Below are 144,179 nucleotides of genomic sequence, written 5' to 3'. Positions count from 1 at the left end.
GTCACGGTTGAGTTCGACGTTTTGTGGCATTCGTGATCGGCGCAAACTCGTCACATTCACTTCTGCGGGAGCCATTGCCTCGACGCCGTAGGCCATTGAGAAGGGCGTGGCCTTCGTCGCTCCGCGAGGAGTTGTTCTGTGGGACCACAGGACACCATCTAGTTCATCCGCCCAGCAACCCTTCTTTAAGTCGAGTCGTTTCTTCAGACCGTCGATGATGGTCTTGTTCGTCGACTCAGCTTGGCCGTTACTCTGCGGGTTTCTCGGGGTTGACATGTTGAGTCGAATGCGCCATCTGTCGCAGAATCCCTTGAAATGATGCGAGATGAATTGCGAACCATTGTCTGTTATGATCTCGTATGGGAGCCCGTGTCGGCAGATTATGTTCTTCCAGACGAAGTTTTGCACCTCCTTGTCGGTGATGTTGGCATAGGCTTCGGCTTCGACCCACTTGGTGAAGTAGTCTGTGAGGACCAGAATGAACTTCTTTTGGCGAGATGCCGGCATTGGACCGATGATGTCCATTCCCCATCGCATGAATGGGTATGGAGCAGTTAGGGTATGAAGGAACTGCGTTGGGCTGTGTAAGGTGGGAGCATGACGCTGGCATTTGTCGCACTTGCGCACGTATTTCTCGCAGTCGGCGTTCATGGTTGGCCAGTAGAATCCCAGATTCTTCACTTTTAATGCAAGAGCTCGTCCCCCCGAGTGATTGCCTGCTGCTCCTTCATGTGTTTCGGCCATGACTAGTCTCGTTTCTTCGCCGGAGATACATTTGAGTAGCACCTTCGTCGCGGTCCATCGGTGTAGTTCCCCGTCCATGACAACGTAGTGTGCACTACGTCGCTTCAGTCGCCGCGCGTCCCATTTCTCGGTGGGCAATAAACCTTCAGCGAGGTAATCGATGAGTTCCTTGCGCCAATCTGTTGGCTGATCTTCCTGCGAAGGAGGTTCTGCTTCGTCGATGTCCATTGCTTCGCTAATCGCTGCTGCGATTGCAGTCTGTTCCGCCTTCGTGTCGATGCTCGGTTTCTCGATTTTATGGATTGGGATTGTCCTCTTGACTTGATCGTGTAGCTTGCTTCCTAGAGCAGCGAGGGCGTCGGCACAGACATTTTCTCCGCGAGGAACCTTCGTGAGTTCGAAGAACTCGAAGTCTCGCGTGAGGTCTTGGACGAGTTTGAGGTAGGCGTCCATCCTTTCGTTGCGGACGTCGTAATCGCCGAGGTACTGGCTTACAACAAGTTGAGAGTCGCAGTAAGCGCTGATCCTTTTGGCCTTTACTGCCTTGGCGAGACGGAGCCCTGCGATGAGGGACTCGTACTCAGCTTCGTTGTTTGACGCCGCAAAACCAAAACCGAATGACTGCCGGATGAGTTCTCCTGTTGGTGATTGCAGTTGCACTCCTGCCCCCGACCCTTTACTCGTGGATGAACCGTCAACGTGGAGGATCCAGTTCAAACTTGGTAGGATGAGGTCTTGCTCCAGCTCTGGTGTTAACTCGATCAAGAAGTCTGCAAGAACCTGTGACTTTGCTGCTGTGCGATTCTTGTACACGATGTCGTGTTCGCTCAGCTCCATCGCCCATTTAGTCAATCGTCCTGACTGGTTGGTATTCTGCATAACCGTTCGGAGTGGTTGGTTGGAGAGCACTTCAATCGTGTGCGACTGAAAGTAGGGTCGCAGTTTCCTGGCCGAGGTAACGACAGCTAAGGCCATTTTTCGAGTGTTGGGTATCTCGTCTCCGGCTCGGTCATTCTTTTACTTGTGTAAAAGATTGGTTTCTGTTCTCCCCGATCTTCTCGAATGAGCACGCTGCTGACAGCGGAGGATGTGACGGCTATGTAGAGAGACAATGTGTCGTCGGCTTCTGGCTTTGATAGTACTGGGGGGGTTGTGAGGTAATGCTTTAGTTGATTGAACGCCTCTTCGCATTTCTCGTCCCAAACGAACCTCTTGTTGCCCCTTAGTAGCTCGTAGAAGGGAAGACACTTATCGGTTGATCGCGAGATGAACCTGTTGAGAGCTGCTATCCGTCCGGTTAGTCGCTGTACTTCGCGGCTGTTCTTTGGGCTTGGAAGATCGAGGATCGCCGAGATCTGCTTGGGGTTAGCCTCGATTCCTCGTTGAGTGACGATGTAGCCGAGGAATTCTCCCGAAGTGACACCGAAGGTACACTTGGCCGGGTTGAGCTTCATCCCGTAGTCATTCAAGATCTTGAAGCAGTCGCGTAAGTTGTTTAGGTGATCGTCGGCCTTGAGCGATTTGACTAACATGTCGTCGATGTACACTTCCATGGTGTTGCCTAGCTGATCGGCGAACATTCGGTTGACGAGTCGCTGATAAGTCGCGCCGGCATTCTTTAGCCCGAAGGCATCACCTTGTAGCAGTAGGTCCCTCTGTCGGTGATGAATGCCGTCTTCTCGCGATCGTCGGGATGCATCAAGATCTGGTTGTATCCCGAGAAAGCGTCCATGAAGGTTAGGAGTTCGTTACCAGCAGTTGATTCGACGAGACGATCGATATGAGGGAGTGGGTAACTGTCCTTTGGGCACGCTTTGTTGAGGTCCGTGAAGTCGACGCATATGCGCCATTTGCCGTTTTTCTTTTTGACGACAACCGGGTTAGCCAACCATTCGGGGTATCGGACTTCGGTTATGAAACCCGCGTCGAGGAGCCTGTCGACTTCTTCGTTTACGGCTTTAGATCGTTCTGGACCGAGTTTTCGTCGCTTCTGTCGGATGGGTTTGAACGTCGGATCGACGTGCAGTTCATGAGAGGTAACTGCGGGGTCGATCCCCTTCATGTCGGAAGTCTTCCAGGCGAACGTCGAGGCGTTGTCTTTGATGAAAGAGATGATCTGTGAACATACGTCGTCGGACAGGTAGACGCCAACTCGGATGATTTTCGTCGGGTCGGATTCATCAATTGCGACTTCGCGAACTTCCTCCTTCTGAGGGTATATCTTGTTGAGTGGTTTACTGACGGAGTTGACAAGGGAAGCTTGCTGCTGCATCTTTACAGTTGCGATCAGTAGTTCTCTTGCGGCTTGTTGATCGCCCCGAATCGTCTGAGTTTTGCCATCTTTTCCGGGAAACTTGATGCATTGATGATAAGTCGAAGGGACGGCTTTCATGGAATGCAGCCATGGTGTTCCGAGTATGGCATTATAGGGTGCTTTGGCGCGGATGACGGAGAACTTGACGGTGCGGGTTATACCGCCTGCGTAAACTGGAAGGCGAATTGTCCCTATCATTTGCTCCGAGGCTCCGTTGAAGCCGGTGAGCGTGCGAGAGGAAGGCTTCATATCTTTTAAATCAACTCCCATTTTGTCGAGTGTGTCGCGAAAGATGAGATCGACTGAGCTGCCGGTATCAATAAGGACTTTTGCGACCAGACATTCGCCGATGTCAAGGTCGACGAGGAGAGGATCGTTATGTGGCATGTGGACACCCTTGGTGTCTAGTGCCGAAAAAGTGATCTGGTGATCATTTTCGACTGGAGAAGGCCACTTCTGAGAGGTGGTTGCTTGACGTTTGTAATCTTTGACGGCTCGAACCGAGTCACCGCAAGGTGGTGATCCGCCCATTATGACACTGATGTGCGGGGCTCGGGTAGCTCGCATTGATTCGAGTTGCTTCCTCAAATCGTCGGTTGTGTTCTCGAATGTAGGAATTTCTGCGGGCTGTTTCTTTTTTGACTCAAGGCGTCGTCGCAGATCGGATCCTTTCGAACGGTTGAGTTGGATTCGCAGGTCGTCGGCCTTCGAATTGAGCTGGTCACGAAGGTCACCAGTTTGACTGACTCTCCGAGCGTTGCATTTTGAGATGGTCGCGCAGAGGTCGGTTGTTCCTGTGTTTTCGTTCGCGGCGTTTTTTCGCTTCAATTGAATGCGTAGGTCTTTAGCTGCTTTCGAGGGAGCGAGAGACTGCTTGTCCTTGCTGTCCAATTTATCGCGCAGATCTGGTTGCACTGTCGGGACATCGTCATCAGAAGAGTCGCAAGGGCGAGAGAGTATGACTTCCACTCGTCGCCGGCGACGCGGGTGTTTGTCTTCTGATGAATCGTTGGCGGGGCCGACGTTGTTGATGGGAGTGCGCTCAGGGCTTGCTCTTTCCTCACTCGGGGCCGTGTTCTTTTGGGACTTTTGTGCCTTCTTCTCCTTGTTCTTACTCCAGCTTTTAGTGTTTTTCAGCGTCGTAGGAGAAGTGGGCATTTGGATTGTCCCATTAGTGATCCCGTCGAAAAACTGCCCGATGAGGACCTTGCATTCCTTTGTGTCATGGGAATCCCTTTTGTGGTAGAGGCACCATTTTTTCGGCTCCTCGGAATTTGAACTCGCTGGTTCGGTTGGGGTTGATTGCTTCGGAGCAGAGTCTCGATCCCAGTGGTTCCAGCCTTTCTCTCGTGTGATGGCTGCTGATTTTGGAGATTCCTCATCATCGACCGAGCTAACGTAGCCTCGCTTCTGAGTGGTATTTCCACCGGAGGAGTGCTGGCGAGGCTCGGGGCGGGGGTCGTTTGTTCGGGAGGATCGCTGTCTCGCCGCTGCTTCTTTTGCGAACTTTGCTCTGGTGTCTTCTTCCATGCGGATAAAGTTGTGCGAGCGAGCGATGGCGTCGGAGACAGATTTGGTCGGGTATCGGTAAAGATCCTGGCGGAATGTGGAGTCGACGTGCAAGGTGTTCATCAAAGATTCGACGGCGATATGGTCGGGAATATCGATCTTCGAGACAATAGCTTTGAATTTCTCCATGAAGTCGCGGAGACTTTGGTCGCTGGCGTGAGTGAGGTTCCATAAATCTGACACGGTCGCTTCCTGGTTGGTGAACATGATATAGTTCTTAAGGAAAGCCGTTGAGAGGTCGTGGAAACAGTCGACGGAGTTCTCTCTGAGGCCGGTGAACCAAGTAAGTGCCGGGCCTTCTAGAGTTTCGACGAAGAGTTGGCAAAAGCCGGCGTCTTTGTCTTCGTCGGTCAGGTTTGCGCGTCGCATCGCTATGTTGAAAGACGTGACGTGAGTAGAAGGGTCGGAGAGACCTTTGAAGGTTGGAAGACGGAGTTTTTCCATCTTCTGTAGCCGCACGCCGGTAACCTTTTGCGTGAAGGGTGTACGAAGAGATTCCGCGAGTACATGCTCGATTTGGGGCGTGGACGTCGTCACTTGGTGGATCTTAGAATTGATATCGAGGACCGACTGTTTTAACGCGGCTAGTTCGCTTGCGGTGTGCGCATTGGTGTCGTTACCGGCGCTTTGGTTATCGTTATCCTGCGTAGGTACCAAGTCGGTGGTTCGTTCTGTGGCGACCAGGTGTCAACGATATTGCGCCGTTGAAGCTTCGGCGTTTGCAGCGAGAGGAGCAAGGATCTTTGCTATCGCCGTGATTTGGTCAACTGCCGCCTTCTGCGCCGCTTCTTGTAGGGCGAGGCGTGCCAGGATAGTTTCCATAGATGCAGGGTGGGGAAATGGAGTTACTGGTGTAGGCGTAGGTGTCACCTCTGGAGCCGGTGTCACCTCGAGAGCTTCGCGCTCCTCGCCTGACGAAGAACTGTCATTGCTAACGACCATAGTTCCGACGTTACTTTGCTAGTAGCCCCACGGTGGGCGCCAACTGTTTGATCGAGAAACGGTAATAAATAAGATGTGGGTTTAAACAAAGACGTCTTATTAATGGTCGGAGAGAAAACGTTCAGTCGGTTACAAGGGAAAAGAAGAGAACGCGACAGAAAGAAAGCCGGTGGCTCGATAAGCTACCGGAAAAGTACAACTAACGGCGAGATGAAGCAAAGGTGAAAACCCTAATCTAGCCGCTAAGTGTTAGTCAGTGATTTCGGATCCCCTTCTCGTCGTCTCTCCTTTCCCTGATATAGACGTCCTGATGCCTTTTTCTTGACCTAATTTACGCCATTTTGGTGGGCCTCCTCTGCTGGGCCGAGAAGCCCGTAGGCGTCCGAGCAGTCGCTGAGCCGAACGTACTTCAGTCGATGATGATCAACTAAAAGTACTCAAGAGTCAAGCCGAGAGACCTGACTCTCGAGCCGACCGATCGAGCCGTCGCTCCTCCTAATTCGGGCCAGGCCTTCCTATTCCTCGGGCCTTGTGGGATGGTCAAATCCATCCTCTACAGTATACTTCCCGAGATATTGTTCGACAAATCAACTCTTTTAAGACCCACCAACCCTCTTATATCTGGAATTTCTCCATAAAAAAAATTCCCCCTCAAATAAAGATTCTCCATTAAGAGACATTTTCCCAAGTCTTGTGGGAGTTGCCTGGATAATTTGTTATGCGCAACAGACATTGTACCATGAATTGCTTATCCACGCTCCTAGACAAAGCGGCAGCAGAAGGGAAGTTTGGATACCACTACAAATGTGCAGAGTCGAAGCTAACACACTTGTGCTTTGCTGACGACCTCTTAATATGGGTCGCTTGGTTCATCAAGGAGATTCTCTCTGGTTCTGTCTCCAACTTCTGGACTCTAAATCAGAAGCACTCTTGGATGGTAAACAGACTGCTAAGATTGAGAAGTGTTGCTTTTCCATGGATAAAAACAGTGATAGGGAATGGAAAAACCTGTCGGTTCTGGATGGACAACTGAATGCCCTTTGGGAATTTGTAGACGTTTCTGAACCTTAACCCTTCTTCTCGCCTTGGCATCCCCAAAGGTGCTGCTGTTGCTGACTTATTTATTGAGGGTTCTTGGTCCCTCCCTCCAGCTCTATCAGATGAACATGTATCTCTGTATGCTTTCCTATCAATTATTATCCTGTCAGATAGCAAATATCATTATGAATGGTAGCTCGGAAGTAGTAGAATCTCCAAATTTAACACTGGAGCTATCTACAGCGAAATAAAACAGCATAACATCAAATTACCTTGGTTCAAGACAGTTTGAACTTCTTGGGGGATTCCTAAACATAGCTTTCTCATGTGGCTATTTGTCCTAAACCGGTGCCCGATGCGAGATAGATTAATAAACTGGGGGTTGCCTTCTGCCCCTGACTGTCTCCGCTGCAACGCGTTGGCGGAATCTCGAAACCACCTCTTCTTTGAGTGCCCTTATTCTTGGAATGTTTGGACAGAAATAGCAGCAAAGTGTAATCTCTCCCCCAATCAGTCCTGGGCTCAGATTCTCTTAGACCTCCAAGCTCTTCGATGCCCTAGACCGCAAAAACTTCTCTCTATCCTAGCTTGCCAATGTGTGATATATCTGCTCTGGACAGAAAGGAACAACCGCTTGCACCGCCAAATCTTCCGCCCTCCTGATTCAGTCACCTCCTCCGTCTCTGGTACCATCCGCTCCAAGATCGCTACCCTTCGTGATCAGCCACCAAGGCTATCCTCTTCTATGTTTGCTATATGGTTGGCTAGAAGATCTCTCCCTCAGATTATCAGTTGATCAAAGCTCTGCATGTCCCTTCCTCTCTCCAAAAGTTTGCAGGAGACGACAGAAAACTACCATTTGGGTCTTAGGGCTTTCACTTATTTGAGTTTCAATTATGCAGTATGGTTTCATACCTAAAAGGGTTATTAATGGGCTTTGCTAGCTCATAAACAAAACTGCCTGGCTGGACTTGTAATTTCTGTTCTTTTTTAATTTAATAGTAAACCCTTTCTCAAAAAAAGAAAAAAACAGACAGTGTACCAATGTGTTCTTCTTGTCCAATATGTTTTGGTAGAGAGCTGTTGAGATTTTGGCTCTTCGCTTGGCCTTCACTCTCTTGTACTCACTTGTGTTTTATATTTAACACAAGCACAAACTCACAATCTCTTTACCCTCTCTCATTTACGTTTGTCTTTGTTTTTGTAGAGAGAAGAGAGTTTATCTTTAATTGTCAACATTGTTCTTTCTCTCTAACTCTTTTCTTATTAGACTTGGATATTTTTTCTTACATCAGCATAAACACATACTTGTAGTATTTTTCTCACTAACTACTACTGCACACACCTTACCCTCTACTAACAATTCTATATAGCTAGACTTAAACCAACACTTCACTCTTCCTTGTTGGCTTAACTAAACTAGCTAAACTTTTATTCGTGTTGTTGTGTAAAAGTTACACAACCAAGTCTTCATATTAGGAGTTTTCAAGGCTCCTAAGACAAATGTTGTAGTATAGTGATTGTCGAACCAGTTCTGAGGGATATCAAAGCACCGAGAATGCAAGTACTCACTTAATCTAAGTGCAACCAATGATTTAGATGAGTTTTAAGCTATGACTAAAACAAATAAGCAATAACAGAATGATACTTTCTTGACTAAGGGAAAAGAGAACTCATGGGCATAGGGATTAGACATTGGGTGATCAAGTTTTGAACTAAGGATGACAAATGATTGATCAAACTATCTACCTTAAGCCTAGACACAATTCTAAGCAAGCTCTATGTCTAGATGAATGCTCATTTGCTAACATATCTCAAACATCAAATGTCTTTGGTTGAATAATATGAAAGCAATCATTACAAATAAGTCTATTAGCTATTTTAGCACCTTTAACAACAAATGTCTTTGGCAAAGTATACTAAAAGCCTAGGAGAATTGTCTCAGGCATTTCATCAAACACCTTTCGGGTGGGAAATGCCTATTGATCAACTTTTGAGTGGCCAACTCAGAAGATGCATTAGGAATACTCTACTAGCAAGGAACAAGAATGATCTACACTAAAACATCCTAGAACTAACCTAATCACCCTTAATCTCCCTAACCCATGAATTCAAAAGGTGATTACTCACTAATCTCCATGATTCCTCTTAAACCCATATTGGATTTCAGATTAATCATGTAGAGAAAAAGATAAGAAATCAACAAGAACACAAGAACATAACAATCAAAATCCAAGAGATAAACTTCTCAAGAGAGTTTTTGTGTATTTCTCAATAGATCCAAAGATAATCTCCTCCTGGTGGCTTACAGAGTATTAAAACATAGGTTTAGAAAATAAAAACGTGCATCATGAAATGACCAAAAGGCCCTTAAGTAAAATAGAAAATCGACCAGATAATAGACGCGGAGCGACCTCGGCATGTCGCTCCGAGAGGTCGCTCTGGCCTTCGGGAGCGACCTAAGTGGGTCGCTCGGTCGCTCTCAGAGGTCGCTCCGGGCTTCGCTTCGTGTCGTCTCGCCATAGAGACGCGAGCGACCTCGGGGTGTCGCTTTGGGAGGTCGCTCCAAGAGGGGTGTGAGATGCGAGTGACCTCGGCGCGTTGCTCTGGACTGGTCGCTGTGGTGAGGTCGCTCTAGGAGCTGGAGCGACTTCGCCTTATCGCTCTGAACTGGTCGCTCTAGGAGCTGGAGCGACTTCGCCTTGTCGCTCTAGGACGTCGCTCCGAAGCGTATAGGGCGAGCGATACGCTCCGGTAGGTCGCTCTAGCTGGAGTGACTTGAGATAGTCGCTCTGGGCTGGTCGCTCCAGGCAGTGCTCGTCCAAAGATCACTCTAATCACCTCCTTTGGGCTCCAAATGCACCCAAGTGTCTCCAGGAACTCCATGTGGTACTCCAATACCTGATAGAGACATATGTATGCAAAATGCAACCTAGATATGGCTTAATCCTAATCTATATGATGAAAATGCACATGAATAAATGGATAAAACAATGTGAATATGCAAGATATCAACTCCCCCAAACTTATTCTTTTACTTGTCCTCAAGTGAACTTTCTAGAACTCATAGGGAGAGAGGTTTGAAGGTGGGAGCTCATAGCCAAAAGAAACACACAAAGCACTCAAATCAACATTTAAATTCAGCAATAGTACACCCTCTCTTATTATACTCTAGCTTCTCTAGGCCTATCTGAACTCTTTTCATCCCTACACTCATCATCATGCATTCACACATGCAAATCAGCCAACTCTCAAGTTCATTAATCATAGCATCAAGTGAATTCTTGCAAATGGTCAATTGGTCCAAATCATTTGGTTGAGTAAGGGAAGGCTTTTATTCAAATGATTCAAGAGGTTCAAAACATATGATCTTTAAGGTGGTTTACTCTCGAAACAAGTAGCCTTGACATTGCACATAATATATCTAAGAAAGGGACCAACTCATGCATACAATGCTCAATCTCCATTGTTCTACCATTTTCCCAAACATACAAATCACACAATCATTTCCCAATGTCAAAACCAACTCACACCTCTCACCAAAAGATCCTAAGAACATCAACTCTTTCTCTTTGAAATCTACAAGGGATTTTTCACAACCTCAAAACATTTCTTAGCTCCTAACAACTTTGCTAGCCCTTTTTTTTTTTTTTATTTTTTTTTTTAGATGGGGGCCAAGACTTTTCATAACTTGAGCTAGAGGTTTTTCTACCTATCCCAATAAGACAATTCACTTAAACACAAAGAGTCATTTCTTTTCCTTTTTCATTGCTTCCAAATCATAATCACAACACTCACCCCCACCTATAGCTAGACAATAGAATGCCCAATCTAGCAAGAATGAAGATCAAGCATTGTCGTTCCCGATACTCTCAACATTATGCACATGTAAGACTTTCTGGAGAAGGCCTCACTCATCAAACAATGAAAGCTTAAAAGGAGGGAAGGGTTTTGGGAGTGGTCTACCACTAGAGTTTGTCAAAATAAGATTGGCATAAAGGATGTGACAACTCAAGTGTGTATAGCCATGACTCAGTACACAAGGGACCATGAGCAAGAAGCATTAAGTTCATTCAGTTCAAATAGGGTTTGTAGTTGGCTTCAAAGACCGAGTTTCAGCAATCAACAAGTTTCAGGAAGATTTTTCAAGGCTCAAAACATACAAGTCTTTTTGAGAGGTGCAAAAGCTACTCAGGTGCAACGTAGTGTTCTTTACAAGGCGTTTAAAATCATTGCTCCCAATACAAGTGAATGCAACCTATATGCTCTAGACTCTCCTAGAAATGCAAATGATGCAAACTAAATGAATTTTTTTTTTTATATATGCAAATAGGTATGCAATGCATGACTCAATGAAACAACATCAAAACAAACATGATCAAATACTTGGTACCTCCCCCAAACTTAAATGACACAGTCTCTGTGTTGTCAAGTAGAGAGAGATACCCAAAAGAGAAAGCTAATATGCAAAAATGAAATGGTATATACAAGGGAAAGTAGTGGGTTACCTTCTATGGAGAATGAGTAGAGGGAGATGCCCCCTCCTCGTCGTCCTCAGGTGGTAACTCTTCAAGGTGCTCATCAGTAAGAGTGCCCATCTCTTCAATGTAGAAGGCTTGTCCGAACACAGTTGGTTTCTTCATTTTCTCCTTGATGTCAAAGTGTAGAACATGCCCTTTACCCAAATGGAGATCAATCGTGCCCTCTTTCACCTTAACAATTGCTCCTGCTGTAGCTAAGAATGGCCTTCCAAGAATCAATGGGTCTTGAGCCTCCTCACCCATCTCAAGCACCACAAAATCTGTAGGTATCTCATATTTTCCAATCTTCACAGGTAGGTCCTCTAAGATGCCCACAGGGTACTTCACTGAACGATCAGCTAACACCAGAGAGAGTTTACACTTCTTGTACTGAGTGAATCCAAGCTTCTTTGCAACAGACAAAGGCATAACGCTGACACTAGCTCCCAAATCGCAGAGACATTTCTCAAATTTCATAGGTCCAAGAGCACAAGGTAGTGTGAAGCATCCTGGATCCTCTAACTTCTCTGGAACATCAAGCCTTTGGATGATGGCACTGCACTCATGGGTAAGAATCATCATGCTTTCCATTTCCTTTTTCTTTGCAGCTACAACATCTTTCAGGAACTTGTTGTATTGAGGAATCAACATGAAAGCATCGATGATGGGCATTGCAACCTGAGCTTCACTCATTTGCTTGTCAAACAAAGCCTTGTACTTCTCTAGCAGCTGCCTCTTGAATCTACCAGGGAATGGTAGTTTGGGTTCATAGGGAGGAGGAACAAAAGAATTCTCACTTGCTGGAGCAAGAACTTCACCATCTTTTACTGTTTTCTTCTCTTCTCCAACCTTTCCTTTACCCTTGGCTTCCACAATCTTCTCCAAGATTTCATCATTGATTTTCTCATCAACAATCACCACTTCATCATCTAAGTTGATGGCCACCTCCTCATCTACTTTCTCAGCATCCTTGGTGAGGATTGTAGGAGGTAACTGCTTACCACTCCTGAGGGTGATAGCTTTGGCCTCCTTGGGGTTTTGGTCAGATTTTCCAGGTAGGGATCCCTGCTGGCGAGTCTGGTGAGTGTTCATGGAAGCAAACTGATTCTCTAAATTCTTGACTGTAGAAGCAAGATGTGAGAACTTGTTATTGAGCTCATTGTAGCTCCCATCAATCTTGGAATGAAGGTTCTTCAACTCATAACCAACATGCTTCTCACTTCTAGTCTGAGACTCCAAGATTTGTTTCAGCAGGGTGTCAGTGCTGCTCTCTTGAGGAGCAGAGGAACCAGATGAGGGGTTTTGATGAGGTTGATAGCTGCCTTGCTGGTTGTTTCGAGGCGGATAACCACTCTGTTGGTTGTTGGGGTAGGATTTCTGTTGGTAGTTGTTGTACTGAAAGTTGGGCTCTTTTTTGTACCAGCTACCATTGTTGTTGATGAAACACAGCTCTTCCTGACCTTCCAAACCCTCAACCTCATGGACAACAGGTGGTGTCTCTTGACTTGGGTTACCAACAAAGTGCAGCTGCTCTTGTGTGGCTTTATCAGCAAGGAGGATGTCTATCTTATCATGTAGGGCTTTCAACTCCTTCCTCGTCTGCTTATCATCTGTTCGGTTGTTTATGTCGTGGTCTCCACTGTAGACTGCATCACTCTTTACCATGTTGTCAACCAGCTCCTCTGCATCTTCCTCAGTTCTCCCCAAGAAGAACCCATTGCTAGCTGTATCCAGTCTGGCCCTGTACTTAGGAAGAGCACCACGGTAGAATGTGCTCAGCAAGCTCTCCTTAGAGAAACCATGGTGTGGGCATTGAGCTTGGTAGCCCTTGAATCTCTTCCAGGCTTCACTAAAGCCTTCCAAGTTCTTCTGTTGGAAACTGGAGATCTCATTTCTCAGCTTAGCAGTTCTTGAGGATGAGAAGAATTTCTCCAAGAATGCTCTCTTGCACTCATCCCAAGTAGTGATAGAGTCGCTGGGTAGAGACTTCTCCCACTGGCGTGCCTTATCCCCCAAAGAGAAAGGGAATAACTTCAGCTTTAAGGCATCCTCTGACACACCATTGGTTTTTGACAACCCACAGTAGCTGTCGAGCCTGTCCAAGTGATCGAATGGGTCCTCTAAAGCCAAGCCATGATATTTGTTGTTCTCGATCACGTTGAGGAGTCCTGACTTGACCTCAAAGTTGTTGGCTGCCACAGCCGGTGCTCGGATTCCTAGTCTATGACCAAGAATGTTGGGCCGGTCATAAGTACCAATGGGTCTAGCTGCCCGCGGTTGGTGTTCTGCCCCTTGCGGTGGATCTGCCATATCAATATCCAATCGCTGCAAGTGGGCTTGTTGTTCTTCTTCTCTTCTAGCTCGAACACACTCCCTCTCTAAAGCTCTGATGTCTGCTACTATTGAACTAGGTTTGTTGGACCCCTGCTCCTCAAGTTTATACACCTGAAAGTTAAAGGTAGGTGAAGAAGAAGAATCAGTAACAAAAGAAAATAAAAATGACTTAGTCTCAAGTAAGTGACTAAATCTCAATGTTCAAATCTACTCAGAATTTGGCAACGGCGCCAATTTGATATTAGGAGTTTTCAAGGCTCCTAAGACAAATGTTGTAGTATAGTGATTGTCGAACCAGTTCTGAGGGATATCAAAGCACCGAGAATGCAAGTATTCACTTAATCTAAGTGCAACCAATGATTTAGATGAGTTTTAAGCTATGACTAAAACTAATAAGCAATAACATAATGATACTTTCTTGACTAAGGGAAAAGAGAACTCATGGGCATAGGGATTAGACCTTGGGTGATCAAGTTTTGAACTAAGGATGACAAATGATTAATCAAACTATCTACCTTAAGCCTAGACACAATTCTAAGCAAGCTCTATGTCTAGATGAATGCTCATTTGCTAACATATCTCAAACATCAAATGTCTTTGGTTGAATAATATGAAAGCAATCATTACAAATAAGTCTATTAGCTATTTTAGCACCTTTAACAACAAATGTCTTTGGTAAAGTATACTAAAAGCCTAGGAGAATTGTCTCAGGCATTTCATCAAACACTTTTCGGGTGGGAAATGCCTATTGATCAACTTTTGAGTGGCCAACTCAGAAGATGCATTAGGAATACTCTACTAGCAAGGAACAAGAATGATCTACACTAAAACATCCTAGAACTAACCTAATCACCCTTAATCTCCCTAACCCATGAATTCAAAAGGTGATTACTCACTAATCTCCATGATTCCTCTTAAACCCATATTGGATTTCAGATTAATCATGTAGAGAAATATATAAGAAATCAACAAGAACACAAGAACATAACAATCAAAATCCAAGAGATAAACTTCTCAAGAGAGTTTTTGTGTATTTCTCAATAGATCCAAAGATAATCTCCTCCTGGTGGCTTACAGAGTATTAAAACATAGGTTTAGAAAATAAAAACGTGCATCATGAAATGACCAAAAGGCCCTTAAGTAAAATAGAAAATCGACCCAATAATAGACGCGGAGCGACCTCGGCATGTCGCTCCGAGAGGTCGCTCTGGCTTTCGGGAGTGACCTAAGTGGGTCGCTCTCAGAGGTCGCTCCGGGCTTCGCTTCGTGTCGTCTCGCCATAGAGACGCGAGCGACCTCGGGGTGTCGCTTTGGAAGGTCGCTCCGAGAGGGGTGTGAGATGCGAGTGACCTCGGCGCGTCGCTCTGGACTGGTCGCTGTGGTGAGGTCGCTCTAGGAGCTGGAGCGACTTCGCCTTATCGCTCTGAACTGGTCGCTCTAGGAGCTGGAGCGACTTCGCCTTGTCGCTCTAGGAGGTCGCTCCGAAGCGTATAGGGCGAGGGAGTTCATGGCGTCGCTCCGGTAGGTCGCTCTGGCTGGAGTGACTTGAGATAGTCGCTCTGGGCTGGTCGCTCCAGGCAGTGCTCGTCCAAAGATCACTCTAATCACCTCCTTTGGGCTCCAAATGCACCCAAGTGTCTCCAGGAACTCCATGTGGTACTCCAATACCTGATAGAGACATATGTATGCAAAATGCAACCTAGATATGGCTTAATCCTAATCTATATGATGAAAATGCACATGAATAAATGGATAAAACAATGTGAATATGCAAGATATCACTTCCTTGACTTCTTGTTCTTCACGTTTCTTCTTCTTCTTCTTTCTTTGTTTCTTGCGCTCTTTCTTTGTTTCTTGCGCTTCAAGCTTCTTCTTCTTCTTTTGTAGCTTCTTCTAAGCTACTCTTCTTTGTTCTTCTTCTCTTGGATATTTAATCAAGGTTCAATCTCAACAAGAGCCAATCAAGGAATTACATGATATATCTAGGTGAACAAGGGGATGAATTTGCATGATCTCCCGAGGTATAGTCCCATTCAACTAATTAGATCCAACAAGAAAATATAGCAAATTACTGCATTTACCTAGACTTGGAGGAATGACTCCTTCAAAACTACTGTTGGACAGATATAGTTTCACTAACTGAGTGATGTTCCCTATAGAAGATGGTATTTTTCCGGACATTCTATTTGAAAAAAAACACTTAATAACCCCAATCCTGAAAGCTTCCCTACAGAAGTTGGGATGGGACCTGACAGCAAAATTTCCGTATAACTGAAGTGTTTGTAAGTGTATGAGATTCCCGATGTCACGAGGAACAATTCCAGAGATGTGATTTCCTCCAGGACTTAATTCGGTGAGGTTCGTGGACATATTGGCTATGGAGCTAGGCAAGTCACCTCCAAGCCTATTAGAACCCACACTTAAGCTAAGTAAATGCGTACAATTTGACAAGGCATTGAAAAACTGAAAATCCCCATCAAAGTAACTCCCAAAATAGTTAGCATGAAGTGCTAGGGTTTGCATGTTCTGTTGTTTTCCAAAGCTTGGAGGAATACTTCCCGTGAGACTGTTGAACTCCATTCTCAACTCTTGGAGAGTCGAAATATTGGCAAGTGTTGTTGGAATAGATCCTGTGAAATCATTTTTTCCGATATACAACACTCGAAGCTTTGGAAGCAAGTTACCAAGATCAGGCCTCAGTTTCCCAAAGAAATCATTTAGAAAAATGTTTAGGTACTCAAGTGAGGACATATAGATTGCGGAAGGAAAAGCACCTGAGAAGTTGTTCGCCGTTAATATAAGGCCTGTCATTTGACTCAATCTGCCTATATTATCCAGAGCTCCTTCTAAATTATTACCTCGCAAGCTAAGTTGGATGAGTGATGTAAGGTTTCCTAAAGATGCAGGAGTTTCCCTAGGTTGTTTCGACCAATATCTAAAACAACAAGCTTCTTCAGTGAACCTAGCTCTGAAGGCACACCTCCACCAAGAGGATTTGTATATAAATGAAGGTCCAACAATCTAGAGCAGTTAGACAGACTGGTTGGCATGCCTCGTCTGAGAACATTAGAACTCATATACAAGTATTCAAGCCCAAACAGTTTTCCCACCTCTTGAGGAATGGTTCCACCAAAAGAGTTATTAAAAGATCAAGTGATATGAGAAATGAAAGATTGCCAATAGATGGTGATATCACTCCCCCTAGTTGCAATCCTCCAAGTTCAAGACCAATAACTCTCTTGTGTTGCTGCCACATATAACCCATTTCCAGTTGCAAAGAGGGAACGAGTTATTCCATGAGGACAAGACATCTCTTTTGCCTTCGGAAACTTGAGACTTGCCTATCAGTTTTATCGGTAAACCCATATGCTGCAAGTAACATGAAAGCACTGAAAGAAAGTAAAAGAAGGAGTCGCATGGTTTCTAATTTCTCGTTTTTTTTTTTAAGCTTCTTTTGCAGGAAAGTGAATATAAGGTTCGAAGCAATTTCAAAATGCTTTTAAGTTGTGGTGATTATGCAATTTGAAGGATTATTACATTAATGGCCCTCAACATCATAGAGAAAAAAATACAAGATTTTTTCCAGAATTTGACCGCGTGCATAGTGCACAAATGTTTACAACAATTCCAAAAAAAAGTCAAGAAGTCACTGTCTAATCAGACAAATCATTTCACTTAGCCATGGACGTAGACATAGTGGGGTTTATGAGAAAGTCAACCAATTGACCAAGTCTAGGACAGAAGTAACAACATCTAAGATAATTTCATCAACACTATTGAATCTTTCAATAGTCTGCAATTTTTCTTAATAATAATAATGAAAGTAATTCTCTTTGATAAAACGTATATACTCCTTCTATTTCAAAATAATACATTTTTTAGATTTTTACACATATTAATAAAACATATTAAATCTCATTTATACATGCATGAATTTTTGTAATTATCTTTTTCCCATAATTCTAAACCAACAAGAATTCAGTAACTATAATTAATTTTTTTGAAATTTGCAATTAATCATTATTAATTGATAAAACATGCATTAAAAATACCAAAAAAATCATTTTGGAACAAATTGTTTTACTAGAACATGCAACTTTATGAAACAGAGGGAGTATAACAATTAGTCACCTACTAAGAGGGCTGATATACCATGAATTTTACCATTTTTAGACCAATGTATATGACCAATTTAGAGTATATTATATGTGCTTGGAGCCTGTTTTAGAGATTTTTCAGTTACGTTTTGAGAACTTTGGTGATTTTAGAGTTATTTGAGGTGCAGAACTGTATAGACACGTCAGAAGTTTAGTTATGGATGAAGACCTTCCCACTGTGCGATTAAGCCCATATTTTAACACAAGATAGATCTTTGAGTTATCTTTCCAATGCCACCGATTAGATATAAAGTTATGCCCAATTTACTGAAGAGTGGTACGTATGCCTCGCGAGAAGAAGCTATCGAGGATTACAAGGAGTGTCGATCGACATTGATGCCAGAAGACGGGTCGAGCCTATTTCATGACCGACTTAAGCCCTAAATGATTTATCCTTGCTTGTTGTTTATGAAATTGACTGGTTAAAATGCAGCGGTTGTGGGATTTTGCAGGTATTGGTGGTTTCGGTTTCTAGCGTTAATAAACGATTTGTACGATTGGTACATTGGTTAGAAATTGATGCGTTTGCGAGATATTTGTGACTGGTTAGTTATGAGATTTTTTTTTTTGGCAACGGTTAGTTATGAGATATTGTAGCTGTATAATAATAAACTAACAATATTCACACATTATAACATTATAAAATAACAGTATTTCGTTGTTATTTTTTTTAGTTTAAATGAAATTTATAATGTCAATAAGATTTATATAGAACTTTTAAAAGAATATTTTGTTTCGTTTATGTATGTATATATATTAATGTTTAAAAATATAGTAAATAATTTTGGTTTAAAGTTTTTATAAATTAAATTAGGGTTGGGTGCCTATTCCCCCCCCCCCCCCCACGGATATACCGACCCTACTTATTAGTATCAAGCTCATCGTAATTCCACCCAAACTTATATTTTCTCTTTATATTTCCCCCTAAAATTTTTTAATCCCCCTCTCTAATTGAATTCATAAATCGTGATTATAGATTTATAAAGTGCGTTTTGTAAACAGTGATTACCCATTAAAAACAGAACCCACCCGACATTAAAAAAAAACCTGTCCCAAATTTTTAAATCGAATTGGGGCTTTTTTTTAGGGTTTCTTCTGCGTTCTTGACTTATGACCTACGTTGCATGGAATCAGAAGCGGATCCGTGGAAGCGGAAGCGTTTGGAAACGTACAAGCGAATTTTTAAAAATATTTAGGAAGGAGATACGTTTTGGAAGCGTTTATATATATATATAATTTATGTATAGTTTTTAAAATCATGTAAAATATTAATATTGAATAACTTAATAAAAAGATGAATTTATTATGTTCAAGATCAAATATTATCATGTTCAAGAGCAAATATATAAATTTTTATCTTCATGTTTATATTCACAAACTCCATCAATGATATTCATAATTAATTAACTATGTTTTTTATTAAACTAAGTTTTCAGTACCTAATATTCTAAAAATTTAAATGTGTCACCTCTTATGTTCTTTAAACTATATTTGCAAGCTTTCTAAGAAACTCTATTTGCAAGCTTAATTCTTTATTATTAAGATCTTCCAAATTAAAGTCTTTTTTAAAAAAAAAAAATCTTCCAAACTAAAAATATACTATTAGTGACTCAGAGTTATTTAATAAATAATATTGTGCAGAACATTAAATATATTTTATCTAATGTTTTGTTTATATAATTTTGCAATATTAGTTCTAGTTCTAATACTGTGTGAGAAATAAAACCAAATTGAACCTAGATGACTAAAAGAAATTGGTTAAGCCTCAAAAATTAAAACCAAAAGAACAAAAACGTGGATACGTAAGCTTCTTCATTGTGGATGTTGTTGTTTTATAAACCATCGGCCATTGAAAATACAGATCACGTTTCCGATTAACATGTTGCCGCTTCCAAATCAAAAACGTATGTTTCCTCTACGTTTCCAATCATCGTTTTTAGGGAACCCCGTTTCTGTTGCGATTCCAAGCGCTTCCCACCGCTTCCGTATCCACTTCCGGTTCGGAGTCGGGAATCAGAGCCTGAGTGGCGATTCCATGCAACACAGCTTATGACGACACAGACAGGGAAAGAACAGATATATATATATATATATATATATAGAGAGAGAGAGAGAGAGACGAGGACAAGGACAAGGACGAGGATGAACATAGAAGAAAGAGAGAAGAAGAGAAGAGTGACGAAGAACAGAGGAGAGAGATAGAGAGAGAGAGACGAAGAACAGAGGAGAGGTGCAGGTGCTTGAAACCTATGATATGATATGATATTATGGAAAGGGGTCTGGTAATTAAAATGATCAGCTTATGTTTTTAGACTCATGTAAGATTATGATTGAAGTGATGAGCTTATGTAGTTTGGTATCTTATGTGTTTAAACTTATGTAAGTGATGAGCTTTATGTTGACATGAAGCAGAAGTAAGCTGCCAGACTTGAGAATTAAGCTGCCAGACTTGAGAATTAAGCTGCCAGACTTATAAGGTTTTATAAAGTTTTTATAAGGCTTTATAAGGTTTTATAAGGCTTTATAAGGGTTTTATAAGCTCGATTTTATTGAAGAGAAGAAGAAGAGAGAAGAAGATATTTTATTATATTGTGTACTGAGGTCACTTGTCTTTAAATACTTGTATCCAGATTCACAATTAAATTAAAGAAACTATTCTCTTCTTCTTTCTCTTACATCTTGAGATCTACTTTCTCTCTCTCTCTATGTTCTTCATTCTCCTTAAATAAACTCTCAATAATTTTCTCATTCTAACATGGTATCAGAGCATTAAGCTCCTGAAACTCACAAAAGCTTCAGCAAATTTCTTTCTTTCTTTCTCAGATTATCTTCAAAATCTGTTGGATACATCCTTTTATCCACTGGTCCAAAGGTCTTTCAAAAGGGAAGAACCTCACCAAAACTCAAGATAGAGGAGTACCTTATTCTATGGAACTCAAGAAAGCTTCAACCATATCAGGAAAAGCTTCTTCAAAGTCCAGTTTATCTCAAAATCAGTAGGAACAATCTATTGTCCACTGGTCCATATCTCTCCATGAGGGAGAACTCCAACATGGTGTTGTTTCCAGAGTACAAGAAGGCTAAGGAACAACATAAGAACCACAATATGCCAAGAAGAAGTGACTTGAATCAAGCCAGGAATGTAATCAAAGAGTTTGAGCATCCATCGATTCAAGGTCGAACCATGTATTCATCTGTCATTGGTGGTTCAAATGAAGAAGGAACATGGAGAAGTATTGATAGTGCAGCCAACACTGATGGTCCAGCAACCATGAGTGACCTACATTCCCTTATCCAAGCCTTTATCTCATTCAAGAAGGCTGGTACACACTCTCTTGACCCTAAACCTATCATTATAGATTCAGGAGCAAGCCATCACATGATTAGTGAGATAAACTTGATGAGTGATGTCCAGCCTGCCTCAGGGAATGTTCAAATAGCAAATGGTGATAAGATTAAGATAGAAGGGATAGGGAACCTGAGGTTGTTTGATAGGGAATCTACTGCCTTGTATATGCCTCAGTTTACATCAAACTTGCTATCTGTGAGAAAGGCTACTGTTGATCTGAGTTGTCAGGTTGTCTTCAGACCAGATGAGGTTGAATTTCAAGACTTAAAGACAGGCCAAGTGATTGGAAAGGGGCACGTTCACAATGAACTATATCATCTTCAGAAGACAGAGATGTCTAGACCATCCACTTCTCAGTGTTTGGCTAGTACATCCAGCGGGGTTGATAGCACACTATGGCATGCTAGGTTGGGACATCCTCATACAAGAACCCTAAACTTGATGCTTCCAGGTGTGGTCTTCAAGAATGATGATTGTGAAGCTTGCATATTGGGGAAGCATTGTAGAACAGTCTTCTCACAGTCTAGCACCATCTATGAAAGATGTTTTGACCTAGTTCACTCTGATGTATGGACTGCTCCATGTGTGTCCAGAGAGAACCACAAATACTTTGTCACCTTCATTGATGAGAAATCCAAATACACTTGGGTGACACTGATTCCGTCTAAGGACAGGGTGTTGGATGCTTTCAAGAATTTCCAGACCCATATCTGCAACCATTTCAATGCCAAGATGAAAATTCTAAGGTCAGATAATGGTGGAGAGTATACAAGTCATGCATTTAAGCAATATCTTTCTCAACATGGGATTACTCACCAAACAAGCTGTCCTTACACTCCTCAACAAAATGGAGTTGCTGAGAGAAAGAACAGACATTTGATGGAGGTAGCAAGATCAATGATGTTCCACACCAATGTTCCAAAAAGATTCTGGAGTGATGTTGTGATGTCTGCTACTTATCTGATCAATAGAACTCCAACTAAAGTCCTCAACGACATGTCTCCTTTTGAGGTTCTAAATAAGACCAAACCATCTTTGGACCATTTGCGTGTGTTTGGATGCCTCTGTTTTGTGATGATACCTGGGGAGCTGAGGAACAAGCTTGATGCTAAAAGCTCAAAAGCTATGTTCATTGGTTACTCTCCAACTCAGAAGGGGTATAAGTGCTATGATCCAGAGTCAAGAAGGGTTCTTGTCTCGAGGGATGTGAAGTTTGCAGAATCTAGAGGCTATTATGATGGAAAGAGTTGGGATGAGCTCAAAGATCTTTCTCAATCAGCCTCAGATAGAGCAAATAACCTTAGGGGAGTAATGGAGAGCCTGGGAATCAGTATGCCCTCTTTACCAAGTGTGGAACCTGTCCCTGAAAATTTATCATCTACTGCAGCTGATAGTGTTGAGAGCACTCATCCTAATCATGAGGGGGGCAGTAGAAATGTTGAACAGTCTACACAAGCTCAACCTGAAGAGAGCTCTGTAGCTCATGATCAAGATGAGATGCCATCAGAATCAGATGTTGAGACTCAAGTAGAGGCGTCAAGTGAAGGAAATGAAGAAGAACCTGAGCAGATACAACTGATGAGAAGGAGTACAAGGATCAGGAAACCCTCACAGTGGATCAACACAGAAGTTTATTTCAATGCTGAAGCTGTAGCTCACCCAATAAGTGCAGTATGCTCCCTTGCTCAATATCCAGAAGATCATCAAGTCTTCATCAGTGAATTGGATCAGGAATACATTCCAAGAACATATGAAGAAGCTATGCAACACAAGGAGTGGAGAGAATCTATTGGAGATGAGATGGGAGCCATGATCAAGAATGATACATGGTTTGAGACTGAACTTCCAAAAGGAAAGAAGGCATTGACAAGCCAGCTTCTCTACACTATCAAGTATGGAGCCAATGGAAAACCAGAAAGAAAGAAGACAAGACTTGTTGCAAGAGGCTACACTCAAGTCTATGGTGAAGATTACTTTGACACCTTTGCACCAGTAGCTAAGCTTCACACGATACGGATTGTACTCTCATTGGCTGTGAACTTAGAATGGGATATGTGGCAAATAGATGTCAAGAATGCTTTTCTACAAGGAGAGTTAGAAGATGAGGTCTACATGAGACCACCACCTGGTATGGAACACCTTACCAAACCAGGAAATGTATTGAGGCTGAAGAAAGCCATCTATGGTTTGAAACAATCACCAAGAGCGTGGTACCACAAACTAAGCACCACACTCAATGGAAGAGGTTTTGTCAAGTCTGAAGCTGATCATACCCTATTCACCCTCACTAGCCAGCAAGGAATCATTGTCATTCTCATCTATGTTGATGACATTATCATCACAGGCAGTGACAAAGAAGGGATCATCTCAACCAAAGCGTTCCTTAAGGCTTCATTTGATATCAAGGACTTGGGAGAGCTCAAATACTTCCTAGGGATCGAGATGTGTAGGTCTAAGGAAGGGTTGTTTCTATCTCAAAGGAAATACACCCTTGACTTACTAAATGAGGCTGGAGATCTTGGTGGAAGAGCTGCCAAAACACCTCTAGAGGAAGGATACAAAGTGATGCGTGAGGGGGAGATTGAAGACAAGTCATATGAAGATGTAAAGCACTATAGGAGAATGGTGGGAAAACTCATTTATCTTACCATTACCCGACCAGATGTATGCTTTGCAGTAAACCAAGTAAGCCAACACATGCAAGCTCCCAAGGTTCACCACTGGAACATGGTTGAGAGGATTCTCAGGTACCTAAGAGAGGCACCAGGCCAAGGAGTATGGATGGGATGCAATAGAAGCACTGAGATTGTTGGGTACTGTGATGCGGATTGGGCAGGAGATCGAGTTGATAGGAGATCAACTACTGGATATTGTACCTTCATTGGAGGCAATTTGGTAACATGGAAGAGCAAGAAGCAGAAGGTGGTGTCTTGTTCAAGTGCTGAGGCAGAATATAGAGCTATGAGGAAGCTCACAAGCGAGTTGATTTGGATCAAGGGACTTCTTAAGGACTTGAGAATTGAAGTTACAACGCCAATCACGATGCATTGTGATAACCAGGCTGCTATACACATTGCTAGCAACTCAGTCTTCCATGAAAGGACCAAACATATAGAGGTAGATTGCCACAAAGTGAGACAAGCTGTGGAGCAGAAGATCATTTTACCCTGCTATACTAAAAGTGAAGATCAGTTAGCTGATATCTTCACCAAGGCAGCAAGCACTAAAGTTTGTGAGTTTATCCATCCAAAATTGGGACTCATAGACCTCTCATGTCACTGATATCTCCTTCATGAAGTGTTCTACTCTTTTTCCTTGACTTGGGTTTTCTCCCAAAGGGTTTTACCTAGTTGAGGTTTTAATGAGGGAATACTTCATGGCTTCCAAGCTTGACTTGTTCCATATGGTCAAGCTTGAGGGGGAGTGTTGACATGAAGCAGAAGTAAGCTGCCAGACTTGAGAATTAAGCTGCCAGACTTATAAGGTTTTATAAAGTTTTTATAAGGCTTTATAAGGTTTTATAAGGCTTTATAAGAGTTTTATAAGCTCGATTTTATTGAAGAGAAGAAGAAGAGAGAAGAAGATATTTTATTATATTGTGTACTGAGGTCACTTGTCTTTAAATACTTGTACCCAGATCCACAATTAAATTAAGGAAACTATTCTCTCCTTCTTTCTCTTACATCTTGAGATCTACTTTCTCTCTCTCTCTCTATGTTCTTCATGTTCTTCAATCTCCATAAATAAACTCTTAATAATTCTCTCATTCTAACACTTTATGTATTTGTTTGTGATATTTTGAGTGTTGGACTCTTGAACATGAGTAGTATTATGTAAGAAAATAATCAAGCTATGACCGCTGAGCAGATGGTTGGGTATTTGGAGAATGATGGCAAGGGTCAGATGTTATGTAACTTGTTGTAACCTGTGTCTGGATTTGAGATTAAAAACCCGCAGGAACTTTTAGAAAATTGTTTTCAAATGCTCTCTGTATAGTGAAAAACTTTAATGCTAGCAATTCAATTCAAGTTTGTTGGCAACATACAAAATTAAGAAATAAAATTGCTAATGACATGAAATGTTAAGAGAAAATGGCGCTGGTATCAACTAGAAGAAACTTGGTGAACTTTTGCAAGTAAGTACATAATCATGATAAAAGATTCTTCCAAATCACACATAAAATAAATAATTCAAGTCAAGATAAAGCATCGCAAGTTCTCTGAGTCATGACTTATAGAAATGGGATCAGGCTTTGTGGTTGATCATCATCACGAGCTTCTTCTTCTGAACTTGATCGGAGCTGCTTAGCTTTGACTTTGTGTAGGCTGAGTAAGTCTCACTTCGTCCTGCTTCCCATGAGAAGAATTTCCCTGACATTATAACCATGCATTAGCATTATCAATATTGAAGTAAAAAATGCTTAGAGAAAGATATCATACCTCTTCCACACTTTGGTGTGTCTTCTTCATCTTTTTCTTCGGGTGAATTTTACAACCATTTGCATTATGGCCTACCTCACCGCAAGAACCACAATGAACTGTCCGACCAGCTTTTCCAAGCTTCTCCACTTCGTTCTTCTTCTTCTTCTTTGGTGATTCGAATTTGCCTTTTATTGTAGGGAATTTCTTTTGCTTCTTCTTCTTCTTTCTCCCGGGTTGATCAGGTTCTGGAGGAGCAACTATCAATCCTTAACCCGACTTCATCCATACTCGTGGTACTCTAACAGGTTCTAGATTAGTGTTGTAAATATATTGCCACATCATGGTAGAGAAGAAGCCTGAGACATATTCATCAACATTCAAACCTTTATCGATCATTGCTCCATAAGCGTGCTCACACGGAACTCCACTTATTTGCCATTTTCCGTATGAACATGTATGCCTTATTGTGTTGACATTATATCTATCATTGTCTACAGAGACCTCAAAGACTCCACGGGTTGCAGGTGTCGTCACACATTCATCTGCGATCTTCTTCTCCTCTGCAAGCAGTTTAGCTACATACTTTGAACAAACCCCCTCATGCCTCATCGATGCGATGTGTCTTTTGGCAATGTGTTCCATTGCTTGCTTCCTTATCATCTCAAGCATTGGGACCATTGATTCCGCTCTAGATTTTGTGATAGTGGAGTTAAAGGACTCTGTTGCATTGTTGTCAACGTCTTCACAGCAGCTTCCAAGCTTGTAAAAAGGTCGAGACCAAGTTTCCGGCAGCTCTTTCATAACATCATTTTACAAGGCCAAATCGTATGCTTGTAACTTCCTGACATTGTAGTCAAATTCCGACTTCGTATAGCTCCGAGCAATATCCCATATCCTTGGTTTCAGCAAGTCTTTCTTGGCATGATTCTTCTTCACATTCTCCACAATGCGTTTCACACACTTTCTATGCTCAGCATTCGGTAACTCTAACTCCATGGCACTTTTCAGTCCCATTGATCTATCTGAAATGATGACAAATCCAGTCCCATCTTGTAGAACTAAGTCATGTTTTATTTTCTTGGTAAACCATAACCAACTATCAGTTGTCTCAGATTGAACAACGGCCCAAGCAATCGGGTAGATTTGATTGTTGGCATCATGTTAAACAGTAGTTAGCAACACCCCTTTCACAGCTCTCTTCAAGAAAGTACCATCAACTCCGATAATTGGCCTACAATATCCTCTCCAAGTGTCTCGAAGAATCCCAAAGCAGACATAAAAACCATTGAAAACATCTTCCCCTGCTTTGTTTTTGTATGTGTCTACAATGGCTGTGGAACCCTGATTCGACACCACGATCTCCTGTGCATATCCTCGAAGATGAGCAAATTGCTCCTCATACTCTTTCTCAAGCCATTTCAGAGCTAAAAGTCTGCCTCTTTGGCACTGATTTCGTGTACTGACTATTTTCCACTTCTCCTTTATAATCTGTTGAATCTCCTCCGGCATCAAATCCGCTTTCTGTCTCAGCTTATCCAAAAACAGTCTTGCAATCACCGGACTTTTCAACAGCTTGCATTTCCCATCCGGAGTGCAACTATGATACCTATACTTCGTCTTCAACAACCATTTCTGACTTTCAATATCATAGGAGCAATAAACCCGCCATTTACACTTCCCACCAATGCCACACACATATGAGACTTTTTTCTTATCCCACCTATCTTGCTTAATGTTTCTTCTCTTGCTCAAAGGATACTCCAAGACTACCTCTTTAAACTCATACAATGTGTAGTAGCTACTGCCCAAAGCTAATTTATCATGAATTTTTCTTCTTTTCATCCTCTTCTCACGCACATCAATCTCATCCTTAGAAGAGTCATCCGAACTCTCTGGAATCTCGTTTCTCTCAGTTGGAATCTCATCCTCAAAATCAGCTACTGATTCCTCGATCTCACACTCAAATCGACCAAGAGTATCCTCAGCTTCATCCATCTTATCTTCTTTTCCAGATTTCACGTCTTCCTCGTCATCTGTCTCATAATCTCCTTCTAAGTCTTTCTTCTCTGTTTCATCTCTGTAAAAAAAAATTCAAACTCAAACCCAGACATAAACAAATACCAAATCTAAGTTAAACAAGCTTAGAAACTCTCCATACCTAAAAACCACAGCCCCTTCATCGTTCCTCAATGTCTCTCTCTCCTCTGCATCTTCGTCGTTCCTCACTGTCTCTCTCTCCTCTGCATTCTTTTCTCTCGATTCTGTCTCTCTCTCTTTCTCTGTCATCTTCTTCGTTTCTGTCACTCTCTTCTCTGTTCCCCGTCGTTTCTCTCTCTCTCTTTTTTCCAGTCGTTTATGTGTCGTTGTTTCTAAGTCGGGAAGAAGATAGAAAAAACCCTAAGCCCCAATTTGATTCTGATTTCAATTAGATCTCCAATTAAGTCGGGTCGGGTTTCTTTTCAATTCTGGGTCGGGTCTGTTTTTTTTTTAATTGGGCAATCAGTATTTTTTAAACGCGTGTTAAATTCCTCTAATCACGATTTGAGAATTGATTAGAGAGGGGGATTAAAAAAGTCTAGGGGGAAATCTAAAGAGATTGAATATGATTGGGTGGGATTATGATGAGCTTCATACTCTGGGGGGAATAACTAGGGTCAATGTGTCTGTGGGGGGGGGGGGGGGGGGGGGGGGGGGGGGGGGGGGGGATAGACAGGTAACCCATTAAATTATGATATTGTTAGTTAATTAAAATTAAAATATAAAATGTTGATATATTTTAATTTATAATATTTTAATTTTAAAATATAAATTACAAATTTATTTCTATTTATTTATCTATGCGCAAACGGCAACCGCAAAGAAAACCACGTTTTGATTTTAAAAGGTTTGGAACGGTTTGAAGTGATTTGTAACATTTGTGACTGTTTCAAAATGCTAACAACCGGTCGAACCTAAATCTTAACAATATAAAAACCCATGAAATCTAGTTAAGACTGATCGTTTACGATTTCAAAGAGTAGTATATGGAATTTGGTTTACCTTTTTGTCTCAGAAAATTGATCTCCAGTGTTTCACCAAATTGCGCATTGAATTACTTCCATGAGTGAATAACTTTAACTTGAATCCAGCAAGTTGTTTTGAAGAGCTTAACTTCAGAAAGGTACTGACTGAAGGGAATTCTACTTACTCAATGTTTCTCATTAAAGCCGGGTCCAAACCAATCTGATGCAGCAGAAAGCATTAAAACAGCGCAAGAGTTTCTTTTTCCCACAAGACATCCAACGTAGAGTGGAGCCTACTCTGTTAGGTCTTTCCCGTGTAAGTTGAAGAATAAGGTCCAGCTTCACACATGACTGAGCTTTTAACAGGGTGAAAATCTGCAGATATCTTGCTATCATCGTAGCAGGAGTTAGCTGAGCCTTCAAAATTGAAAAATTCAGGTACATGAGCTTATGTTCTTGCTTGACCAGCTCGGATTACAGAGGCAAGCAGCTTGATATGGTACTATGGTAGCCTTGGTTACCTTGAGCAGAGTTGTTGAAATCTTTTAAACCAAAATCATACACACATGACCTTTGCCTTTATCAACTTGATTTGTGATTATCCGGAGAGATTCTAAACTGAGATAAGATTTATGGGCCACAAAAAAAAAGATTTCTGCGCCATAGGGTCCATTCCCAATATGAGCTTGAGACAACTTAATTCTCTGCTCTTTAATATTTTTTTCTGGACCAGAAGCAGAGATGAGATATTGCTTCCTACTTTCAAGGACGTCAAGAGCTATTTTCTGTCTACCCGTGACAGGATTTATTCCAACTTGATCTACCTACAGCACAACATAGAGAGGATCATCTCCTTTTTAAGAAAGGCTCATGAATAGACGTACTTTTTTGGTTAGGATAATTGAGATCCACTCCTGATTGTGAAGCACTGGGCTTTATAGGACACTGAGTTTGCTCATGAGTAAAATGTTGACAGAAGAAACAGTCTCTCGTACTCATAGAGAATTATAGTTTGTTCACCGCTTGGGAGATTAACCACTTTGGTTTTTGATATCCCCACATTATTCTTCGAGTTACTCTCTCAAATAAGAAGTTCGTAATAGTACTTAGTGATCGAATCCACATGAACTCAATGTTTCACGCAATATATTACCGGCAATCAGATTAAGCTAGACAATAAATAAAAAAGGAGTAAACAAAACAGTAAATCTAACACTACAAGAAAACACATGCTTAACTACGAAAATTAACGAGGAAAAACAATCCTCGTAAATTTGCGTCGAGTTTACGACGAATTTACGTGAAAAACTAAAGTCATCGTTATTTCCTCGTAACGTAACGACAAAACTGTTTCGTCGTAAAGTGGATGTAATTTTACGAGTATTTTACGAGGAAAAACTATTTCCTCGTAAATACGACGTAAACTTTGCGTGGTATTTACGAGGTAATAGTTTACGTGTATTTAGCGAGGAAATTTTTGAATCCACCAACTTTATAGGTGTTACACGTTTTTTTTGCCCACCTAATTAATTTTCGTCGTAAATTCATAGCAAAATTACAACTACCAGATTCGAATTTTCCTATAAATATGGATGTTTGAACATCATTTTAAACACACCAACAACAAAAAACGTGAAAGAAAAAAAATGGCTGGCTCCGGGACTATTTACGAGTTGCGGAAGTGGATGTATATGCATAGAGATGCTAACGGGAGAGTGACGAAAGAATACCTTGCGGGTCTGGAGACATTTATGCATCAAGCAGATTCAACACCGCTCGCCCAAGAAAGTGGTAAGATGTTCTGTCCTTGTCGGAAATGCAACAATTCGAAACTGGCAAATCGTGAAAATGTTTGGAAGCATTTAATAAATAGAGGTTTCACGGCAAATTACTATATCTGGTTTCAACATGGAGAAGGTTTTAATTATGATCAGAATGAAGCTAGTAGTAGTAATAGCAATTTTCAGGAAAAAGAACCGGTTGATCATCATTTGCATAATGAACATAGTTACCATCAGGAGGAGATGGTAGATTATGATAGGGTTCATGATATGGTAGCTGATGCATTCGTAGCTCATGATGAAGATGAAGAACCTAATATAGATGCAAAAAAGTTTTACGAAATGTTAAACGCGGCGAATCAACCACTTTACAGTGGTTGTAGAGAAGGTCTCTCTAAATTGTCGTTAGCTGCTAGAATGATGAATATTAAAACTGATCACAATCTACCTGAAAGTTGCATGAACGAATGGGCGGACTTGTTTAAAGAGTATTTGCCGGAAGACAATGTGTCTGCTGATTCTTATTATGAGATTCAGAAACTGGTTTATAGTCTTGGGTTGCCTTCGGAGATGATAGATGTTTGCATCGACAACTGCATGATCTATTGGGGAGATGATGAGAAGCTAGAAGAATGTCGATTCTGCAAGAAGCCACGATTCAAGCCGCAAGGACGGGGACGTAATAGGGTACCGTACCAAAGGATGTGGTACCTACCAATTACAGACAGATTGAAAAGATTGTATCAATCAGAGCAGACTGCTGGAAAGATGAGATGGCATGCCGAGCATACTCAGACGGATGGTGAGATGACTCATCCATCAGATGCAAGAGCCTGGAAACATTTCAACAAAGTACATCCAGATTTCGCTAGCAATATCCGGAATGTGTATCTCGGATTATGCACAGATGGATTTAGTCCGTTCGGAATGTCAGGGAGACAATATTCATTGTGGCCAGTCTTTCTTACTCCATACAACCTGCCACCGGAGATGTGCATGCAACGGGAGTTACTATTCTTGACCATATTAATACCTGGTCCGAACCATCCAAAAAGGTCCCTGGATGTTTTCCTACAACCACTGATAAAAGAGTTGAAGGATTTGTGGTCAACAGGGGTGAGGACGTATGACTGTTCAACGAAGACGAATTTTACGATGCGAGCGATGCTTTTGTGGACCATAAGTGATTTTCCTGCCTATGGGATGTTGTCTGGATGGACTACACATGGGAGATTAGCTTGTCCATATTGTAATGGAACGACAGATGCGTTTCAACTGAAGAATGGTAGGAAGACAAGTTGGTTTGATTGTCACCGTCGATTTCTTCCCATTGGCCATCCTTACCGAAGAAACAAGAATTTGTTTAGGCACAAAAGGGTTGTGAGAGACACTCCTCCTCCATATCTAACTGGAGAACAAATTGAAGCGCAAATCGACTACTACGGAGCTAACGAAACAGTTCGTTGGGGTGGTAATTGGCATGTCCCTCGTAATATGCCAGATTCTTACGGTGTTCATCACAACTGGCACAAGAAGAGTATATTTTGGGAGTTGCCATATTGGAAGGATCTTCTTCTGCGCCACAACCTCGATGTGATGCATATAGAGAAGAATTTCTTTGAGAACATCATGAATACAATATTGAATGTCCCAGGGAAGACAAAAGACAACATAAAATCGAGGTTGGACTTGCCGGATATTTGCTCAAGAAGCGAGTTACATATTAAAAGCAATGGACAAGTTCCCGTTCCGATATTCAGATTATCTTCAGAAAAAAAGTCGGTGTTGTTCAACTGGGTGGCATCAGAAGTGAAGTTCCCCGATGGGTATGTTTCGAATCTCTCTAGATGTGTTGAAAAGGGTCAAAAGTTCTCCGGGATGAAGAGTCATGATTGTCATGTATTTATGCAACGACTACTGCCCTTTGCATTTGCGGAGCTACTTCCAACAAACGTACATGAAGCACTTGCAGGTACGTAGTGTATTATATCACAATAATTTACAAAATAATATATGACTAACAATGTGTTTAATTTTTTTTGAATATAAAAGGCATTGGAGCATTTTTCAGGGATCTGAGCACACGCACTCTTAAAGAAGAAGTTGTGGAACAGCTTCAGGAGAACATTTCCATCTTATTGTGCAACTTGGAGAAGATATTTCCTCCCGGATTTTTTGACGTCATGGAGCATCTAGCTGTCCACCTCCCATATGAGGCATTGCTTCGTGGACCTGTACATTACGGATGGATGTATCAGTATGAGCGAGCCATGAAATATTTGAAGGGAAAAGCAAAGAACCTCGCCAAAGTTGAAGGTTCTATAATTGCTGGAAGTTTGACGGAAGAAGTTTCTCACTTCACATCGTACTACTTTGCGTCAAAAGTACGTACACGGAGAAGAGCTCCAAGAAGATATGATGATGGTGGTGTTGCGCCAACATATGCAGTTGCTGGTGTTCCAGACATCTTTAGCCAGATTGGGCGACTCGGTGGGAAGTCTAAAGAGGTTTGGTGGTCGAGTGAACAAGACGCTCATAGTGCACACACCTATATTCTACTCAATTGCGAAGATCCATTGATTCGTTATTTTGAAAGGTAACATATATTGACACTTCGAAACACATATAAGTATAATTAATTGTATAATTGCGAGAGATTCATTCCTATAAAATGTGATTTTACAGCCTATTTGTTTCTCAAGTCGAAGAAACATTTCCTGGTATATCCACAAGTGACGTAGACAAAAGGAAAGATCAACACTTCATTAAGTGGTTGCGGAATCAGGTATTAACTAAAAAATTTTCATACATTATCTGTATTTCATTAACATTCTCTTTATTTTTGCAGGTTGATTATGACGACGACGATGCAAATTATCCTAAGTGGTTACACGAAGTAATTCAATCTCCACTTGTAAAGGTCACCACATCACAGATGTATTTCACACGAGGCTATACTTTTCATACATATGACTATGGTAGACAACGGGCGACCAGTAACTATGGAATATGTGTGAAAAGGGAAACAGATTTCTACGGGATCTTGACGGAGATTATTGAAGTCGAATTTCCAGGGATACTGAAGCTGAAATGCGTCCTCTTCAAATGTGAATGGTTCGACCCCGTCGTCAACAGAGGTGTTCGGTCTAACAAATTCGGTGTAGTTGATGTCAACGGTGGACGAAGGTACAACAAATTCGAGCCTTTCATCTTAGCTTCACAAGCAGACCAAGTTAGCTTCCTTCCATACCCTCGGATGAGAGATTCAGGTATAAATTGGTTAGCAGTAATCAAAGTTACACCTCGAGGACGAATCATCAGTGGAGAAGAACCACCATTGCAAGAAGAACAGATAAATGAAGTTGAGGAACCTGAACAAGAAATTGATGATATCCTTCTCATTGATCCGCATAATCACGAGTACGAAGATCTTACCGATGATGCCACAGACGAAGCTGTTGAAGACGAGTTTAATGAAAATGATGATGTTTCTAGTGATGACGAGAATGTCGATGTATCCGATTGATGTATTTGTTTTATGAATAAGATGAGGGAGTTTGTTTTATGAATAAGATAATGTGGGGTTTGTTTTATGAATAAGGTAATGTGGGAGTTTGTTTTATGAATAAGCAAATGTGGGAATTGTGGTTTGAAATGGAAATAAAGATGGGGTTTGAAATATATGAAGTAGAAAATAAGGAATATGGGGTTTGGGGTTTCGGGTTTCGGGTTTTGGATTCTAGGGATTTAAACATAACACTCGTTAATTCCACGTAAGCTTAAATCGTCGTAAAGTCCTCGTATTCCAACGAGTAAATAACGACGAAGGACTCGTTAATTCCACGTAGGACTAAATCGTCGTAAATACCACGTAGGATGAATTCGTCGTAAAAACCACGTAGGATGAAATCGTCGTAAATATAACGTAATACAACGAGGAAATAACGACGAAACCTAAAAATAAATATGGGGTTTGGAATATATGAAGTAGAAAATAAGGAATATGGGGTTTGGGGTTTGGGGTTTCGGGTTTCGGGTTTCGGGTTTGGGGTTTGGGGTTTCGGGTTTTGGGGTTCCGGGTTTTAGATTTCGGGTTTCGGGTTTTTGGGTTTTTGGTTTCGGGTTTGGGGTTTCGGGTTTAGGTGTTCGGGGTTTGGGGTTTCGGGTTTTTGGATTTCGGGTTTCGGGTTTCGGGTTTCGGGTTTCGGGTTAAAGTATATATAATTAATTAATAGAAACTTACAGCGTAAATTTTGAACCACGTCTTTCTGACGTAGTGAGGCGTCTTACTCCAGTTTGGATGTGGCATGGAGAAGTAACCCTTGATCGTGTCGGTTACGTCCGATGCAAGACATCCGTCAACCCCCCACCTGGAAAATACAAATTTAAAATATAAATTATTTTTTAATGTTATAAAAGAAATTTAAACGAATTAAAAAAAAAATTAATGCAACATACCACAAAGTTCCGTCCGGTCGGTCTGGGTCGATGACTGGTAAACCTTCTCTGCCTGGCAGACTGAGAATGTCCTCTACAGTGTACTGCGAGTAAGGAGCACTCGGAGGCACCATCAAATCAGGATGAATATCGGCGGCCATCGGAGGTGCCATCGGAGGAGGCACAGGAGGAGGCATCGGAGGAGGCACATGAGGAGCCGATGGTGCAGTAGAAGAAGTAGACCCAGAGACTCTCTGAGTGTACTGAGTCTCGGGGACAGTCTCCTGGCCCGAAGAACTGGGAGCGGAAGAAGAGGCCGGGTCTAAACGACTACCCGGCTCACCGAAGATCTCTCTGTAATGGGCAGTAAGTCTTCCTTTTCGAACCTTGAAAAAAAAATGAAAATTTTAAAATTAACATCAACAATATATTTCCCAACATTATCCACATAATCAACACTAAACAACATAAAATCCGCAAACCTATCTAAATTCCCTATACTAACCACCTAATCTATCATAAACTAACCAAATTAGAGAGGAATCAGAGAGGCTAACCATTGCTACGAAATGGAGAGGAAGTAGAGAGAAAGTAGAGAGGAAAGAAAGAGTGAGCGCTCGGGTGTATATATAAGATTACATATCGTCGCAAATTCCTCGTAAGTTTACGACGAAATAGCGAGCAGTTACAAAGGCCCGTCTTTTTTTTTACGAGGAAATTGCGAGGAATCACAAAGGCCCGTGTTTTTTTATACGAGGTATTAACGACGATTTACCTTACGAGGAATTAACGAGGCTTGCTTTCCTATAAATATACCCACAACTCTCACTCTCAAACCACACACAAACTCCCAAATAACACCTTATCTCAAATCACAATCCTCAAAAAAATCCTATTCAAATTATAAATATTTGAAAAAAATAGGAAAAGGAGAAGATATTAGAATTCATGTGGGCGAGACTTACGTATTATAATTGCTGGAAGTCTTGCCACATGTTAATCTGGTATTTCTCTCCTTTTCCTTTTTTTTTTCAAGTTTGTACACTACGAGATATTTACGACGATTTGTACTTACGTGGAATTAACGGGTTTATGTATAAATCTGTTTACGTGGTCTTTACGATGATTTCTGCTTACGTGGAATTAACGAGTGTTTTGTTTAAATCATTTTACGTGGTAGTTACGACGATTTCATACTACGAGGACTTTACGACGATTTGTGCTTACGTGGAATTAACGAGTGTTATGTTTAAATCCCTAGAATCCAAAACCCGAAACCCGAAACCCGAAACCCAAACCCGAAACCCGAAACCCCATACCCGAAACCCCAAACCCCAACCCCCAAACCCGAAACCCGAAACCCAAACCCCCATCTTTAATTTTCTACTTCATATATTCCAAACCCCATATTTAATTTTAAGTTTCGTCGTTATTTTTAACGAGTGTTATGGTTAAATCCCTAGAACCCGAAACCCGAAACCCGAAACCCAAAACCCGAAACCCGAAACCCGAAACCCGAAACCCGAAATCCAAAACCCGAAACCCCAAACCCCGAACACCTAAACCCGGAACCCCAAACCCGAAACCAAAAACCCGAAACCCGAAACCCGAAATCCAAAACCCGGAACCCCAAAACCCGAAACCCCAAACCCCAAACCCGAAACCCGAAACCCCAAACCCCAAACCCCATATTCCTTATTTTCTACTTCATATATTCCAAACCCCATATTTATTTTTAGGTTCGTCGTTATTTCCTCGTTGTATTACGTTATATTTACGACGATTTCATCCTACGTGATTTTTACGACGAATTCATCCTACGTGGTATTTACGACGATTTAGTCCTACGTGGAATTAACGAGTCCTTCGTCGTTATTTACTCGTTGGAATACGAGGACTTTACGACGATTTAAGCTTACGTGGAATTAACGAGTGTTATGTTTAAATCCCTAGAATCCAAAACCCGAAACCCGAAACCCCAAACCCCATATTCCTTATTTTCTACTTCATATATTTCAAACCCCATCTTTATTTCCATTCCAAACCACAATTCCCACATTTGCTTATTCATAAAACAAACTCCCACATTACCTTATTCATAAAACAAACCCCACATTATCTTATTCATAAAACAAACTCCCTCATCTTATTCATAAAACAAATACATCAATCGGATACATCGACATTCTCGTCATCACTAGAAACATCATCATTTTCATTAAACTCGTCTTCAACAGCTTCGTCTGTGGCATCATCGGTAAGATCTTCGTACTCGTGATTATGCGGATCAATGAGAAGGATATCATCAATTTCTTGTTCAGGTTCCTCAACTTCATTTATCTGTTCTTCTTGCAATGGTGGTTCTTCTCCACTGATGATTCGTCCTCGAGGTGTAACTTTGATTACTGCTAACCAATTTATACCTGAATCTCTCATCCGAGGGTATGGAAGGAAGCTAACTTGGTCTGCTTGTGAAGCTAAGATGAAAGGCTCGAATTTGTTGTACCTTCGTCCACCGTTGACATCAACTACACCGAATTTGTTAGACCGAACACCTCTGTTGACGACGGGGTCGAACCATTCACATTTGAAGAGGACGCATTTCAGCTTCAGTATCCCTGGAAATTCGACTTCAATAATCTCCGTCAAGATCCCGTAGAAATCTGTTTCCCCTTTCACACATATTCCATAGTTACTGGTCGCCCGTTGTCTACCATAGTCATATGTATGAAAAGTATAGCCTCGTGTGAAATACATCTGTGATGTGGTGACCTTTACAAGTGGAGATTGAATTACTTCGTGTAACCACTTAGGATAATCTGCATCGTCGTCGTCATAATCAACCTGCAAAAATAAAGAGAATGTTAATGAAATACAGATAATGTATGAAAATTTTTTAGTTAATACCTGATTCCGCAACCACTTAATGAAGTGTTGATCTTTCCTTTTGTCTACGTCACTTGTGGATATACCAGGAAATGTTTCTTCGACTTGAGAAACAAATAGGCTGTAAAATCACATTTTATAGGAATGAATCTCTCGCAATTATACAATTAATTATACTTATATGTGTTTCGAAGTGTCAATATATGTTACCTTTCAAAATAACGAATCAATGGATCTTCGCAATTGAGTAGAATATAGGTGTGTGCACTATGAGCGTCTTGTTCACTCGACCACCAAACCTCTTTAGACTTCCCACCGAGTCGCCCAATCTGGCTAAAGATGTCTGGAACACCAGCAACTGCATATGTTGGCGCAACACCACCATCATCATATCTTCTTGGAGCTCTTCTCCGTGTACGTACTTTTGACGCAAAGTAGTACGATGTGAAGTGAGAAACTTCTTCCGTCAAACTTCCAGCAATTATAGAACCTTCAACTTTGGCGAGGTTCTTTGCTTTTCCCTTCAAATATTTCATGGCTCGCTCATACTGATACATCCATCCGTAATGTACAGGTCCACGAAGCAATGCCTCATATGGGAGGTGGACAGCTAGATGCTCCATGACGTCAAAAAATCCGGGAGGAAATATCTTCTCCAAGTTGCACAATAAGATGGGAATGTTCTCCTGAAGCTGTTCCACAACTTCTTCTTTAAGAGTGCGTGTGCTCAGATCCCTGAAAAATGCTCCAATGCCTTTTATATTCAAAAAAAAATTAAACACATTGTTAGTCATATATTATTTTGTAAATTATTGTGATATAATACACTACGTACCTGCAAGTGCTTCATGTACGTTTGTTGGAAGTAGCTCCGCAAATGCAAAGGGCAGTAGTCGTTGCATAAATACATGACAATCATGACTCTTCATCCCGGAGAACTTTTGACCCTTTCAACACATCTAGAGAGATTCGAAACATACCCATCGGGGAACTTCACTTCTGATGCCACCCAGTTGAACAACACCGACTTTTTTTCTGAAGATAATCTGAATATCGGAACGGGAACTTGTCCATTGCTTTTAATATGTAACTCGCTTCTTGAGCAAATATCCGGCAAGTCCAACCTCGATTTTATGTTGTCTTTTGTCTTCCCTGGGACATTCAATATTGTATTCATGATGTTCTCAAAGAAATTCTTCTCTATATGCATCACATCGAGGTTGTGGCGCAGAAGAAGATCCTTCCAATATGGCAACTCCCAAAATATACTCTTCTTGTGCCAGTTGTGATGAACACCGTAAGAATCTGGCATATTACGAGGGACATGCCAATTACCACCCCAACGAACTGTTTCGTTAGCTCCGTAGTAGTCGATTTGCGCTTCAATTTGTTCTCCAGTTAGATATGGAGGAGGAGTGTCTCTCACAACCCTTTTGTGCCTAAACAAATTCTTGTTTCTTCGGTAAGGATGGCCAATGGGAAGAAATCGACGGTGACAATCAAACCAACTTGTCTTCCTACCATTCTTCAGTTGAAACGCATCTGTCGTTCCATTACAATATGGACAAGCTAATCTCCCATGTGTAGTCCATCCAGACAACATCCCATAGGCAGGAAAATCACTTATGGTCCACAAAAGCATCGCTCGCATCGTAAAATTCGTCTTCGTTGAACAGTCATACGTCCTCACCCCTGTTGACCACAAATCCTTCAACTCTTTTATCAGTGGTTGTAGGAAAACATCCAGGGACCTTTTTGGATGGTTCGGACCAGGTATTAATATGGTCAAGAATAGTAACTCCCGTTGCATGCACATCTCCGGTGGCAGGTTGTATGGAGTAAGAAAGACTGGCCACAATGAATATTGTCTCCCTGACATTCCGAACGGACTAAATCCATCTGTGCATAATCCGAGATACACATTCCGGATATTGCTAGCGAAATCTGGATGTACTTTGTTGAAATGTTTCCAGGCTCTTGCATCTGATGGATGAGTCATCTCACCATCCGTCTGAGTATGCTCGGCATGCCATCTCATCTTTCCAGCAGTCTGCTCTGATTGATACAATCTTTTCAATCTGTCTGTAATTGGTAGGTACCACATCCTTTGGTACGGTACCCTATTACGTCCCCGTCCTTGCGGCTTGAATCGTGGCTTCTTGCAGAATCGACATTCTTCTAGCTTCTCATCATCTCCCCAATAGATCATGCAGTTGTCGATGCAAACATCTATCATCTCCGAAGGCAACCCAAGACTATAAACCAGTTTCTGAATCTCATAATAAGAATCAGCAGACACATTGTCTTCCGGCAAGTACTCTTTAAACAAGTCCGCCCATTCGTTCATGCAACTTTCAGGTAGATTGTGATCAGTTTTAATATTCATCATTCTAGCAGCTAACGACAATTTAGAGAGACCTTCTCTACAACCACTGTAAAGTGGTTGATTCGCCGCGTTTAACATTTCGTAAAACTTTTTTGCATCTATATTAGGTTCTTCATCTTCATCATGAGCTACGAATGCATCAGCTACCATATCATGAACCCTATCATAATCTACCATCTCCTCCTGATGGTAACTATGTTCATTATGCAAATGATGATCAACCGGTTCTTTTTCCTGAAAATTGCTATTACTACTACTTGCTTCATTCTGATCATAATTAAAACCTTCTCCATGTTGAAACCAGATATAGTAATTTGCCGTGAAACCTCTATTTATTAAATGCTTCCAAACATTTTCATGATTTGCCAGTTTCGAATTGTTGCATTTCCGACAAGGACAGAACATCTTACCACTTTCTTGGGCGAGCGGTGTTGAATCTGCTTGATGCATAAATGTCTCCAGACCCGCAAGGTATTCTTTCGTCACTCTCCCGTTAGCATCTCTATGCATATACATCCACTTCCGCAACTCGTAAATAGTCCCGGAGCCAGCCATTTTTTTTCTTTCACGTTTTTTGTTGTTGGTGTGTTTAAAATGATGTTCAAACATCCATATTTATAGGAAAAGTTGTAATTTTGCTATGAATTTACGACGAAAATTAATTAGGTGGGCAAAAAAAACGTGTAACACCTATAAAGTTGGTGGATTCAAAAATTTCCTCGCTAAATACACGTAAAGTATTACCTCGTAAATACCACGCAAAGTTTACGTCGTATTTACGAGGAAATAGTTTTTCCTCGTAAAATACTCGTAAAATTACATCCACTTTACGACGAAACAGTTTTGTCGTTACGTTACGAGGAAATAACGATGACTTTAGTTTTTCACGTAAATTCGTCGTAAACTCGACGCAAATTTACGAGGATTGTTTTTCCTCGTTAATTTTCGTAGTTAAGCATGTGTTTTCTTATAGTGTTTACATAATTTCAGATTGTAGGAATTTTGGGTCCAGACAGCTGCTGTGAGTCTCTGGCTTGGGGTTTGGTGTTCGACTTTTCAGTTTCAGGTTTCTCTTCCATAGTGGGTGCAGAGATTTCTCGTCGATGTGCTTTGCTAATGAATACTTCTATTATTGGAATCGATCGATGAGGCTTATTTGTGTGGAGGTGTATGGTGGACTTCTATCTAGGTGTAAAGTGGACGTTAGAGAGTGCGTCCCAACCGTATCCGAAAGTTGTGTGGATCTTGAAGCGGTCTTGCTTGTCGGGTTGTGAAGTCTTGGTTCTTGGTTTCTAGTAGGGGATGGTATCGTTCGGCAGGCCATAGGCGGCAGTGATAGATCCGGGTTGAGAAGACTGTGTGTCTTGGGTTATTGAAGTGGATGATATTGTCGGTTTGCCGAGGTCAACTTCGATATATCCAGATCACTGCATTTGCTATCTTGGAAGGTCCTTTACACTGATTTGTCCTTTATTTGGGTTTAGATGTTTATTGTTTGATGGGTTTGAGTTGCGGTTTTTAGGTTCTAATCCGTCATTGTCTTGTGTTCGTAAGTTGCCCTGGTGTGGGTTTTAGTTGTCCTTCCTTTGGGCTTAAGTTGCCTTTTCTTTGGGATTTTGTTTTTAGGGATCTCATGATATCCGCCAGCTTATGTGTTGAACGTGGTATTTCACTATGATGAATATTTTTAGATGGGGAAAAAAAGAAAAGAAACACTTTGTGGAATCATGCATGGTTTTGTCTAAAACGTAATGTGAACGTCCACTCTCGAAACCCTAGCGGAACCATGTATTATTGGTAGGGTTTGAACTGGTAACGGGATTGATACTGCTTGAAATAACGGTTGTCGGAGTGGTGGAGAAAACGTCGGGAATCTGTCGCTGCTGCTGCTGTTGGTGGTGGTTATCATTCATGAACGGAAAGCCCATTTGCTCAGCAGCATGACTCAGGGGTGGTTCATCATGTGCATAAACCATTGTTGTTGTTGCTGTTCATGACTATGATTCAGATTCAGAGGCTGCTCATAGAGTCCAACATGTTGGTGAAACTGTTGTTGCTGCTGAATCGTAGCGGCTGGAGCGGTTGTAGCCTCCACAACAGCCAACGTTCCACTCGCTTCTGCCGCAACATTGTTGGAGGATTCACCGAGCTCCATACGAGAATTACCTAGTATCTCGATCCTGCGGTTAACATCTTTAAGACATTGATCAATCAAATAACCTAAATCATTAAGATCCATAATATTCAGATTAAACATCCCCATGTTTCCGATCAAACATTGGAACATGACTTCGGTCATCTCCATCTCTAGGTTGTCCTTCCTTTGTTTCTTCAAATTGTCGGAGGCTTTGGCTATCCTTTGTCTGAGAAAGGTTTCTTGATCCACCATTTTCTTGTTCTGGTCCATCTCCGGCAATGTACGAAACTCCGAAATTATTCTTTGCACTCCGGAGTTTGATGGCCACACCTCTGGATTAGAGTCGTAGGGACTGTAGATGATGGCGCATGCATTGATACCACAAAGAGTCGAGAGCTCATTCACTTTCTTCATCAAACCTTTCTTTCTTTTCTTATAAGTTGCTTTACTCGAAGAATCGTTAGCAATGAAAGCAAGTTTCACCTTCTTTCTTGTCATGATACTTTTTCCCTTTCCTTTATTTGTTATGGTGTGTTTGAGGTCGTGCTGGGTTTTATATTGTGACGAAGAGGTACAAAAGATTTTCTCTCTTCAAATTAAAGATATTATTTTTGAACTAATTAGCTAAGTCAACAAATACAAAGTATTAACAATAGTTAATAAGTATTGTACTCCCTCAGTTCTTTTATAAAAAAAATTTGTTTCAGGAAGATGTATTTTTTGTGTTTTCTATGAAAAAATTGTAAACTTCGAAAAAATTAATTTATTGAATTACTATTGGTTAAAAGTTATTGAAAACTGAAAATTAAAGAAAACAATACATTTAGTATGGCAGTTTAATGTTTTTTCTTAATATGTGTGAAAATACTAAAAAGTCTATCTTTATAGAACGGAAGGAGTATTTAACTAATAAATGTTTCTTATCTTGTAATAAAGCTCTAAAATAAAATAAAAACAGCAATACAAAATGCATAATTTGCAATCAACATTTGAAAAGGCTTTCTGTGGGAATGTCTTACAACTCGGTGTTACGTCGCAAAATAGATAGATGTTTAAAATCGTGAATTAGAATAAAGTAGTGCATTGTTTAATTTGGGTTCGTAAAACTTGATATATTAAAATGATGGTAATAGGTTGTTATTATTATGAAAAGTTTCTTTCATCTTATTCACTTTAGTAAAAATTTTATAAACCACTTCACATTAGTAAAAATGCTACGACTGTTTTAAAAACAAATAGTTGCGTATATTTGTGATAGTTCTTAAGATTTGGTTATATAAGCAGCTGGTATAATACATTTCTGATTTCTGTGATTATTTTCCTTTTATTGGAGTTTTGAATATAGCTTTTCCTTTTCTTTTTCGATCAAAAGAAAAAGAAAAAGAAAGGAAAATAATCACAGAAAGGAAAACGGATGTAGATTATCTTAACACTTAAAGTAACGTATAACGGAAGCATTGTCGAAATAATTCTCTAAAAATCAGAATCGTACACCTCGTCTTTTTATTATCACCTATATATTAATAGAGAAGAATTACAACATTTGAGGTAAACATGTGTCATCATCATAATGAGTCTTAGAATCTTTAGAAAAATATGTTGGTCCATCTAAATATATAACAAGCTTTTTATTAAACTAACCATAAATTCGTTATTAGTGTTTTTCATTCTTTCCGTAAATAAAAATTACGAAATTACCTAATGTGGCTAAAGTATATATGAAAGTTAATGGTTTGAATAATAAAGATTTGATAAAAATTAGTATATTCTCTATCATATTTGTTTACTTTAAATTAATAAAATAAATTAAAAAACTACATTAACCATATAATAAAAATTTAAAATTTTCGGTATATGTTATATTTTGATTTTTTCAAACGACTATAAATTACTAAAACTGTTAAAAGTCTCACATTCAAATTTTTGCGATCCATGTTTTAAAGGTTTTTTTTATGATAAAATATAAATGATTACAAAATCATATAAGTAAGAAGTCTCATTTAATAAATATCTCCTATATATTAAAAGATAAGCATTACAACATTTGAGGTACCATGTGTCATCACCACAATGAGTCTTAGAATCTTTAGAAAAATATGTTGGTCCATCTAAATATATAATAAGCTTTTTATTAAACTAACGATAAATTTGTTATTAATGTTTTCATTCTTTCCTTAAGTAAAAATTACGTAATTGCCTAATATGGCTAAATTATATATGAAAATTAATGATTTTGAATAATAAAAATTTAATAAAAATTAGTGTATTCTCTATCATATTTGTTTACTTTAAATTAATAAAATAAACTAAACAACTACATTAACCATATAATAAAAATTTAAATTTTTTCTGTATATGTTATATTTTGATTCTTTTTAAACGACTATAAATTAGTAAAACTGTTAAAAGTCCCACATTCAAATTTTTACGATCCATGGTTTAAGGGTTTTGTTATGATAAAATATAAATTATTACAAAATCATATAAGTAAGAAGTCTCATTTAATAAATATTAAGTGTAAAAGATATATATTAAAATTAAACTATATACAATCTAAAATATATATATATTTTAATTTCAAAATTTTCTTTGAACAAATTTTTTTGGTAATATATTGACAACTTAATATTTAAATTTTAAACTTAGCTTTGAATTTTTTAAAAATTACTAAAACTATTAATCACACAATAAAATTTTTGTTATCAGTTATTTAAAGTTTTTGTTATAAACAAAATACAAATGATAAAATAAACATATGAGAAGAAAACATCTTTTAATATATATCAATACTAAAAATACATATTATATATATGTTAACGTCATTTAAATTTAAATATATACAATATAAAATAGAAAAAGTAATTGTTTGGATTAATGAAATTTATTTATGTGTTCACATCAATTTAATTTTATATGTAATAGTTACTGACTTTTTAATTATTCAATATATATTTCTTATTTTATAAATATGTAAAAGAACATATAATACATAAAAATAGTATATATAATATTTGTCCCGCACAAGGCGCGGATCCTAACCTAGTATCTATAATTATACCTACATTTATAAACTTAAAAGTATATATATTGTCTATCATCATTGAATGTCTATCAACATTGAATAAGCTAAAGACCTCTCTTATATTTTTCCGGGGCAACAACCTAAAGACATTTTAATCGAGAAATTTGCCAACATAGAACAAAAATTCAGCTTTCTTGTTCTTTAGTATAAATTTTTCTTTTTGGAATAGTTTGATGTATATACACAAAAACAACCAAAATTAGGAAATTGTCATAAATGCATGGAAACCCTTAATCTCTGTAGCAATATATACATAGAGCGATCGTTTTACCCATGTTTTAAACTCATCTTGTTTCTCTTTCTTTCCCACTCTATCTCTGCTGTTTTCTCTTTTTTCCAGACTCTCCATCTCTTCCATTGATCTCTTTCTCTCCCTTTTTTAATCTTTAGTGAAATCAAAGCTTTTTTTTCAAATAATTCATTCTTCTTTTTAAATCCCACTAATGATCTTTGCTCCATTTTTACCACAAAATGCTAACCTCTCTCCTCAATTTGTCATCGTCACCATCACATCAATGTATTTAAAGCTCCAAGAATGCCAATGAATCATGAATTCAAAGAAAGCCAAACCTCCAAGTTTTCTGGGATATCAATTTGAAACACGACTATAGATTTTCCTCCCAATTTATGTATTTTCCAGTTAAATTTTTGGAATTGAAAATAAATGGGAGGACTAGGGATTGCAATAGAAATTACATATATACTGATTAAGTTAGAACGATAACCTATTTTGTAGTATCTAACAAATTATGTATCAGCTAAGTGCAGTTATTTCTGGACATCTCACCACCCATTTTAAAATGCGTCTAACATGTTTGATATCATCTAACTAAACATGTATATGCTAAAGATTAAGTAATCATGTTAACCTATTATGAAACATCTAACAAATTATGTATCATATGAACACAACTATTTTGTACAAAGCAAGTTTAACACTAAGCTTTAACTCAAGATGTCATATAAATTGTTAGTGGATAACTTGTTTATTATAAAATTATACTTATCATATAACAAAAGCAATGATTTAAATGTAATATATTATTTAGCACGTATAACATATGGTAGAGGTAACTTATTAGTTTACATAAGATACGATAATTTCAACAGTAAAAAATATAGAAGTTAAACAGATAATGATTAAGTTAGCCTTACAACTTATTTTATAGCATTTAACAAATCATATATAGCTAACACAAGCTACTTAAACATCTTACCCACAAATTTTTAAAAGAAAACATGTTTTGTAACAGCTAAAAAAACATGTATGAGTTAATAACAATACATTATGTAAAATTTACAAATCATGCATCAAACCACATCTTTTTGGTAACATCAAGAGACAATTTTAAAATTACGACACCAAAATGGTTGGTAACATCCATGCGATCATATGATTTTATCAACACGTGGATTGAAAAGATATCTCTTGTAGTGTCATTTACTTGCTTGAAACCTTCAAAATTGTGGTCGACATCAAACAGACTGGCAAAAAACTATTGTAGATGAACTCGTCAAGAAGGTAGTATTCGTTGGATTCACAATGGTAGAAATAAAAAGAGAAGACGAATTCATTTGTTTTGTGTAAGGGATTACGAGAGAGAGAAGGAAGAAGAGAGTTTGGACAGGGGCAAGGGCAGAGAAAGGCAGGGCATGGCAGGGGTAGGGACAATACTGGGGTTTAGAAATATCAATAGTGTTTAGGGTATTTACTTAAATATGGATTTTTCTAGGTATATGAGACCTAATTTTTTTTTTTTGGTCTTTTTTCTTTTTTTTACCCTTTCCATTTTAAAACTTAATGAAATAAATAGTTTTATGAATAAAAAAATGAAAAATAGATGAAATACCTATATAGACAAACTGGTATTTTTCGGTTGAAAAACTAGTTAAATTAAAAATTTAAATTATGTTTTATAGAAAGTAGACTTCATCTTCTACGAAAAATGGCTTGATAAAAATTCCAGGTTAAACAAGTTAATCTACTTTCTCTAGAACCAATATTCTATTTTTAAATGAAATTCTAAATATGAAAAATGCGAAGTCTAAGCATTGTAAAGGTTGCTACATTTTCTCTGAATCTAGTTTCTACTTTTTAAGCAATTCTAAAATTTTAGGAATACGAAATCTACTTTTCCTTCAAAAGGTTACATATAGTAGAATCTGCTTATGGAATTGTTGTATGGTTTCTATGTAGTGTAGAAGGTACATTCTACAGATAAGAAAACCTAATTTCCAAAATTTTTGGCAGTTCTGTTATGAAAATATTCCAAAAATATTTGTAATCTTCTAACTTTCCTAAACCGTATAGATGCCGATTTCCTTGTCAAAAAAAAATAAAATAAAAATCGAGTTAACCTTTTCTTCTTCAATATATATGATTTCTCCATGTCGTTTAGGGTCTCGTTTAGGGTTTGTTTAGAGTTTATAGTTAGCTTAGTTTGATGGTAGTTGTTTGGTGTATCATTCATAACTGTAAAAACCATAAACAGAAGAAAATACCAAAGTTATACATTAGATTAAGCATTCTAGTTCTCATACACCAACATCCAAAACAATAAGAAAGGATTCTAGCATTCTTCTTCCTAAAAAATCTGATCTAACTCTAGAATAAATGTTACTATCCGGTTTCAAGTTGGTTTAGTTTTATTTATTTTCATTGAGATAAACCGGTTTGATTGTTTAATTATTATTAAACCAAAGCTTTCCCGATCATTTTAATTGTGTACGTGTGCATTTATACCTAAATATATAAAAGCCTACACATTCTCTTCTTCCTTTGGAGCCGTCAACGTCGTGGAGAGAGTGAGAGCTCAGCCCCGTTTTATTTTCCTAACCATTTGACTTCTTTTCACGATGCATTCACCACCTTTCCCTTCTCTCCATGTTCTTCTTGTGTTCACACCATCTCTGGAGAGCAAGCCATGTCCCGCCGCTGGAGTCATCATTCTTCACCTATCAGCACCGGAGCTGTCGTCATGCCACTGACATAGCCTCATTGTCATAGATCCATCGATGTACAAATGATAAAATAAACATATGAGAAGAAAGCATCATTTAATATATATCAATACTAAAAATACATATTATATATATGTTAACGTCATTTTAATTTAAATATATACAATATAAAATAGAAAAAGTAATTGTTTGGATTAATGAAATTTATTTATGTGTTCACATCAATTTAATTTTATATGTAATAGTTACTGACTTTTTAATTTTTCAATATATATTTCTTATTTTATAAATATATAAAAGAACATATAATACATAAAAATAGTATATATAATGTTTTTCCCGCACAAGGCGCGGGTCCTATCCTAGTATCTATAATTATACCTACATTTATAAACTTAAAAGTATATATATTGTCTATCATCATTGAATGTCTATCAACATTGAATAAGCTAAAGACCTCTCTTATATTTTTCCGGGGCAACAACCTAAAGACATTTTAATCGGGAAATTTTTCAAAATAGAACAAAAATTCAGCTTTCTTGTTCTTTAGTATAATTTTTTTTTGGGATAATTTGATGTATATACACAAAAACAACCAAAATTTGGAAATTGTCATAAATACATGGAAACCCTTAATCTCTGTAGCAATATATACATAGAGCGACCGTTTTACCCATGTTCTAAACTCATCTTGTTTCTCTTTCTTTCCCACTCTATCTCTGCCGTTTTCTCTTTTTTCCAGACTCTCCATCTCTTCCATTGATCTCTTTCTCTCCCTTTTTTAATCTTTAGTGAAATCAAAGTTTTTTTTTCAAATAATTCATTCTTCTTTTTAAATCCCACTAATGATCTTTGTTCCATTTTTACCACAAAATGCTAACCTCTCTCCTCAATATGTCATCGTCACCATCACATCAATGTATTTAAAGCTCCAAGAATGCCAATGAATCATGAACTAGATCTGGACCCGCCCGACCGGGCGGGTGTTTTTTTCTGTTTACGTAACGTAATCAGAAATTTTTACACCATTATATAATGTATCAAAATTATAATACAAATGATGACAATAAAACATCACATAATATAAAAATTGTTGTAACATAATTTGATTACAAAATTGATCACAGTGTGAAAAGGTAATTTTAGGTTGACCACATTTCTATTGACGACCATTAAAATAAGATGAAATTAAAAATTATGAGTTAGTATGATATATGAAATAGATAAATAATGTATACTTTTTTATGGAAATTAATTTATTCAACTGCTATGAAAAATAACTTATTTTAAATTTTATTAATATTTGTAAAAGTTTTTTTTTAAGATTATGAATAATATTGAAAAAGTTACAATTTAATTAAAAGCTTGAGTTTGTGTTAAATAGAAAACCTTTTGGGTCATTTAGCATTGAAAAGGGCCCATAATTTTAAAAGTCCATGTGTAACAGTTTTTTTTCCGGGAAGCAGATATTTTTTTTTTGGAAACTCGGTTTTGGCAAACGGTTAATGTTCTCTTATCTCTTTCTTTTTTTGTGCGGTCTCTCTTTCTTCTTCAATGAGAAGAAAACAAAAACAAATCCGATTCTGCACCTCGAATTCCTTCTAACAAAGATAGATGATCGAGAATTCTAATTCCATCTGAAGAGCTATGCAAGGTAATCAACTGTAACCCTAATCAAGTACTTTAATTAAGTTTTTTGTTTAGATATATATTGAACTTGCAGATCTTACAGTGATTTGGAGATATTAGACATGCAAGCAATCAGATCTTCAAACTTGATGGATCCACCGATGACTTCATCTCGTACGATCATGGAACAATCAGATCTTCAAACTTGGTAGATCAAACTTGGAACAATCAGATCTTCATCTCGTACACAACTTCATCTCATACGATCTGTCGAGGTGATGTTATATTATATTTTAAAGATTTTGTAGACAATGGTTCCATATTTAAAAGAAAAAGGTCAATCTAATCTGTATAATTGTTTTTGATCTATAACTACCACTTAATCTTAATTTTTTAACAACAAAATATTGGAATGATTTAAAAGTGTACGAAGAACACCTTGTCTAAATTATAATATGATCGTGCTTGGTTAAATTTCATTGAAATATTTTATATTTGTAAAATAGCAACTGTTAACTAATCTTTATCTTCATTTTACAGAACAAACTAAATAATTGTATAATGGTGGTCACTAAGCAAGTTCCTACCGAAGCATTGCGTTAGACAGATAAGTATATGACTAATTTTTTTTTAATCATCTTATAGTATTTTAGTCAGTTCACTTATCTATGTATATATTTATGAGCAGGTGAATGATGGCATCTTTAGGGCCAGAGCTTTGTCAGGAGGTGAAAGACATGGGAGAGAAACAAAACGTGATGCAATCCATATTAAGGTTAGTGCATTTTTAATAGCTTAACACTATAGTAATTAGGCTTGGAACTGAAAAATGGTAGTTAGGAGGGTAACTGGAGATTGCTTGAAGAATTTTGATTGAAGTTATTGGTAACAGAACATGTCATTGGTATCACTTTACATGAAAAATTTGGTCATATAGGATTAGAAAAGACACTGTTTCGATATATTTTAGTTTACGGTATAGTCACGGTTGAATAATAATGAATTTAAGGATTCTTGCGAATAATTGTTTATGTAACAATACGAAATACAAAAAAAAAATCTTGAAACAAATAAAAAAAGGCATAATCCTGAGAATTAACTTCTGTAAAACAAAACAACGTCAAAACACTGATGAGTCTAGAACGACAATCTTCTCAACCAGTCTTCTTGAATTCCATGTGTGTCTGAATCATGATAAGAATAGATAAACTATTTAAAAAAACTTTCTCACTCAATCACGCAAGTAGATGGAAATCACATACCTGATCACTGAATATGTCAGAGATTGTTGAATATCTCTTTGAACACAACATTCATAGTTTTGGCCTGAGGTTTCCCATCTTTGTCCACAATCAATATCTTCAAACCGTTTTTAGATGTAACCCTTGAAATACCAACATAGAGCTGTCCATGTGAAAACACGGGTCTTGGGAGAAAGATACCAACTTCAGATAATGATTGACCTTGACTTTTATTTATAGTAATTGCAAACGCCACAGCCAAGGGTAATTTCCTTCTACGCATCTTAAATGGTAATCTTGTGTCTGATGGTGTTATTGACAACCTAGGGATATCAACTGTCCGCCCCACCTTTTCTCCAGTTATAATCTTTGCTCGAACCATAAAATCCATTAGTTCAGTGATCTGAAGTCTTGTTCCATTCATTAAACCAGCAGACGGATCAATGTTTCTTAAAACCATCACAGGACAACCAACCTTGAGTCTAAGGCTATGGTTTGGCACACCAGAAACTTTGATAGTGTTAAGGAAGTCTGGACCCAATGCTTCATTGTTAACAGATATTTTATCTGATGGATCTATACTATCAGCACTAATATAGATCTTCTCATCACCTGTAATAGAAAAAAGTTAAGCGTTAGAAAAGTATTAGAAAAACAGAAACTAAAAATTAGGCGTGAAGCATTAAAATATACCAGCAAGTCTATCCAGCATGTACTCGTTAATCATATTAACATCCTCATTTGTTGGACACAAAATAGCTCTTTCTTGGAAAAACTTAGGGTCCTTGTTTTCTTGAAGGGAAATAGAATCACCGTACACAGCTTTGCTGATTGCTTCTATAGGTTCGTCCGCGTCAGTAATCAAAAACTGAGAAGGAATTTCAATCTCTGCTTCGCCATCATTAGGCTCGTTAACTTTTCCATCCCCAATTTTCAGTATCCACTCTGAAAACTCCTTAAGATCCTTTGCTTCTTCAACTGACAAACAATCTGATAACAATCGCATATTCTTTGTGAGTTTAAGCACTTTGCAGTGTTCCCAAAGATATGATGAATTCAGCGCCGCCAACACAATTTCGGCCCTTCCAGCTCCATTAATTACAGGGAGAACCTGCCTAAAATCACCCCCAAAAACAATTACTTTTCCACCAAAAGGATTGACACTATTGTTACCCATGATATCAGACAAGCTTCTATCAAGTGCTTCAAAACAAAACTTGCTCATCATTGGTGCTTCGTCCCATATAATGAGTGAAGACTCCTTCACTAAATTAGCCTGATCAGATCCATGCGATATAGTACACGAGGAAAATTCATCGGGATTTAGTGGAATCCCAAATCTTGAATGAGCTGTCCTACCACCTTGCAACAACAACGAAGCAATGCCACTGGATGCAACATTTAACACAATATCACCTCGACTTCTAATAGTTGCAGAAAGTAATTTCCAGAGAAATGTTTTTCCAGTACCACCAAATCCATCAAGAAAGAACATTCCACCAATTCCATCATCCACAGCCGAAAGTATCTCATCATATACTTTTTTTTGCTCGTCTGTCATTTTACGGCAGTCTTGGTCAAGAGTTTGTAGCAGCAACTCAGGTGAATAGTTTCTCTCATCCAGTATCAAGACATTTGAATCCTGGGTCCTTGTCTTTGGCAGTTTTGGCATAGTCTCAAATTTTCCCAGATAAGTACCATTACGCCTCAAAAGATTGTCAATCTCTTGCAAGGCATATTTTTTTTTATCTTCGTCACTGATCAATAACCCTAGAAAAACATAGAGAAAGTCAGAATACTACAAAAAAAATTACTTTGGTGAATCGGTTTTTGGTTAAACAAAAAAAAATATTACCTGGTCGTTTGAAGTATTTTCTTCGGTTATACTCAATATCTTCTGAAAGGCACTCCCATGTACGTTCCCAAACAACCTCTAGCATAGATAAACTGTCATTCATCAGCATCATAACAAAAAATTGTCGCAGTTCACTTGCTGTGCTTTCATAACTTCTCCTTAAAATATCATCTATATACTCTTGATCATCATCTAGTAACCCACGAGCAAAACATGCTGCCTTGTAGCTAGGGTAAAGAACACCATCATATGTTTTAAAGTCTTCATAACTGGTTGGATCTTTAACGATGTTCAACAACACACGCGAAAAGTAAGCATCTTCCTGTTTCCGCGGAGCATAGTTAATCCTCCCAATGCTAAAACCTCTTTTTCGCCTGATCCACTTCTTCTGCTTCTTGTTATATGTAAAGAAGTTAGGTATCTGCGCATAGGTCAGAGTTTTCGCAAGATCATCAATCTTATTCAGCTCAAACCATGCCAAGAACATTGTATTCTCGATGAGTTTTCGAGTGACAACAGCTTTCAGTTTATCCTTCCCCTTGAAGAAAACTATTTGTTTACCGGGTAGATGAAAACTCAGCTTCTCAACTGATACAGACCTAAAGTGAATTGGAAACTTGAAAATTCTCCAAGTCCCTTCACAAGCAGAAACATATCTGCAAAAAAATAATCGGTATCAACAAAAAGTGAATACTATTTAGTATTAAAAAAAAACTTTTTGAATATAGAATGTACCTGCAATCAAAAAAGTCCTTGATTTCATTCTTCTTCTTCTCAAGACTTCCTTCAGTGCCATCAACAATATTTCCGGTGGCATTTGAAGTCATATTTGAATCCGTACTGGCAGGAGGCTGGACAGGTGCATTTGCCAATATGCTGTCTACGATATGAGCAGGAGGTTCAACAGCAACTGTTACACGATCCTGTCCTTTATTAATGTACTTAAATAAGTACATAATAGAGCCAGCTTGGTTGCACCACTCTACATTAATGTGAGCTCTATAACGAAGAGATAGCTTTTTGTTGTAAGGAATAACATATCGGTTATCACATCTAACCCCATTCTTCTCAACAAAACTCTCTGATTGCTCACGCCTTCTGTAAATAGGAAACCCTTCTTTATTAATTGTAGTTTTCACAGAAAATGCTTTTGGATATGACTTTGAACACAATCCATTCTCCATACATGGAGAATTCATGTTAGCAGCTCCACAAGGACCATGAATCATCATATCTTTAATCACATCATAGAGTTCTGGTTCCTCCACCTTGTTAGGTACTTCTGCAGATATAATCTTGTCAATGTCGTCTGTGTTTGGAAGCTTGCTGGTGGGGTGGAGAAATAAGAGAATATGGGCATGGGGTAAGCCACGTTTTTGAAACTCGATAGTATACATTGCTGTCACAAAAAAAAAATTAAAAAATAGTTAGTGATGAATTGGAAACGAATAAAGATAATGTAGATATTTCAGTAGTTAAACTTACATGCCACAGTCTGCCCAAGCATATTCTTTTTTGTCAAATCGTCCATCAATGATTCAAGTTTCATCTTGAATAGCCTACAAATAATGTCCGGTCTGTCCTCCGCTTTTAAATTCCTTTTCTTCAGATACCTTGTGATCTCTGGCCATTTGGGATTGCAGGTAAAAGTAATGAATAGATCCGGAAATCCAAAATGCTTACATATTGTCATAGCATCCAAGTAGTTATTTTTCATATATCTAGGACTCCCAACAAAAGAAGCTGGCAATATGAACTCTGTCCCTTGCTCATGCATATCAATCCTTCCAGCATTTTCAGACTCCTTTATAGAATCATAACTATCAGACCGTAGAGTAGACTGGTTGAACTTCAAATATCGTAAGCGGTTTGACTCAATAGTTGTAAAGGCATCAACGATGAATTGCTGAAAGAGTCGCCTAGAATGTAAGAGACAGTGGGACTCATTCTTACGCTCATGAAGACGATAAGCAAAGAATTGTCTCATACTGATATTAGGCTTCTTTAGTTTTTTTGTTGCTGCTGTGACACCTTTTTTAATACCCAGTCTGAATCCGTCTTCTCCATAAGTAAACAATAGAGGATACTGCAGTGCAAGGTAAGAAGCATGAATCTCGTTTATCCTTAGAAGCTTTCCTGATTGTTGCTGAAGAACAATATCTCTGTTATTCATATCTAGATTAAAATCACCAGGAATGAGTGCGGCAACTTCAGTAGCCGTGGGAGTATTATAAGTTCTTCCATCCTGTAAGCGATCACTCACAATACGCATGTGAAACGCATCATCAGGATCTGTCCTAAATCGATCTTTAGCTGATCTGAACTGCTTCACATAAGGATTAACTTCATTCAACATCTTCCTCAACATGTCAATAATCTCCTCCTTGAGCCTATCTTTCTTCTTTGTTTTGAAATTTCCTTTTCCTTTGCTGTAAAGAAATGAAACCATAGACATCAGAAATAAATAAATCATTCAAACTCTACTATTAAATGCAATGTCATACATAAATGAGTAATGGTTTGGTTTATTGGGAGAGTGAGGTTTAAATTTACCTCAAACAGTTCACTCTATTTTCAACTTCATGTTCAGTGTCTACTATATATAGCTGACCAAACTTGGCTTCATTTCCATCATTTGGTTGTAGACTTCCCATTAGATGATAATTTTCTCCTTGAAGCTGAAACATAGAAGGTCCTATGCCCTTCTGAACTGATCTTTCAACTTTTCCCCAAGGGAAGTAAATGAGAAAGCCATGTTATAAGGCCTCATATTCTTCTGGAAATGCTTGCTTAGTATGTCATCTCCTTCCATCAGCTTTTTCAGCACCAATGGTGGTTCTTTTAGTAATGGCAACTGAACTTGACCTTGCAAACAACATAGTGAAAATGTAGGCTTTGAAGCATTTCTACGTATGTTTAACCTTTCGCCAAACCACATAATAGCACCACAATGAGAGCATGAGTAATCTGGATCGCCCTCATCAAGATACTCTGCTCAGGTGAAATCAAATGAGCAGTATAAGCAATTGATTTTTTTGCCAAATTCAGGATACTATAAAAGTTGTAAAAATAGACATGAAATAACCTTCTTCTTTTCGTTTATTTAGAACCTTAGTTGACCTCCGTTCACGATTTTGGCAGCGTTCCAAAATTGATTTCATACAAAATGGTGGGGGGCGATACGGATCAGTGGCTGGTGTAGCATAAACCTCTACATTGTCCGCTTCAAGTTCAGAGTCTGAACTTTCTTGAGAACTAAAATCGAAATCAAGCTCGCCTTCATAATGAGAGATACCTAAAACAAAGGCCATAAGAAAAAAAAACTTAGCAATATAACTAATTTGCAGATTATACACGTAGGGATTAGTACCTCCAACAAAATCATCGTCAAGCAGTTCATCATCCTCTTGATTGATATCACAATGTATGTTTGTTGTTGTTTTTTCGTTTCCATTAGATAAAGAATGTGAAATATTAGTAATATCATCCAAGACAGAACGTGGGGGCTTTCTTCTTCTCTTTCTATTCTGGGATAGAGGTGTTTTGGATCTAGTACAGTTTGGACGGAATGACACTACAAAATAGTAACAGATGATATTTTAAGTAAACATGTACATATTAAGAACAATATAAAGTTTTGTTTAACTCACAGTTCGCATTAGTCAGACAACTTCTATGAACTGTTGAACATGATGGTTGGTTTAGAGTAAAATCCACACCTAAGAAGATATCACAGCAATAACATATTTTCATGTTAGAACAGGTGATGATGTGATGAGAAAAGTAATAGATTGGGATTAGTATTTATAAGCAGCAGGCTGAACAAACAAACGAACTGGAGCAGTAGATGGTGTGTGAGGTGAAGCCGAACTACTACCCTGTGCAGCATGTAATGGGTCAAAGGTAGTTGTAGATGGTGAGGATCCGATGGTCTGGTAAACCCTATTAAAAACAGATGTCAATGGCACAGTAGAATCCGAGCAATCACGAAGTGGTATAACTTGGTTCTGTAAGCCTGCAGGACTTATTTGTCTATTATAAGTAGAACTGGTAGGAAGATTTTCGTTTCCACTACCATGAACCCCCCTTCTTTTCCTTTTCATAATACGTGAGTAGAGCTTTTCACCTTAGGTTTTTCAGATACAAAAGGGTGTTTGACGCGATGATTGCGATTGCAACTCAATATCCACTTTTCTGATTAAGTTTTTGCAATAAAAAAGCGGCTTAATATTAGGGTAACCAAATTTCCAAATTGTATAAATGTTAAATGTGAATTTTTTCATGTAAAGTGGTACATCTGTTATTCTCAGTATAATCAATACATATTTTTGATTAATTAAGTTTTCCTAAATGTGAACCTCTACAATTTCGTTAGCATATTATATTCTGATGTTTTATTTTTTTATGATTATATGCAGGAGAAACATTCATATTGAACGTGGGGATATTCAATGGCCGGAATAATTCTTCCACTAAATATTTTGAATGTCTAAGGTACCCAATATTTTAAAACAAAATTTATTGCTTTATAGATTAACTTTAGTTAGACGAACAATAGAATGTGCTAAGTTGTTTGGTTAGTAAAGTTAGTTGATGATATTCTTTATAGAAAATATAAACTAAGAAAAAAAGGCTACTTTATTATAAAAGATCAGAGAACAAAAAATCCACTTAAAATCCACTTATTAAAAAACTTAAAGTGCAGAAACAAACAACGGAAGCAAAAAACTAAAATAAAAACACTCAAAGCAAAAAACATAGGTATAGGCCAGCAAGAAACATAGGTAGTCCTTCAGCTTCGAAAAAACTAATCGATCTTAGATTTTTCAGTCTTGACTGTGGGAGTGCACAACTTCTTTGAAGTAGATGTTATGTCTGCCAGTTCTGAATCAGTTTCTTTTCTTTTCGAGAAAGGAGTTGCACAATCTCCTGATGATGCATGATTCTCAACATCCTGCAACATAACCTACATTCCAAAGAAATAACAAACATTTGGTCAACAACTTAAAATAACATCAATAGGATAAATCATTCTAGATTTCAGAAACACGTACCCCACCAGAAGACACAGTGGATGAACAACCTTCTATAAGGGTGACTGGTTCTGATTCAGTTTCAATTTGGTGAATAATATCTCCAGACCAGACTTTTGAAACCTTATAGATCTCGGATCCGGAATCAGAGGGACAGAGTCCAAAACAGAAAGATTTGCCTACCAAATCCAGTATTGGTTGAGGCAAATTTTCTGGATCTTCAATCTGGAAAATAAAAATTTAGATAATACATTTTTTTTATTCAAGTTGTATAGACACAAACTTACCTCTTCATAAGAACCATCCCAAAGCTCCTGTGCTTCAAAACCGATGATGCTTTTTGCAATAGAGCCAAGCAACACGAGTTTACAGTCTCCAGTGTCATCATGAACAATCAAATGAAGTTTGAATCTGTCATGATAATTCAATGTTAGGACAACATGTACTTTTGTTTTGATATATAAACTTATTGATAAAAAGTTCATTTAGACAAAAATGAAAACAATCTTACTTTGGAACGACATTAGATCCATTGGTACGACACCCAGCACAACGGAACAGAGGTTTAGCAAGCTTGCCAGACACAGACCTTCTGATCCTAGTAACAATCTTGCCACAACCCTTACATCCAAAATAGTACCACGCCCAATCAGTATCTACTGATTCCACCGAACACACGATCTTAACGTTCTCGAGCTACAATTAGTTGTATCAAATAGGGTACATGAGATCAAAATGTGAAAAAAATATGCCGCATAATTAATATTAGTTATAAGTTTGAACTTTTACAAACAAACCTCAGAAGTTTCCTGTAACTCAGAAATCAAAATGATACCAACATCATCCCAATCATCAGCAACTTTGAGAAGATCCTTTTTCGGGTCATTCTGTTCATTCCCAGCTAGAGGAAGGTCCATATTTTTGAGCCTGAGTTCATTTATTAAGTAAAAGAAACAAATTAATTATTTGAATAAAAAAATAAGTAAGTAAAATATTTGCTAAGCTAAATATTCTACTTCTCTTTGAAATCCAAAGCCTCAGCCATAGTTGGATTGAGATCCAAAAGTGATGCGTCAAATGCATTTGTTATTTGAACTTCACCTACAATTTTGATAGTTTAAAAAAAATTATTAAATCGCATAAATATTTCATATTAAAGCGCAGGTAATTATATATTTTCATACCTCCAAACTCACTGATTTTAGCCAATCTTAGCAAGCAAACAATGTCTTCACCAACATGTTTCTCACGATGATGTTCGATTTGCTCAGCATAACGGCCCCAAAGACAACATGCCAAAGAATTACAACTGTTTTACACACATGAAAACATATTATTTTTTTTGAAATCAATATAAGTTCATTGAAATCAATCTAAGTTACGATCTAATACTTGTTGTCTCGTAAGCGAAATAGAATCCTTTTCCTGTCTACATTATGGACTTGGATGATCTGAACTTCACCAATATCAATAGCTTGGCCTATTATGTCTGTCATAAATAATTATAGTAACGCTAGTCAGAATATGTAGTATTGAAAAGATAAAAATAATCTAAGAGAAGTAGTTCAAAATTATATACCAATAAGACACTTAGTATTAACACTTCCATCCAATATCTCATTGTAACTTGCTAGAGATTAAAAGCTGCTATCGTCAGTGAGATCGGAATCTGCAAAAACAGTATCGTTTGTGATATTCATCTTATAGCCCAGGTTTGTTGGTTTGTATTTGCCACCCGTTCCAGATATCTTCACATTCTGAATAACACGCCATTTTCCAAGAGGAAGGCTACGTTGAACTCGCTTAATGAGAGTTCTCTTGCAGGAGCACTGAACTTTAGCACCCTAATAATAACAAATGATTGTATCATAAATAAAATCTACTATATTTAAATTCAAAACAAAAAAAATGATTATAGAACTAACAGTTTGATCAGCTAAAACCATTTCTAATGTTTCATCAGCGTAAGGTGGGTTTTGTATCCATGAGTGAATCAGTTTCACTTGAACACGCCACGCATCCTTAAAGGGTTTAAGGTCGCTGATGAGATGAAACCTTTTGTTAGCAGACATGTTTTTTTGGTGAGGAAAGTCGTAATAGAATGTGTACAATGGTGTGGTACTCGGGTAGAATATATAGTAGAGGGACAATACCCTAGTTGAGAATAAGATTTGCTTAATTTACAAGGCATTTTTGGCGAAATTAATGAAAAGAATATTTTGTTTTTATTTTGTTTCTTGTTTTCGAAATGATGCTAAAAATCTTAATTGTTATGATTTGAAATAGGAAATGATAATATCTTGTGCTTGTTCCCCAAGTTTAGGTGTTTATTGAGTAAATCAAAGATTTTGTATAAATCTTGATCAACATGTCAATAATGCGATGCAATTCCATTTTTTTAGGGTGGGAATCACGTTTGAGTTATTAAAAAGAGGTTAATGAAAAGAATATTTTGTTTTTATTCTGTTTCTTGTTTTCGAAATGATGCTAAAAATCTTAATTGTTATGATTTGAAATAGGAAATGATAATATCTTGTGCTTGTTCCCCAAGTTTAGGTGTTTATTGAGTAAATCAAAGATTTTGTATAAATCTTGATCAACATGTCAATAATGCGATGCAATTCCGTTGTTTTAGGATGGGAATCACGTTTGAGTTATTAAAAATAGGTTTCTTTATTTGTAGTTCGTTGGTGTTAGATAAGGAAAATAATTGAAATGTGGAAAAGACAAGCATTTTTAAGTAGAGATAAATTTAATTCTCAATGGCATTTGACTGTAAATATTGTGTAACTTATAGGGTTATTCTATAAGTGTACTTCTGTTTTAATAAGATAGATTCAAAGAAAGCCAAACCTCCAAGTTTTCTAGGATATCAATTTGAAACACGACTATAGATTTTCCTCCTAACTTATGTATTTTCCAGTTAAATTTTTGGAATTGAAAATAAATGGGAGGACTAGGGATTGCAATAGAAATTACATATATACTGATTAAGTTAGAACGATAACCTATTTTGTAGTATCTAACAAATTATGTATCAGCTAAGTGCAGTTATTTCTGGACATCTCACCACCCATTTTAAAAAGCGTCTAACATGTTTGATATCATCTAACTAAACATGTATATGCTAAAGATTAAGTAATCTTGTTAACCTATTATGAAACATCTAACAAATTATGTATCATATGAACACAACTATTTTGTACAAAGCAAGTTTAACACTAAGCTTTAACTCAAGATGTTATATAAATTGTTAGTGGATAACTTGTTTATTATAAAATTATACTTATCATATAACAAAAGCAATGATTCAAATGTAATATATTATTTAGCACGTAAAACATATGGTAGAGGTAACTTATTAGTTTACATAAGATACAATAATTTTAACAGTAAGAAATATTGAAGTTAAACATATAATGATTTTGACCAAAAAAAAAAAAAAAAAAAAAAACATATAATGATTAAGTTAGCCTTACAACTTATTTTATAGCATTTAACAAAGCATATATAGCTAACACAAGCTAATTAAACATCTTACCCACAAAGTTTTAAAAGAAAACATGTTTTGTAACAGCTAAAAAAACATGTATGAGTTAATAACAATACATTATGTAAAATTTACAAATCATGCATCAAACCACATCTTTTTGGTAACATCAACCGACAATTTTAAAATTACGACACCAAAATGGTTGGTAACATCCATGCGACCATATGATTTTATCAACACGTGGATTGAAAAGATATCTCTTGTAGTGTCATTTACTTGCTTGAAACCTTCAAAATCGTGGTTGACCTCAAACAGACTGGCAAAAAACTATTGTAGATGAACTCGTCAAGAAGATAGTATTCGTTGGATTCACAATGGTAGAAATAAAAAGAGAAGAAGAATTCTTTTGTTTTGTGTAAGGGATTACGAGAGAGAGAAGGAAGAAGAGAGTTTGGACAGGGGCAAAGCCAGAGAAAGGCAGGGCATGGCAGGGGTAGGGACAATACTGGGGTTTAGAAATATCAATAGTGTTTAGGGTATTTACTTAAATATGGATTTTTTTAGGTATATGAGACCTATTTTTTTTTTTGGTCTTTTTTCTTTTTTTTACCCTTTCCATTTTAAAACTTAATGAAATAAATAGTTTTATGAATAAAAAAAATGAAAAATAGATGAAATACCTATATAGACAAACTGGTATTTTTTCGGTTGAAAAACTAGTTAAATTAAAATTTTAAATTATGTTTTATAGAAAGTAGACTTCATCTTCTACGAAAAATGACTTGATAAAAATTCCAGGTTAAACATGTTAATCTACTTTCTCTAGAACCAATATTCTATTTTTAAATGAAATTCTAAATATGAAAAATGTGAAGTCTAAGCATTGTAAAGGTTGCTACATTTTCTCTGAATCTAGTTTCTACTTTTTAAGCAATTCTAAAATTTTAGGAATACGAAATCTACTTTTCCTTCAAAAGGTTACGTATAGTAGAATCTGCTTATGGAATTGTTGTATGGTTTCTATGTAGTGTAGAAGGTACATTCTACATATAAGAAAACCTAATTTCCAAAAATTTTGGCAGTTCTGTTATGAAAATATTCCAAAAATATTTGTAATCTTCTAACTTTCCTAAACCGTATAGATGCCGGTTTCCTTGTCAAAAAAATAAAATAAAAATCGAGTTAACCTTTTCTTCTTCTTCAATATATGATTTCTCCATGTCGTTTAGGGTTTGTTTAGAGTTTAGAGTTAGCTTAGTTTGATGGTAGTTGTTTGGTGTATCATTCATAAGCTAAACTTACTGTAAAAACCATAAACAGAAGAAAATACCAAAGTTATACATTAGATTAAGCATTCTAGTTCTCATACACCAACATCCAAAACAATAAGAAAGGATTCTAGCATTCTTATTCCTAAAAAATCTGATCTAACTCTAGAATAAATGTAACGATCCGGTTTCAAGTTGGTTTAGTTTTATTCATTTTCATTGAGATAAACCGGTTTGATTGTTTAATTATTATTAAACCAAAGCTTTCCCGATCATTTTAATTGTGTACATGTGCATTTATACCTAAATATATAAAAGCCTACACATTCTCTTATTCCTTTGGAGCCGTCAACGTCGTGGAGAGAGTGAGAGCTCAGCCACGTTTTATTTTCCTAACCATTTGACTTCTTTTCACGATGCACTCACCACCGTTCCCTTCTCTCCATGTTCTTCTTGTGTTCACACCATCGCTGGAGAGCAAGCCATGTCCCGCCGCCGGAGTCACCATTCTTCACCTATCAGCACCGGAGCTGTCGGCATGCCACTGACATAGCCTCATTGTCATAGATCCATCGATGTACCATGTTTTCAGTTCACATCGGATCCGTTCCATGGAGAACGTGAGCAGAAGGAGAAAGTGAGACGCGAGTATTGCGTACGTCTCGGAACCATCAATCACCGATCTTCACCGCCATGAGCCGTTGGTCACTGGAGAGCTTCACCACGTCACCGGAGATCAAGATGCGTCAATCGTAGCTATGTCCGAGAAGATTAAGTGTATCATTAGTTGTTCCTTGTGAAACAAGAAACATAGTTAACGTACACTTTATTAGGGCGTGCGTAGGAACCGAACCAAGCTTGGATCTTATGATTGACTTGTTTGCCTAGCCATTCTCTCTAAAGCCTAGATGTTCATGAGGCATATCAGTTCCCGAGTATGACCTGATCATCTCAGATATTGGCTAAGGTGAGGGTCTTTTCCCGAGCTTCTCTTACACGGCTTAGGACCTCGAATAAGTATAATTTATTCCTAATGTGTTCCGTCTATGTGAAATCGAGTCTGTCATTGTTGGTTTAGTTTTTAGGTTCTTTGCTTAAACCGGAACTAGGGTGTTAGATGGTTCAACAATGCTTGTTCATTTATAATTGATTATATATATATATATATATATATAGTATATTGAGGTGATTTGGATGTTAGCCGACCATGGGTCTATCGGCCGGAGACAGTACATTGGGTGTGGTGGATGCAGCGGCACAGCGTAGTCGACCTGTTATGCCAAGGCTTAGAGGTCGATAAGTCATCTACGGGCGTGTGTTACCGAGCACATATTCGGTGGTGTTTTTGGCCTGTTAGTGGGCAGCAAGTGTGCACCTCGCTAGGACCATTGTTTGATCTCTGGGTACTTTAGGTACCATGTTTGCAACGTGTTAGGATGAAATTATGTTTATTCGGAGTGCTCTGTCCGGGTCCATGGACTTCGGGTTTAGCATCCCATACCTCACTGAGTGACTTTCCCGTTACTCACCCCACTCTCTTCCCCATTTCAGGTGAGACTAGCGAGTATATGATATTTGGACGGATTGGTACAACTGGGCTTTTTATTCAGATTTTTATTTGGGCTTATGGTGAGTGGAGTCGTGTATATGGGCTATTGTGTTATGAGATATTGTTGGTGGCACGCTGTTCTCCAGATAGGAGGTGACGGGTGTCACAATTTGGTATCAGAGCGGGGTTCCGTCCCGGCCTCGACCCGCGATGGCGATTTGGGGATTCGGTTTTCTACGTTTTTTTTTTAAGTATAAAATAATTTATATATATATAATAAAAAAAATTTTGTGAAGTTCTTTTAGCACAATTATGTCCAGTAATTACTAACTCAATTGTCTCTTTATATGACGATGAGTAAAATTATCATCATTCATCCTTCGACTAACAGGGTTCTAGCCAGATGTTCAGCAGCAGGTGGGTGATGTCTCAGTTTGTCAGTTTTCTCAGGAATTATTAGTTTCTTCGGTCATGATTCCGAGATCATCCAGGAGTGGATATGTGATGTTTCTGCTTCCACCCTACTTCAAGCAATTGTTCGACGAGTCTTTGTTACTGGAGATTACGTGGTGTGACGTATGAGCCATTGGTTGGCATGCGTTGTTTTGTGTACGAGTATATTGACGATTTTGGAGGTATATTTGGTTTGTGAACTCGTGGAGATCGCTTTTGAATTGGGGTGCAGCAGCTTGCGTTGTGTTGATATTGGAGTAACGCTTGGTTTTGTTTGCCAGTTTTTGGTAGTGTTAATCGTTTCAGAGTTGTTTCAGTTCGGACAGCTGACATAGGACATTGGGAGTTATTTATATTCGAGTTGTACCAGTTATGCGTGGAGGAATCGAGTTATCCAGAGATTCGTCAATGATGGAGCTGAGTTTATGCGATGTCATCCTTGGGAGAGATTGGCTGTCACGACATTTAATAGTGTTGGATTGCCTGAGGGCAATAGTTAATATTCCTGGAGTAGATGAGAGTTTTATTGCCTCCATGCCTCATGATGAGGAGTTACTGGATACATGAGGAGAGGGATTTTTGGTGACCATTTTGATGGTTAAAGATGATGGACCGCATGAGATGAAGGATCTTCCAGTTATGTATGAGGATGTATTTGAGGCCTTTGGAAGGGCTGTCACCAGCCAGAGGAGACATTCTTATGATCGAGTTGGACTCATGGACAACACCGGTTTCACGAAGCGCGAGCGGAGATGGCCGAGCTGAAAAGGCAGATGGAAAAGTTCATCAGATAAGGATTTTATCAGACCGAGTATTTCACCATAGAGACCACCAGTGTTGTTGCGACGATAAGAGATGAGAGCTTATGACTTTGTATCGACTACAAAGTTTTGAACAAGTGACCATTAAGGATAAGTATCACATCCACGTATTTATGAGTTGTTGGATTAGATACATGAGGTTCATAGTTCTTGAAGGTTGTATTTTTGGAGCAACGGGGTTCTGGAAGCAGAAGTTCAATGGATCCAGAGGAAAAGAATACCATTTTGGAGAGGCCGATACCTAAGAGCGCTACAGCGACACACAGTTTGTGGGTTAGCAGGGTACTACTGAGAATTCATCAAAGGTTCGCCACTATAGTAATGTTGAAGACGCCGTCGACATGTAAAGATGTCGAGTGTGATTGGAAAGTTTTTGTTCGAGGAGTCTCACTGAATTGAAGCACATCTGACGAAGACACCAGTTTTGGTACTATCGAGATCGAGAATATTATACAAAGTTTACACTGATGTATCACGTTCCGGCTTGGGTTTTGGATTGACACAGGAGGGTCTGATCATTGCTTATGCATCACTTCAGTCGAGATCTCACGAGGTTCGCTACCCTTATCGTATTTGTACAGAGAGGAAACTCGGATTCTCACCGCCCACCAGATTTTGAAGTGTATCTTCACTAAGGAAGACTTAATCGGAAGGCAACACAGATGGATTGAGTTATTAAAGCAGATTACTACTTGGATGTATCATACCACCTAGTAAGGCTAACCAGGTGGAAAATGCCTTGAGTGGGCACATGAGCGATGCCTCGAGAAATAAGAGGGCTCAAGAGCTTAATAAGACACTTGAAAATATCAGATTTTCTATGGGGGAGACGCCAAGCACAGGATAACGATGCGACTTTGGTTAAGAATATTGATTTTGAGAGTGTTGGACATCATACAGTTTCGAGCAGGATGCACTAGTACCGAAACCGAGTTTGTGTGTTGGACGATAAGTTGTTAAGAAAAGGGATCTTACAGTAAACACATCACTCGTATTTCTCTACCCACCTGGAACACCAAGGGGTACAAAGAGTTGAAGTGTTTCTATTATTGGCCTAGTAAAAAAAAAAAAAGATGTAACTACATTGTGTCTATGTCAGACTTGTCAGATGGTTAAAATAGAACATCAATTATTTATGGGATTACTACACCATCTACTTCTTCCAGATTGGAAATGATATATGTTGATTATGGGTTTACTCATTGGACTATTGGAGTCAAGTTTCATGAAGAATAATATATGAGTGATCATGGACCGTATCGCTAAATTGAAATCTAGAGGACATGCCCAAGACTTGTGCTTAGTTCGCAAGGAAAAAAAAAATTGAGAAAAGTATCTACCACTGAAATAGTTCATGTACAATAACAGTTATTACTCGAGCATTCAGACATCACCTTATGAAGCTCTTTATGGAAGATCATTCGCACACATGCTATGATGGACCAAAGTGGAGAAGCACTCTAATGTATTACTACCAGTGGTTTAAGGGACGTTGAAGCAAATAGAAATGCTCAAGAACAACCTAAAGGAAGCTTAGGGCAAAAAAAAAAATGTTAATGCCAGAGAGTTTTGGAATTCAAGTGGACGATTTAATATACCTGAAAATGAGAACATTTCAAGGAGGAGCCAAGAGTCAAAATTTACAAAAGCTTAGCCAAGAATTTAAGGAGTTGTAACAAAGATGGTAGGACGAGAGATTTCCAGGAGGAGACCTAGACTCAGATGATGATTACCTATCCAGAGCTTTCTCAGGATGGTATTGGACAACAGGTTCATGATTTGAATTCGAGGACGAATTTCATTTAAGTGGGGAAGAATTGTAACGATCCGGTTTCAAGCTGGTTTAGTTTTATTTAGTTTCATTGAGATAAACCGGTTTGATTGTTTAATTATTATTAAACCAAAGCTTTCCCGATCATTTTAATTGTGTACGTGTGCATTTATACCTAAATATATAAAAGCCTACACATTCTCTTCTTCCTTTGGAGCCGTCAACGTCGTGGAGAGAGTGAGAGCTCAGCCACGTTTTATTTTCCTAACCATTTGACTTCTTTTCACGATGCACTCACCACCTTTCCCTTCTCTCCATGTTCTTCTTGTGTTCACACCATCGCTGGAGAGCAAGCCATGTCCCGCCGCCGGAGTCATCATTCTTCACCTATCACCACCGGAGCTGTCGTCATGCCACTGACATAGCCTCATTGTCATAGATCCATCGATGTACCATGTTTTCAGTTCACATCGGATCCGTTCCATGGAGAACGTGAGCAGAAGGAGAAAGTGAGACGCGAGTGTTGCGTCTCGGAACCATCAATCACCGATCTTCACTGCCATGAGCCGTTGGTCACTGGAGATCTTCACCACGTCACCGGAGATCAAGATGCGTCAATCGTAGCTATGTCCGAGAAGGTTAAGTGTATCATTAGTTGTTTCTTGTGAATAGTTAACGTACACTTTATTAGGCCGTGCATAGGAACCGAACCAAGCTTGGATCTTATGATTGACTTGTTTGCCTAGCCATTCTCTCCAAAGCCTAGATGTTGATGAGGCATATCAGTTCCCAAGTATGACCGGATCATCTCAGATATTGGCTAAGGTGAGGGTCTTTTACCGAGCTTCTCTTACACGGCTTAGGACCTCGAATAATTATAATTTATTCCTAATGTGTTCCGTCTATGTGAAATCGAGTCTGTCATTGTTGGTTTAGTTTTTAAGTTCTTTTCTTAAACCGGAACTAGGGTGTTAGATGGTTCGACAATGCTTGTTCATTTATAATTGATTTTATATATATATATAGTTTATTGAGGTGATTTGGATGTTAGCCGATCATGGGTGTATCGGCCGGAGACAGTACATTGGGTGTGGTGGATGTTGCGGCACAGCGTAGTCGACCTGTTGTACCAAGGCTTAGAGGTCGATAAATCGTCTACGGGCGTGTGTTACCGAGCACATATTCGGTGGTGTTTTTGGCCTGTTAGTGGGCATCGAGTGTGCATCTCGTTAGGACCATTGTTTGATCTCTGGGTACTTTAGGTACCATGTTTGCAACATGTTAGGATTAAATTATATTTATTCGGAGTGCTCTGTCCGGGTCCATGGACTTCATGTTTAGTATCTCATACCTCACTGAGTGAATTCTCCGTTATTCACCCCTCTCTCTTCCCCATTTCAGGTGAGACTGGCGAGTATATGATATTTGGACGGATTGGTGCTACTGGGCTTTTTATTCAGATTTTTATTTGGGCTTAGGGTGAGTGCAGTCGTGTATATGGGCTATTGTGTTATGAGATATTTTTGGTGGTACGCTGTTCTCTAGATAGGAGGTGGCGGGTGTCACAATAAATCAAACAATTTTCACAGAATCTCTACCACCGGAGAAGTGACACACTTAGAAAGTTCATAGTTTGACATCCTATTAACCAATTATGGATCATTAGCTGCTTCCCAAGGATCCGATAAAACTTTATTTGTGAAGACTACATAAGATTTTTATCAATCCCTTTCTCATGTGATCATACGTGTTGTGCATAACAGCATCACAAATATTAGATCCACATTCATCAAATTGATAGCTTTAGTATAAGAAGAGTGGTTTCTGTTTCATACTTTTAGAGTCTTCTGGAATTTTTTTTTCTTTACACATGTATCATCATCTTCAATAATGATGATTCTTTGGGGTTTATAGATATGGTTTTATCTTCTTTTCTTTTGCTTTTGTATTTACTTATCTCAAAGATACAACAAACGAAGGTATTATCTAATTCTATGTGTATATGCTGAATGCGAAAGTCAGACAAGCAATCTCACTACACCTTCTTTAACAATACGTACTCTGACAATCTGTCTCATGTAAACAACTAAAGACCTTATAGAGAGACCTGCAGATACATAAAGCAACATAAAGCAACATAAAGCAACCACGTTGTAATAGCCTCTCAAAACTGTTATCCCGGCTTGCAAGCAGTATGGTCTGAGGTATCATGGATTTGCGTTGAAGTTTTTAACCAATTTTTTTTAAAAAATATAGATATTACGGAACAAGAGAGAATTTGTTAGTATATGAAGTTGAGAAATCTGTTATGGTATGTTGGAAAAATTCAGGGAACTGTGCAGCTAGCGAATTTGATTTTTGAGAGAACACAAGACACAAATCCCAAGTACATATATACGAATGTTGCACGAATAAAAAGAACATCATATGTCTTCAAACGACAACCATAAAATTTCCAACTCAGTAGAAATATATATGATAACGAGTGAAATTGCAATTAATTAAGAAAACGAAATATACGTGACAGAAGAAACTATAACAGAAACGAGGGTCAGTGTTGAAACTGAGAGGTGGTTGGTGCCAGAACTCGAGGGAGATGGTGCAGACATGACCGGCGACTCAGCCAAAGATGGTGAAGATGTTGGTGACCCGACCGAAGATGGCGAAGTCATAGATGTTCCAGCCGATGGAGAAACTGCATCATTATTATCATTCATACATTATATTTCTTAACATAGCATACGACATAAATATTAAAAAAATATGTTCAAAAAATATATAATATAAATAAAACAAAATATTGAAAGAAGACTTTAGTTTTTTCAAAAAAAAAGAAACAAATCTAAGTTATAAATGTAAGACTAAACTAATTATACAATTGCAATTTAAGTAACAAATCCAAAAATTATGGTATACAATATTCTCATAGAAGATGAAATGGGTTGATGCATGTCTTTTCAATAATCAACAAAACATTTCAGATTCATTTTTCTTCTTCCCAATATTCAGCTCTGACTACGAATATAATACAAAACAAGGTAAATAACCCGAGAGCGAGAATTTTATAAATATTTTAAACTTTATGAATATTTTAAATATTTTTTAAAAATATATTTTAAATTAATAACAAAACTATATTTTAGTGAACAGTTCAAACTGAAATTGTAAAAATATTTTTTTTTTCAATTCAAGTATAATATATATTTCTTAAATTTTGAAATCAAATTATTTATAAATTTTAATATGGTATATAGTTTAATTTAAACAATAATAAATATATATATATATATTTTAATATAATATCTATTAAATGGAATTTCATAATCATATGATTTTATTATCATTTGTATCTTGTTATAACAAAAAAATTAGCTATTGACCACAAAACATTTCAGTGAGACTTTACTTTTTTTAATTTATATTTATTTTTAAAAATTTAAAATATATTATATGCAAAAACCTAAATTTTAATTATTTAATTTATTTTAATAATATAAATTAAAAAAAGAGGATACAAAAATTGTTATCAAATCTTTATTAGTTTAAATCATTAATTGTCATATATATATTTTAGTCATATTAGATAATTTCGTTGTTTTTATTTAAGAAAAAAAAGAAAAACTATTTTTATAAATTACTAATTACTTTTATGGTTAGTTTAATAAAAATTATAATATATATTTTGATGTACTAACCTATTTTTCCAAGGATTGTAAGAGTCATACTAGTGATGACACATGACAACACTTAAATGTAATATGTCTCTTTTAATGTATAAGGAATATATCATTAAAAAGTAAAGAAAGTTTACATACCAAAAGTGTAGCTCACTTATAATTATTGCCAATACGGTACCAATAATTTATTTTTTTATAATTCTAATGGTCCTCAATGAAATATGAAATAAATTTGATTTACCAGAAATATAGTAAAATTACTAAAAATAAAACTTAAGATACCACACTATTTTTAATACTGTATAATCGATCTGTAAGGCAAAAGAAAAAACACAGAGAAGCCTTCAATATTAACTATGAAACATAGTCGATTAATTATCAAAGAAAAAAGCCAAAAGAAACGTACTCGGAGACGTACCAGCAGTAGATGCAGCCGGTGTCGCCTCGTCCAGGATCGCTACACCAGCAATAAAAAATTAACTTCGGAACAATGAAAATACTACGCAAACAGCATTAGGTTTGAGAGAAAAAAAATGAAAATACTCACCGCAATGAGGAGCAACAATGGGGAGCTTGCAAGTCGTAGGCATGGCACGAGCTCTAGTGTTATTCACTGCAAACCCCATAGTTTTGCTACTTTCTAAACCAACGCAAATACACTTAGGATTATATTGTAGAACAGATAGAATTCCCCGACAACAAACTTTTGTGGGCTTAGTATCATTTGATCCAGGGGTAAGGTACGAGAGACAATCCATCATGTCATATATAATGCTGGAGCAATCAGAATTTGATGGTCCTGGCGCTGGAGAAGCTACGGGTGAAGGAGAATTTGCCGGCTGTGGTTTGTTGCGGGCGTGGATGGGTGCAAATGATGATGATAGTAGAAGTATCAAGATGGAAAGAAGTGACTGCTTCATTATTTCTATAGTATTTTCTTTGAAATTGTTTGTTGTTTATTGTTTTCTTGTGTTGGATTTATTGTGGTACAAGGAACACGAGGTTTATATATATATAGAAGTGAACTCAAAAAGGAAAAGATAAGAATTTTGTTTTTTATTCTTTTTTTAGGGTTTGAGATTATTGTTGAGATTATTGTTAAATAGGTGGATGGTTTTTTTATATCTTGATTGTTTTTGTTTTCTGTTCGTTGAGTTTATCTTTCTTTCTCCTTTTTTTTGGTCAAAGTTGAGTTGATCTTCTTATTCTAGGTCAAATGATTTTGTAACGGAAGCGCATATCTTTGGCAAAGTTAAGTTTGAATTTAATTTCAAATCTCACTTAGGTGTGTTTGTATTTTTTTTGTTTGTAAAAGTTTCAACTATCATTTGTTATATTTACTTAACTATAATAATATGAAACTAGATTTTGATCTTCACAGCCGCGCAGATTTTTGTTTTCACTTACGTAGAAATTTTGTTTTTATACCATCAGTAGTATATGTTCTTGCAAGAACGGTTTATTTTTACACCATACAAACGAAATTTGAAAAAATGAATCAAATAAACTTTGGTAATGAAAAAATTATAAAGCGTTACTTTAAGTACAGTTTTATCGGCCAGGATAAATTTAAGAGTATCTTTACTGTAACTGGTATGTTGGCTCCATGAGTGAAGCAACATAACTTGACATGCCATCCTAATGACTTTTTCCCAAGGATTTTCACTCTAATTTTGGTTGAATCTACTCTATAACAGATTGAAAGGTGGGGTTTTGATGGATATTGGTTTGATGGACGAATTAGGGTTGATATAAGGATGGTATGAAGGGATTTGATGGATTGATATGAGGTTTGTGGAAAAGACCTCATACACTCCTCTCTCACTCTGGGTTTGACACATTAGTCAGCTTGAGAGTTTGTTGATGGTTTTGGGTTCACACACTTCACAATTAAGTTGTTCAGAGAACAAATAAATCACCAAAGAAGAAATGAGTTTTTTGATAAAAAATGATCATTAATTCAGACAAGAGTTTCGACCAGGTTATGTAGAAAAGGGAAAAAAATAATAATAAATCATTAGGTAAGCTTCATGAACAACATAGGGAATATAAATCAGACAAAGACTTAATTAAACTAGCTGTTATAGGAGACAGCTGATTAAATGACGGTAGTTGAGGTAATGGTGGTTTGGCCAAGTAAATCTCCTTCACGTTCTTGGTTCTGGACAAAGCAAGCAATATTCTCAATCAGCTCCGTGGGTCTTGATCTCTTAATGGGCCCTACAGAGATGGCAAATGGATTTCTTTCTCGATATTGGACTTCTTTTGAGCTGAGAGAGACACATCGTCATTTTGGTGAGTATCAGGGGAGTCGCTCAGTAAAGTATGGGATGCCAAACTCGAAGTCCATGGACTCAGACATAGCACTCCAAATCTTATATAATAAAGTTGATTTTTTCTCTCCTTGGGGAAAAAGACACGTGTACTCTCTCTTTAACTTTGCAAGCGACTCTTCCGTGTAGATTTTTAATGTGGACTGCAACTTCTGAACTAAATATCGTGATGGTTTAGAAAATAGAATGGTTTTGAATGGGCCTTAAATGAAACAGTACGCTGGGCTGGGCCATTTTACATATGTGGTTATGAATTCATTTGGAGACTCCGTCATCGTTGTCACCATCGAGTTGGTTACCGTATTCATCCTACCGCCGTTGAAGCTCAGTAGATGCTTCGTTGACCAACAGTTACCAGACCACATCCTCTTGAAATCCAGCTCCGGTGTCTTCTTAGAGATTTTGTCTTACCAGCGAATGAAACCTGGAAACGTTACAGAAGAGACGGATGAATTGAAAAAAGCACTTCAATGTGCTCATTAAGAAAGATTCCGCACTCCTCACACAATTTTTAATTAAAAGCATCTCCCATAATTTTATTTTGTCAATCTTCATTTATAAATAGGTAACTCTCATTCTTGAAACTCATCAGCTCAAACCTCTCAAATCATTACCATTTCTACACTTCAGTGATAAGAATGTCAACTAACTCACTCTTGGGGGCAGGGGAAGAAGAATCGTAAGGCTAGAACTCAGGCAGCATATGGTGGCGGTAGCGCCGGAGATGGGAGCATGCATAGGAGGAGTAATGTCGTTAGGATTGAACCTAGGGTAAGGAGCATAGTCAGAGGAGTGAGGAGCCTTGGTCTCTGATGCGGCGGAGGTAGAGATCAGGCTGCCATTGTGATTCTCTTGCTCACTCATGATTAAAGACCCAATCTTATGTTACGATTCCGCGATTCTTCCTCTTCTTCTTTGATACGATCTCATGTTAATTGTGGCTCGACACAAAAAAAAATATTATTTTATTTTCTTTTTCTTTTTGGTTTAGTAAAGACGAAGACAGTTGGAATGGCATACTACAAATAACTAAATGAATTAAAAATATTTGGCAGGGTTATGTTGTGAAACTAGAGAATAGAATATGTATGTTTTTGTATTATTCATAAACATAAGGAGCCCCTTCTATATAGGAAATTACACCGTCATATAATAATGGAAAGACTAAAGAAAGGAAATACAAATATGGAAAGAGTAAAAATTATAATCTAATAAGGAAAATGCAAGATGTCGATTCTCTCTCTCTCTCTCTCTCTCTCTCCTCACGGTCGACTCTCTCTCTCTCTAGTATTGGGCTGGTTATGAACCGGACCGGTTATGGACATCCACAATATGATTTATAACACTCCCCCTTGGATCCCATAACCATACAGGGATTGTAATACGCTTTAGATGTTGCCTCATTAAAAAACCTTACCAGGAAAACCCAGTGGGACAAAACCATGGTGAAGTAAAAAGAGTACAACACGTATTACTCCCCCTGTTCTGAACAACTCGCGGCTGGCCTCATGAACAGCCAAGATCTCCGAATGGTTTGAAGATGTGGCCGCGATCGTCTACTTCATGGAACGCCATGATATGGCCGTTCCACCATGTGTGAAAGCATAGCATGTCTGTGATCGAGCATTGTGTGGATCCAAAAGATAACCTGCATCATCAAAATCAACTAAACCTTCTTTGTTTTGGTTAGTATAAAATAAACCCAAGTCTTTCGTTCCTTGCAGGTAACGAAGAACATGTTTAATCTCGTTCCAGTGCCTTTGGGTTGGACAAGAGCTTAATCTAGACAATAGATTCACGGCTAAACATATATCTGGTCGTGTGTGACTAGCCAGATACATCAAAGCTCCTATGGCACTGAGATATGGCACTTCGGGACCAGGGACATCTTCATCGTCCATCTTAGGACGGAACAGATCAGTGTCCAGGCCGAGGGACCTCACGACCATGGGGCTCGACAATGGGTGAGACTCGGCCATGTTAAATCTCTTGAGTACTTTTCTGTATATGCCATTTGATGCACAATGATTCCATCTCTTATGTACTCAAGCTGTAATCACAAACAAAACTTTGTTTTTTTCAAGATCTTTCATCTCGAATACTTTCTTAAGATATTCAACTGTTTGGGAAATCTCTCCAGAGGTTCCTAGGATATTTAAATCATCAACATACACTGCTATAATCACAAAGCCCTGGCCGAATTTCTTTATAAAGATACAAGGGCTGATCGGATCATTCTTGTATCTTTCTCTCTCTAGGTACTCACTTAACCTATTGTACCACATTCGGCCTGATTGTTTCAATCCATAAAGTGACTTATTCAACTTTATACAGTGTTTTTCTCGAGTACTCGATTTGTTTTTCAACTCTATACCCTCTGGTACTTTCATATAAATCTCATTATCTAGTGGCCCATATAAGTATGCAGTTACAACATCCATTAACCGCAAGTCTAATTTTTCTCTTATAGCCAGACTTATCAGGAATCTTAAACTAGTAGCATCCACCACAGGGGAGTATATCTCCTCATAATCTATTCCTGGTCTCTGTGAGAATCCTTGTGCAACAAGCCGTGCTTTATATCTCACGACCTTGCCGTGTTCATTTCTTTTCCTCACAAAGACCCACTTATAGCCGACTGGTTTAACATCATATGGTGTCCGGACTATTGGTCCAAAGACATCTCTCTTCTTTAAAGAGCTTAACTCCATGTTTATAGTTTTTTTCCATTTGATCCAATCTGATCGTTGAGTGCACTCATAAATAGACGTGGGTTCATGATCCTCATTCAAATCCATAAGTTCAAGTGCTACCTTGTATGAAAATATATCATCAATGTTGACATTCTTTCTGTTCCATTGTATCCCAGACAAGACATAGTTTATTGAGATCTCATTATTATCAGGACCTTTAGTACCTTGAATCTTGGCGTCCCAAGAATCAGTATTAGATACATCAGGGCCGGCCGAATCTAAGCATTCATGATCGGCCGCGATCGCTATTAGGGTTTTGGGATCGGCCACGGCTATGTCCCGGGATTTAGGAATGGCCGCGGTCGTGTCTAGGGTTTTAACAACCTCGGTTTCAATCTCTGCACCTTTCTTAGTTTTCCGAGGGTTCTTATCTTTGGAACCTATTAATCTACCACGTTTCAAACGTTGTCTAGACTCTGTAGCAACTTGATTGTGTCCCTCTTGAACATCAATTCTTATTGGTACATTAGCAGCTGGTATATATGACTTAGTCCCTCTTTTCGGGTCAGCAAAGGAATCTGACAATTGATTAGCTAGCTTTTGTAAATGTATAATCTTTTGGACTTCTAAATCACATTCTTGAGTCCGAGGATCTTGCCAAGATAAGGATGTTTGATTCCATGTAATCTCTTTTACCATCTTATTATTATCTCCCCTTAATGTTGGATGTTCGGATTCATTGAAATGACAATCCGCATATCTGGCCTTAAACAAATCACCCGTAGTTTGCTCAAGATACTTAATAATCGTGGGAGAATCAAATCCAACATATATCCCCATCCTCCTTTGAGGTCCCATCTTTGTTCTCTGTGGTGGTGCAATTGGCACATAGACGACACAGCCAAATGTCTTAAGATGGGATATGTCTGGCTCACGATCCGTAAGCAATTGTAATGGGGAATATCTATGTTCACTAGACAATCTTATACGAATCAGTTCGGCCGCGTGCAAGACCGCGTGTCCCCAAGCTGTGGCCGTAAGCTTAGACCTCATAAGCAATGGTCTAGCTATTAGCTGAATTCGTTTTATGAACGATTCGGCCAAGCTGTTCTGTGTATGTACATGTACCACGGAGTGTTCCACACTTACCCCCATGGACATACAGTAATCATTAAACGCTTGGGACGTGAACTCACCAGCGTTGGTCTCTATCATTCTGACCTTAGCATAGTAAAAGGCCAGTAGAGAGCGCATGTACAGACTCTAGGACTTTCTTATAGCCTTGGCCGATCTCTATGATCTGAAGGAACTCTTTGTTTCCTTCGCCCTTAGTCTCAATATTAAAGCCATTCATTCGAATGTCTTTAAAGCTCAATAGGCTTCTCTTAGAGCTGGGTGAATACAATGCATCAGATATATCTAGATGCGTATCCTTAGGCAACAGGATGTTAGCCTGGCCGTAGCCCTCTATGAGACTACCTATACCCGAAATGATACTTTAGAGACTTCATATAAAAACTTTCATTCATTAATAAAATAAGTTCAAAGCAATCAAAACATAGAAAACATAAAGCAAAGAACACGAAAACATAGATGTCGAATTCAACTTCATTCTTTTAAACAATCTGAAGTTTCATAATCCATAAGATCGTCTCGTTCATGATTGAAATCATCTTCACCATCTTGATAAGTCATATGAGCTTCAGGATTCTTCCCTTTCAAACTCTCTTGATAGAGGTCAACGAGATGTTTGGGAGTCCTACATGTCTTAATCCAATGATTATCCATACCACATCTATGACACACGGATTTGGTCAAGTTTTGTGGCTTGAAAGATGTACCACGGCCTCGGCCATGTCCACGGCCTCCATAGGAGCCACGGCCATATGAGTTGCCTCAGCCTCGACCAAACGAGTTTCGGCCTCGACCACCACGTCCATGCCATTTTCCACGCCCACGGCCGTGTTGGCTATCACTCTGGACATGGTTCGACTCTTTCTTAGCCTCGACGGCCGCATGTGCCTCAGGTAATGGGTTTGTTCCAGGAGGTCTCAATTCACTGTTCCTCATCAACAGCTCATTGTTTTGCTCAGCGAGCAAGAGATAAGAGATCAGATTAGCATAAGTAGAGAAGTCCTTCTCACGGTACCGCTGTTGTAACAACACATTGCTTGTGTGGAAGGTGGAAAAGGTTTTCTCAAGCATATCCTTATCCGTTATATCCTCACCACACAGTTTCAATTTTGAAACTATTTTAAACAGGGCTGAGTTATACTCATCCACGGACTTAAAGTCCTGGATTCTGAGATTCTTCCAATCATACATACCTTTGGTAATAACACCATTCTCTGGTGATCATATCTCGTTTTCAACTCTGTCCAAAGGTCTAGAGGATTCTTAATAGTCAAATACTGATCTTTGAGACTCTCAATAAGATGATGGCGTATAATCAATATAGCTCTATATCTATCTTTCTCATTTGCATTATTGCCCTATGTGATACATTCACCGAGTCCCTTGGATTTCAGGATGATCTTAGCATCAAGTGCTCATTGCAAGTAATTATCTCCAGAGAGATTTAGGGCAGCAAAATCCAAGTTGTTGGTTTTCGATATCTGAAATCATATATTTCAATCTTAAGATTATAGTGTTCAATGTTCTCTATATGATGCAATCAAGACAAGCTAAAAGGATATGCAATGTTCAAACAAGCCGCACGGCCAAACGAGATGATCAGTTCATTCAGATATGATGCAAGCCGCACGGCCGAGACAAGGGATGAACAATCTTATCAAATGGTTTCTATTTGATCTTAATGCAATCGTTTATTCATCCTAGCAAGAACGGTTTCTAGGTGATCATGGAAACATGAAACCTCACTAAAAAAATCAAGCAATGCATCAAAGGGGTTTAGTTACTATCAACCTAACGATCATATTCAATCAATTAGGGTTTTAAATATAAGCAAGGCTGGTCGGATCCAAGTTTTAAACAAGATGAGGACAACTTAAACCTAGGCGATTTCTTTAACCTCAATTCATTCAATTGGATCATCAATTCAAACAACCAAATTCAAGTATGAGATTAATCAATTCTAGCAATCAGTTCTATGTGATCATAATTCAAAACATTCAATCACATAAACAATCAAATTCGATTTCAAAATTAGGGTTTGCATGGTATGCAATGCATATATGCGGCTAGGCTTTAGGGTATTAGGGTTTCAATTTAAATCAAGCAATTAGATTCAAATTCAGGTTTTAGGGTTTGGATCTATTGCCTTAGGGTTTGGTTATTAGGTTTAGTTTTACCTTAACCTCAAGACGGGTTGAATGGACCTCCAACTAGAGAAGAGCCGCGAACGGATTGCTTGCTGATCGTCGCGAGCTAGAGCTGATCGTGTCGAGTATCGAGCTGAGATCTTCGGGTCGCGAATGGTATCGAGCTGCTATCGGGTCGCGATCGTGCTGAATGCTGAGATCGTGTCTCGCGAATGAACTGAGGTCGCGAGCTGAGGACTGACTGAGGTCGCGTGTTGAGGACGGATCGCGAACGAGAAGAGGCTGAGTATCGAGCTTAGGGTTCGTGATCGTCGGTAGGGTTTATCGCCGGGGAATTAGGGTTTTAGGTCTCGGGATTTTATCTTAGGGTTCTTAGAGTAATCGTGCTGATAACGTGTTGTGAAACTAGAGAATATAATCTGTATGTTTCTGTATTATTTATAAACATAAGGAGCCCTTTATATATAGGGAATTACACCGTCATAGAATAATGAAAAGACTAAAGGAAGGAAATACAAATATGGAAAGAGTACAAATCATAATCTAATAAGGAAAATGCAAGATGCTGATTCTCTCTCTCTCGTCACGGTCGACTCTCTCTCGTCATGGTCGACTCTCTCTCTCTAGTATTGGACCGGTTATGAACCGACCGGTTATGAACATCCACAATATGATTTATAACAACGCTGGCATTATTAATTTGTTTGTATAATATTTTTTGTAGTTTCTTTCTCACTCGATCTATGATGTATCGTGCTGTCAACGCAGGGGCACGCCCGGCCCACCGTTGCGAGAAAAAGGCAGGAGCCTCAGGCCTGCACTTCAATAAAAAAATTTAAGGCTCCACTTATGTGTATAATACATTAGTTTATAGTAAATGTTATGATTTTTATTTACGATTCATTAGTTTCCGAGTGTTACGAGCATTTACTAGCATAGGCACTGACTTTAGACATGTGACCAAGATGCAAATCCACAGTCTAATATTTTCTTACATATTTGCTTCATATTGAAAAATTCGATTAAAATAAATCATAAGAACTTTTTCACTTAAATATGAAAACTTCATAAAATTAAGGTTCATTTTAATATTTTGAATAGGGTCCATCATAAATTAAAGCCGGTCCTAACATGCATATAGAATTTGAGTGGTTATATATATCTTCTTTACATTTTAACTTGGACTTTTACTTTTATATTTTTCATTATAAACAGTTTTTTTAGGTGCTGTATTTTTTTTTGTAAAACATACCAATTTAAGAAAATCATGAGAGACCATTTTAAAAGATTGTCTCAAGTGTTGCCTAAGCCCCCAAAATTTTTACGTGCCAACAAAGAAACAAACAAAGTCCAAATAGTAAAAAGTACTGAAATTTCAAATTAGATTGGAAGCACACAAAATCGATAACGAGAGAAAATTTTACTTTTTCTGATTAGATTGGTCTTAATTTTTTCTGATTGTTCAGAGTAAGAGGAGTGGGGTAATCAAGGTAAAGATAAGATAAAAGCTCGTATTAAGACGTTACGGTCACTTGATATATGGAGAATTTGGCTGACAATAACAAAGCTCAAATGTGAGAAGACGATGGAACCCTTAACCTTATTAGGCTCAAACTAAATGATAAGCAAAAATCCAAACCTAAATTAAATAAAAAAAATGGAAAAATGACCAACGAAGGTTAAGACCGGAAATAAAAATCCAAACCCAAATTAAATAAAACAAATGGAAAAAGACCATCGAAGGTTAAGACCTGAAATTGTTGATATGCCACGTATGACAAAAAAACCCTTATGAAAATATTAAACTCTACACAATGGCAGTCGGAATCATTTTTAGTTCAGCTCCCCTTATGAACTAAACGGGGAGTAAAGGAGATCTAGACGAAACGTTGTAACGTTCCTCAGTGCTCTTCATCGTTTCTCTTCTGTAAAAAATGAGCGGCCGGAGTACAAATCTCAGACCCTAAACGACGAAGAAGCCTATAGTATGAATGAGCCTCAAATTGTAAAACCCAAGTCGCCCAGCATAAAGATTTGTAAAACCCACTATGACCCAGCATAATTGTTTTGCCCTATGAAAAAAGCCAACTTTTTTTATGTAAGATAACTATGCAGAGACTGCAATAAAATTTATATATCTCCATATGATTGATGCATATTTTGTTTTCTAAAATGCTGTTGAAAATTTTTCTATAATATAAAATCATAATCAAACTATATCAATATAAACAAAACCGGCGCTACCCATAGTTTAAATTACAATGAGACACTTTGCTCACTCCTCAGCGCGCCACGTCAGCGTTTTGTGTGTCCCACTTTTAAAAAGTGTGAAAAAATGTCAAGCTCATGATTCGAACCCGGGTTATTGAGATATAAACACCAACAATTATACCACTAAATTAAATGATGCTTTGTACATTGATTGCCGAAACTAATATATATTTATGAAGGTCGGAAGCCATTGCTTCTTCAGCTTCCTCTGAGGGCCGGGCCTACAAGTGTATTATGGGTTTTGTTTTTAAATGAGATTCATCACGTTATATGAAAAAGAGCTCATGTTTGCAACAATTATAGTTTTCCCATATTGTAAACTGTCGTCGTTTAACAAGAGTTAGGGTTATTTTCATCATTGTCTCAGACAAGTCTGAGTTACAGAGTTACGCCTGTGTCTGTTCGTAATCTATATTTTCACCGGTGAACTCTTTATCTCCCCATCTTAAATCGCTTGATAATAAATGTTCCTGATTTGTAGCCCCTCTGTAAACCCTATGTATATGATTCTCATCTTTGATGAACCCAATCTACATCTCCACAAAACTCACTGATTACTCTTAGCTTTAACCATCTTCTTGAAATAGTCTCTCTCTACCTCTCCATTTCCTCAAACCAGCGTCCCCGGCGTCCGTCACTCAACCTTCGAGTCTCTCCGTCTTGGTCGTAGTAGTCAGAGCATAGTCTCTGGCCTCCTCCGCTTATGGGATTCCCTGAACTTCAAGAAAGACATGGAGTTTATGGAATCACGGTTCTCTTCATTGATGAAAATGTAAGTTCTTCGATCTATCACACTTATTTAACATAATTGTTTTTAAATTTATTTTCTGATTCTTTGTTGAATAATATTATTTTCACATTCCGTGATTCATGGGTTTATTCCCGCCGGACGTACTGACCATTACAAGCCATCTTTGAAAGTTGGTTCCATTGTGAAAGTCGATCATTTTGAGGTTGCTAGGTGCTCAAGCATGTACAAGATGATCATTCATTCCTCATTCGTTTCATCTCACCAACCATTATTGATGAAGTCATCACAGCTGCTCCTGGGATCAACCTACAGTCATGATTAGACTGTTCGACAATCTCCAAGTGATTGCGAACACAAACCTAGAACTCCCATGTATATTATCATATTGCATATGAGTTTATATTATGTTTCGATATCATAACTGATATTTAAACTTGTAGATGTGGTTGGGCAAATCCGTTCTGTCCAGGGCTCTGACCTCACCAATAAAACAACTCGAGTCTTTATCCGTCTCCTCATTTATCCGTAAGAAATAATCAACACACAATTTCCTTTATATTACTGTCTATATTGTGCTAACATCAATAATCAAAAGTATTTCCTACCCAAGATCTGTGATCGTTTATTTATCTCTCTTACTTATCAAACTAATTTTACACAAACCTTTATTTTACAGCTTAAAAGAAACCACAACAACCCAAACAATCAAATCACCGAAAACTAGAATCCCAAAAAGACGAATCATTAATGATCACTTCATTTTTTTGTCTAATCTTAAAATAATCACCTCAACTAAAACTCAACGACACATACATCGAGTCTGCTAAACAAATACAAACTACACGGCCAGCTATTTAACAATTTACAAACTTACTTTTGCAGATGCTTACGAAAAAGACGAAAACGACAACCAAGATCAGTAAAATTAAAGTAATAAGTGGAGATACTTATATATTTATATTTTTATATATTTTTTAGTGTATAGGTTTAGTGGTTTTTTAATAAAAATTGTTTTGAAGTTGTTAAAAAAAATTCGATCGCAGACAAAAAAAAAATTGGTATAGCTTTATGTTTCAAGAAAATGAAAAAGTAAACCGGGTTTAAATTGTTTGGGTTTGAAATTTGGTGGGCGTTGGAACATACGTTTTCTCTAACCCACGGCAACCACCCTTTAGGATCTGAGTGGTTAGACATTAGAAATTTAAAGGAAAACTAGATGTCGACCCGCACAACCGTGCGGGTGATTATTTTTATTTTTATACACATAATTATTTATTTTACATGGCTAACTATAATATTTAACATATTACAAATTTTTTAATATAACATTTTAAAACACAACAAATTTATAGTTCACATACGTTAATATAATTTATATGTTTTGAATTTTCACTGATGGCATATATTAAATCACGTGATATAAAATTGTAAATTGAAAAATCTTATTGATTAAGGATCAAAAATTTAATTGAAAATTATTATATTAAATTAGTATCGTAAATTTAGTAAAATATTGTACATGAGATTAGTTATAATTAAAAAAATTAATTAGATATTTCAAAAGTTTTTTTAGTTAAAATGAAATGTATATTTAATTTTCAAATAAACACGAAATTAACTAAAATAAATAAATTTTTGTTTAAGTGAAAAATGAAATATACATTTATTTTAAACAAATACGAAATTGATTGAATATTTAAAAGCTTTATTTTAATGAAAAATGAAATATATTTTATATTGTAAAAATGATATGAAAAGATTTTTATTCAGATACAATTTGAGAGAAAATATAAGAATATCTATTTGATTTGTTTGTTATAGAATATTCAAACAGCTGAAATATTTATACAAAAATATAATTTAAACAACTATCTAAGGATGGTCCAAATTAAAAAAAATCACACATGAATTAAGTCATGATTTCTGTTTTAATAGTATAGATACATTAACATATATAGAGTTTGAGTTAATTCACTATTATCAACTGGTTGGGAGTTAAAAATACATGAAGCTTAACCGTTGTCATCCAATAAAACGTTCAATTGCTATGTGTATGCTCTGCTTGCATGCTATGTGGAGAAGGGATTGAAAACAGTGAAACCCGAATTAAATCAACTTCAATGCTTGTCACGAATATTAACCAAAATGAACCCTATATAAACTAATCTTCACAAGGGAGATATATAATCATTGCTTGTCACGAAGAAACCAGTTTTATACTTTACTTTATTAGTTGTTAAAAAAAAAAAATACTTTATTAATAGAAACTTGTTTGTACTTTGCTAGGTTTCAAGAAACCAGTTTTAACATTACTATATTATGTTATCAACAGCTGTGTTCGGGAAAGGGTTTATGGCAAGAGACATGGGCTTCATCAACACAGCAGGTCCATCCAAACACCAAGCCGTAGCTCTAATGGTAAGCGCGGACCTCACCGCCTTTTACTGTTGCACAATGAACGCATACCAAGACACGCTTTACGTGCATGCACAACGCCAATACTACCGCGACTGCACCATAATAGGAACAGTCAATTTCATCTTCGGTAACGCAGATTCCGTTCTACAAAACTGCAAGATTCTCCCTCGCCAACCAATGAAGGGACAAAAGAACACAATCACAGCTCAAGGACGTAAAGATCCGAACCAGAACACAGGGATCTCGATTCACCGTTGCAGCATATATCCTTTAGGTGGCCTAACTGGTGTTCAGATGTTTTTAGGCCAGCCGTGTAAGAACTAATGGATTCGTCTCTACATAGGTTTATTGATCCTAAAGGGTGGTTGCTGTTGCAACAATCTTACCTTATCGTCTATCGGTCCAGGTGGTATTTCAGATGGGTCTCTTCTTGATATTTGTTTCATTTCTTCATTGTTCTCCATTGACTGATACCGAAATTAGCACACTGTTAGTCACAGCTTATGCAGTTTGAATATAACGGAAGAACACAATAATAACCCATTGATTAGAAAGGGAGTTACATAGAGCTAGCGGACCCGAGGCTAGAGGGTCAGTGACGAGCCAACAGATTGAAAAATTGGTTGGGTTAGCTTTGTGCTGCGTGAACGAGGAGCCAGATCTGAGGCCCACAATGGCGGCCGTTGTTGGTATGTTCGAGGGGAGCATACCGATAGAGAACCACACAATTCTTAGCTTCATCCTCTCTCTTAATTGGTTCACCCTCACAGAGATTCTCTGTATCTGGAGCTTGATCAGTCTCGATAACTTTGAACTCCACACTCCTCATTCCTGCTCTCACAGATGGCAATCAAAACTTATGATACTGACATAAAGCAGAAAAATAAACTCCAAAAGACAGAGATTGACAATGGATGACATGAAAGATAACTAAAGATTCTATTTAACTTACGTTTGAGGTAAGCATCGAAGAGGTTTCCGGTGACTCCTTCGACGGTGTCATCAACAGGCAAGATATGCACACGCTTTCAATACTTGACGTCAGGGCATTGGTGAACAGAGATGACATCACCCAGTCTAACCTTCAAGTTGGACCGTACGACCTTGTTCATTCTGATTCATCAGCAAGTGTCATTCCTTTTTTTACCCTGCAAAGCGAGAATTAGACCCTAACTCAATGCATATACAAAGATAATAACAAAAAAGAAGTCTCAGTGATGTACAATTCAGCAACAAATCAAGAGAGAAGAAGTGCAATCACGTAACAATTCATCAATCAAGGAAGCAAATACCCTAATTTGGTAACAATTAAAACCAACATTCGATCTCAGATTCAGACTTAAGATATGAAAAGAGAATACAAAAAAAACAAACCTTGATGAGAATCGCATCCCCGGAAAAGCCGGAGCGTTTTTCCATGGTGGAGTGATAGAGAGAAACAACAATAAGTCGATTAGGATACTTCTTCCTTTCAAGGATAGCTTTACTGAAATCTTTTTTCAACTTCCTGTAACAAAACCCCATGAGTCAAAACCAGCTTATTAGAGGAGAGATCAACTACAAACCCTAATCTCGATAAGTGATAAGCTGGCAGTTCCGTTGGCGTTTACTCAGAAGAGATTGAGGTCGAAGCGTGAGAAGAGAAGTGGCTAAGTGTAGAAGATGAAGAAGGAAGGCGAGACTCTCTGTGAGAGAGAGTATTTCACTATGAGTTGAATAAAAGTGATGTCGTTTTCATTTAAGTAGTACTATGTCGTTTTACTCTTTGTAAGCTACTTAACGGGAATTCATTCCTGAGTATGGTTATCAAATAATTAATCAAACAAACTCTTATCTGTTATGAAAATAAGGGAAAAGTTTGTATATTTATTAGACAATAAGGAGCCTTTTATATAGGGAATTACATAAGTATGAAACACTAATACAATATGGGCTAGGATATACAAATACATAAGAATATGGACCTTCGAATATGGGCTTTCACCAGACCTTGGTTTATAACACTCCCCCTTGGAAGACCATCTCCGAAGTGGTTTGTAATACGCTTTGGATGTTGCCTCATTAAAACCTTACCAGGAAAACCCAATGGGATAAAACCATGGTGAAGGAAAAAGAGTACAACACGTATTACTCCCCTGTTGAATACATCTCTGGATGTTAGTAATGCCTTAGTAATTAGATCCACCAAATCCTCGCTTGAGTGAACTTGGACGGACAAACAACCTGTATCACCAAAATAATTTACCCTTCTTCGGGTAGGTTAGTATCAAATGGACCCAAGTCTTTAGTTCCTTGTAGGTAACAAAATATGTATAATCCCGTTCTAGTGCCTTTGGGTCGATCATGAGCTATATCTAGCTAATAGATTACGGAAAATTATTTATCTAGCCTTGTATGGCTCGCCAAATCCGTCAAAACTTTATGGCACTTAGACATGGCATTTCGGGACTAAAGATCTCCTCATTTTCTTCATTAGGGTCGAAATTATCTTTTCTAAACCGAGGAACCTTATAATTATGGGACTTGTCAATTCGTAAGCTTAGTCCATATCAAACTTCTTGAGCACGTTATCTATGTATGTCATTTGATGCATAAGGATTTTCTTTTCAAGGTGCTCAATGTATAATCCAATATGTAATCTTGTTTTCCCAAAACCTTTCATGTTGAATTTGAATTCTTTCTTGATGTATTCTATCTTTGGGAAATTTCTCCAGAGGTTCCTAGGATATTCAAGTCGTTCACATAAAGATATTCAAAATTGTTCTCGAGAACTTGATGTGTTCGGTAGTTCGATACCCTCTGGAACTTTCACATAAATTTTGTTATCCAGTGGACCATATAGATATGTATTTTATTTGCCAGACTTATAAGGAATCAGAATATCGTTGCATCCACCACATAGGAGTATGTCTCCTTTATAATTGATTCCAGGTCTTTGTGAGAACCTTATGCAATTTCGCCATTCTTATTATGTTTTCTCACCAAAGACTTACTTATGTCCAACTGATTTGACTACATCTCTTCTCTTAAGAGATTTCATATACCACGTCTTATAGCATTATCAATTTGCTTAATCAATTTCTCTGAGTAATTTCTCTGAGTGCACTCTATGATAGACATTGGTTTCATGATCTCGCTTTTGTCAAGCGCTTTTGTATTCAAATATTATATCATCATCGACGTCGATATTATTTTACCGGTTCCATTTATAATCCAGACATGACATAATGCATTTAGATCTTATTATTTTCAGGTACCTGATCTTTATTCATGGTCATGTCTAAGGTTTCCTTTGGAAAACCCTAATTTCGGATCTGCCATTTCAATTTTATGCTCTTCTCATTTTCGAGTAATACATGCATGGAACCGTCTTATCTTAACTAAGTCCGATATCAATTTTATTAGAGCATAACCCGCTGGTATACTTCAGTTTGGGTCATCAAACATGTCTGGCAATTGACTTGTTTAAGTTCTGAGAATGATTCATTCTTTGGACTCTTATTCTATATTCATATTTGAGGATCATTATTCATTCTCGAAATTGTTTACCAGCTTATTATTTCTCTCCCTGATGTTGGATATACAGATTTATCTAATCCATGGCTTAGCCTTAATCATATCTCTCGTGGCCTTATGTATTCTTATGGAGATTTATATCCAACGTATACACTTAATTCAATTTCAGATCCCATCTTATAACTTTGTGGTGGAGCAACTTATTTAAGTTCTCTATATGAGAACATTAATTCTTGACCCTTTATCAAATTCATGGGAGAGTCTCTATTTGTTCTTTGGCATTATGCGAACAAATTTTGCTGCAACTTATAAGGATTCATAAATCCACCGGTATCACCAATTACTCTTGCAAACTTATTGCAGATTTTGACAAGGATATGTACAACCATATGTCGTCATATATGATGGATGATCAGTCCATCCGTGGGTGATGAAGCCCACGAAATTCCTTGCTCATTTTCGAAATATCATGGTGAATACTCATATTATCAATTCCCTTATTCAAAGGGGCAGCATATCTTAAACCATTCAATAGAATGTCGCATACTTAACCGGAATGGCATGACCGGTTTGCCAATCATTAATCTCCATATAATCTTTATGTTGTGCAATTTCGTTTTCAGATTTGATTTTGGCCGAGTTCTATTTGGGCTATTGTTGTCGTGGATGCTTAATTTATTTAGGGATTTTGGGATTCTCTGATTCTCCCCCTCGAGATAATAACACTTAATGTTCATTTATCTCGTATTGAATCCCAAACTTAGGTAATTTAATATCAAATTTTGTTCCTTTAGACAATAATTTTGAAAAAATCATGCATTAAATAAATCAAAGTGTGCAACAAATAGCCAGAAATAAATTAAGTCTGATTAGATTAATAGGGATTTAAATTCGGCCAAGATAGATTATTCAAAAGTCTTTGGCCAAGGAATTTTTGGCCAAGGGGATTCGGCCAAGATGATTTTACCAAAATGCTTTGGCCAAGAGATTCTATTAGTTTGACTAGATTTCATATTTGACCAATAGAAATTTTAATTTTGCCAAGCTTTTGCCTTCGGTCAAGGTCTTTTTAAGCTAGGCCAAGCTTCTACATTTGGCCAAGGCTTTAAAGATCATGCGATTGTTCATTAGGCCAAACATAAGTTTTGGCCAGGCCAAATCCGAATGGTTCTAGGATTCTTATAGATTTCGGCCAAGGAGTAATTTTATGATCAGATTTTAAGTTTTAAACAAGTGATCATATCTTAAAATTTGGCCAAGGCTTTAAAGATCATGCGATTGTTCATTAGGCCAAACATAAGTTTTGGCCAGGCCAAATCCGAATGGTTCTAGGATTCTTATAGATTTCGGCCAAGGAGTAATTTTATGATCAGATTTTAAGTTTTAAACAAGTGATCATGTCTTAAAATTTGGCTAAGATTTCATTTGGCCAAGGCTTTGAGAAACGATCCTACAAATGTTCATATGAACATGTATAGTCTTGGCCAAGCCAAATCCAAACAGTTTTAGGATTTGGTTATGTGTTTCGGATTTGCTAGATTTTTCAGCATATGATTCAAGGTTTAAAAAAATACATACAGGCCATGAAATGTAATCGAATCAAGTTTAGCATATGATGAAGTTTTGATCCTATGGCCAAGCTTTTAATCATGCGGATAGGATTTCATGCAATCTCTATGTTTTAAACAAGCAAGGCATCATTTTCAATCAAGTAATCAGTTAGCAAATCAGATTTGGATCATGTGAGCATGTGACTGAGCAAATTAAATCTAGGTTCCATGCTGCATGCAATCGAATTTTATCTTTAACAATCAATCTAGATTTTAATTTCTTAGCATGCGAGCTAGGCGATCAAACAAATCAGATTTTGGGTTTGAAGCATGCGAATCAGATTTGGTTAAGACATACGATTCAGATTTTAAACATATCATGTGATCAAGCAACCAAATCAGATTTCAATCAATAGCATGTGATCAAGGCAATTTCTATTTCTAATAGGATTTAATCATGCGATTTCAATTTCCTAGGTCTAATCGATTTTTAATCAATTAGCATATGAATAATTTCAATCTAATCATGAAATTTTATCCCTAGGTTTCATATGATCAAATTCTGGAATTCTAATTTAAATTTATTAAGTTTTAAATTTTCAGGAAATTCCAATCAACATGCGATCAGATTTTAGGTTAAATTTCAAACACTAATTCTAATAGGATTTAGACACAAGAACATGTAATTATTCTCAGTCTAATTATGCAACCTCAAACATGTATTTATGCATGAAAAATATCAAGTTATACAAGCATAAAATCGGCAAAGACAAAAACCCTAATAACTTTGTAACAACCTTGTAACAACTTTCCTATTTTTTTTAAGGGTTCTAGGTTTTAGCATGCAATTTCAGTTTTAATGTTTATGTTTCGATTTCTAACATTAAAACATGTAATTTCTATTAGAGATCAGATAAAACAATTAGGATTTTAAACCTAAACATGCAATTTAATTTTTTATGTCTAGCATGCGATTTTGATTTTAATGTTTAGCATATGATTTGCAAACCTAAAACATGCAATTTCTATTAACTAACAGATCATACAATCAAGTTTTAATAATCCTAGCATGTGATTAGGTGGTCAAACAAATCAAATTTCAATTAAGCATGCGATTTGCAATTTTATACCTAGCATGCGATTTCTAATTTTAGACAATAAGGATCTCTTTATCTAGGGAATTACATAAGTATAAAACCCTAACACAATATGGGCTAGGAAATACAAATACATAAGAATATGGGCCTTCGAATATGAGTCTTCGAATATGGGTTTCCACCAGACCTTGGTTTATAACATTATCCTCTTATCCCTTTCTCTCTCTATTCTCTCCCCTTTCTGTCACTTAGGATAAACCCTAATCCATGGCTTATCAATAAGAAAGATCGAAACTTTATGAGCCGAAAACCAAAAGCGAGAAGATCTGGGGGGATACTTAAGACTTAGAAGATTCAGGTTGGTTTGACACGGTGATTGCCGAAATCTATATTGCTGAATTAAAAGAAATACATTGAACAAAGGGAAGGTAAAGAGATGGGAGGAGAACTGATTAGGTTTGCAGATTCACGACAAGGATGAAGTGTGGAAGAACGCCAACAACTAATGAAGCTGTAATGTAGAAAACCCAAATCAGACCAAACCAAACTAATAACCTTATTCGACCAAAATAAATAAACCAAAAATTAAGTGCGTCCCACATGCTTTAAGGATATGTCCACGTGGACACCCTTAGGAAAGAGCAAAAACTAATCATTATAATATAGACTACGTAATAACTCGCGCCTTGCGCGGGATGTGATTATTAGTTTCCTTATTTTAAATAAAAGACATTAAATCTGTTTAATATGGATATTGGTTCAGTTGTAAGTTTTTTTTTTAATCTTCTAAAATATAACTATTATATTAAATTAATATTCATTTTAGTTTATGCGGTTAAATTGTTTGATTTTTTGGTTTTTTCCGGTAAAAATTAATATTATTTGTTTATTTTCATGTTATGAATTTTAGATAGTCGTCATGTCGAACCAATAGTTTCATATTATAGTTTCTAAACAGATAATAATTTTAAAAAAAGAAAAGAAAAGTATTAAGACAAATCATTTCACTACAATTTGGTCGGTAGTGAAAGAAGCATTAAGAAAAAATATTTCAACTTTCAAAAAACTTAGATACTTCAGTTGTGGTGAATACTTAGTTACAAGGTACTCACATCAAGGTGCACATGTATGTGTATGTAAAAAGTATATTAAAATGGTTGACAAATATATAAAGATATTGTTAATTAATATCAAATGACATTTTTGTCCAAAATGATAGAAGAAAGATAAAATTAAAATTAATTTAAAATAAAAAATCCTTGACATTAGTCATTTTTTTCATATAAAGAAAATAAAATTGTATCCGTAAATAGGGGTGGGCACAAATCGAATATCTGGTTGGAAGCATTCGTGTCGATTCGATCTTTAGCCACCTAGATATTCGGTGACTCGGATATCCGAAATGTTTTAGAATTTTAAAAAATATCCGATTTGATCCGTAAATAAAATAAAATTTTAAAAATAATTGAAAATTTTAATAATAACATTTTATTACAAAAATAAAACATTATTTAAAATTTTAAATTCTAGTACCTAATATAATAAATTTAGTTCATAAAAAATTGTAAAACTGATATTAAGTATAATATATATAACGTATATATATAATCTTTATATATATGCATATATATGCATATAACAGATCGAATTAGATATATGTTCCTAAAAATATTGGTATTTGTGATTTGCTTCTTTTTTGGATATTGTATTTTATTATTTGATTCGTTTTGTACAGTTACGGATATCCATATTTTTTGGTTCAAATCAAAACGGATAACGAATCGAATCTAAATTTATGAATATTTTGCTCAACTTTATCCGTAAACAATAAAATAATATAAATATAGTTTGGCTTTTGATTCGTTATTTATTTTTATTCGAACCGAAAAGTACAAAGTTTTATTGGAACCATGTATGTGAGTTTTATATTAAAAAAACGCAAAGTACATAGTGTGAACACATTTATGAATATAGTGTGAACGCGTTAAAATATATATTATCAAATCATTGTGAGACTGCCACGTGTCTATTATAGTGTGAATGCATTTATTACAATGATTGTCTTTTACTCCCTCTGTTTTTTTATTGTAAGTAGTTTTAAATGAATGCACAAATATTAAGAAAGTTATTAATTTTTCCAAAAGTAGCATTTGATATATAAATTAGGTGTAGTTAAACCAATCATAAATAAATATATATTATTTGATTGGTAACACTATACCCAATAAAAGTAAAAATTACTTAAAATTATGAAAGCTACTTATATTTTGAAACAAACAAATTTTGCTTAAACTACTTATAATAAAAAAACAGAGGGAGTAATATATAAGAGATTTCTACAAGACTTCATGTATTAGTTTTAAAGGTCCGGTAAAAGCAACAAGTTTAAAAATAAAAAAAACATATAACAAACATAATAAGGATAATAAAAGTTATTACTTAATACACACAACTTACACAACTAAACTGGAGAAAAATTATCCATAAACAAAATGTACTCTCAACAACCTTAATATAATTTATATACTCTCAACAGTAAAAGAAACAAACTAAAAAGACAAACAAACAATAAGTCTTAGTGACACAGCAAACAACACCACAAACTATATTAAACACATTACTAACACAGTTTAGTCCATCATAAGTGAAGAACAATGCATACACAGTTCATCATCACAACTCTAACCCTATAACAATAAAAAACTTGAAAAACAATGATCAACCCAAAATGCAAAATTCACAACTACAATAACTCTAGCAAATGCCCCTAGTAAATATAATTTAACCCTAACATGTAACAACCACAGCACCTGAAGTACCCAAGAAATAAACAAGGTCCCTAGTTACGGGGTAAGTGCCCACACGCTCCCAAATAGAGGTCTCTCCCTATAAGAGGATTCCTGTATAGGGCGCTTATCGACCTCTAGGCTACGATCAACAGGTTCACTCATTACCAGAATACCCATGGACGACCTAAAACCCTATTTATGTGTTTTCTAAGCCACTGTTGACGGCTACACTTTCTTTACATCTTTTGTTCTTAGTTTATGTTAGGAGAGAAGAGAAAAATTCATTCAGAGTCCTCTTGGAACTCCTTTGGTTCCTTTATTTGGTTTATATTTTATATCTATTCAGCTTATGATTTTTGTGACAACTATCATGTCTGAGTAGATTCATCTGTTAGATTTAGGTTTTCTAGGGTTTAGATGAACTTGTGATTTATAGAATTGCTAGGTGATTTATAGTATTACTAGGTGATTTATTGTATCCTTCACATGATTGTCCTTATTGCTTGCATTCTAGAGTAACTAACTAGGATCATGATTCTAGGTGTTGACAACTACGAGAGTAGGCTCATACCTGATAATAATTCTGATGAGCTAGATTGTTAGATACATGCGAGAGCTGGTCTAATCATCTAGTGAACATATCGATTAGGGCGATAACGCTTGCCTAAGGCAGCGTGTATCGACGCTTATACAATAACATCGATCTACGCTCGAGAGCTGAAACACTAGACTTAGTCACTAGATTAGACTCACAACGAGAGCTGGTAGCTTTTGCATTAGATATCGAGCACTAGGATCAAAGTCTTAGCTTCTATAGATTACGTTCTTATAATCTGAATGAAACCCTAAGTCTAGCAATCATCCTTCCATCACAAACAAACTCTTGATTTACTGCTTTATTATTTATTACTTCATATATTATTTGACCTAGCATAGTCTGAAGCTAAAGTCTATTGTGTGAGATATCGAGTCTATGTGGATACGATCCTCAAGTACTACATTGAACCTCTTATTTGAGAGAGTATCTTGAAGGTTAACTTGAGCTTATTAATTTGAATTCATACGTGAAACATGTCTTTGTTAAATTTATCATAAAGTTTCAACAGTAATTTCAATCGAGACGAAACAAGCGACAGTTTAGTCGTGGCCCGAAGGGGGAGAGCTGGTCGCCATATGGTCTGTCCTACTTGCCATGGCGAGTTGGACATAGTCCGTCCTACTCGCCATATGGCGAGTTGGACGAGGTCTGTCGAGCCCAGTCATACTCGCTCGATTGCGAGTTGGACGTGGTCGGCCCTATTCGCCATACAACAAGTTGGACGAGGGCGAGGTCGTTTTGATTTTTCGGAGATTTCTACTTAGGAATTTTCCGAAATTATTTCGAGAAAGTTCCTTAAGAGTAGAAATCTTAGACTTTGATTCCATAAATCGCCAAGAGGTTCGTATACTTTTGGAACCATTTCGTTTGTTTTACGAAAAAATTTCGTAGACGTGTTCCAAAAGTTGATTTGCGGAAGATTATCTCATAGATTATGCTACGATGTTTTTCCGCGGAAACTTTCGGGATTTTGTTTGATGGAAGATTGTTTCATAGAATTCATTTATCGTAAAAACCTTCCGCAAGAATGTTTTTCCGATCATATTTGGGTAGAAATATATGAATTTTGTTCTTGTATCCTTATGCAAATTAGTTTGGCTTATGTCGTATAGTTTCACCGACATTTTCAGCTCATTTTTTCTGAAGGCATGAGTTCTTGGAGGATTTTAGCCGTTGATTTTGCGATGACCAATTTTGACCCCAACAGTCACGTAAAATCATTTTCTAAATATGATTTGTCTTTTACCAAAATGTTCTGCTCAATAGATAAAGAGCGTTTGCAAAACCGTTTCAGACGATTTAAAAATGTTTATTAACCCGTTCATAAAATCGTTTTAGAAATATTGCTCGCAATATTCAATCTGATTCAAGCTATAAGCAGGAAGCGGATTTATTGAGTTAACTATGTTAGGATACGAGAATCCAAATTGAAAATTACGAAACAAAATGTGATGACAAGGATAATATAAAACGGTAAACACATTTGAAAATCAATATGAAAAAGGCGAATATGTGGATTCATGATTTGATCACTTTCCTTAACTCTAGAAATCGCTCGTAGGTGAGACAGTTTTCGATATTTGAGTCCCAAACCACGTGAGACTACTTTGCATCACCCAAAACAGAATCTACGAACTTAAGATCCATGTTATACTCTCGAGAGTATAACTAATCTAAAGAGATTTTTTGGAAGAGTGAGAGCTTATCTTTATACATCTTTATGTTGTGAATATATTCACTTGTGAGTGAGTTTAATGGAGAGGTACGATGTATATTTATAAGAGAGATTTACAAAGCTTAGTCATAGAGCAACTTAGACAGTTGTCATTAAGTTTGCTAAGCTTTAGCCATTTGTCACTAAGTCACCTTGGTTAGTCAGCAAGTGTACTTTAGTTTCGACATTTGTCATCAAATTGCATAGCGTGGTCACTAATTTAGCTTAGTCACCAAGTTTACTTAGCTTAAGCCATTTTTTACCAAATAGATCTAGCTTAGTCATCAACTTGGTTTAAAGCTTTTTTTCACTGTCCAAAGACAATTCCATCATTTTAGTGAGCTCATGGGCTTATAAAATATGATGTACTTTCTCCATATAAAATACAATACTTACTTCACATTAGATTAGATTTTATACTCATTTTTTACTTAGCCAATTAGCTTGCAAAAATAGTTCCAATATTGAATTGTGAGATGGGATTTTGTGGAATCTATTCCTATGTAAGTCTCTGGTAATTGAAGTGTATCCTTGGTTTTGTTTTATATTATACCCTTAGAATGATTTATATATTGGTTTTTAGGCTTGCGAATCAATGATTTTGAACCATTTTGCCAAGATGAGCTTGCCTTGTATCGACAATGTGCTGAAAACAGGGTAATGCATTGTGTTTATATTTCTCGAAAGTCTTATTTCATATCCTTGTCATTGAGTATTTCGTTTTTCATAAAATCCTCCCTAGGACAAGGTATTGAGAGTAAGACTTCAAGAAAGCGAACACAAGTTAGGAATGTCTATGCCTATAGATCTTGCTAAGGAAAGAATTACGCAACTTGAAGCTAAAGCCACATCACTAGAGAGGTACTCTTTCTCAACATTGCAGCGATATAGTTTCAGATTAAAAATATATGTTGTATGTTTTGTTTTGGATAAATCTTTATGAGAATTTTCACTAATGTAGTTAACATATTTGTGTAATCAGGCACTTAATTCTTGCAAGTGGAGCTGAAGGCATTGAAAGATTTCTAATATATTTGATGGAGTGTACCCATGGAGGTCTTCGAAGACTCAGATCCCCTTTGGAGAGCTTTCGCGGTTGGGTATTTTGTCAGTGACACTCCTCACGTTGGCTCGTTCCACGCAATGGTCAATAGGATCTGGACTTTTCCAGGCTTCAAAGGTAAGATTGACGTTCAGTTCATTGCAAAGGACATTGTTATATTCCGAATCGAGAATGAGGCGCTGCACAACCGGGTGATTAAAAGGCACTATTGACACAATCAGATGTACTGCTGGTCCTCAACGAGTGGTCACCAAAGACTCCTGCAACCCTCCCGCCCCTCTGGGTGGATTTGAAGTCGGTGCCCAGCCACCTCTTCTCGCAAGTGGGTCTGAAAGCCCTTTCGAAACCTGTGGGAAGTTTCATCAAGCTTCACCCGCAAATGGAGAAATGTACGAGATTGAATTTGGCTCGTGTTCTCATTGAGACTAACCTGCACAAGCCGTTGATTGAAGTCATCAAGTTTGCTGATCGAGACGGTAGTCAAGTAAAGGTGGAAGTGACATACCCCTGCCTCCCGTCGAGATGCAGTGTGTGCTCTAAGTGGGGGCACAAGACCAAGGAGTGTGTGTCCAGAGATGTGGTAATTCTGAGTAAGGAGAAGGAGATAACAGAGAGGATAGTCGAGGAGGGATCCAAAAGCAAGACCGGATCAGATAATTCCAAAGAAGTGGTGGACGGATTATTGCAGGAATTGGAAGCTCTTCCCATTCGCAATTGCGAGAGAAGTTGATAAGCTAGTAGAGTGTGCTACTAAAAGTGGCAGTGAAGTTAGTAATTCTCAAGCCGTAGAGAGTACTGAAAATGTTACAAAGAAAACAGAGGTGGAATGGAATGGCTCCTCTGGATGGTTAACATCTTCAAAGACTTTCAAATCATCCTCTGTTCTGAAAAAGTTTGACAAGTCTTCGAACAAAGAGTCGCCAGTTCTAGATACTGGATCATCTAGCTATGCGGTTGACAAGATGGTAATCTCACCATCTCGTTTCAACCTCTCTCAATTGAGGATGAAAGTGAAGACGTCGAAGAGGCTGTCGAAACTTTGGAGGAGGATGAAATAAGATATATGGCTAAGACTAAAGACAAAAAAGGAGGGACCCAAGCTAAGCGAGCTAAAACAGGTTACCAATTGGGCAGCTCAAAGGATCTGAAGGCTTTGAGCATGAAGATACAACACAAAAAGTCTTCCGTTAGGAAGATATGACGTCGTTTTTCGCTTGGAACATATGTGGGTTCAACAAGCCACACAAACACTTGGTTCTCAAGAAGTGGGTTCGAGATGAGAAACTTTTGTTTGTATGCCTTCTCAAAACAAGAGGGCAAGAAAGTAAGTGTCAGGAAATTGTTAAGGTTGCTTACCAGGTTGGAATTCTATAATGAATTACGACTATTATCGTCTCAGTCGCATCTGGTTCTGTTGGGGTCCCAGCGTGACTGTAACTCTGCTACACAAAAGCGCTCAAATTGTCACTCGAGCCGTGCAATCTGATGTAGGAGACCAGTTCATTTTCTCAGCTATTTATGCTTCAAACTTCATCTCAGACAGGCGACATTTATGGGCTGATATCAGAGCTACACACCAGGCATATCAACACCTGTCTATGCCTTGGATTCTCATAGGAGATTATAACGCCATACTGTCTTCTACTGAGAACTCTCGCGCGAATGATTATCTAAGGGATCAATCAGGAATGCTGCACTTCCAAGAGCTTGTCACAGACTGTGTGCTTACCGACCTTGCCTACATAGAATCCTTATTCATCTTGTGGAACAAGAGAGGAGCAGACCCTATAGGGAAAAAACTGGACCATGCTCTAATCAATGGAGATTGGCTTCGTGTGTACCCACAGTCGTTTGCTTCGTTTGAAATGGGTGGAATCTCAGATCACGCCAGATGTGTGGTTCGTCTTAAGCACCAGTCAAGTGGCAACCGTAAGCTATTTAAGTTCTTTAAATATTTGGCAGAACAAGAGGAATTTCTTTTTACTGTTAAGAGTAAATGGGAGGCTACGGATGCTCTCATTCATTCCAGAACAGCGTTCAACATGTTCCATCAGAAGCTAAAGTCGCTGAAGTTTGCGTTGAGAAAATTGAACAGAAACCATTATGGAGATCTTCATCTCGAACGGAGATAGTGTTTGAAGACCTATGTCGCTGCCATGAACAAGCACTAGCTGATCCAAATCCAAATACGTTTCTTGCAGAAGAGGAAGCATCATAGCGTTGGCACCACCTTGTTTTAGCAGATGAGAAACTCCTAATGCAAAAATTGAGGATTCAATGGCTTGCTCTAGGGAATCAAAACACCACTTTCTATCATCATGCTGTTCAGGATCATATGGCCAGAAATAATATAAATGTTCTACTCATTGAGGATGGAGAAGTATTGACAGATCCCTCAGCTATCAAGAAAGAAGCAGTTGATTAGTTTCAAAGGTTCCTCCAATCAAAGTCATCACGAAGCGGTCCTGTCTCTGTTGATGCACTGCAATCTTTGTTGAGTTACCGCTGCTCACCACATGACACGTCTAGTCTGATATCCCCAGTGACTCCTCAAGAAATATTTCAAGCTCTCCCAAATAGAAAAGCTTCGGGGCCTGACGGCTACACCAAGAAGTTTTTCATAGCAGCCTGGCCTATTGTCGGTAAGGACTTCATCACACGGCGATCCAATCGTTTTTCCTCTTTGAATTTCTTCCCACGGGGGTAAACTCCACTATATTGGCTCTGATTCCCAAGAAGATCCCAGCCCAAAACATGAAAGACTATAGGCCAATATCCTGCTGCAACCTATTATATAAGGTTATCTTAAAGATTCTTGCTAACCGGCTCAAAGCGATTCTTCCAGTAGCTATTGAACCCAATCAGAGTGCTTTCAAAAGGAGACTGTTACTGGAGAATATATTGTTGGCCACTGAACTGGTATATGGTTATCACCTTCCTAGCATCTCGGACCGCTGCACTATCAAGATGGATATTTCAAAAGCTTTTGACACTGTCAAATTGAGTTTCATTACAGCAGTGTTTCAAGCAATGGGACTGCCTAGCCAGTTCATTCATTGGATTTACCTCTGCATATCTACAGCTTCCTTTTCGGTTGAAATAAATGGGGAGTTGGAAGGGTTCTTCACAAGCGTCTGTGCGATCAGACAAGGGTGCTCACTCTCTCCCTATATTTATGTAATAGTCAACAACGTCCTCTCTAGTAGGTTAAATTAGGCAGCAGAAGATGATATTATTGGCTATCATCTGCAGTGTCAGTTGGTCCAACTCACTCACCCAGCTTTGTCGACGATATATTGGTCTTCACTGATGCTAGTGTGACGTCTCTTGATGGGGTGCTTGCCGCAATGAGTCTTTTTCCAACTGTATTAGGTTTACAGATAAATATCGCAAAGTCATCAATATTTGCTGCTGGAAAGAATCAACATCTGTTAACTCAAGCTGCTCAAAACCGTGGGTTTGTGACAGGAACTTTACCTGTGAGATATCTGGGAATGCTGCTTACGACTAAGGCCTGGAGCAAGCTAGATTATGAGCCTCTCATCGACAAGATTCACAACAAGTTCCTCTCATGGACCCATCGAGCTTTATCATATGCAAGGCGACTTCAGTTGATCATGTCAGTGATCATGAGTACTGTCAACTTTTGGAGCTCAGCCTTTATACTGCCATAGGGCTGCCTCAACACCATCGAAAGCATGTGCAGTACCTTCTTGTAGTATGGTTCACCAACCATTACTCACAAACCCAAATTTGCGTGGTCAGATCTCTGCTATTCCAAGGAGGAAGGCGGTCTGGGCATCAAGCATTTCTGTGATACATCTAGAGTCTTTGCGCTAAGTCTTATTTATAAGCTATTTTCCCTAACGGGTTCCCTTTGGGTTGCATGGACTCGTCAGTATCTCCTAAAGAACAGCTTGTATTGGGATGCAAATGGGGAGTTGGAAGGGTTTTTCACAAGCGTCCGTGGGATCAGACAAGGGTGCTCACTCTCTCCCTATATTTATGTAATAGTCAACAACGTCCTCTCTAGTAGATTAAATTAGGCAGCAGAAGATTATATTATTGGCTATCATCTGCAGTGTCAGTTGGTCCAGCTCACTCACCCCAGCTTTGTCGACGATATATTGGTCTTCACTGATGCTAGTGTGAGGTCTCTTGATGGGGTGCTTGCGGCAATGAATCTTTATCCAACTCTATTAGGTTTACAGATAAATATCGCAAAGTCATCAATATTTGCTGCTGGAAAGAATCAACATCTCTTAACTCAAGCTGCTCAAAACCGTGGGTTTGTGACAGGAACTTTACCTGTGAGATATCTGGGAATGCTGCTTACGACTAAGGCCTGGAGCAAGCTAGATTATGAGCCTCTCATCGACAAGATTCACAACAAGTTCCTCTCATGGACCCATCGAGCTTTATCATATGCAAGGCAACTTCAGTTGATCATGTCAGTGATCATGAGTACTGTCAACTTTTGGAGCTCAGCCTTTATACTGCCATAAGGCTGCCTCAACACCATCGAAAGCATGTGCAGTACCTTCTTGTAGTATGGTTCACCAACCATTACTCACAAACCCAAATTTGCGTGGTCAGATCTCTGCTATTCCAAGGAGGAAGGCGGTCTGGGCATCAAGCGTTTCTGTGATACATCTAGAGTCTTTGCGCTAAGTCTTATTTATAAGCTGTTTTCCCTAACGGGTTCCCTTTGGGTTGCATGGACTCGTCAGTATCTCCTAAAGAACAACTTGTATTGGATGCAAATGAGAAGAAGGGATCGTGGGTTTGGCGAAGCCTGCTCAAACTTCGCCCTATTTCTTATGATTGCATTCGTTATGAGATAAGGAATGGTGAAGCGGTGTACTTTTGGTTTGAAAACTGGTTGGAGATGGGTAAGCTAGTTAATATAACCGGTACGATAAACATTAACTACCTTGACTTTGAACTACTTGCATATTAAGAAGACCAACATTCCTTGGCATAGACTTGTGTTCTTTCCTCAGGCTATTCCCCGACAATCCTTTATGTTGTGGCTGGCTTTCAAAGATAGATTATATATTGAAGTAAGAATGAGAGGCTGGGGAATTGAGCAGGGTTGTGTCTACTGTGGGGGAGTGATAAGCCATGGATTTTACCCATTTTTAGCCATGGTTTATAAGTGTTTTAATAACAGATTACTACGATATAGAGTCTATTTAGAGCGTTTACAGGTTCATGGACGATTTGGGGGAAAGTGGTGATTTTGGTGTCTTTTGGAGCCTTTTGAGTGCAGAGCTGCACAGACGCATCAGATGTTTAGCTATGGATGGAGACCTTCCCACCATTAGATTGATCCCATCGTTTTCCACATGATAGATCTTTGAGTTAGCTTTCCAATGCCACCGGTTTGAGGTCAATCAGCATCATGTAGCAGACGTTATGCCTATTTTACTGAAGAGTAGTCAGTCTGTCTCGTGAGAGGAAGCTGTCGAGGAGATGAAAGAAAATTGATCGATGGTGAAGCCTTGGCATCGATCGAATGTGTTTCCAGAATGCAGGCCTGTTATATTTTACGACTAATTTTGGCCCAGAAGTTACCACAAATTACCATAATACCTCTGCACGACTAAAAACCCTATTTTACTGTTTCTAAGCCATTGTTGACGGCTATGCTTCATACTATTCTAGAGAGAGAGAGCTTAGGATTGGAGAGAGAGATCTGTACACCTTGATAGAGGGAAGATCTTGAACTCCCTTTGTTTCTTTTCTTTATCATGTTTGTTTATCTATTGCAATATTATTCGGACCATCATAACTATGTCTTTTATGAATATGTCTCAGTAATCTCACTGTTAGATTTAGGTTTCTCATAAGGTTGATTTATGTATTGCTAGCTTAATTTATTGTTAGGGTGATTTAGTTAGTTCTTCATCTAGTTGTTATTGCTACCAAGCTTAGGGTTGATAAACCATGAATCTTAGATCTTAGGACTGACTAGTGCAAGTGAGAACTTGGCCTTTTACCTGAAACTAAACTGGTATGATCTAACTGACTAGATACACACGAAAGTTGGTCTAGTAAGTCATAGAACACTAATCAAACCCTTTCGTAAAGCTTTTTGGAAGAAGCATCGATCGACGCGACGGCAATTTTGTCGATCGATATTTTGAAAGGTGTATCGATCGATATTCTTTACGAATCATCGATCAACACTTTCTCGTGATTAACATACGAAAGTTGAAATCCGAGATCCAGATTAGATAATCTAATTGATTACACCTAAGTTTGAGTTCGAGAACGGTTAATATCAATAACCTCTAAAAACCCAAATTAAGTTATTTACTTATCATACCTGAGAATATACCTGGATCTAGCTATATTCCCCAACTGTTAACAACCTCAAATCAAACCAATCGAGCAATTACCTTGCTCACCAATTCATTTACTGCTTTAAAACCTATTAACCTATTAATCTAGCTTTAATTCAAAGACTATAAATCTATTTTGTAATCCTAGAGTCTCTGTGGATTCGATCCCTAAGTACTACTTCTGAATCTCTTATTTGAGAGAGTAATTCACTCCTTAGGGTAATTTGAGTGATATCAAATTTGGCGCCGTTGCCGGGGACTCTTTCTTATTACCATTAGATTTAGTTTAGAATATAGTCTAGATTTGTTTACTGAATTTTGTAAAGTTTTCCCTCTTTCCCTGCTGACACAGGTACTTAAGATGGAGGACATGAATTTCGGCCGGAAATCGATCGACGTTCATAGAACAACATTGAGCGACGGGTCGACACAAAAATCGATCGACACTCCACTACCAATATCGACCGATGCCATCCTGCCGGAAGCATGTAAGTATGTTCTTACCTATTTCAATAATGGAAAAGTAGTTCTAGGAGATCAAAAAGGTTGAGTATGCAACGCATCAAACCAAATTAATTATAGACATAGGGCTCCAATTCCTATTCGAATAGCTGTTGTTTTTTAATGTTGGACCGGAGCATCACCGAGTGCTTGGAGATTGAAACAGACCTGATCGGTTCTACACTAAAAGGTCTGCAATCCGTCCTCCAGCAATCCAAAGAAAAGACTTTGAACTGAAACCCAAATATTTCTCTCTAGTAAGTCAGCACCCCTTTCATGGTCTTCCTCATGAAAACCCCATAGACCATATCGAAGCACTTGAGGACTTTGTGTCTAACATCAAGGTGCATGGGGTCTCTGAAGACTACCTATTTTGCAAACTCTTCCCGCACCCCCTTGCTGGAGATGCGACTCACTAGCTGAAACAATTGCAGCCAGGATCTTTGACTTGCTGGAGTGATGTTAAAAGCGTCTTACTCAACAACTTCTTCGATGATGCACGAACCGAGGAATTTAGGAATAAGATATATAATTTTTCTCAAGGCACTACTAAAGTCTTTAAGGCTTCTTGGTTGAGATTCAGAGCCTACCAGCGAGACTGCCCACACCATGGTTTTCCCGATATCCAGCTACTTAATATTTTCTTCAGAGGTGTCGACTGGACATACAAAGCGACTTTGGACGCTGCGAGTCAAGGAAACTTCAAAACCAAGACACCTGAAGAAGCTACGAGGCTCATTGAAAATGTGGCATCTAGCACTAGTGCCAAGAAGACTGATCTCGAGAGGAGAAAGATGGCCGAGAATTCGAATGGAGATCGGATATCTGAGGTGAAAGAAACATCATATTCAGTTCATGCTTTTGTGATTGGAGATGAGCAAGTTCGGTTTACCGATGAGAGTCAGACCTTTCTACGTGAACGAGATGAAGAAGAGCATGTATACCTCATCGTTGAAATTGGCTTTCGCAAGCAAAGACTTGCCGATCAGCAGCGAAACATGAGCTTCACAGAGACCTACAAGGCATAACAGACTCATAAGAGCAAACTGGAATCTATGATGGTACAAGTTCTAAAAGGGCAGCAAAAAATGAGTGCGGTTCTCGATGAAAAATTGGATAGCTATGATGGTATTCTGATTTACATGATAAGTTTGAAACTTTGAGTGACCATGTCAAGAAATTGGATAGCCAAGTTGCGCATAACGCTAGGTTTGTCAGAAGGGATGAAGGATTCCTTCCTGGAAGAACTGACACCAACCCGAGACGTCAAGTTTGTGCTGTGTTACTAAGAAGCGGAAATCGCCTTACCCCAAACACTGCAGAAATCACTTCTGCAGAAAAATCCCCTAAAGCTGAGAAGGAAATGATTAACCTAGATGAAGAAGAGGAGGAGTCGGAAGAAGATGTGGAAATCGATCGACAAGAAGGGAATAATGTCGATCGACCGACTACGGTAAATATCGATAAATATCGATCGACAGAATGAAAACAATGTCGATCGACGCTCGACTCCTGCCAAGCTGGTAGTAGAGAGAGAGTATAGGACTTTGACACCATTTCCTCCTACCTAGACGCAAACTAAGCGAGAATTGGATAAAGCGATCTCCAAGAAAGCATTCGATAAAATCACGTTGGAAATGCCACTAAGTGATGCCATAAAAGTATCACCTTCGATAAAGAAATATGTAAAGGATATGGTATCCAACAGCTTCCCAGCTGCTGAACACAGCGTCATGATAGTTTCGGAGGAAGTGAGTGCAATAATCCAAGGTAAAACTCCGATCAAGAGATCTGATCCAAGCATTTTTGTTCTAGATTGCAACATACGAAATAAGAGTTTTCCTCGATCCCTTTGTGACCAAGGATCCAGCGTGAATCTCATGCCACACTCTGTCGCGATATCCCTGGGATACAACGAGTTCAGACCAACCAAAATAACTTTGGTTCTTGCCGATAGATCCGTTAGAGTACCTTAGGGAGTACTAGATGACGTGCCGATAATAATTAATGACTGTCACGTACAACCGGATTTCGTTGTGTTGAAATACTAGAATGAACCAAAAGATCCCCTCATCTTAGGTAGACCATTTCTAGCTACCACTGGTGCAATCATCGACGTCAAGGAAGGTCGGATATGTTTAAACGTTGGAAACATTCCAATGACCTTCGATATGGAAAAACTGATAAAAGGACCCTTAATCGATAAACAAGCCTCTTATGTGGACGATATCTCTGAGTTGGCTGAAGAATCCTTTATAGACCTATGCTCAGATGATCCCCTAGAAAAAGTGATCACATCTACCGAAGAGGAAACATTTAGCATCGACATCAGAGCTGATGAATACGCGCGATTAATGTATGCAAGTGTAGAAATAGCAAATGTCGATGAAGTGGAGATGATGATTCGGAAATCAACGTCGACCGATATTTAAAGGCCGCCGTCGATCGACAACCATCGCCTCTAGAAAATTGGAATCCCGAAAAAGCACCAAAAATTAAGTTAAAGCAATTGCCCGCCAGACTCAAGTATGCTTTTCTCTACAATAATTCTTACCCCGTAATCGTAAACGCCAACCTAACTAACGGAGTCTGGGCACCAAAAATTGACTTAAAGCAATTGCCCGCCTGGTATTTCTCCAGATCTATGCATGCACCGAATTCACTTAGAAGATGATTCCAATTCGTCAGTGGAACATCAAAGAAGGCTAAACCCGAACTTGAAAGAAGTTGTTAAAAAGGAAATCATCAAACTTCTAGATGCTGGAATCATCTACCCAATTTTGGATAGCAACTGGGTGAGCCCCGTGCATGTTGTACCTAAGAAAGGCGGAATTACAGTGGTTAAGAATGATAAAAACGAACTCATTCCCACGCGAACTGTCACTGGACATCGAATGTGTATCGATTATAGGAAGCAAAACGCTGCCACCAGAAAAGATCACTTTCCTTTACCCTTCATTGATCAAATGTTGGAAAGATTGGCAAATCACCAATACTATTGTTTTCTTGATGGATACTCTGGATTTTTCCAAATCCCTATACATCCGGACGATCAAGAAAAGACCACCTTTACATGCCCTTACGGAACATTCACATACCGCAGAATGCCATTCGGTCTTTGTAATGCTCCTGCCACTTTCCAACGATGCATGATGTCAATCTTTACGGATATGATAGAAGATTTCATGGAAGTTTTTATGGACGATTTCTCAGTATATGGATCTAGTTTCAAAAACTGTCTTGACAACTTATGTAAAGTTCTGGCAAGATGCGAAGAAAAGAACCTAGTTCTAAATTGGGAAAAATGCCACTTCATGGTTAACGATGGAATCGTCCTAGGACATAAAATATCCGCTGCTGGTATAGAAGTTGATTGGGAAAAGATTGAGGTAATGACCGGTTTGCCTGCATCCACAAACGTGAAAGACGTAAGAAGTTTTCTCGGACATGCCGGATTTTACAGAAGGTTTATTCAAGATTTGAGCAAAATCGCTAGACCACTAACAGCCCTCCTCTGTAAAGAAGTTAAATTTGACTTCAGTCCAGAATGTGTAAAAGCTTTTGAGGAAAAAAGAAAGCCTTGATAACTGCCCCCATCGTACAAGCACCTGACTGGAATCTTCCTTTCGAAATTATGTGCGATGTGAGCGATTTTTCTGTAGGAGCAGTTCTAGGCCAAAGGAAGGACAAAAAGCTACATGCTGTTTACTATGCCAGTCGAACATCGATGAGGCACAAAGGAATTATGCAACAACAGAAAAAAAATTACTTGCTGTAGTCTATGCATTTGAAAAATTCCGCCAATACCTAGTCGGTTCGCGAGTGATTGTCCACACCGACCACACTGCAATAAAATATTTAATGCAGAAAAAAGACGCGAAACCACGACTCTTGCGATGGATCCTACTACTTCAGGAATTTGACACCGAGATTAAAGATAAAAGAGGAGTAGAAAACGGAGTCGCAAATCACCTTTCCCGGATACGAATAGAAGATGCCATTCCTATCGACGATTTCTTACCTACAGAAAACGTTTACCAAACGGATTCATTCGTCGAAAAAATATGTCTCACATCTGAAGAACCGTCGATCGATGACGACGATGCTATGTCGATCGACACTCCCGATGATCAAAACCAAGAAATATCCCCCATAACCATCACTTTTGATATAAAAATCAGCGTCGCAAGCAACAAGTTGCATCCTGACCATGATTCCCCCGTAGACGGAAGTCTGAGTCGGGAAGTGCACGCAGTCGAAAACGGTTCGAGGAATAGACCTTGGTACGCTGATATAGTAAACTATCTGGCTGCTGACGTAGAGCCCGAATAGTTGAGAGGTTATACAAGGAAGCAGTTTTTAAAAGAAGTTAGGAGATATCACTGGGTTAAACCATATCTCTACAAACATTGCTCTGACGGGATATATAGACGCTACGTCGCCGAAACTGAAATCCCTGATATTTTATTCCAATGCCATGGATCCAACTATGCAGGACATTTTGCAACCTTTAAAACGGTATAAAAAATTCTTCATGCAGGATTCTGGTGGGCAACTATGTTTCGCGATGCTCATGCATTCATAGCACAATGCGACAGATGCCAACAAAGAGGGAAAATCAGCAAAAGACATGAAATGGAACAGAAGTCTATTCTAGAAGTAGAGGTCTTTGATTGTTGGGGGATACACTTAATGGATCCTTTCTGATACGCCCTAAACTGAAAAATCACTTTAGCTGGGTGTTGGATATGATCCGAGAAGGGAAATGGCACTTCTGGAAGTGAGATGGAATGAAAGGATCGTCAAGAGATGCGGAATGGCTCTTGATATACCCACGATCTAAGGCTAACCACCTAAGGAAGAATGTAGTGCGTTGGCTAACCACCAAACAACACACAAAGATGAATTGGTTGACCACCAAATCAACAAGCCGGTTCACACCAATGAACTAGCTAAATAACTCTCTCTCTCTCTCAGAGAAAAGAAGAAAACCAAAATAAACTCAAACTTAGACTGATTTTATTCATAGAAGAGTTTACATATTTATACTAGATGTGGTCAAAGAAAAACATAATTATTTGTGGGAATTACACATCTTGGAAATGAGAAATTTGACTAGAAAATAATGAATGAGTCAAAGTTGCTGAGTTTGAGGTGGACTGGTCAAGGAGACGCTTCGACTACTGTCCAGGTTCATTCGGGACGTTCTGGTCCACGGTGGTAAGGATCAAGACGTGGGCTGGACGATCCGTACGGCCCAAATTCGCGAGAACTGGAGATCACATGATTTGCAAATTGCATAACTCCCACATCTGAACTCCGTTTGATCTGATTCTTCTTCGAGGAGCTCCGTAATTGAGTTGAGCACATTCTACAAGTGATTTCATGTGTAGAGGCCTCGTGGTTTGGAAGATATGTGTCAAATAATGAACACCTATCATTATTGCTTTCCATGATCAAGCCATGCATGTTTGTTTGCCCGGTGCGCTACTCAAGGGCGCATCACTTTCCCTTCATCGTACAGAAACAAATATATCCTAGTTGCTATTGATTATATATTCAAATAGGTCGAAGCAGTAGCTTCCCCAACAAATGTCGCATCTGTAGTTATCAAGCTTTTCAAAAGCATTATTTTCCCAAGATTTGGAGTGCCTCGAGTAGTCATAAGTGTTCATCAACAAATTTTTTGACGGATTACTCCGGAAGAACGGAGTTCTCCACAGAGTTGCTACGCCCTACCATCCACAAACAAGTGGACAAGTAGAAGTCTCAAATCGACAGATCAAAGAAATCTTAGAAAAGACCGTAGGAACTTCTAGGAAAGATTGGTCTAGATAACTGGACAATGCACTTTGGGCCTACCGAACTACATAAAAAACCCCACTAGGAACAACCCCATTTCACCTACTCTATGGAAAATCCTCACTTACAGGTTGAGCTAGAACACAAGGCAGCATGGGCAATAAAACTATTAAATTTCGACATTAATCCAGCTGCCGAAAGGAGACTCGTACAGCTTAACGAGCTGGATGAATTCAGACACTTAGCCTATGGGAACTCGAAAATATATAAAGAGATGACAAAAGCATACCATGATAAAAAGATCATCTCTAGACACTTCGAACCAAATGATCAAGTGCTGTTATATAATTCTCGGCTAACGCTGTTTCCCGGAAAACTCCGATCTCGTTGGTCAGGTCTTTTCCCTGTTGTGGATGTCAAACCTTATGGAGCCATTACACTTGTAAATGATAAAGGGTAAGAATTTAAAGTGAATGGACAATGAGTGAAACATTATTGGGCTAAACCACCAAATAGCAGACCTTTACATTTAGGCCTTCCTGATCATTAGACAGATCGGATCTTAAGTCAAGCTCAAGACTTAAAATAAGCGCTGAATGGGAGGCAACCCATTTCTAGGAATTAGTTTAAGTAGTTTAATATATATATATATATAAATAAATAAAAGATCCGAGTAGACGATTGCCAATAATATCGACCGACGAGACCCTGCCGATATCGTTCGACATAACATCACCTGCTGCGACCGATGAAAACATCTTCACATCGATCGACATCTATTCTTGTCTGGTATATCATTCTTACTTGTTAAATTGAGTCATTTTTATTGAGTCAAGAAGGGGACAATAAACTTATTGATTTTGCTTGTTATATAACCACACCATTCTAGACTTACTAGTTGCAGATAGCACTAAAGATACCAAAGTGGATCAACCTGTCAACTATGTTACACTTGCTGAGAATGTTTGAAGGAACCAAAACTGACCTCCAACTTAACTGAGCTCAACTTTGCTTGTCTTGGGGCTTGGTATACATGGGATCGGATTCTTCAAACAAGTCTGGAAGGTAAAGCCTTGTGTAGATATGTCACCCTCTCTGTCTATTTCAAAATTTAGATTGAAAAAAATAAAATAATAATAAATATATAAAGAAAAAGAAAAAGAAAAAGGAAAAAAAGGAAAAAAAGAAAAGAAATATATATATATATATAGATGATAATTTAGGAAAAGAATTCGAACATGACTTGGTGGCTACAACCATTAAGGCTTGATTCATAAGAATTCTATAGGTAAAGGATTCGAACACGACTTGGTGGCTACAACCATTAAGGCTTGATTCACAAAGAATCCTAGGATATAGATCAAAAAGAAGTGAACATGATATGGTGGCTAAAACCATTAAAGCTTGATTCATGGAAGCATGTCCAATCTTGGTCAATGATCATGCAATAAAGCAGACTTTGACTGAGAGAGAAATTAGTAGAGAGAGGAAAGAAAATCTTATTTACCTGCAGGTCCAGATACTTGTTTGAGCATCCTTTCATCTTATGATCGAGACCCCCAAGGTAAAGTCTACACTTTTATTTATGCAAAAAATGAGGTTGGTAGATGGGATTGTCAGATATGATTTGTTAAGATGTTGACTAGGTGAATTTGGTTGCTAGACTAGGATATGGTATAATGTGCTTCTGAGATTAGGATTTCCTAAGGTGATGATTATGAGTTTTAAATCTGTGAGTCCCTGCTGTTTTCAAACCTCTTTCAGAGAGACTGCATGTATGTTTTGCTTGAGGACAAGCAAAATGGTAAGTCTAGGGGAGTTGATAGGCCATGGATTTTACCCATTTTTAGCCATGGTTTATAAGTGTTTTAATAACTAATTACTACGATATAGAGTCTATTTAGAGTGTTTATAGGTTCAAGGATGATTTGGAGGAAAGTGATGATTTTGGTGTCTTTTGGAACCTTTTGAGTGCAGAGCTGCACAGACGCATCAGATTTTTAGCTAAGTATGGAGACCTTCCCACCCTTAGATTGATCCCATCGTTTTCCACAAGATCTTTAAGTTACCTTTTCAATACCACCGGTTTGAGGTCAATCAGCATCCTGTAGCAGAAGTTATGCATGTTTTACTGAAGAATGGTCAGTCTGCCTCGCGAGAGGAAGCTGTCGAGGAGATGAAGGAAAATCGATCGATGGTGAAGCCTTGGCATCGATCGACGGTGTTTCCAGAATGCAGGCCTGTTATATTTTATGACTGATTTTGGCCCATAAGTTACCACAAATTAACAGAATACCCTTGCATGACAAAAAATCCTATTTTACTGTTTCTAAGCCATTGTTGACGGCTATGCTTCATACTATTCTAGAGAGAGAGAGCTTAGGATTGGAGAGAGAAATCTATACACCTTGAGAGAGGGAAGATCTTGAACTCCCTTTGTTTCTTTACTCTATTCTGTTTATTTATTTATTGTAATATTATTCAGACCATCATAACCATGTCTTTTATGAATATGTCTGTGTAATCTCACTGTTAGATTTAGGTTTCTCATAAGGTTGATTTATGTATTGCTAGCTTAAATTGTTGTTAGGGTGATTTAATCAGTTCTTCATCTAGTTGTTCTTACTACTAAGCTTAGGGTTGATAAACCATGAATCTTAGATCTTAGGACTGACTGGTGCAAGTGAGAACTTGGCCTTTTACCTGAAACTAAACTAGTATGATCTACCTGACTAAATACACATGAACGTTGGTCTAGTAAGTTAGAGAACACTAATCAAACCCGCTCTTAAAGCTTTCTGGAAGAAGCATCGATCGACGCGACGACTGTTCTGTCGATCAATATTTTGAAAGGTGTATCGATCGATATTCTTTACGAATCATCGATCGACACTTTCTCGTGATTAACATACGGAAGTTGAAATCCGAGATCCAGATTAGATAATCTAATTGATTATACCTAAATTTGAGTTCTAGAACGCTTAATATCAATAAACCCCTAAAACCCCAAATTAAGTTATTTACTTATCATACCTGAGAATATACCTGAATCTAGCTATATTTCCCAACTTTTAACAACCTCAAATCAAACCAATCGAGCAATTACCTTGCTCACAAATTCATTTACTGCTTTAAAACCTATTAACCTATTAATCTAGCTTTAATTCAAAGACTATAAATCTATTGTGTAATCCTAGAGTCTCTGTGGATTCGATCCATTTTTGGACTTCTTATTTGAGAGAGTAATTCACACTACAAGAAAACAGCGACATACCGAGGGAAAAAATCGTCGGTATGTCGTCGGAATAACGTTATTCCGATGACATACCGACGAAACAAGTCCTCGGAAATAACTCCTCGGAAATTCATTTTTCCTCGGAAATCCTTCGGAAATTTCCGACGGAATTCCGAGGAAACGAATTACCGAGGAAACTACGAGGACCACCAGTTCGTCGGAAAGCTCCTCGGAATATACCGAGGGAGAACTTCCTCGGGATATTTCGATGGACTTTCCGATGGTCCAATTCCGACGAAATGTTCCTCGGAATTTTCATCGGGAATTTCCGAGGAACAGAGCCCTCGGAAAATTCCGAGGAATGAGTCCCTCGGTATATTCCGAGGAAGAAGTCCCTCGGTATATTCCGAGGGTTCATTTCCTCGGAATTTCAAAAGAAATTAATTTTTAAAATTTTTTTTTTTTTTGAAATTTAAATTCAAAAATATAAAATTAAAATTAAAATTGAAAACATATTAGATAATATTCAAAGTTGTACAAATAAAAATAACACATTCCGAGTTTTTGAAAAAAAAAAAAACTATGGGTCTTGCACGGTCGGGAACACCTCGTTCGGGTACATCCTCTGCATCATCTCCATCATTTGCTGGTTCAGCCTCCTCTGTGCCTCATAGCCCGCCTGTTGAGCCGCCATCTGGGTCTCCAACAAAGATATGCGATCATCCTTGTCCTTCAACTGAGCCGTAAGTACTTCTGGGTCAACAAAGGGCGGTGGTGCAGAAGAAGGAGGAACCGACTGGGTGCGACGACCCAAACCGACCAAACGTCCCTTCTTCTTTGGAACCGACTGAAATAGAAAATAGCCAAATTTAAATCAAGAAATAAATGAATTGAACTTTAAAAAAAAGAACTTACGGATTCAACGATTTCGTTGATTCGAAACCGGGACAAGTTGGTCGAAGCAGTCGAATCGATATCCTCGGTTTGAAGCTGAGACACTTCGTCTTGCCCCTGAGTTTGGACCAGGGTGACCACTTCCCTCACAAGACCGTTATCAATCTGGCCGGTCTTCTTGTTGGTATACGCCCTCTTCATTAGGGCGAGATCATCAACCGGCTGGCCATCATTTTCTTCCGCCTTGAAAAAAATATAAATTAAAGAAACATAAGAAATTAGACGAAATGCACAAAAAATAAAATTTCAAAACTTATATAATTGAAGAAAAAGCGGCTGAACTTACCATGCGATCCCCCAGAGAGGCAATAGATTGAGCACCCAAGTTATGCTTAAGACGCCCTTACGGTCGCTCCTGCGGTTGGTGGAGTTGGTGGAAGAAGTTTCTTTCGTCTCTTCCTTATCCCAATGCGCACACAACTCCGTCCAGACCGTGTTGTTTATCGACTTTGGGACCTTTTAATAAAAAAAAAAAAATAGTTTAATAAATAAAAAATAGTTTAATAACCTTGTTGATTTTCCACTTCTTCTTCCACTCGTGGATCTGCTTCCCATAGTTGTCCATAACTTTATGGACGAAGTGGTGATAGATAAAGAGCGTCTCATCGCAAGTCCAGTTGAATTCTTGCTAAAAAAAACACAATTAGTAGAAAATTTAAATTAAAGATTAAAAATATAAATAAAAAATTAGAATACTTACCGCAAACTGACGAAACCACAGATGCTGCTTGTCGGTAGGGAAGTCAGTGAAAGTCGGATGTCCCTTGTCGAGGGCCGAGTACATCATACGGTTGATCCATGCGCTGATCCCGTTCCCGGATCGGTTGAACCTAATAAAAAGAACAAACGCTTAATAATGAATCAAATTTTAATGAAAAAAAAATATGTTTAATTACCATGTTTGACCCCGTCCATGTGGATACGGAGTGAGATAAGGAAGATGGTCACGACCGGGCTGTCGAACCAACTCCGCAACACTCATCACTCCCGGAGGACCCGGAGGAGCAGGAGCGGGTGCAGCAGCGGGAGCGAGAGGAGCAGGAGCGGGTGCAGCAGAGGGAGATGTATGGTAGGAGCTGTGGGGCAAAGCGGAATCCTGAAAATGGCTGGAATCCCGAGACTGGCTCCCCATACCACCACGACCACGACGCTGTCGACGCCGGATCTGATAATCATTAGACCTTTAAATTAAAAAAAAAATATTGAATAAATATAGAAATATATAATTTTTTTTTAAAAAAAAAAATCCCAAAAATAGTTTTTAATCACAAAAAGAGTTTATAGATATAAAAAATGTTTAATAAATATATAAAAATAGTTCTAATAAACAAAAAATAGTTTTAATAAATAAAAAATAGTTTAATAATTACATAAAATAGTTTTAATAATATTAAAAATGTTTAATAAATATAGAAATTTATATTATATATATATATATTTTTTTTTTAAATCCCAAATAATAGGTTTTAATCACAAAATTTTTTTATAGATATTAAAATTTTTTAATAAATATATATAAAAATAGTTCTAATAAACAAAAAATAGTTTTAATAAATAAAAAATAGTTTAATAATTACAAAAAATAGTTTTAATAATATTAAAAATGTTTAATAAATATAGAAATTTATATTATATATATATATATTTTTTTTAAATCCCAAATAATAGTTTTTAATCACAAAAAAGTTTTATAGATATTAAGAATGTTTTGTAAAATCCAAAAAATCGAATTTATATATAAAAATCATTTCGTAAAATACAAAAATCAAATTTATACACAAAAATCGAATTTATATACAAAAATCGATTTAATAAATACAAAAATAATAAAAAATTTATAAAAAAATTCTAAATCAATTCAACAAAACAAATTATTCAACCAAATCACAATTCTAAACCTATTATACAACCAAATCACAATCCTAACCAATCACCCTAACAAAAATCTATCAAATCTACCCAAAAACCTAACAAATAGAACCTAAGAGACTGGGATAGGGTCCTTACATGATTTGTGTAGGTTTAGAGAGGATTCGCCGGAGATATCGTCGGGAGAGAAGGGGGAGATCGCCGGAGAGGAGGGAGAGGAGCCGGAGAGGAAGAAGAGAGAAATGGGGAAGAAGAAGTGTTTCGTCGTTATAAAACCTAGGATCCGACGGATAGTTTCCGTCGGAATTTCCTCGGTATTTCAATTTCAATTTTCGCGAAATATTTCGCGGCTGTTTTGCCCGGTTAAATGAAAATATTCCGAGGAAATTCTGACGGACACTTAAATATCCATCGGAATTTCCTCGGATATTTCATTAATTCGAGGAAAAATTATATCCTATGCATGTATTTCTGTTGGTTTATATTGTTCCTCGGAATATTCCGAGGAATCCGAGGAAATTCCGAGGAACACATGTTTGGGGTTTCAAAACATCAGATTTTTTTGCCCTATATAATTTCTTATACAAATGCAATGCATACCATTGAGGAATCTTTGTATAGATGATCATAAACTATGAAATAACAAAATTTCAAAACGAATTGTAAGTATTCCCTTTACCGTTCATTAAAGTGTATAAGTGTTTCTCTTATGTTGTGGGGATTTCGTTCATACAATCGGAAAAGTGTTTATTATAGGGTAAAGAACAAATTTTTGACTTCATAATCAGTCTAAGACACTTAATAAGGGTTATATAAGTGTTATTCAAACCGCAAAACGTTGTTTTCGGTTTAAAAACCCTACTTCCTCGGAATTTCCTCGGAATATTCCGAGGGAATTCCGAGGAAACCCTTATCTTCCTCGGAATTCCGTCGGAATATTCCGAGGAAATTCCGAGGAAAACGACTCTATAATCAAATCCCTAAATCGACAAGGTCTATTCCGAGGAAATTCCGAGAAAAACCTATCTTCCCTCGGAATTTCCTCGGTATTTCTATTAAAAAAAAAAAAAGTCGATGCTAGTCTCTTTCCTAGTCATCATCACCAGATGAATCTGAATCTGGATCTTGGTGAAACTCTCCAATCACTGGTTCATCCTCTACGTGAACGACGGCTTCCTCTCCGAAGTCGGTTAAATCGACTACAAGGCCAACTCCAGCTAAATCTTCTGCTGCACTTAAGTTGCCGGATGTGCTTGGTTGTAGTGGGTCTTCCAGATCAGAACTTCCCTGAACTCGGCCTCTCGGGTTGAGTCTTGTAACAGTAACCCATGGATCATCTCTGTTCCTTACCCGGGGGTACTTGATATAACAAACCTGTAACATTTAAAAAATTATTAGTAAAATTATAAATTAATACACATGATGATGAATCATTGATCATCTGTGCGACTATAGAACCTTCCACCCTACTTAAATTTTTCAACATCTTCTTCAAATGCAACATATACCGCTCATACAGATACATCCATCTATACTGCACAGGACCACCAAGTTCCAATTCTCTTGCCAGGTGAATAACAAGATGCTCCATAACATCAAAAAATGAGGGAGGAAATATCTTCTCAAGGTTGCACTGAATCACGGCTATGTTAGTCTTCAAATTTTCAATACCTTCAAGAGTCACTGATCTCGTGCATAAATCGCGGAAGAAACCACTTATCCCTGCAATTGCTTCATGAACATTTCGTGGTAATAGTTCCTTGAAGGCAAACGGAAGGAGGCGCTGCATCATTACATGGCAATCATGGCTTTTCAAGCCAGTAAACTTTCCTTCCTTTCTGTCGATACAGTTACGCAAATTAGATGCGTAACCGTCTGGAAATTCCACATCGTTTGAAATCCAATCAAAGAACGGATCTTTCCCCTCTGCATCAAGTTGGTATATGGGAAAAGGAGCCCTACCATTCTCATCAACATGAAGTTCTGAACGAGCACATATATCGACTAAATCCAGTCTTGACTTCAAATTATCCTTTGTTTTATCTTGAACATTAAGGATTGTGTTCATGAGATTGTCAAAAAAGTTCTTCTCAATATGCATGACATCTAAATTATGCCTTAGCAGATGATCCTCCCAGTATGGCAGATCCCAGAAAATACTTTTTTGTGCCAGTTATGTAGGTATCCAACAGCATCTACCGGAAAACGCTCATGTCCACCGACGTCTGGCGTCCTTTCTGCACCAAAATCTCTTAGTTGTGTCTTCAAATCTTTCCCACAAATTTCCGGAGGTGGACTGTCAAACACCCTCTTGTTCTTCGTAAACAAATTCCTACTCGTACGATATGGATGATCAGGTGGTAGGAATCTCCTGTGACAGTCAAACCAACACGTTTTTCTTCCGTGTTTTAGTTGGAAAGCATCAGTGTTATCTTGACAATATGGACATGATAGCCTTCCATGCGTTGTCCATCCAGATAACATACCATATGCTGGAAAATCACTTATTGTCCACATTAGTACTGCCCGCATTTGAAAGTTTTCTTTACACGAAACATCGTATGTTTCAGCACCTTGAGCCCATAGTTGTTGCAACTCATATATTAGTGGCTGAAGAAACACATCAAGTGATCTCTTAGGATGCTCTGGTCCGGGAACGAGAATCGAGAGAAACAAAAACTCTCGTCGCAAGCACAAGTTTGGGGGTAGGTTGTATGGTGTAAGAATGACTGGCCATAGAGAATACTGTCTTCCACTCTTGCCAAACGGGCTGAAACCATCAGTACATGCACCAAGGTAGACATTTCTTCTCTCATACGCAAAGTCGGGATACTTTGATTGGAAATTCTTCCACGCTTTTGCATCTGAAGGATGTCTGATCTCACCATCTGTTGAGTGCTCCGCATGCCATCTCATTGTTTGCGCTGTGCGTTCAGACAGATACAACCTCTGCAACCTTTCCGTCAAGGCAAATACCACATCCTTTTATATGGCACTGGAACTCTTCCACTCGTATCTTTATAACGAGGCTTTCCACAAAATTTGCATGTAACCCGCTGTTCATCCGCCCTCCAATAAATCATGCAGTTGTCGCTGCATACATCTATTACCTGATACGATAAACCAAGACCAGCTACGAGTTTCTGAACCTCGTAGTATGAACCATGAGCTACATTATCCTCGGGTAGAATACCTTTTACAAAATCAGCAATCGCATCCACACGGTCTTCAGCCAAATTATAATTTGTTTTAATGCCCATCAATCTTGTAGCAGATGATAAAGCTGAATGACCATCTCTGCAACCTTCGTACAATGGTTGCTTTCCAGCATCCAACATATCATAAAATCTCCTAGCTTGTGCATTGGGTAAATCTTCCCCTCTAAAATGATCATTTACCATCTGCTCAGTACCTACACCATAATCTACATCCGTTCTAATTGGTTCTTCTAATCTAACCGCTGGCTGAGGTTCGCTAGTACTACCATGTTCATAATCAGTTTCCCCATGATGATACCAAATTTTGTAACTTCGTGTAAACCCACTCAAATATAGATGAGTCCAAACATCTCACTCTTTAATAACCTTTCTATTTTTACAATTAGATCAAGGACATCTTAACATACATGTTTTTGCTTCCGGTTGTCGGTGAACTAACCCCATGAATTCGGTTATACCTAGTTGGTATTCTTCCGTAAGCAATCTCGTGTTCGGATCCAAATGAGGTCGATCGATCCAAGAACGAAAATAATTTGAAGAAGACATGTTTTTTATGAATCAAATTCGTGTGTAAAGAGAGTAAGAAGGAGGATGAAGATATGGAGTGAATGAAGAGGAAGAGGTGTGCTTGTATTTATAGTTGAAATCCTGCCGACAGACCGAGGAAATTCCGACGGAATACCGACGGCAACGGCTCTTTCCTCGGAATTTCCTCGGAATTTTTAAAATCCCCCAACGGCTCTCTAACGGCTATAATATATCCTCGGAATCCATCGGTTTTTTCCGAGGAATACATTTTTCCTCGGTATTCCATAAGAATATTCCGACGGATTGATATTTCCTCGGAATTCCGTCGGTAAATTCCGAGGAAACCAAATTTTGTGTTTCCTCGGAATATCCTCGGAAATTCCTCGGGATATTCCGAGGATTTCAATTTCCGTCGGAATGTCCGTCAGAATACCGCTGTTTTCTTGTAGTGTCACTCTTTAGGATAATTTTAGTGATATCAGGGAGAAGGATGAAAGCAGAGACCACTTGTATTTTGCTTGTCTCTATACTTTCACTGTCTGGATGAATGTTGCTGAGAGGCTACTTGGTGCAACAATAACACCGGACTGGGAAGAGAGTGTTGCCTCCTTACTGCGTCCGAATAGGAACAGGTTTGATACAGTTCTCCTGCAATTAGTATTTCAGACTTCTATCTATGTGTTGTGGAAGGAGAGGAACTCTAGAAGGCATGGCGGTACATGTGCATCAGTGGAGAGGACTACTAAAATCATTGGAAACCTGGTCAAAAATCAAATTTCTTCACTAAAATACAGGGGAAATCACAAGCTGGAGCCTCTGCTAAGGAGATGGTTTGATGTCTACACCATTTAAGACATATTATTCTTTTATTATTTACACTTTAGATTAGCTTATCATCATCATGTAAATCTAATTTTTAGTTTTGATCAATAAATTTGAAATTTCATCAAAAAAAAAATCAGACCAATATAAGGAAATCAACAAAAATCTTCTTATAATATCCAACTTAGACATTAAAAATGAATAGAACGTGGACTAATCTTAAGATAATTAAAGAATTGGTCTTAAAATTATATTACTAATTTACCCTTAATGAATGTTAAAAACCAAACTTAAAATAAAGTGGCATTATTTGTAAATAACATATGAAGTAATAGTTAATGAAATACGTCAACAAAAAATACATGATTTTTTTTTGGTCAACAAATATGAATTTCTAAATTACGTTTCGTATCACATTTTAAAAAGGTAATGAAATACGTTATGTGGCATCGAAAAGAAAATAAATGCAAAAGTGAAACGTTATACAATTTATTTCTAAAACCAAAATTTACCAAAACATCACAATACTAAAAGGGATATTCCCTCAAAATCTATGCTGCCACGTCAGACTAAATATTCGACCAATAGAAACATTTCATTTTGGGTCCGGGCTTCTGTTTTGTTTCGATGGGTTTGTTTCGTTTCGGTCTGGGCTAATGGGCTTCGTCTGGGTTGTGTTACGGCCAGTTCTTAAGCTCTTTCAGTATAACCTAGATCTACGAAGGCGAGTTCTGGATTCTCTTCTTCTCTTCGCCATTTCTCTTCGTCTTCTCCTCTGTGTTCTGATCATCCGATTCCTCACGATCGGTTTCTTTCAATCAATTTCGCCATCAATTCTTCTTTATGGTTTCTTTTCATCTTCCCCCTTTCCTCCTTCTTTATATATTGTTTTTCCCCCGTCTAGAAATCAAAACCCTAGAAACTCGATCGATGGCGATGAAACCACATGGGAAGTCGATTATGTCCTCCGATTCCGACAAAAAAATCGTATTCTTCAAAGATCTCTCGCTGGGTCCCAACGAAGCTCAGTTGCGGTTTCGGCTCATCCATTTCTGGGAGGCTTGGAATCCGCTAAAGAAGACGCTTATTGGCATGGAGATGTTACTCATCGACGAACAGGTTATAGTGATTAAGCGTTGTTTTTTTCATTTCGAAACAAGTTTATGCTTATCGTTCTTCACTTACGTATATTGGTTTGTCTTATGTTGTTATTTGCAGGGAACTGTTATTCAAGGATTCATTTCCCCAGGGCGTATTCAAAAATATCTGCCTGATATGAAGCGAGGCTCTGTTTACAAACTCAACAACTTCTACGGATCCAGAAACAAATCGGTGTTTCGGGTTGCTGATCATACCGTTACAGTGTCGTTCTCATGGAACTCGGAGTTGACGGTTCTTCTAAACTGTCCTACTCATTTTGATGCGGACAGTTTCCGGTTCCATTCATATGAAGAGTTTCAAGCTAACTGCGACCTCAAAGGAGACCTCTACGGTAAGCTCTTTGATTCCCAACGTGATTTTTAGTTTAGTTGTTTGATAATTAGAATGTTGCTTAGATAAGTAGATCTGAAATTGGTTGAATCAATGTTTTGTTTTGATATCCGTAGAGGAAATATATGCTTTAAAAAATAGAATTATAAATACATGTTGTTTCATATTAGTATATTTAGCTTTGTATATTGATAGACATGTGAAGCTTTTGTAAATAAAGGTATCTGTCGAGTACGTAAAAACTTGGATGAAACGGGTTGCTTAGATTCTATTTTATTAGTTTTTTAATATCCGTAGAAGAAATATATGCTTTAAAAAATAGAATTATAAATACATGTTGTTTCATATTAGTATATTTAGCTTTGTATATTGATAGACATGTGAAGCTTCTGTAAATAAAGATATCTGTCGAGTACGTAAAAACTTGGATTATTAGGATTGCTTAGATTCTTTTAAACTTAAATTTTATAAAATTTGTTAGACAGAAAAAGTTGACAATATTCAATTTTTTTTAACGGTCAAAATTTGCCTAGATGTTGTTGGCCACATGAAGTTGGTTAACGGTCAGAGTATCGTTGAGGCACCAGTTCTTGACGAAGTGGAGATAGCAAAAGCCAGGCGTGTTCTGATTCATGTCCAATCACATGAGTACGTGTACATTATTTTCTGGAAACTACTTCTCCTTACTCCTATTACTTACGTAGTATCGTTTTTTTCAGTGGACCGGTCATGAAGCTATACCTTTGGGATCAGGCTGCAAGAGACTTCTGCAAAAAGTTCAATTCGTACGAGGGCACACCCACTGTGTTACTGGTCACGACCGTCAACACGAAGACTCTCGGAGGTTCTGATTTTTATCTATGATATAGGTTTCTTACAGTTATATATCAGCATTTTGTGTTCTTTAGTAGGGTTTTTTCATGTGACAACAGGTACTCTGGCCTTGACCTCAATGTCATCTTCGCGTGTGTTTATGGACTATGATGTCCAACCTACAATAGACTACTTCAGTTGGTAAGTGTTTATGTGTTTTGCATTTACTCTTTTTTCTCAATGAAGTGCTCGCGTTATCTCACTGCGTTGACTAACTAACTCAAATTTTTTTACTCTATCTCAGGTTGGGCTCTAATCCTGCAATTGCTGAGCAGGTTAATGCAGAGGTAGTCACCAAACGTGAGACAATGACTATAGGGGAAATATTCTCCTACATCGAGCAAGAATCCGCAAAGGTAAACTCAATCTATTTAACTTCAATCACCACGAGAAATTTATATTCTTATGCATATACGCAGGACGCCTTCTTTGAGTGCACGGCTACGATCGATGACGTCGTGCATGGTTCTTCTTGGTACTACATTTCCTGCAGTGGGTGCCATTCTAAGGTTATCAAAGGTCCAACTTCGTTGATCTGTACAAGCAAGAAGTGTGGAAAGGTTAACGCATCTGGTGTGCCACAGTAAGAACTCTAAACTGAAATTTAATTAATTTTTTATTGGAGTTAGGTTCTCATTCTTTCATGACAGGTACCTGTCAAAGATATCCGTTTATGACAACTGTGAGCAAGATGTCTTTGTGCTTCTTGGTGATGCTGGTCGTGAACTGACTGGGAAGCCAGCATCAGAGTTAGTCAGAAGCTATTTTGAGGTAACTTTTTATAAGTATATAAGCTCTGAAACGTTTTGGGTAGATGTTGTTTTCTTTTCATCATGCTAAGCTCTTAAATGTATAAGCCTGACCCTGTTTTGATTGAATGTCAGGCTAATGGCAACGAAGGAGTTAACCTTGAGGCACCTGTTCCGGAAGCTCTAATCAGCACCATCGGTCAGAAGCATAAGTTTTGTGTCAAAGTCACAGAGCATAATTTTTCAGGTAAGACCCGATCTCTTACCGTGACTAAGATCCTCCCACTAGACCCTGAACCAACCACAGTGTCTTCGGAAGATAACCATACTACTGCCACGTCTGGGGAAACATCCGAAAACTGTGTGGATTCAGCAGATGGGAGTAAGAAAACCTGTGACAGTTCTGAGCTGGAGAGAGTTAAACGCCCTAAATGTGGGAACTAGGGTTCTCGCGACAGTTCTCAGAGAGTGCATTTTCTATTCAGTTTACGTGTTTGTTTCTTTACAATTGCATGCATGGTTTTTTCATTATGTCTTTGAATTGTGAGAGTTTTTCCTTAACAATGGTTTCTCTCAATTTGATTTTTCAGCGTTTTTTTAAGAATCATATTTGGTCAAATAATATTTGTTTAATAATTTGGGTCAACATGTTATTTTTTCTTATCCTCATTTGATTGACTTAAATCCAAGAAATAATATGAAAATATTTCCATATCGCAAATCCATAAGGTTTATGACAAACCCAACTGGTCCATAAATACATTAGAATTTACTTAGTGAAATGAGAAAATAACGTGATAGTCAAACACAATTATTAAATGCGTTTTCCTTCACTAACGTAAAAAATATTCCCATATCTCAATCAGTTTAATATCTTTCCTAAACCATACTCCTAAAGAATAAAACAAAACGCTTTCTACCCCCATCTCCATATTCGATAATCAAAAAGCTCTGTAACATATTTCTTCCCTTCTCTGTTCTTCCTTAGGTCCTTTTACAGTTGGCTACAAAGCTCGCCAAACGACTCTGTAAGTGTAAAATTATTTACAAACAAACGGTATACGAATATAAATCTACCCCTATAGTTAACAATCTATTTGCTTCTCAGGATAAAGTTACACAAAGATGGAGAACACACCTCGAACACCCCATTTGGAAACTGCAGGTTCAAAAATACAAACTTTTGCATACAGTATTGTATTTACCAAACGGAGTTGAGAATAGTACATATAGCTTTAAAACAGAACACATACAAAATAATAAAATTTCAAAATTTATATTCTTTTATATCGCAAATTGTTTTTATATTAATATGGAGATAACAGGTATTTAAAGTTTTATATTTTTTTATAACGCGAATTGTTTTTATTAAATAATAAACATTTCAATCTTTATTTTAAAAGGTAGGCTAATAACTCTGTCCCCTCTCAATATACTAAGCAAAATATACTAATATGAAAACAATAGGTATTTATAATCTTGATTTTTTAAAGCACATATTTGTTCCACCTATATAAAAAACTAATATATAAGTTGAGAAAATTACAGATATTACTCATAGTATATTTTAATATTACGCTTTTAATTTACAACTTCTAATGATGTATTTTAAAAAAAAACTTTGGGGAAAAAAGATAAAAAAAAAAAATTCGTATTTGAAAACATATTATCCAAAAAATCATAAAAAAATTTCCCTCTTAAACTTTTTGTGTTATTTTTAGATTTATTTTTTTATAAAAGTTTTTGTTATTTTTATTTAATATTTATATATTCTTTTATTTTTCAAATTTTATAAATTTTGTAAATATATATAGAGTATTAATGTCATTTACCTATTAAATAAAACATTTTGGTAATTTTTCCCCTTATGATATAATTTAGTGATCAAAACTTAAAAATGGTCTGTTTATAAGAATAACTCTATTCAAGATGAGATAAAAATTTATAATATAGTTATGATTGACATATTATACATTTGTCAATCATATTGTAGCATAATTACATATAGCCTATAAAAATTAGAAGTGAATTATAGATGAGATCCAACTGGTTTCCACAAATCTGTTAAAGCTTGGTAAGGTTAGTAATCAATTACTAAAAAAACATAAATTAATTTCGTGGGCTTATTTGTATACCATAGAAAGCATTGTATTTTACTATCATTTTATTAACGACATACAACAGAACTTGGAATTCTCAAATATTACTATTTCTTTTTTCATAATATTTAGTATTAATAAGAAAAGAATAGGTATATGGTTTGATAAACATAATATAATTCTTTTTCAAATAATAAAGTGGTAAACAATTAAAAAAACTCTCTATATAGTAAATAAACTAAAACTATTATTTTCTGTATTCTTAATGTCTTATATTTTATACAAACTCACCTGTTTTTGTTATTTTTAATTTTATGCATATAATAGAAACTCGAATTCGCATATCCTATTATTCCATTTTAATAAGAGTTAGTGTTAATAAGGGGATAAGCATGTATATGGTTTGATAAACAAAAGATAAAACTCTTTTAATAAAAACGTGGTCAGAAAAGTAAGAATATATATCTATATAGTCAATGAAATTCTTCTTCTTTGTATGCATGATATGTCGGGAGGGTAATAATTTTCAAACTAATACATATATAATCAATTAAGAAACCATTAGAGTAAATAATTTATCATATCTAATTTTGGGTTTATCTATTTATATAATATTTAAATACAAATAAAATAAAGTCAATTTAATTTAATGAATACATTTAATACACTACTTCTTTTACGTACTGTATAATTTCTAACTGTTTTAAAAGGTCCAATTTTATAAAGTTTATACTTAAAAAACTTGAACATCGATACAATTAGAAATTTTGTAGGTATTTCAACTGTAATATAATATGGACTTCTCCTTATTTGTATGAACGATAAGTGTTCTACCATAAATTTTTTAAAAATAGTATATAGATATATTATAAACACCTTCCTAATTTTTTTTCATCCAGGAACTTCTACCGGAATCACACATAAAAGAAAAAGATGACGCCCACCCGGATCACGCAACAAACCCAAAGGTGTGTCAATACTCTGAAGATATATTATTTTACACTCTACGAGAATACTATTTTAAATTATGAATTTATTTTGTAGTCAATCAGATATGCAATCCACCAACGTTCAAACCAAAATACTATGATTGTAAGTTTAAATAGATAATTATAATATATTTTTCAACAGTATCTACTGATAAACTAATTTATTTATCTAATTTAATCGTACAGGTGGCTGTGATAAATGTGACACCTATGGTATAAAATCAATCCAGTCTAAAAACATTATTATCCCACAATGTCTAATGCTTATATTGTCTTAAATGGATCGCTTTTAATTTATCCAGTGAGACAAAAAAACGCACGAGGGATGAGAAAAGCCATCTTGCTATCCAAACGAACGTCATCCCTGCCACAAGGTAACAATCCATGTCAACTTTAAACAATTAAGAAATTATAACAAAAACTTATACGTCTCATCTGCATATGTTATACGCATAGGTCTACATGCTCCACAAGGATCTCATGGCTTACACCCAAAAAGAACTGCAAAGAAAGGTGTATATTTTCAACTCATATTTTAAATCAATGTCAGGAATGAGCACGATAAATTAAAAGCTCATATCGATAAACGCTAGGTGCATAAAATATTATATCTCTTTATAATATATTAAACGCTTTTAACTATAAAAATACTAACCACAATGTCTTAACAATTTCAAACACCTTTAACCACAGATAAATGCTCCACATCTAAAGCTGAAGATAACCCCATCGTAGAATGCACAAAATGTGGTGCATTAATGTGGACTTCAGAGAGTACTGGTAAAGACTTTAGAACAGGTGAACTAACCTTCACTATTTGCTGTAACCATGGCCAAATAAAGCTTCCACCGATCAAGCAACCCCCACCCATGTTAGAAGAACTTCTTCAGCATAGGTGGTTTCGAGATACCATTCGAGTCTATAATTCGGTATTGGCTTTCACCTCCATTGGAATGAAGATGGATTATACGGTGGTGAATGCTCCCGGACCCTACACTATACGGATCCAAGGTCAAACCCACCATAGAATTGGCTCACTAATACCGAGACAAGGCCGTCCCCCCGAATATCTCCAGCTTTATATATTTGATACGGGCAACGAAGTCAAAAACCGTTTAAACGCGATGGGCCAAACCTCAACAGAAGGTAATCTTGATGGGACAACCTTAGCGCGCCTCATCGAGATGCTTGATGAGAATAACTGTTTAGCCAAGCTTTTCCGACGGGCACGTGACTACTACGAAGGCAGCGGGCAAGAGTTTAATATAAGATTGCTCTCAGATAAAGGGAAAGGTAAAGAATACGATCTCCCGAGTACGAGTGAGGTCGCAGGCCTTATCGTAGGGGATATGTTATCAACAATTGGAGTACGAGATATAGTGGTTCAATTCCAATCTGACACTTTGCAGCAGATCCGTGACGACCACCCTCTGTACATGAGCCTCCAATATCCTCTACTCTTTCCACATGGTGAGTATGGATTTCACCCCCAAATCTCATTACATCTTGAGACAGGCACCTCGAAAACAAGGCAATTCCTGATGATACGCCAGTACTACGCTGCTCAGATACATACACGTCTTAACCAGGGGATGACATTGGTTTAAGGGGGCCGTCTCCTCCATCAATATGTTGTTGACGTTTATACGGCAATCGAAGAAGATCGGTTAAGGTGGGCCAGAAATAATCAAGATGTTTTGCGAGCCGAGCTCTACAGTAATGTACTCGATGCTGTTAGCAAGGGTGACACTGATGCTAAAATTATTGAACAAAGGTTCATACTGCCGCCAAGTTTCACCGGTGGGCCTCGATACTTAGTTGAGAAATACCATGACGCGATGGCTATCTGCAGAGAATATGGGAACCCGGATTTGTTTATAACAATGACGGTCAATCCTAACTGGAAAGAGATTAAAGAACATCTTGAGATACACGGTGGAGACTCCCCCAATGATAGACCAGACATTGAATGTTGTGTCTTTAAGATGAAGTTAGATCAGCTACTGAAGGATTTCAAAAAAGGAACTTTCTTCAAGCCATACACAACAGCTCTCCACAGAATAGAGTTTCAAAAAAGAGGCCTCCCTCATGCACATATATTATTGTGGTTTGGAATCTCATCCAGAACACCAAGTTCGGAAGAGGTAGATGAGATTATTTCAGCCGAGTTCCCAAACAAAGAAGAAGACCCAGAAGCTTATAATTTAGTGACAAAACACATGATCCATGGTCCATGTGGTGTCACTAATCCGAAGTCACCGTGTATGGAAAATAATGTGTGCACAAAGAAGTATCCTCGGCCTTATAATGACAGTACTTCGATTGACAAATCAGGGTACGTGTTATATCGTCGCCGCCGAAATGAAAATGAGTCTGTGGTTAAAAATAGGGCAACCCTAAACAACACGTTTGTTGTACCTCATAACATTAACCTCTTAAAGAAGTACGAGGCTCATATCAATGTGGAATGGTGTAATCGTACAAGCGCAGTGAAGTACTTATTCAAGTACATAACCAAGGGTGTTGACAGAGCATCCGCAGTTATTTAAAAAGGAAATACGGCAACTACCTCTGACACAGTTGCTCCTCGAGAACCAAAGGAAAAAGTGATTAAGCAACGGAATGAGATCCAAGAATACATCGAAGCCTGGTATTTGTCAGCATGTGAGTCCATGTGGCGGACTTTCGCATTTCACATACACAAAAGAAAGCCGTCCGTTGAGAAGCTTATCATTCACTTAGAAGGCGAGCATAACATCACTATTAAAGAAACTGATAACCTTGGCCGCGTAATCCGCAAACCAGGTATTGAGAAGACAATGTTTACTAAATGGATGGTATTATGCAGAAGGTCAGCATTTGCACGGACATTAACTTATGTGCATATACCAGAATATTTCGTCTGGAACAACAATTCCAAAGTCTGGTCTGAACGTAAGAAAGGGAAAACCATTGGGCGAATTGTGGCTGTCCATCCATCAGCCGGTGATCGATACTATCTGAGGATCCTCATCAATAAGATTAAAGGTCCTAGAAGTTATGACGAGCTGAAAACTTTCAACGACGTGAAATACCCCGACTTCAAATCGGTTTGCCATGCACTAGCCTACTTGGACGATGATGTTGAATGGCTCGAGAGTATGTCAGAGGGTGCTAGAAGAGCCACCCCATACCAACTCCGTGATATGTTTGTCACCTTTCTAAACACTTGCTTCGTTGCAAGCCCCAAAGGACTATGGGAGCACTCATGGAAATCAATGAGCGAGGATATACTCCACAAGAGGCAAAGGATCTTAGGCCACACAAATCTGGAGCTGGACGATGAGACCCTTGAGCAGTACACGTTAATCGAAGTGGAAAAGTTGATGCGCATGCAAGACCGTTCTTTAAACGATATTAAAGAGATGCCTAAGATCAAATATGTTTTGCTAAAAGAATTGGGGAACAGTTTGTGGAACCAAGAAATGGATTACAATTTTGCCGAAGAAACGATCAGACATGACAGTCAGTACAACTTGCTTAACGCCGAGCAGCGTGCGATTTCCGAATCAGTCTTAGACTCTGTTAACAAAAAGGATGGAAAACTATTCTTTGTACATGGCGCAGGGGGCACAGGAAAAACATTCCTCTATCAAACCATCATATCCAGACTTCGCTCGATGAAACAAATCGTTCTCCCGGTAGCTTCTTCAGGAATAGCCGCATTGCTACTACCAAACGGAAGAACAGCTCATTCACGCTTTAATATTCCTTTGAAGCTCGACGAAGATAAGCTCTGCAACATCAAACCAGGTACGATGCTCGCTTAACTCATTGAGAAAACGGACCTCATAATCTGGGATGAGGCACACATGACGCACAAACATGCCTTCGAAGCACTTGACAAAACTTTGAAGGACATAATGTCTATGAAAAATCCACACGCAAAGGATCAAACTTTCGGCGGAAAAACGGTTTTGTTAGGTGGTGATTTTAGACAAATCCTTCCGGTAGTTCCACAAGGGACTCGAGCTGATACCGTCTTAGCTTCGATATGTCATTCAAATCTATGGAATTTCTGCCACAAGTTCCCTTTGAAGACAAATATGCGAGTCAACCATGACGAAAAAGAGTTCTCCGATTGGCTTCTCAAAGTCGGTGAAGGTCGTCCAGAATCAGAACAGGGAGACGAGGACGATGGCTACCATGACCAAATGGTAAATATCGATCCAACATTGCTCAAAGAGACTAAAGAAGAGTCACTAAAGCAAGTTGTCGATGCAGCGTATGGTGATACCAACCAAATAGAGGCCTCCCAAAGTTCCTACACCGATAAAGCTATCCTAACACCCCGAAATGATACAGTCGATGAAATCAATGCGTATACAATCTCCAAAACCACCGGAGAGTCAAAAGACTACTACAGTTACGATAGCTTTGAGGTTTCGGAAACTCAATCTAACCAAAATGATACACTATACGCCATTGAGTATCTCAACTCGATGGAGTTTCCAGGGTTGCCTTCCCATAAACTCACTCTCAAAGTTGGGGCCCCGATTATGCTTCTGCGAAACATAAACCAAACAAAGGGATTATGTAATGGTACCCGTATGATCCTAACCCACATAGGCGAAAGAGTGCTTAAAGCAGATATAATTACTGGTTCCCACATTGGAAATGAAGTTTTGATCCCACGAGTAGTCCTCTTGCATGGGGATACACAGCTACCCTTCACTTTACGTCGACGCCAGTTCCCTATCAGATTGTGTTATGCGATGACAATCAACAAAAGCCAGGGCCAAAGCTTAAAAGAGGTTATCCTATATCTTCCTAGACCGGTCTTCTCACATGGTCAACTCTACGTGGCCCTCTCACGTGTAACAAGCAAAGCAGGACTAAAAATCATCAAAGGCGAAGACTCACACAAACAAAAAGTGAAGAACATAGTCTACAAAGAAATCTTCAACCGCCTTCATCCACATGAGAGTAAGTAAAATTCAAAACTCAGAATCTCATGGAAGATTTCAAAGTGGTTATCTATCTAAAAATTCATATCTATCTACTATGCAGCACTCGAGGTACCACCAGAAATGAATCAGAACTAAAACTCCTTCCGTGATGAAGGTTACCTCAGTGCTTACAAGTACGTTTCCCTACTCTACTATCTAATTAATTGATAACTAATACTAATCTATGTTCACTGATATATTTAAAAATAAATTTCAGGCTCCCCAACACGGAAACTCCTTCCCTTCCACCACCTCCTTCGTCAAAAGTCCACCGTCTTATTTACGATTTTTCTTCTATGTTTTAAGACATTAACATATGCTCTTAATAATGATAAGGACAATTTTGCTTCTACACATAATTTATAACAAACTTAAATTTTAAAGAGATTAAGATTATTTTTTTTTTACAACTTTAAATACATTATATTACTCAAACAAACTGATGTGTTAATCGATTTTTGCCTTCAATATAACATACACTGTTTAATTTAAAATAATGTATTGCAAATAATTTCATACAAAATAACCCGGGCGTAGCCCGGGACCGCCTCTAGTTGAATTAAAAAGAAAAAGAAAGTTACCCCAAGTGAGATGCAAATGAATGGGAAAATTGAATGCATCAACATAACTTGTAAAGAAGTTTTTGTATAAGCTGACAGCTTTTATCTTTTAGATACATATATTCTCTAGAAAAAGAAACCCCATATCAATTTATAAAAACGATGAATCGCTTCTCGTGCTTTTTGTTTGCCATTGTATTGTGCGTTGGATTGGGTAACTCGAAGCTATTTGAGAGAAACCTTATACAGTTCAGAAACTCTCTTGGTCCGGAGAACTTTCTTACGGTGTTTTGTAGATTGAACGAACACGACCAAGGCTACCATCATTTGAATCAAGGACAAGTTTACGATCTTCTTTTTTGGGACAGGTTTTTCTTGAACAAGGCTTATTGTGCATTATGGCAGGAAAATGGCCGTCAAAAGTATCATGCATATTTTTTGGCATACAAAACTGGTGGTCTGCATTTTGATGAAAAGAATTTTTGGGATTGTAGAGAAGATGGAATTTACTTCACACATGGTAAAGAAATCCCCAAATTAGAGAACAGATGGATCCCAATTTAACTGTACTTTCCTATTATTACTTAGTTTTTCTAATGGATGTTTTTTTTTAAGAAATTCAAAAACAATTATATGGTGTGATCATTGGTGGATTATGGAACATTTATACTTTTCAAATAAATCTTGTCCTCCGTAAAATTTCCAATAAAAGAAAAAAATGTTATAAATAACTAGATATGATTGACTATTATAGATTTAGTTTATATATGCAGCCATGTGGTGAGCACAAAGCCAACTAATCTTTCGCCTTTTACTAAAAAAAAAATTACTTTATATATAAGTATTGTATTTCCTATGAAATAATACAACATCAATTCATTACTTTGAATTCCATAACTAACACCGATCTTAAGATAAGACATGTGTATTTACATGATGCTTTGCAGAAAATCAATGTTTTTAAAACCGATTCAGCACTGAACTAGACTATTTTCTGGGTCAATGGGTTATTGGATCAACTGTGGGTAAACTATAGGTCAATAATTTTATATATAATTATAAATATTTTCTGAAAATTACAAGATAGATTCATTTTTATTAAAAATATAATAGAGTATTTAAAATTATTTTCTATATTTTTAAATTTATTTTACATATAAAATATCAAACAAATGATTTAAAATATTTAACAAAATTTTCGTAACAATTTAGATTTAGAGCATATAAAAAAGATATAACAAGTTTAAAACTAAGAAGTATTTAAATTTCTAATGTAAATAACAAAATTAACTTTTAAATCTAAAAGGTATCTACGGAAAGGGATTCTCGATCGGGTTACTACGGAAAGGCGTAAGAGTCGAGAGATACACTGTCGAGGATGAAGAGTCTTCATACAGAAGATCAAGATATGGATTATCAAGAGATACTAACTAGGCAGGGACGTTTCTCTAGGTCTGAAAGGAGAGAGAGGAGCCCAAGAAAGGTTTTTTGAAGCAGAGAATCCAGCAAGCAACAGCAACAGCGAGAGCACTCTTCCTCAGAGAGAGGAGGCTTCCGCCATGAAGGGGACCACTGTGAAGGAGATTGCTTGCACTGAGATTGAGACAGACTCAGCTAAGGTATGTTTAGAACTGGAAAATGGCTTAGACTTAGTAAATGAGATGCTAGAGCAAGGAGTAGATAGTCTAGATGAGGATGGTATGGATCTCAAGGAGACATTAGCCATGTTAAGGAAAAGAGTGATGCAGTGGAACTGGCCTTGAGCGAGAATGAACAGTGAAGAGAGGAACCAGAGGCTGCGATAGAAACCTAAGAAGCAGGGGGCAAAGAAGAAACTGTTTAAAACAACAGTCAGTTTGGCAGGTGCCACTACAAAGAAACGCATGGTGCAGGCCTTTCTGTCTCCTCGTAAAAGAAATAGAAACAAAGCTATGGCTTCCCCAGGAGATGGGGTGAAGAAAGCAGAGGAGAAGGGTCCCTCAAACTCAAAGGAGGATACACCAAAGCCTTCAAGATAGTTAATGGAGTACAACGATGGAGAAGGACAGCCGGGGCTGTAGCCTTTATTTTTCAAGTTTCAAATAAGCTCAATGAGCAATTTCTGTTTCAGTTTAGTTCTTTATTTTTGGTATTGTTTGAGTTCTCATAAGTTGTATGAGATGAGATTGTTTTATGCAATCACAATGAATAAGATGTTTTTTTACTACTGGTGTCTTTGGTTTTATTTGAGCTATCGGTAGACCTCATTCATTCTGGTGCTTTCATCCTTGGTTCAGAACATAATCAAGATGGATCATGATCGCTTGATAGGATTGACTACCTGATGCAGCGGACAAATAGGTTGAACGGTCGATCAAGGAACCTTTAGAGTTCCTAGAGACATGTTCTTGGATCAATCAAGAGTTTCTTCCGATAGCTTCTTGAGACCAACTTACTGTTTGATAAATTTAATCAAATCGAACAAGGTATAAATAAAACAGCTAGTTTATTAATTATCAAAGTCTCCATACAAGCTTCAATGCCTATTTATATTAAATTCTTAAATCTAGAAAACCATAATCTTAATTAAAATAGGAAAACAACTAAAATATGGAAAATACAAATAAAAAGTAATTATCTAAACTTATTTGAAATAATAAAATAAATAATAAAATATTTGAATATATTCCAAATACGTATCTGCATCACTACAGCATGTTTCTTTTACAAGAATCAGATCTTGTTTCATTAGACCATCTTTTAACAAGGTTACGAGATAAAGCTTTTGGCTACTGGAAATACATGTTTTAATGGGAATAATTGAAACAACTGAATCGTATCAGAACTGGGGATCGTCACTCAGGGATTTCCTCTTATCCCGACAAAACAGGTCATCCATTTATTTTCAGTTCATATGGTCGTCACTCACCATCATCAACCTTCCAGCATTTGTTATTCAACCCTTTTTGGACAACCACCGAGACACTTGGACTATGTTTGTACAACAATTAGGTAACCGATTGGGCAGAAGCATGCAACGACAGTTTAATACGAATTATCTCAATATGTGGGGAGTTGTAGTTACGTATAAGTACTACAACAGATCTTAATTCATCTTTCTTTACACCGCGGTGCGAAGGACCAAGTATCATCATTATCAACATTTCAGCAAGGACCACAAGTTCTCTGCGGACTGATCCTCCTTGAGAGGTGATTGGTAGTTGTTGTAGGTGCTGTCCACACCCATATTTATTTCTACAGCACCAAATTCAGAGTAATCAAGCTTTAAATTTTTTTTTGAAACCACAGCTCTTGAAATAACCTACAGCTGTACAAGTGCTCTGCAGAGCCAAATATCCAAAGCAATTTTTTAGTGCTTTCCATAAAATTCTACAGCAATAAAATTTAAAGCCACAGCAAAAAGTCTACAGATTTTTTTCTACAGCAAAAATTTTAAAGCTACAGTCATTACCAATCGGACCCAAAGGGTTGCATTGTACCCAATTTTACAGCTCAAAAGAGCACACTTAAATATATTTTTATATGAGAGTCATAAGTTGGAATTGCAGAGGTATAAGAATCAAATGGACAATTAGTTATCTCAAGGAGATTTGACACAAACATAAACCAGAATTTGTTTTTATAGGAAATGAAACAAGATTTCGTTTTTGTTCAAGGGTTCCAATCTCATTTTGGTTTTGAGAATTTGGTCACGGTGGATCCCAATTGGGCAAGTGAAGGAGTAGCCTTATATTACAATAATGATTACCAAGTTAATATTTTGTACACCAACAACCAACAACCGTATGATTGATGTGGAAGCAGTGATATTGGGGAAAAAGTTTTTATTACCTTTGTCTGTGGAGACCCAATACAAAAGCTAAGGGATCAAGTATGTGAAAGATTGACGAGACTTGTCTTAGCAAGGACAGACCCATGGTTTGTTATTGGGGATTTAAATAAAGTTACGGGGAATCATGAGAAAGAAGGAGGCTCATTGAGAAATGCTGGATCTTTCATGAGTTTCAATAATATGATCAGGAATTGTGGTTTATTAGAATTTCCAGCTCGAGGGAACTAGATGTCTTTGGAAAGGAAGAAAAGGGACAAAAATGATTAGATGTCGATTAGGTCCGGTATTGGAAAATGAGGACTGGCATACTTTATTCCCATGTTCTTTTGCTGAATATTTAGGAATGGTTGGATTTGACCATCGACCGATAGTGGCGTTTATCGAGGATAAGGTGCCTAGAAAGCGGGGACAATTTTGGTTTGATAAAAGATGGATTGGGCAAGATGGCTTATCGGATTCCATTGGAAAGGATTTGAATCAGGAGGAAGCAATGAGTTGGATTTTGTTACTAGAGTAGGAAATTGTCGTCATGAAATTGCTAAGTGGAGAAAAAAATAAGCCCTCATATGGGAAGGAGAAAATAAGTGAACTTCAAAGAACTTTTGAAGAAGTACAATTAGATGAACTCAGGAGGAAATAATAGATGTCATTAGAAAGTTACAAGAAGCGTATAAAGATGAGGAAGAATATTGGCAGCAGAAGAGTCTGAATATGTGGCACACATCAGTGGACGTCAATACCAAATTCTATCATGCTTTAAGGAAACAACGACACGCTAGAAATAGGCTTGTGGGTTTATACGATGAAGGTGGACAATGGATAACAGAGGAAAAAGGTTTAGAGAAAATTGTTGTGGATTACTTTGATGATTTACTTCGGTCAACTACGCCCTCGGAGTTTGAAAGCTTTCTTGAGGAGATCCCATTGAGTATTACTCCAGAGATGAACCAAAGATTGATTTACAATGCGTCAGAGGAGGAAGTAAGACAGGTGCTATTCATGATACATCCAGAGAAAGCGCATGGACCTAATGGGCTGACAACCTTATATTTTTAACATTCTTGGTCCCGCATTAAAAAGGACCTTCTGGATCTGGTGAATAATTTCTAAAAAACAGGAAAACTAGATGCAAGATTGAATTCAACAAATATATGCTTGTTACGAAAGACAGAGAGACCTACACAGATGACCGAATTGAGGCCGATAAGTTTTTGCACCGTGGGTTACAAGATTATATCCAAGGCATTATGTCAAAGGTTGAAGAGTTGAAGGTTTTTCTTTACATGATTATCGTTTTTCACTCCTTTAAAGGTAGATCTATAAATCTATTTTTTTTTTATCATTTGGTAACCTCTTGTTGCTTAAAGCTCTTACCTTATTTTTGAAGTTTTTCTTTGTTTTGAAGCAATTTTAATGCTTCTGAATATGCATGTTTTTCAGATCTGAGACAGACTTGGAAGACTCCCCTAAGTCTTCTCGGAAGTCTTCTGGCGGAGTCTTCTCCCATGTCTCCTCTTTCATAATAGATCTGAGTGTTTTGGTATGTCTCCATATCTGATTTTTCTTCATTTGGTAACCTTTTGTTGCTTAAAGCTCTTACCTTTTGAAAATTCTTTTTGTTGATTAAAGCTCTTACCTTATTTTGAAATTTACCTATGTTTTGAAGTCATTTGAATGCTTTTGAATATGCAGGGTTTTCAGATCTTAAAAAATCTTTGGAAGTCTTGAAAGTCTTTTAACATATAATGCACTAGATCTCCGATATCTCTTTTCATAATAGATCTAAGCGTTTTAGTAAGTTTCCATATCTAATTTTTCTTCATTTGGTAACCACTTGTTGCTTAAAACTCTTACATTTTTCCAAATTATGTTATGAATCTTTGATTTAATTTTAGATCTTGACTTATCAAAATGGAGGAGCTGTCTGATCATTTGGTAAAAAGATCTGAGTGTGTTGCAGCTGATGGAATTTCAAGTTTGAGGTAGACTTCATGGAAGACTTGTCCAGGAAGTCTTACATGAAGACTTCATGCTCTTACATGAAGACTTCATGCATGCGAAGTCTTCTTGGAAGTCTTCCACGAAGTCTTCCACAGAGTCTTCAAAAACCTGAAACCTGAACATGAGTACTATCAATGTTTATGATGTGTATGTCAAGTGGAGTCCAAAGTTATCTATGTTGAGGAATGATCTCTAACTCCAAGTGTAATAGTTTTGTTTATGGTTTGTTTTGTGATTTGCAAGTGTACTCTTTTAGTTGTGGATTCTTTTCTAAATTTAAACATATGTTAATGAAAATTTGTTAAATATGTTCATGTGTACACTATTAGAAAAATTTAGTCAAATTTACTAAAACTCAGGGAGAAGACTTCTCAAAAAACATAGTTAAATTCACAAAAGATCAAAAATTACATAAGATAAGAACATATAGCACTTTCACCAGAAGTCTTCTCAGAAGACTTCTGGGAAGTCTTCGGAAGACTTAAATTTTAACCGGAAATTTAAAATATAAGTGGGAAATTAAAATTTATGCGGGAAACTCAAATTTTAAATGAAAACTAGAATTTTAAATTTTATGAAAGTTGAAAAATATATCTTATTATCTAAGAAGACACATTAAACCTTATGACTTGATATTCTTGAAGTTACTTAACAATTTTGAAAGTTAAAAAATATATCTTAAAGTCACTTAACAAGTTTACAAAAACTTACGTAGCAGACTTCCGTGGAAGTTAGAAACATTAATAAACCTGAATGTTAGTAACCTCAAAACTAAAACCAATTAAGTTATGAATTTCATTGAGGAGCCCAATATCGACTAATATAAATGAATTAACAAGAAAATGTTAAAAAAAGTCTTTACAATTTTAGAGAAATGAAAATTAATTAAACATTGACGTAGGAGACTTTCACAAGTCTTCCAAAAGACTTCAAGGAAGTTGAATTCTTCCATTTTTGTCATTTTTGCAATTGAAAATTTACCAAGAAAGACTTCCAGAGAAGTCTACACTACAACAAATTTCTTTACAAGACTTCTTTCGTAAATATTGGCTTATTTTTGTTTTTGAAAAAATCTCGAAAATACCAGAAAAGATTTCCTGGTACTCTTCTAGGATAAACATGTTAGTTTTGCAATTGACAAAATTGTGTCAGAAATTTGTTTTTTTCTAGAAGACCTACATGGAAGTCTTCCACAAGAAAAATAAAACTTAAATATTTTACTTTAACTAGACGACTTCAATGTAAGTCGTCTCGTGTTACTTTTACAATTGAAAATAAAATTTAACTGTTTAATAACTAGACGATTTCCATGTAAGTCTTCCGGCATAAGAGTTACACGAAAGTCTTCAGTGCTAACCAAAGGTTTGACCAGAATCTCGGAATAAAACTTTGGAAGACTATTGTGTAAGTCTTCTCTCAGTATACTTACATGGAAGTCGTCTAAATAAAATCAAAATATTTTATTTTTATTTTTCAATTGCAAAAGTAAACTGAGACGATTTTCACCGAGAGTGAGAAGACATCCAGGACAGTTGAGACGAATCTCCCGTAAGTCTTCTATTGGGAACTTCCATGTAATCTTTCTAGAAAAAGTTAAATTTCTGACATAATTTGGTCAATTGCAAAACTAACATGTTTATCTTCTCTGGTATTTTCGAGATCTTATTGTTAACAAAGAAAAGTTGGAAGACTTCCAGAGAAGTCATCTATAAAAAACAGACATAAAATCAATTGCAAAACTAACCTCTACATTGACTAGAAGACTTTTGTATAAGTCTTCTCAAGACTTACACAAAAATCTTCTAGTGAACAGATATGGAAAAAAATTTCAAAAATCATTGTTAGATCCAATGAGGTTCTTATTTAGCTTCTCCAAGCATGCAACACTTCTTAATGAAAGTTACTCACTCGTTCTTGACCAAGAATCATGAACTTGAGTAACTATAGTAAGCTTATAAATTTTGAATTATATAAGTTGGAATTTTGGGATGAAATAAAAGAGGAAGTGAAGGGGAAATGGTTTTTGTGTGTAAGAAATAAAAATATGAAGATGTAGATGTTGATTTTAGGTGCATTTAGAGCTTGAAATAGTTTGTTTATGGTGGTTGATGTATTGATGACAATGACAATATTGTAAATAAAAGAGGAAGACGAGGATGATTGAATAAAATAAATATTTTCAAAAAAACCATATTTATGAGATTAAAATTTGAAGGATTAAAACGATAAACAGAAAAAATAGTTAAAAATCACTTATATGATGTCTAATTAATTGTAAGGACCAGAAATGCAAATAAATAGATAAAATTTCATATATTTAAGTTTTTAGTGGTGAAACTTCAAATACAAAGTTTTACTTTTTAAAAGTCTAAATTTGAAGTTTTGAAAAAAAAAATTAGAGTGCAAAAAAACTATATATTTAAAGTTATAAAGTTTTTTTTTTGGAAATGATCTAATACTATCAATATCTTATACTTTGCTAAGGGTGGTTGGTTCTTATACTTCGGGAAACCTAGTATCAAGTTTAACCTTGGAGGCTGACCACAATTAATTATATCTTCAAAGGATGCCACAACATCTTAAGGATTCATAATCTCATAATCAAAAAGTGTTAGAACACATAGATGGTTCTGATGATTCAACTGGTTTGGTAAATAATAATTTGGTTATAAGTCTTATTTGCAATATGCAGGAATCTTTTGTCATGGAAATGTTTTAGTACAGACCTGTCTGCATCTTTTCATTAAATTATGCAGGGATGGCGCTTGTTAAACCACTCAAATGACCCAAGATAAATTGATTGGACCACAAATAAAAGTCGTAGAGAAAATGATAAGCGAAGCTGCAACCGAAGTTCTGATAATATCCATTTATTCTACTTCCGACGTTTCTAATTTTGATCCACAAAGTAGAAATAATGCAAAAAAAAAAAAATTAAATAATGCAAAAAAAAAAGTCACTCGATTACTGTGTTTTAGTGCAAAAGTCTTAGTCTTCTTTTCTTTTCCAAGAAAGTATCAAGGTGCTTCCTTTTGCTTTGTTTTTTTTTTCTCGGGTATTAGTGAAAAGGTCTTACGCCATCAGCTTTGGGGTAATTCTCGATAGGTTTCTTACAAATTAAAACTAGAATTTTTTTTTTTTTTTTTTGTTAAAGGGTTTTCATAAATTTGAATAGGAGCAGCATACAAACAAGAAAATGAAATACAGGGAAAGGAGCACGGAAGCTCAAATTGACACACCAATTCCTACCCTAAAAAGGTACTAAACCAAAGCCTTTGAGCTTTCTACCACTGGTAAAGATAATCAACAAGAAAACAATCACATGAGAACCAAACACCAACAATAAAGAGAGGAGCCGACGGGGAGGGTGAGAACCAATATGTACTAAGGTTTCTTGGCCTTAGCTGTCACAGCGGCAAGAGAAGAGAAGAGACCGAATTGGCGGCAATGAAAGAGTACAGACCAACACCGAGACCATTCCATCGAAGTCCGTATTGGCGATCACCCAAGCCAAACTCCAAACTCCAAAGACTTGAAACCCTACAATGCGCAGACCGCAAATGTAAGCGGAAGTTCACTCTTGGGTAGGCTCCACACCACCGGTGAATGAGAGAGCTTCTGTCTCCAGCTCCCGCAGCAGAAAACGGGCAAGGTGATAGCAACCAAACATAACCAATCACTACCTGCAAAGAAGAAAGCCAACTACTCCTGACGCAAAGAACCAAGCGGAAACTAAGACGCCACAGGGATGGAGCAACTTGACCACGAGATGTCACTGGGAAGTATAAACCTGTCGACTCAACAGAAGAACACCAAACCCGAATCCGAACCCGAACTACAACTGAGAACCAGAGGACAGTAACTTCTTACCCAAAGACTGCAGCTTTCGGTGACACGAAACCAACAGCAGTTGAGAGCAGGAGACCAGACCCATAACAGAGCCCAAGAAGAACTGAGAGGACGAGAAGCGAGCACACAAATGGAGGAGCAGGCTTAAAGCCTAGAAGCACCGGATGCATAGACGCAAACAACACCAAAAGACATGTCGCCTACACGCACTTAAGCCAGAGAACAAGAAGCTGACACACGACGACTTCAGGACACCGAGCACACCTGGATTTGGAAGAGATACTCCAAAGCAGTCCCCCATGAGAGAGAAACAAGGGAACGGGGCAACCCTCAGGACCCCCGAGAAGGAAGCACACCGCTACTGAACCCTCTCCAAAAACACTCAGATCTGAGAGATAAACGGGAAAGTGAAGCACATGACACCAGATCTGAGTGAAAAGACGCTGCAAACCGCTCCACGCGCCACCACCTTCAGCAGACGAGCCGAAATCGAAGAAAACTTCCGGAGCGCCGACCACAAGCCCTAAAAACCGACCCCACAGAAAGTCCTCCCGCCAGAAAACCTCGCCGTGACTCCAGAGAACCGGAACGCGCCATAAGCAACCAGATCCGTCTGCTGGATCTAAGATACATGGACGGCTACGACCCCCAGAGCCCCGAGCATATCGAGAGAGGAGAAGAGGACCACCAAGGGGTAAAAGGAAAACGAGGGAAGGGGAAGAGGGGATCTCCGACACAGGCGAACGGCCAGCCGATGCCGGAAGAGAACGACGGTGAAAACTACGGTGTCTTCAAGCGAGAGAGAGAATCTACTAATAGAGCTTTTTGGTACAATCCAAATTAAAACTAGAATAATACTTGCATGAACATTATGCATTCAAATGATTTTACATATTATTTATTGTGTGTTCATTTACGTATTATGTATATAATTAAATTAAAGTAAGAACATAAATGAAAACAATACCTCTTGTTTATTTACAATAATATTTTGACAAATATATCAAAACAATTATTTATTTATTTTATATAGTATATAATTAAATTTAAATGATATTAACATAGATATATAATATATATTAATATAAATATTTATTATTGAGACTTCCTACTCATGATTTTATTAAAATTTGTATATTTGATGTTATAGAAAATTTAAACATTAATCACAATTATCGATGTGATATTTTTTCAATGCAAATTTCACGTTAACATATTTATATATTTTATATGGTATATAGTTTAATTTAAACAACATTTAAATATATATATATATATATATAATATCTATTTATGAGAATTCATATTTATACGATTTTATGATCATTTGTATCTTATTATAACAAAAAGGTTAAACCACTGATCATAAAATTTCCAATGTAGAACTTTAAACATTTTTAATAATTTATACTCATTTTAAGAGATTAAAAATATAACATACAAGAAAAATTTTAAATTTTTTATTATATGGTTAATGTGATTGTTTAAATTTTTAAAAATAATATAACATTAAACAAAAAAAGGGATGATACAAAAATTGTTATCAAATTTTATTATTCATAATCATTAATTTTCATATATATCTTAATCATATTAGGTAATTTCATAGCTTTTATTTTTTAAAAAAATATGAAGAATATTCTTTTGTACATTACTAATCAAATAGTTAGTTTAATAAAAAAGTAGAATATATGTTTAGATGATTATCTGTTTTTCCAAGGATCATCTTAATAATAACATGTGGATAAAAAAAAATATTGCAATGCTTTTCAATTAATATGTAAGAGATAATACATAAAAAAAAATGGAGAAACGGATGAGAGAGACAAGAGAACGTCTTCAACGAAGAGACTTTTTCCGAAATTATGAGAAGCGTTTGCCACTTGCCTATTATTTATTGACTTATATTATTTTAACATTAAAATTTGTTAAAGAAATTATGCGGCTGCCCTTAGTCTTCTATAATCTATTGCATATTGTTGAAGGGCCAGAAATATATACATTATATACAACAAACACGCTTTAATTACTGACAATAAACTAATCTTAAAGTATCAAAATCCTCCTTATTAATAATTTTATTAATTGCTTTTCAGTTGCAAAAATTAGTTGAACTATGTCTTCGCACTTATTATCTATATTTTTATAATGTGTAATATATCTTCTTTCGTTGAACATAATATATAATATATCTGATGACATTTTCCCAAGAATTTACACTCTGATTTTGGTTGGATCTATTCTGTAACCGATTGAAAGATGGGGTTTTTGATGGATATTGGTTTGATGGACGATTTAGGGTGGATAGAAGGATGGGTTGAAGGGATTTGATGGATTATAACACTGAGGATTGCGGAAAGACCTCAGAAACTCCTCTCTCACACTCTGGATTTGACACACCAGTCAGTTTGAGAGTTTGTTGATCGTTTTGGGTTCACACACCTCTACAATCAAGTTGTTCAAAGAACAAATGAATCACCAAAGAGAGAAATAAGTTTTTGATTAAAAATGATGATTGCAAAACAAAGACTGAGTTTGACAAGGATAA

The 144,179-nt window shown here is 37.5% G+C and overlaps 7 protein-coding genes, 2 long non-coding RNA genes, 1 other non-coding gene and 1 pseudogene across 12 annotated transcripts; 5 read left to right on the top strand and 6 right to left on the bottom strand.

Moving 5' to 3' along the window:
• The first annotated feature begins 12,922 nt into the window (after positions 1-12,922).
• On the top strand, positions 12,923-13,029 carry LOC125582616. The gene has a single exon (XR_007320073.1). It is a non-coding gene; the product is annotated as a small nucleolar RNA R71 (small nucleolar RNA).
• Positions 13,030-25,046: 12,017 nt separating this feature from the next.
• On the bottom strand, positions 25,047-27,974 carry LOC106378296. The gene is made up of 3 exons (XM_022695472.2): positions 27,547-27,974; positions 25,407-27,465; positions 25,047-25,337 (listed from the first exon to the last, which is right to left on the bottom strand). Exons 1-2 carry the CDS (start codon positions 27,672-27,674, stop codon positions 26,550-26,552), a joined length of 1,044 nt encoding a protein of 347 aa, XP_022551193.1. The 5' UTR covers positions 27,675-27,974; the 3' UTR covers positions 25,047-25,337; positions 25,407-26,549.
• On the bottom strand, positions 25,213-26,402 carry LOC111203118. Its single transcript, XM_022696573.1, has 4 exons — positions 26,203-26,402; positions 25,772-26,139; positions 25,487-25,654; positions 25,213-25,337 (listed from the first exon to the last, which is right to left on the bottom strand). Exons 1-4 carry the CDS (start codon positions 26,400-26,402, stop codon positions 25,213-25,215), a joined length of 861 nt encoding a protein of 286 aa, XP_022552294.1.
• Positions 27,975-40,777: 12,803 nt separating the features above from the next.
• On the bottom strand, positions 40,778-42,814 carry LOC106380235 (annotated as a pseudogene).
• Positions 42,815-49,262: 6,448 nt separating this feature from the next.
• On the top strand, positions 49,263-60,046 carry LOC106379580. Its single transcript, XR_001276107.3, has 5 exons — positions 49,263-49,714; positions 49,793-49,964; positions 50,230-50,464; positions 57,204-57,279; positions 59,563-60,046. It is a non-coding gene; the product is annotated as an uncharacterized LOC106379580 (long non-coding RNA).
• On the bottom strand, positions 50,508-52,646 carry LOC106379579 (ATP-dependent DNA helicase PIF1-like). The gene is made up of 2 exons (XM_048748621.1): positions 51,624-52,646; positions 50,508-51,542 (listed from the first exon to the last, which is right to left on the bottom strand). Exons 1-2 carry the CDS (start codon positions 52,600-52,602, stop codon positions 50,968-50,970), a joined length of 1,554 nt encoding a protein of 517 aa, XP_048604578.1. The 5' UTR covers positions 52,603-52,646; the 3' UTR covers positions 50,508-50,967.
• Positions 60,047-69,508: 9,462 nt separating the features above from the next.
• LOC111203965 (non-specific lipid transfer protein GPI-anchored 4-like) lies at positions 69,509-74,491 on the bottom strand. Of its 2 annotated transcripts, none has more exons than XM_022698134.2 (3): positions 71,398-74,491; positions 71,257-71,307; positions 69,509-69,868 (listed from the first exon to the last, which is right to left on the bottom strand). In XM_022698134.2, exons 1-3 carry the CDS (start codon positions 71,768-71,770, stop codon positions 69,675-69,677), a joined length of 618 nt encoding a protein of 205 aa, XP_022553855.1. In that variant the 5' UTR covers positions 71,771-74,491; the 3' UTR covers positions 69,509-69,674. The 2 variants fall into 2 exon arrangements, with proteins under 2 accessions (XP_022553855.1, XP_013674962.2); XM_013819508.3 differs by having other exon boundaries at positions 71,269-71,307; positions 71,398-72,812.
• Positions 74,492-84,415: 9,924 nt separating this feature from the next.
• Positions 84,416-86,362, bottom strand: LOC125582061. The gene is made up of 4 exons (XR_007319910.1): positions 85,972-86,362; positions 85,550-85,745; positions 85,161-85,428; positions 84,416-85,064 (listed from the first exon to the last, which is right to left on the bottom strand). It is a non-coding gene; the product is annotated as an uncharacterized LOC125582061 (long non-coding RNA).
• A 7,718-nt stretch (positions 86,363-94,080) lies between these two features.
• On the top strand, positions 94,081-97,145 carry LOC125582352. Its single transcript, XM_048749012.1, has 4 exons — positions 94,081-94,147; positions 96,445-96,518; positions 96,604-96,722; positions 96,844-97,145. Exons 1-4 carry the CDS (start codon positions 94,081-94,083, stop codon positions 96,974-96,976), a joined length of 393 nt encoding a protein of 130 aa, XP_048604969.1. The 3' UTR covers positions 96,977-97,145.
• A 23,342-nt stretch (positions 97,146-120,487) lies between these two features.
• Positions 120,488-128,042, top strand: LOC106378281. 2 transcript variants are annotated; one of them, XR_007318938.1, is made up of 8 exons: positions 120,488-121,319; positions 121,419-121,692; positions 122,225-122,339; positions 122,411-122,535; positions 122,624-122,705; positions 122,809-122,920; positions 122,984-123,335; positions 123,449-128,042. XR_007318938.1 is itself a non-coding variant. In XM_048746337.1 (7 exons), the coding sequence occupies exons 1-7, from the start codon at positions 121,044-121,046 to the stop codon at positions 123,149-123,151; spliced, it is 1,152 nt and encodes a 383-aa protein (XP_048602294.1). In that variant the 5' UTR covers positions 120,488-121,043; the 3' UTR covers positions 123,152-128,042. The 2 variants fall into 2 exon arrangements, 1 of the variants encoding a protein (XP_048602294.1); XM_048746337.1 differs by having other exon boundaries at positions 122,984-128,042.
• A 2,210-nt stretch (positions 128,043-130,252) lies between these two features.
• LOC106384069 (ATP-dependent DNA helicase PIF1-like) lies at positions 130,253-131,743 on the top strand. Its single transcript, XM_013824089.2, has one exon. It carries the CDS (start codon positions 130,253-130,255, stop codon positions 131,372-131,374), a length of 1,122 nt encoding a protein of 373 aa, XP_013679543.2. The 3' UTR covers positions 131,375-131,743.
• Positions 131,744-144,179: the final 12,436 nt, after the last annotated feature.

The sequence above is a fragment of the Brassica napus genome, chromosome C2 (assembly GCF_020379485.1).
Source record: "Brassica napus cultivar Da-Ae chromosome C2, Da-Ae, whole genome shotgun sequence".
Lineage (NCBI taxonomy): Eukaryota > Viridiplantae > Streptophyta > Magnoliopsida > Brassicales > Brassicaceae > Brassica > Brassica napus.
Note: the sequence above shows the minus strand (reverse complement) of the source record. Positions and strands in the feature narration are given on the sequence as shown.

Excerpts from the sequence above, each read along its gene's own strand:
- LOC111203965 (XM_022698134.2), bottom strand. The coding sequence starts at position 71,770 with ATGAAGCAGTCACTTCTTTCCATCTTGATACTTCTACTATCATCATCA. Across the intron at positions 71,308-71,397 it reads CATTGTTGCTCCTCATTGCG|CGATCCTGGACGAGGCGACA; the intron begins GTGAGTATTTTC and ends TTGCTGGTGTAG. Across the intron at positions 69,869-71,256 it reads TACTGCTGGTACGTCTCCGA|TTTCTCCATCGGCTGGAACA; the intron begins GTACGTTTCTTT and ends ATAATGATGCAG.
- LOC111203118 (XM_022696573.1), bottom strand. The coding sequence starts at position 26,402 with ATGGGACTGAAAAGTGCCATGGAGTTAGAGTTACCGAATGCTGAGCAT. Across the intron at positions 25,655-25,771 it reads TGGAGCAATGATCGATAAAG|GATTGATAGTTGCTCCTCCA; the intron begins GTTTGAATGTTG and ends AGTCGGGTTAAG. Across the intron at positions 25,338-25,486 it reads AGTTCATTGTGGTTCTTGCG|GGAAATTCTTCTCATGGGAA; the intron begins GTGAGGTAGGCC and ends TTATAATGTCAG.
- LOC106379579 (XM_048748621.1), bottom strand. The coding sequence starts at position 52,602 with ATGCCAAAACTGCCAAAGACAAGGACCCAGGATTCAAATGTCTTGATA. Across the intron at positions 51,543-51,623 it reads CATGCTGGATAGACTTGCTG|GTGATGAGAAGATCTATATT; the intron begins GTATATTTTAAT and ends TTTCTATTACAG.
- LOC125582352 (XM_048749012.1), top strand. The coding sequence starts at position 94,081 with ATGATTCTAGGTGTTGACAACTACGAGAGTAGGCTCATACCTGATAAT. Across the intron at positions 94,148-96,444 it reads TAATTCTGATGAGCTAGATT|GCTTGCGAATCAATGATTTT; the intron begins GTTAGATACATG and ends ATTGGTTTTTAG. Across the intron at positions 96,723-96,843 it reads AAAGCCACATCACTAGAGAG|GCACTTAATTCTTGCAAGTG; the intron begins GTACTCTTTCTC and ends TTGTGTAATCAG.
- LOC106384069 (XM_013824089.2), top strand. The coding sequence starts at position 130,253 with ATGACGCACAAACATGCCTTCGAAGCACTTGACAAAACTTTGAAGGAC.
- LOC106378281 (XM_048746337.1), top strand. The coding sequence starts at position 121,044 with ATGGTTTCTTTTCATCTTCCCCCTTTCCTCCTTCTTTATATATTGTTT. Across the intron at positions 121,693-122,224 it reads CCTCAAAGGAGACCTCTACG|ATGTTGTTGGCCACATGAAG; the intron begins GTAAGCTCTTTG and ends AAATTTGCCTAG. Across the intron at positions 122,536-122,623 it reads CAACACGAAGACTCTCGGAG|GTACTCTGGCCTTGACCTCA; the intron begins GTTCTGATTTTT and ends ATGTGACAACAG.
- LOC106378296 (XM_022695472.2), bottom strand. The coding sequence starts at position 27,674 with ATGACAGAGAAAGAGAGAGAGACAGAATCGAGAGAAAAGAATGCAGAG. Across the intron at positions 27,466-27,546 it reads GAAGGGGCTGTGGTTTTTAG|AGATGAAACAGAGAAGAAAG; the intron begins GTATGGAGAGTT and ends TTTTTTTTACAG.